Source organism: Oryctolagus cuniculus, chromosome 5 (genome assembly GCF_051225735.1).
Source record: "Oryctolagus cuniculus isolate XC-2025 breed Fujian yellow rabbit chromosome 5, ASM5122573v1, whole genome shotgun sequence".
In the NCBI taxonomy this organism is placed as follows: Eukaryota; Metazoa; Chordata; class Mammalia; order Lagomorpha; family Leporidae; genus Oryctolagus; species Oryctolagus cuniculus.
In genome coordinates, this window is record NC_142871.1 from 8,702,917 (window position 1) to 8,846,674 (window position 143,758).

General features: G+C 52.1%; 1 protein-coding gene across 3 annotated transcripts; it reads right to left on the reverse strand.

Annotated features, from left to right (window-relative positions):
- Nucleotides 1–20,030: 20,030 nt before the first annotated feature.
- FNDC1 (fibronectin type III domain containing 1) lies at nucleotides 20,031–117,554 on the reverse strand. 3 transcript variants are annotated; one of them, XM_051854191.3, is made up of 23 exons: nucleotides 117,311–117,554; nucleotides 93,355–93,549; nucleotides 91,126–91,212; nucleotides 90,659–90,727; nucleotides 77,365–77,571; nucleotides 73,652–73,750; nucleotides 71,551–71,668; nucleotides 68,028–68,215; nucleotides 67,199–67,306; nucleotides 63,688–63,876; nucleotides 60,034–61,842; nucleotides 56,931–57,031; nucleotides 54,570–54,681; nucleotides 52,525–53,013; nucleotides 45,855–45,923; nucleotides 44,459–44,602; nucleotides 41,855–42,085; nucleotides 37,293–37,401; nucleotides 31,622–31,701; nucleotides 26,740–26,769; nucleotides 25,211–25,372; nucleotides 23,443–23,565; nucleotides 20,031–20,746 (listed from the first exon to the last, which is right to left on the reverse strand). In XM_051854191.3, the coding sequence occupies exons 1-23, from the start codon at nucleotides 117,417–117,419 to the stop codon at nucleotides 20,631–20,633; spliced, it is 4,944 nt and encodes a 1,647-aa protein (XP_051710151.1). In that variant the 5' UTR covers nucleotides 117,420–117,554; the 3' UTR covers nucleotides 20,031–20,630. The 3 variants fall into 3 exon arrangements, 2 of the variants coding, with proteins under 2 accessions (XP_051710151.1, XP_051710152.1); XM_051854192.3 differs by lacking the exons at nucleotides 90,659–90,727; nucleotides 91,126–91,212; nucleotides 93,355–93,549; XR_016233583.1 differs by lacking the exons at nucleotides 20,031–20,746; nucleotides 23,443–23,565; nucleotides 25,211–25,372; nucleotides 26,740–26,769 and having other exon boundaries at nucleotides 31,675–31,701; nucleotides 56,935–57,031.
- Nucleotides 117,555–143,758: the final 26,204 nt, after the last annotated feature.

Genomic DNA, 143,758 nt, shown 5'->3' on the forward strand with positions numbered 1-143,758 from the left:
AGAAGATGGAGGGCACGGCCCAGGGTGCACCCAGTGCCAGGGTGGGGTGTGGTGGGGGAGGCCTCACTGAGAAGGGACATTGGAGCAACAACTCCGTGACATTGAACGTCAGGTGTGGTTGTGAGTGGGTTCCGGGATAACTAGGCATGCGGGTAGCATTCCTTGGATGTGTCTGGGAGGTTTCCCAATGGGACTAGCAGGTGCACCCAAGTGGCCTGGGTGGGCAGACCTGGCCTGTGTGTGGGCAGCACCAGCTGTAGGCTGGTGGGGCCTGCAGAGAGCAAACGCCTCCGAGAGCGGGGTGCACTCGACTCCTGGCCCGGCCCACAGAACACGGGGCCTGTGGGGCTCTGGGCTCCGGCTCGCACCCCACGGCCCCCGGGCCCGTGCTCTGGCTTTCAGCACCCAGAGAGCCACGCCCTCGGCCTCACCCACTCCCAGGCCGCAGACGTGGATGGAGCCACACCGCCCGCGTCCCAGGGCCTGCAGCCTGCCGGTGCCCATTGTGGGACTTCTCAGCTGCCACAGCCACACGAGCCACTTCCCCTAATGAGCCCCTTTCAAGGATCTATGTGTGTGTCCCCCCTGTGCTGTCTTGATGGAGAGCCCCGAGTTAAAAGAGAGAAGGGAGCTAACCCTGCAGATACCCGAAAGGAGAATGTTCTAGGCAAAGGCTCCAGCCAGGGTAAGGCAGGACTGCCCTGCCCAAGCGCCTGTGCCTTAGCAGCCCCTGCGGTCGTGAACTCACACACGGCGACGTCTTACGCAGCACACGGAGCCCGGAGTCACCACCCTGAACACCTGCTCTGATTAGCAGCGCTGTCTGGGGCTGTCTCGCTCCTGGAAACACAGGGCAACTGTGTGCCCCAGCCTGCAGGCGCTTTGCCAAGGTCAGGGTACAGCGGGCTGGGCGGCAGGGGCGCAGGGACGAGAAAGGACAAATGCGCTCACAAAATGCCGAGCAGCGGACTCTGGCAGAACCAGGGGCGTCAAATCTTCTGTGCTGAGGGTCGGTCGGTCGGGTCTCGCAACCCAGCGCGGCTTTGCGAGTGGTTCCTGGTGGAGGCTGGAGCCTTGTGCAGTGTTACACGATTCCTCTGACTGCCGTTTGCAGGTATATTCAGTCTGCTTCTATCTCTGCGTGGACATAATATATACACATAAAGCCCGGCCGAAGCATTGTGACGATTCTTGCAGCTAACGGATTTTTATTAAATTACTTAATATCAAGGCCAGCTTTGTGGCACAGTGGGTTAAGCCACCACTAGTGGCTTAACTAGCTCCATCCACGTCTGCGGCCTGGGAGTGGGCGAGGCCGAGGGCGTGGCTCTCTGGGTGCTGAAAGCTGGAGCCCAGAGCCCCGCAGGCCCCGTGTTCTGCGGGCCGGGCCAGGAGTCGAGTGCACCCCGCTCTCGGAGCCCAGGCCACCTTCCGTGTTTGCTCTCTGCAGGCCCCCAGCCTACAGCTCCCATATCGGAGCGCCGGTTCAAGTCCCAGCTGCTCTGCTCCCAGTCCAGCTCCCTGCTGTGGCCTGGGAAAGCAGCATAAGGTCACCCAAGTGCTTGGGCCCCTGCACCGACGTGAGAGACCCGGGTGAAGCTCCAGGCTCCTGCTCTTGTCCTGGTCCTGTCCAGGTTATTGTATGCATTCGGGAAGTGAATCAGCGGATGAAAGATCTTGTTCTCTGTCTCTCCCTCTGCCTTTCAAATAAACAAATTAACCTAAAATAAACCTCAGTATTCTAATTCATTTAATAGATTTTTATTAGAATATTTAATATTTGTTAGCATATAGTCAACTTAAATATTTATTTTAAAATCTCAAAACACTATATTTTAGACATAAGACATGATGTACACTTGTGACGTAGTGTCTAGTCTGCCCTTTGGGAAGCCTGTATCCAGTAACAGAGCACCTGTTCAAGTCTTGGCTGCTCTGCTTGGGATCCAGCCTCCTGCTAACGCATACCCTAGAGGCAGTGGGCAATGGCCAAGTGCCTGTGTCGGGAGATGGGAGTTGAGTTCCAGGCTCCTGGCTTTGGCTTGGCCCAGCCTTGGCAATCGCAGGCACTTGGAGAGTGAACCAGCAGACAGGAGCTCTCTCTCTCTCTCTGTCTTCTCTCTATTTCTATCTTCCTGTCTTTCAAATTAAAAAAATAATTAATTTAAAAAGTAAACCCAATACTTAAGTTATTAAATTAAATTAAATTTAATTTGATATTTAAGTTATGAGATGAACAATCATATTTTCTGCTTTGCCCTATGCTTAAGAGATACTTCTATATAATTTAAAAGGAAAATACTCTTTCAAAAATGTGAAAAATCATTTATTTTCAATTATTTGCTCTTAATCTATATTTTGATGAAAACATCTTACTGACTGAACACCAAAAAGGAAACCTGTTGAAGTGGAATGGACACTATGGGAAACGGTGACTTGATCAGCATAGCCCTGACTGTTAATGAACAACTTAATACATTATCCCTCTTAGTAGTTTTTCTGTCTGTTCTACTTAATATGACTGGTTTAATTCTGTAATTAATACACAGTTATTCTTAAGTGTTGAAATTTAACTGAAATGTGATCCCTGTTAAACATAAGAGTAGGAATAAGAGAGGGAAGAGATGTATAATTTGGGACATGCTCAAGCTGACTTGCCCCAAATGGTAGAGTTAGAAACATACCAGGGTACTCCAATTTAATCCCATCAAGGTGGCATGTACCAATGCCATCTCACTAGTCCAAGTGATCAATTTCAGTTCACAATTGATCATAATGAAAGGACTAAGAGTCAAAGGGAGCACATAAGCAAGTCTAGTACCTGCTAACACTAACCGATAGAATAAATAAAGGGGAGAGTGATCCAACATGGGAAGTGAGATACTCAGCAGACTCATAGAATGGCAGATGTCCTAAATAGCACTCTGGCCTCAGAATCAGCCCTAAAGGCATTCGGATCTGGCTGAAAAGCCCATGAGAGTATTTCAGGCATGGAAAGCCAAGACACTCTGGCAAAAGATCTCTGTGAGTGAGATCTCAGTGGAAAGAACAGGTCTTCAAAGAAGGAGGTACCTGTCTCTGAAGGGAGGAGAGAACCTCCACTTTGACTATGACCTTGTCTAAACAAGATAAGAATCGGAGAACTCAGAGGGCTTCCATAGCCTTGGAAACTCATGACTGGAGCATAGGGAGATTACTGATGCCATAGACAGGAGTGTCAATTGGTAAAGTCAACAACAGGAGTCACTGTGCACTTACTCCTCATGTAGGATCTCTGTCCTTAATGTGCTGTGCATTGAGATTTAATGCTATAACGAGTACTCAAACAATATATTTCACTTTGTGTTTCTATGGGGGTGCAAACTGTTGAAATCTTTACTTAATGCATACTAAACTGATCTTCTGTAAAAAAAAAAAAAAAAAAAAAAAGAAACTATCAACTCCCAACTTGACTCTCACTGGGATTAAACATGACAATAGGTCTGATCTGATTTCATCATCATTAAAAAAAAAATCATCTAGCCGGCGCCGCGGCTCACTAGGCTAATCCTCCGCCTAGCGGCGCCGGCACACCGGGTTCTAGTCCCGGTCGGGGCGCCGGATTCTGTCCCAGTTGCCCCTCTTCCAGGCCAGCCCTCTGCTGTGGCCAGGGAGTGCAGTGGAGGATGGCCCGGGTGCTTGGGCCCTGCACCCCATGGGAGACCAGGAAAAGCACCTGGCTCCTGGCTCCTGCCATCGGATCAGCGCGGTGCGCCGGCCGCAGCGCGCCGGCCGCGCCGGCCATTGGAGGGTGAACCAACGGCAAAGGAAGACCTTTCTCTCTGTCTCTCTCTCTCACTGTCCACTCTGCCTGTCAAAAAAAAAAAAAAATCATCTATTATTTTTCACTTTATGTTTCTGTGTGGGAGCAAACTGTTGAAATCCTTACTTAATGTATACTAAGCTGATCTTCTGTATATTAAGATAATTGAAAATGAATCTTGATGTGAATGGAAGGGGAGAGGGAGCGGGAAAGGGGAGGGTTGTGGGTGGGAGGGAAGGTATGGGGGGGAAGCCATTGTAATCCATTATTCGTACTTTGGAAACTTATATTCATTAAATAAATAAAAAAAAAGAAAAAAATAAAAAAAAATCTTATATACTTTGATTATAACTGCATTTTAATTTTTAGTGTTTAGAATATTACTGTCCACAGGACACAAATTATGTAAAAACGATTGTGCTAACGATTTTCTGAAATGTGGGCAAGGGGAATAAGTATTATGGGATGAATACAAGCTAATATATGAGTCCCTGGAGGCCACCGCAAGCCGCAGGCTGAAGGAAGTGGGCAGCCGTTGGGACCGCACCTGACTCCTGTCGCACGAGGACTGCTCTGGCTGTCACATCAGAACAGCGGGGCTGGGCGGGAGGGCGGTGCCAGTCCCCGGGGAGGTGTTGTCAGTGGCTCAATCCCACGGGGGCAGTATGGAAGTGGTCAGGGGCTTGGCTTCTGGGCTTCTTTGAAGATGGACTGCAGGGACCTCCTGGCTGGCTGGCTGGGCCACATTAGACACGGCCAAGGGTGACCCCAGGGCGTGAAGTCACAGCTCCATCCGCAAGTATTGTCACTATGGGAACTTTACAGTGGGAGGGGGGAACTCGGAGGGTTCACAGCTGACGCAGGTGAAGCCGTTTCTGGGTCCAGTGATCCGGATGTCACAACCCGCAGGCTCCGCTTCTCTGCAGTCAGGCTGGTTCATAGCTCCTTAGGCAATGGCTCCTAAGGGTTTCCTTACTCCATCTTGGCAAATAAACAGTCATAAAGTCGCGCAAGTCGCCGACTGTCTTTACTCCTCCCAACTCTCCTCGGGGAACTTCAGCTCACCCCGGAAGGAAGCTGATGCAGCCCCAGGTTTCTTCCTGTCACGGATACTCACAGAACAGGCTCTGTGTGTCGGGGTGTCCAGGAAGTGCCCGTTTATGCTGACTTCATAGCTCTTTTTTGCTTGCTAGGTTACCTGTGTCTCTGGTAATCGTGACAGACTAGAAGCAAGCTAGGTGTTCTATGCCAGAAAATCACACCCATATCACCCTAATACTACGGAGTGTAAGTGGAGACATTCACAATGCAGGTAAGGACAAGAGGAAGTTGCAAAATGGTAAGTATAGTCACTGCATGTTTCAAGGCCATGAGAGATCCGTCACAGAGCACAAGCCTGCTTGGTGATAGAGTCACAAGCTACTCCCTTTCCTGTCCATCTTCTTTTGACATTCACTTAGTAGACCTACTTCTCTCTTGGCCCTTGGGTCGAAACCTGTATCAGACTCCATGTATGTTGTCTCTGGCAACAGAGGAGCCTATGATTTCTCCCAGGAAAAGGTGCTTCTATTATTAGCAAAAATGTTCCTCCCCAAACTTGATTTAGAGCTGAGACGTTTTCCCCTTGTCCAAGTCAGAACTTCGAACGCTTGCAGCCTGGAGATGGCTTGCATTTCACTCTCGTCTCTGCTCCGCATTGCTCTGACGCCCGTTCCCTACCCACTGGGCTCACTCCATCGCCTTCCGGTTCCTGGCAGCGTTGGGGCACAGGAGGGAGAAGCAGCAGGGCCAATCCAGTCCTTGCCTGGTTGCCACTAACGATGACAGAGGATCAGAGCTCTCGGGGCGGGGCGTGGCTGACTGTCCCTGTGGACGTGTCTCGTATGTTGAGTAGTTCGGGGTTGTATTCTGGACCTCGTGGGTGCTGTGCTGTGCACTTTCCTTCTCGTGCCCTTTTATAATGTGCTGAAGAGTGTTGGGATTTCCATAGCAGCTGAGCCTGGAACTCGAGACAGTTTACAGACACAGAAAGCAATCATCCTCAAGTTCTGTCCCCTACAAGCTTCTCCCACATTCTCCACACTGTAAGACCAAGACATCTTATTCTAATTCCACTTTTTAGGCAAAAACATTTGGAATTTAAGCCAATCAATTACTTCTAAAGAAGCCATGGATCAAAGAGAAAATCAAAAGGAAAACCTCAAATATTACGAACGATCACCAAATTTTCTCTCCCCACTGCCATCATGTCCAAGTCGGGGTCTCCTAAGGAGCTGGACCAGTGGCAGCGCTGCATCTGAGGCCTGAGCATTGTAACAGCCCATGGGAGCCCGGGGGCCGCTCATGGACTGCGCGGTGGTGAAACCGAGACCACATGCTCCGGGGTCTCTGGGTTTGCCACCTGCGCCCCATGGAGGAGGTGAACGCAGCATGAATGCAAAGCCACAGCAGGTGGACGGAAGGGGGTGTGGCCACAGAAAGCTGTCTCAAGGCCACGCCTGGTGGACGGAAGGGGGTGCAGCCACAGAGGACTGTCTCAAGGCCACGCCAGGTAGACGGAAGGGGGTGCAGCCACAGAGGGCTGTCTCAAGGCCACGCCAGGTGGACGGAAGGGGGTGCAGCCACAGAGGGCTGTCTCAAGGGAAGTTCTCAGGGAGCAGCAGCCCAGCGTGGTTGGTGGTATTAAGGAGGCTGAGAGCAACCCTCAGAGGTGATCAGCGTGGCCGAGGCCATGGCAGAAGACGGGTTTTGCTCCCGTGGCCTTTGCTGGCCATGCGTCTGCTGTGAGATTGTCGCTCCTGCGAGCGGCCGCAGCTGTGAAGCCAGGGCGGCCCTTCCGATGCGGGAGGCGGCCGGCTCGCCATCCATCCCGGGAGGCTGAGGCGGTTCTGGACAGTTTGGTGGCCGTCGTGGCACTGGCTGTGGTGGCGAGGACAGCTTGGGTCATGGAGGGCACTTCAGTGGTCGTGGTGGCTTTGGTGGCAGCCGAGGTGGTGGTGGTTAGGTGGCCATGGGGATGGGCACCATGGGTTTGGCAATGACAGAAGTAGTTTGGAGGTGGTAGAAGCTACAATGATTTTGGCAATCACAGGAATCAATCTCCAGATTGTGGATCCTGGAAGGGAGGAAGCTCCGGGCCCTGTGGTGGCGGCAACCGGTATCTGCCAGCCACAGGATCAGGGTGGCTATGGTGGTTCCAGCAGCAGCGGTTATGGCAGTGACAGAGGGCTTTTTATTAAGCTTTATTTATTTATGTGAAAGGTACAGTTACACACAGAGAAGGAGAAACACAGAGAGAGAGAGAGAGAGAGAGAGAGAGAGAGAGAGGTCCTGCATCCACTGGTTCACTCCCCAGAATGGCTGCAACAGCCAGGGTAGGCTATGCCAGGCTGAAGCCAGGAGCCGGCACTTCTTCTGGGTCTCCCACACGGGTGCAGGTGCCCAAGGACTTGGGTCATCTTCTGCTGCTTTCTCAGGCGCATTAGCAGGGAGCTCAATGGGAAGTGGAGCAGCCGGAACTCTAACTGGTGCCCAGATGGGATGCTGGCGCTGCAAGCAGGGGTTTAACCCCCTGTGCCATGGTGCCGGCCCCGGCAGAAGGTTTTAATAACAGCCAGGATAAAAAGCTTAGCAGGAGAGGCGAGCCCGAGAAGCGACAGGGAACCACCGGTTATAGCAGCTTTGTGATCTCAGCAAGTGCAGGGGTGGCAGGGCCCAGCAGCTGGGAAGAAGACACGCGTTAGACAGCACCCTGTGTACAGGCCAGAACCCCCAGGGCTGTATCTGGGACCAGGTGCATTCCGGGTTATTTTAGTCTCTGTTCTGCGGGAAGTGGAAAGCATTCCAACAAAGGGTTTTATTTATTTATTTATTTTTTTTTTTTGACAGGGAGAGTGGACAGTGAGAGAGACAGAGAGAAAGGTCTTCCTTTGCCGTTGGTTCACCCTCCAGTGGCCGCCACGGCTGGCGCGCTGCGGCCGGCACACTGCGCTGATCTGAAGGCAGGAGCCAGGTGCTTCTCCTGGTCTCCCATGGGGTGCAGGGCCCAAGCACTTGGGCCATCCTCCACTGCCTTCCCGGGCCACAGCAGAGAGCTGGCCTGGAAGAGGGGCAACCGGGACAGAATCCGGCGCCCCGGCCGGGACTAGAACCCGGTGTGCCGGCGCCGCAAGGCAGAGGATTAGCCTAGTGAGCCGCGGCACCGGCCCCAACAAAGGGTTTTAATGTAGTTGTTTTTTTGTTTGTTTGTTTGTTTGTTTTTGTTTTCTTTCTTTCTTTCTTTCTTTCTTTCTTTCTTTCTTTCTTTCTTTCTTTCTTTCTTTCTTTCTTTCTTTCTTTCTTTCTTTTGTGCCCTGGCTGTTGATTGTTAAATGTAATAGTCTAATCATGATGCGGAATGTCATGTGTCTTTTTAAAGAATGTGCCGTGAAAAGTTAGTCTACCTTGAAGCCATCTTGGTAAAGCTCCCCGAGGGCGTAGTCAGGATTCGTCAGTGATGCCGGGTTCCCCTGGAATTCATTTATAAACTGCTTGGGAGGAGAAGCACGTGCTCAGATACTGACAGCTACTACTGTGCCCTTCCGAAGGTCACCATTAAAAGAGCCGCCCAAGTGAACTCACGGGAATATTTGTCGTAAATGACTGTTGGCACATCCTTTGCAGTATATCTACATTGATTAATGTACCAGGTAAATCACGGATAGGAATGAAGCTGTGTGATCCATGATTATGGCTAATCAATTAGTAATTTCTCTTGAAAAATACTATAAATGAAATGAAAATATGACATGTCAAAATCCAGGAGATGCAACCAATGCAGCATTTAAGGGCAAGTTTGTAGTATTAAAATGTTTCTATTGGGGCTGTGTTTGGGCATAGCTGGTTAAGCTGTTGCCTGCAACACCAGCATCCCATATGAGCACTGGGTTGTGTCCCGGCTGCACCTCTTCAATCCAGCTCCCTGCTAATGAGCCTGGGAAAGCGGGGAAGATGGCCCAAGTACATGGGTCCCTACCACCCGCATGGGAGACCCAGAGGAAGCTCCTGGCTCCTGGATTCTGTCAGCCCAGCCCTGGCCACTACAGCCATCTGGGGAGTGAACCAGCAGATGGAAGACCTCTCTCTGTGTCTATGTTACTCTGAATTTCAAATGAATAAACCTTTTTAAAAGTTTATGTGAAAGAGGGAACAGTTCTCAAGTCCGTGATTTGAGCTTTCACCTTACGATATTAGATTAAGAAGAATAAATTAGACCTAAAGAAAGAAGAATGAAAATAATAAAGAGCAAAAATTAAGGATGTTGAAAACATAAAACAATATGGAGAATAAAAATAAAATCAGGCTTTGAAAGGATCGACCACAGTAGTGAACATCGGGGTAGACTACCCGAAAGGGAGCCAGAGAGAGAGAAAACACAAAAATTTCCATAACAGAAATGAAGAAGGGGCATCACTACAGACCATACAGATATTAACAACAATAAAGGAATAATATGGGAAACGTTATGTTATACATTCAACAACGTAAATCAAATGGGCCACTTTTTAGAAAAATACAAAGTACTAAAGTTTATGTAAGAACTAGGCAAACCTGAATGGCCCTATGTAAATTAAAGAAATCGAATATACAGTTAACAACCTTCCAACAAATAAAACTTCAGGCTCAAAGAGTTCACAGGGAGATTTTACCAGGCACTATGGAAGGGATAGAAGTCTACCCAAATTCAAGAAAACTGAAGAGAAAGTGACACTTACTATGAGGCCAGAGCTACTTTAATATAAATAAATCAAGTTCATAATCTCCTGTGTATATATGTGCAAAAATGTTCAACAAAATCTTAGTAAATTGAAATAACACATTAAAATGACAAGAATAATATATGATAGCTTAATAGGGTTTGTCTTGGGAATGCAAGACTGGTTTTATACTCCAAATTATAGCAGTGTAATTCACCATACCCACACACTAAATAATAAAAACTATTTGCTATTCAGTGGATACAGGGAAACATTTGACAAAAGTCAATATGCACTCAAGATAAACAAAGGAACTAGGACTAGAGACGGACATCCTGAACCTGAGAAAGGGAATCTCTTCCCAGAAGTTATAGCTAACATCCTGCTCTGTGGTGAAAGACCGAATACCTTCCCCTGCAGGCCAGGAGCAACACCAGGTGTCTCCTTGAACCATTGCCGTCTGACGTGACACTAGTGGTCTTAGCCAGAGTGACAAGCTAGAGAAGACAAGATGATTACAGACGGAAAAGGAAGAAATAAATCTGTGGTGATTCACTGATGGATGCATGTTAAAAATCCCAAAATATCAACAACTACAAAAATTCTCCTAACACCAATAAGTGAGTTGAGCAAGGGTGAGGGTGCACATTGACATACAAATAGAATCATCATTTTATATGCTAGCAACAAATCAAAAAATGTTTAAAATACCACCTACAGTCACACCCTAAAAAAGAAATATTTAGGCCCAACATGAGCCCAACAAAATATATCCAGGATTTACATACTGGAAAATAAAAACACTGATTTAAAAGTCAACTAAGATCTGAGTAATTAAAAAACATACATTGTATCTACAGATTGGGAGACTGCGCTGTTAAAATATGAAATCTTTACAAACTCATCTTGAGAGTCAATGCAATGCCAATCAAAACCCCATAAGAAATTGTTTTTGTAGAAACTAAAAGCAGATTCTAAAACTTCTATGGAAAAAAAGGAACTTGAAAAACCAAATAAATTTTGCAAAAGATGAAAAAAGCTGGACAATTTACATTACTTGACTTCAAGACTCATTACAAAGCTAACCAAACAAACAAAAAAGACAGTGTGGTATTGGCACAAAGGTAGACCAATAGGCCACTGGAACCGAACAGAGTCCAAAACAGACCACACTTACACGAGCAATTGGTTTTCAACATCAGCACAACGGCGATTAAGTCAAGACGCGATTAAGTCAAGAAGGGCCAGTGTTTTCAACACACGGTCCTGGAACATCACGGCACAGACAGAGGGAAAAAAGCCACGATTTATACCTCATACCTTACAAAATGTTAACTCAAAGTGGGTTAAAGACCTAAAAGTAAGAGCCAAAACTGACATCCATCAAAGAAAAAAACTGACAAACTGGACTTCAGCAAAATTAAAAACTTTGTATAGAAGACGGTGTGAAGAGGGTTGTAAGCCAACATTGAGAGACAGTGCACACTCATCCCAGGTCTGACGAAGAACTTGCTTCCATTCACGTTAAACACTTGTACTACTCAATCAGAAGAGAACAACTTGGGCGGTTGCCATGGCGCAGCAGGTGAGCCCTTGCTCGAGGTGCCCGCCCATCCCTGTCACCTTTTGGAGAGCGAATGTGCACCCTGGGAGGCGGCAGGTGAGCCCTGAAGTTCCTGGGCCCCTGCCACCCGCGTGGGAGACACAGGCAGAGTTCCGGACTCCCGGACTCGGCCCGGCCCAGCCCTGGCTGCTGTGAGCACTGGGGAGTGAACCAGCGGGTGGAAGCTTGCACTCTCTCTCTCTCTCTCCCTCTCTCTTGCTCACTTGCTCCTGATCTCTCTGCCCCGGCCCCCATACCCACCTTTCAAATAAATGAAAACAGATAAAAGGTCTTTGAAGCCAAAACAACTCAATTCAAGGAAACAGGCACAAGATTTTCAAAGGCTTCAGCGAAGGTGGTATCTCAGTGGTGAACAAGCAGGTGAAGAGACAGATCTCAACCTGATAGTTGCTAGGGAAACGCAATGACCCACCGCTGGGCTAAAGGCCAGGCCCCAGTGTGGCCGTTTTTTAACAAAGCTCAACATAAACACTTTTGGGGCCGGTGCAGTGGTGCAGCAGGTTAACGCCCTGGCCTGAAGTGCCGGCGTCCCATATGGGTGCTGGTTCAAGACCTAGAAGCTCCATGTCTGATCCAGCTCTCTGCTGTGGCCTGGGATAGCAGTAGAGGATGGCCCAAGTGCTTGCACTCCTGCACCCATGTGGGAGACCGGGTAGAAGCTCCTGGCTCCTGGCTTCGGATGGGTGCAGTTCTGGCCGTTGTGGCCAATTGGGGAGTGAACCAGGGGATGGAAGACCTCTCTCCTCTCTCTTTCTCTCTCTCTCTCTCTCTCTCTCTCTCTCTCTCTCTCTCTGCCTCTCCTCTCTCTGTGTAACTCTGACTTTCAAATAAATAAATAAATCTTAAAAAAAATAAAAATATGGGCTGGCTCCATGGCTCACTGGGTTAATCCTCCGCCTGCGGCACCAGCATTCCATATGGGCGCGGGGTTCTAGTCCTGGCTGCTCCTCTTCCAGTCCAGCTCTCTGCTGTGGCCCGGGAAGGCAGTGGAGGATGGTCCAAGTGCTTGGGCACCTGCACCCGCATGGGAGACCAGGAGGAGGCACCTGGCTCCTGGCTTCGGATCGGCATAGTTCCAGCCGTGGCGGCCATTTGGGGAGTGAACCACCGGGAAAGGAAGACCTTTCTCTCTGTCTCTCTCTCTCACTATCTGTAACTCTACTTGTAAAATAAATAAATAAAATCTAAAAAAAAATAAATAAAAATAAATCTTAAAAAAAACCACCTTTAACATATGCAATACCACTACCAAGAGCTGAGAAAAATACAAACTGCATTTACATACAATCCCGTACTTGTATGCTTACAGTGGCTTTATTCATAAGTACCCCAAACTCTGAACCATACCCGAATGTCCTTGACCTGGAAAACGCATAATGCGACTGCGGTGTGTTCACACCATGGGCCGCTGCCCAGGAGGAGAAAGGAAGGAAGGAAGGCCGATGGGGCAGCAGCACGTGGGAAATTCACACAATGAGGGCAGCACACTCAGAAGGGCGTCAGATTCCCTTCAGGTGATATTCTGGAAAAAGTGGAATTACAGAGCCAGGAACCAGGTCGCGGGTTGATGGGCTGGGGGTGAGAGACGAGAGATTTGGGGGGGTGACAGGTTGCTCTCTTTTAATCTTAGTGGGGAGGGGCGGCACTGTGGTGTAGCGGGTAAAGCCACCACCTGGGGCACCAGCATCCCATATGGATGTCGGTTCTAGTCCCGGCTGCTCCTCTTCCGATCCAGCTCTCTGCTGTGACCTGGGAAAGCAGTAGAGGATGGCCCAAGTCCTTGGGCCCTTGCACCTACGTGGGAGACCCAGAAGAAGCTCCTGGCTCCTGGCTTCAGATCAGCCCAGCTCTGGCCGTTGCAGCCATCTGGGGAGTGAACCAGCGGATGGAGGACCTCTCTCTCTCTCTCTCTCTCTCTCTATCTCTACCTCTCTCTGTAACTCTGTCTTTCAAATAAATAAAATAAGTCTTAAAAAAAAATCTTAGTGGTGATTACCTGGCTTACACCTCTGTCAAACAACAGCGTACAGCAGTGTACACTAAAAATAAGTGACTTCTACTGTGCATAAATTTCTAAAAAGTAATCTAAAGGGATCAAGGCTGAAACTGGCACTTAGAAGAGGCCCTGGTAATTAGTAAGCAGTATGAAAGCCAGTTCTCACTGATGTCTGGATGCACATATTAATACTATTTGCCTCTTGCGTATTTGAACTATCAGCCAGGACACAAACTATTTTCCAACTCAGTAATTACAAATTAACGCAGAGATGTCCAGAGCCCAGAGGAAGTCCTGAACTGATACCAAGAAATGTGCACGCGCTGGTCCCAGGTTGGGGACCTCTCTGACCACCAATTATTGTTGTTCATAAACCAAAGCAGCCCCGTGGCCATACGGCACTTTCCAAGTCAGGATCAAAAACAGAAGGGAGCCGTGGTCCACAAATAAACATCTCCCGTGCAGCAAGACAGCCCAGGAATGTCCCCGATGGAATTCAGAGTCTCGGAGCAGCTGCTTCCACGTGGAAACAGAGCAATCGAGATGACAGCACACGGAAACACAAATCAACAAGAAAAAACACCCAGCATTCAGGCCTGATTTCCCGATCTTGTAAGTAAGTCCAGCTTTCAAGGACCCCTGTGGCACAGACGGCAGCCGGAGGCAGGCCTGGCTGCTCTACACCATCAGTGTCTGTGGGTTAAGGAGAGAAAAGTGCTGAACACGGGAGGAAGCCCAGAGTTGCCTCTCCAGTGGTCACCCCTGCATCCCTTCTCACAGCAGTGCCCTAATCCTGAACTTGGAGCCCAAGAACCCTGTGCCAGACTGGGGTGGTGATGCTGTCACCTCTCTCCAGGGAGCACCCCCCCCACGCCTTCATTCCCGAATGAATCAAACTTTTATTTTTAAAAAGGATGTCTTTATTTATTTGCTTGAAAGGTAGCGTTATATACAGAGAGGGGGAAAGGCAGGAACAGGGAGAGCTTCTATCCGCTGGTTCACTCCCCAGATGGTTGTGACAGCCAGGGCTGGGCCCGGCAGAAACCAGGAGCCAGGGGTTTCATCCAAGTCTCCCTCATGCATGGCAGGGGCCTAGGCCCTTGGCTCATCCTCCGCTGCTGCCCCAGGCACATTAGCAGGGAGCTGGATTGAAAGTGGAGCAGCCGGGACTTGAACTGGCGTCCTATGGGAAGCCGGCACTGCAGGGGGCAGCTTAACTTGCTGTGCCACACGCCAGCCCCTCAAACTTTTATTACAGCAGGACCAGCTCTCATCGGAAGCCTCCACCCGTCTTTGAATGGATGAATTTGAAGTCCAGGGGTGGGAGTGGGGGGTGGGGGGGCACGCGGGCTGTGTTAGTCCAGGGGCAAGCAGGTGGCTCGGTGGCTTCCTGAGGAGGGAAGAGGAACCAATGCAGGCGCCTCTGAGTTCAGGTCACTGGGGGAGGCACCAAGGGCAGCTGGACAGAGCACCCCGCCCCGGGGACAAGCGGCTTGGGTGTCTTACTCATAAATTAAGCATTTTGAGGACAACAAAAACATGCTAAAGAGGGCTGGGTACATGGTAGGGGCTGGACAAACACTGGTTGAATTAAACTGAACTAAATGAGAAGTTCGGCTATGTTGTGGTACAGTGGATTAAGCTGCAACACAGTCTTCCTATATCAGAGTGCCGGTTCGAGTCCCGGCTGCTCCACTTCTGATCCAGCTCCCTGCTAACACACCTGCAAAAGCAGCAGCAGATGACCAAATGCTTGGGCCCCTGCACCCACATGGGAGACCTGGGTAGAGTCCCAGGCTCCGGGCTTCAGCCTGGCCCAGCCCTGGCCATTGCAGCTCTTTGGGCTGTGGGAGGTCAACCAGCAGACAAAAGATCTCTCTCTCTCTCTCTCTCTAATTGCCTTTCAAATAAATAAATAAATCCTAAAAATAAGTGAGAGGGGCCGGCACTGTGGCATAGTGGGTGAAGCTACCACCTGCAGTGCCGGCACCCACGTGGGCATCGGTTTGGATCCCGGCTGCTCCACTTCCCATGGAGCAGTTTCGATGCTCCACCTCAGATGGCGGTAATTAGGGCAGAGGTGATTAGGATAGAGGGGAAGCCCCTTTGGGGCTTGAGTTGACAAATTTTGACTTCCTTTGAAGCAAAGTTCTCATTTATTTATTTTTGTTAAAAATGTATTTATTTGAAAGGCAGAGTTACAGAGAGGCAGAGAGAAAGGTCTTCTTCCATCCACTGGTTCACTCCCCAAATGGCCACAACAGCTGGAGCTGTGCTGATCCGAAGCCAGGAGCCAGGAGCTTCTTCCAGGTCTCCCACGTGGGTGCAGGGGCCCAAGCACTTGGGTCATCTGCTGCTGCTCTCCCAGGCCACAGCAGAGAGCTGGATCAGGAGTGGAGCAGCCAGGACTTGAACCTGCACCCCATGGGATGCCAGCACTGGAGGTGGTGGCTTTACCCACTACGCCACAGCACTGGCCCTGCAGACACTTTTGGGGAGGTGGGCTGGGAGGCCTGTGGACGTCTGACTAAGTGGATTTGGATTGCAGCCACCCCTCAGGTGGGACGGATCAAGAGTACTTTTTCCCCCCACCCCCCACCCCCCACTGTGTGTGTGTGTGTGTGTGTGTGTGTGTGTCTCCCTCTCTCTCTGCCTTTCAAATTAAAGATAAATAAATCTAAACAGAAACAGAGGCCCTCCTTCGAGGTATCCACCTTATATGCATGTAATGGACCACGGGCTAATTCCTCTGAGTTCCAAGATCAGGAAGTCAGCGCTTTGTTTCCACTGCCTTTAAGGCTCAAGTCTGAGATCCTACACAGAAATGAAGCTGTCGGTGTGTGTGTGTTGGGATCCTGGGAGGGGCCACGTCATGGATGGCCTTGGGGGCTGAGTGTGGGAGTTGGGATTTGGTTCCAAGGAAGCTGGGCTCGGAGCTCCCCACAAAGCCTGTTCCCAGGTCCCTGCCCCCACGCTCCCCTCCCCCACCGTAGTGCTCAGGGCCAGTCCTGAGTCTTGCACGTGGGGCTAACCCACGGGATGCTTTGCTATCATATGAGTTACGTGTGGCACAGTTGGGCTGACAGCTGCCCCGAGAGCATCTGTGTGTTTGGTGATCTTATTTCTGCTCAAAACCAAGAGCTTTCTTTGGGCGTGTCTCAGGCAATAAAAGGAGCGCGTGGTTTTTCTTTGAGACCAGGGGCATCACAGAGGACGTGCAGGCCATAGCTTCATTGCGTAGGCACCAGGGGCTCTCGCACCTGTTCTAACAGTTTAAGCAGGAAACCTTAGAAAGACCAGAGCATCGAACACGGAAGGGCTTGAGGAAACAGGAACCTTTCACTGTATCAGTCACCTGACTGGATGACTCATGTTCTTATCACAGCGTTTCTCATTCGTCTGCCTGTTTCTCCCAGGGATGTCACCCATCACTCCTCACCGGGCAGGTCCAGGCAGCCCGCCGTCACCAGGAGCCACTGCCTGGACTGGGGTAGAGACCCTGAGCTGAGCCTCATCCCAGCTCGCTGGGTCTGGATTCTGGAGTCTGGGATGCTGCACCCAGCAGCCCAGTGTACAGTTGAGGTGCAGGGGGGCCGCGTGCGCCCCAAGAAAGCCAGACCCCAGGGAGAAGAAAGGAGCGAGGGACAAAGGATGGGGGAGGGGAGCTGGATGTAAAAGGGACAAGAGCAGCACCCAGTAGCCACCCCAGCGGGGTTTCCGGTCCTGGGACCACAGCTCCAGCTTTGCAGGTGCGCTTTTACCTGCCCACCTTCTGAGGTGCAGGTGCACTCCAGCGCCAGGCGGTTTCCTGGGGCCCAGAGGCAACGAGGACTGGGAAGATATTTCACTCTCCAAACCCGCTTCCTGGCTCTGCGGGCCAGGCAGGTGCGCCCTACAGAGTCATTGTGGGGCCGGCCATGTGGTAGATCTGACAGAAACTTGGGCTCCATCTGGAATTGTTCTGTGATTACCCAGCATCAATCTACACTCTTTTCCATACCAACCCTGGAGACCCACCCTGCCCTGACTCCTCCCTCCTCACCTCCTCACGGCCCCACCCTCCCACACCGACCCCGACAAGGGGCTCAAGTAGGTCAAGGCCAAAGCTCATCTGGCGAGCACTGGAAATCATGTTTTAACAAAGGGTTCACTAATTCAGCCCCCGAGGATGCACACCACTTCCCGAGCCCACAAACAAGGGGCCGAGCAGGACGCTCGGGGACCAGGAGTGAACCCCTAAAGGCAGGCCACGGCGTCGGCCCCCAGGAGCTGACGTCAGACGTAAGCACACATGGAGTAGGATGTGCACAGACGTCTGTGAAGTGGCGTGTGCCACGTTTGAACTTCGGACCTTACTTAAACCTGGAAAACCTCAGCATGGGCGCACAACGTTGTTTCTTCAAAGCCCAGACGGGAGATGCTGCAGGCCTTGCACGCGGTCTCTGTCCCGCGTCGTCTGTTTGCTTTGCGTCAGTGGAAACCAGTCTGAGCTCACAGGCAGGGCCTGAGCTGCAAGGCCAGGTACTTCCGGTCATTTCCTCGGAGATGGCACCTGCCGTTTCCAGGGACGCTTATTCCGCGGTGACTTTTCCATGGTCCTTTGCTCTGTCGACCTAAGTGCTCTTTTCCCACAACTCCCGCTGTGTCCACTTCTGCCCTCCGGAGCCGGCATGGGCTCCTCTCTGTCGGCCACCACTGCCCTGGAGGCTGTCCCCCCCCAGCCTGGTCGCAGCCCTCTTTAACTTGAATGCCCGTTCTCATCCCCTGCAATGGCCCTCCTGCCATGTGGCTTCTGGGTCTTCCATTCTAGAAAGGCGGTGCCGCCACCCCAGACTCATCTGAACCATCAAGCCGGCTAATCTGAGCAGAGTGTTGAGAACACACCCGGGACGGCTCACGTGCGCTCCAACTGGCCGGGGTGAGGGTCACTGTGGGGTGTGCACAGAGGAGACGGCATGCAGATTCGTGGGCCCCCCTCCGTGTGGGAAGACCCCAACCACTCTCTGTGTGGGAACACCCCCCTCCCCACTCTCTGTGTGGGAACAGCCCCCCACTCTCCGTGTAGGAACACCCCCCAGTGTGGGTATACCCCCCATTCTCCGTGTGGGAAGACCCCCCTCCCCACTCTGTGTGGGAACACCCCCCCCACTCTCTGTGTGGGTAGACCCCCCCATTTGACGGGGCCCTGGCAGGACAGCGTCTGTCCCCTGGGCCGGGACTTCATCCTCCCTCGCCCAGGCTCTCCAAGCCTTCGGTCCGGGGCACTGAGCTCGCGGCCTTCATCCTCCACTGAGCGTTACACCCGCGGTGTCTCTGGTTCTGACGTGGCACGGACTGAGCCACGTCACCAGTACCCAGGTCTCCAGCCTTGAGAGGGCCTGCCGTGGACTTCTCACCTCCTAACCTTGTGCACCAGTTCCCCTCATCAGTGTGGCGCAGTGTCTGCCGTCAATCCTCTCCCGTGTCACACTGAGAAGCACATTTTCAGTGGTCACCCGGGAAACCAAGCAGCTCCTTCCCTGGTTGTCCCTCCTTCACGTCCGGGAGCTGGGCAGCCACTTCTCGATCCCGCACCAGCTGGCACACTGGGCTGTGGCTGACACGCGGCTTCTCTCCTGCTAGATTCCGGCTCTTTCCCCGCTGGTCACTGTGAAGAGGGCGCCGTGGGAGCTGAGGGGGACGCCCGGCAGCACAGCCCCACTGCCCACACCCGGTAAGGACCCCGTTCCGCTGGGTCCTCACCCTGGCACGGGGCTGGCGCAGGGCCCACAGCAGGCCTTGCCTCCAGCTCGCCGTGATGCTGACAGCTTGATGCCAGGACAGACGCCTCGCCCTGCAGAGCTGCCCAGGACGCGCAGGAGCCAAGCTCAGAGAAAGCACGGAGTTCTAAAGCCGATGGGGAGAGAGCCCGCTGACCATCAGGGAGAGAGCACCTGCTGACCAATGGGGAGAGAGTGCCCGCTGACCAGCGAGGAGAGAGTGCCCGCTGACCAATGGGAAGAGAGTGCCCGCTGACCAGCGAGGAGAGAGCACAGCTGACCAATGGGGAGAGAGCACAGCTGACCAATGAGGAGAGAGTGCCTGCTGACCAATGGGGAGAGAGTGCCCATTGACCAATGGGGAGAGGGCACAGCTGACCAATGAGGAGAGAGCGCCTGCTGACCAGCGAGGAGAGAGCACAGCTGACCAATGAGGAGAGAGTGCTCGCTGACCATTGGGGAGAGAGCGCCTGCTGACCAGTGAGGAGAGAGTACAGCTGACCATTGGGGAGAGAGCGCGCACTGACCAATTGGAGATAGAGCCCACTGACCAATGGGGAGAGAATGCCCACTGACCAATGGGAGTGCCCGCTGACCAACAGGGAGAGAGTGCCCACTGACCAATAAGGAGAGCGCCTGCTGACCAATGGGGAGAGAGTGCCCGCTGACCAATGAGGGGAGAGCACCGCTGACCAATGAGGGGAGAGCACCCACTGACCAGTGGGGAGAGTGCCCACACGCCCTCTCAGCTACCTCCCAGAGCTAATGGTGCCTAGAGAAGTGAAGGAAGGGGAGAGGCGATGTTTGAGAGGGAGACTTGGGAATCGCTTGGGGTCTAAAATCTTCATTCATCTGGAAACGTGCTGCACTGGCCACCCCGGAGGCGGTCACACAGGAGGAGAGGCTCCTGAGGCGGGAAGCCCCAGCCCTGAGGTGGGCCTGCAGGTGGGGTCCTCGCCCGAGGCCGCTCCATCCCCCTCGCTGCCAGGGCACAGCCGCAGTGGAGGGGTCATGCGTCTCCCTGTGGCTATGCTGGGTGCAGTGCGTGTCCCCTGGCCACTTCTCTAAGATGTCAGCCACAGCACCTTTGCCCAAAGAGTCCCACACACCTGTCTTATGAACATAGCACAAACATGGCCATTTTAATCGCTGGTCTTGCAGACGAGTGTGCACATGCATGTGCGTATATACATACATATCAAATTGGAGGACTGACACGGCATTTGATACGTTTACTCTAGCGGTGGGTGGGTTCAGACAATGCACCTCAAGGACGATACAGGTCTTTGTGGGTGTTTTTGGTAACCTGGCTCTGCTGCGCAGACGAGATCTGAAGCTTGGGTTGGGCTGGGTTGGAGATGTCCATAATGAGGAAGGCAGAGCGTGTGGCGTTCCATGGGCAAGCGCAGCGTGTGCGATGCCCTGGCGGTGTCAGAGCGTCCACACCCCGTGCCCCAGACGTCTGCACGTCACGGAGTCAGCTGCCGGCTTCGTGGTGACTCTGGGTGTGCTGCCCACACAGACGCCGTGACAAGTGAGGCGAACAGTGAGGCTGGATCCTGCTTGCAATCGAGGTCGAGAGTGGACTGTGTTTCAGACTGAAGATGCTGAAATGCCCAGTGTCCACCACATGGCCTCCCCGGCACCCGGCGGCAGCGGCCTGAGGCTGTCCTGCTCACAGCCCCGGTGAGTCAGTCAGCACGGCGGCCCACGGTTACCACTTCCCGGGGATGGAGACCCCACACTCGTACCAGCCCACATAGTAGTAGGGAGTTCCAAATCCAATCTGGCCAAAGCTGACGGGCTCCTGGCGGTACTGGCGGTAGTAGCCTGGGAGGCAGTGAGACAGAGGGGAAGGAACCATCAGACACAGAACCAGCGGTCACAACGCTCACCTCCAGCCTCCTCCAGGCAGAGCTGACCTCACGCCGCGTGTGACTGCACACGCAGCCATGCCTCACGCCACGTGTGACTGCACACACAGCCATGCCTCACGACGCCTGTGACTGCACACGCAGCCATGCCTCACGCCGCCTGTGACTGCACATACAGCCATACCTCATGACGCCTGTGACTGTACACACAGCCACGCCTCATGCCGCGTGTGACTGCGCACACAGCCATGCCTCACACCATGTGTGACTGCACACACACAGCCATGCCTCACGCCACGTGTGACTCTGTACAGACACACAGCCATGCCTCACGCCGCATGACTCCACACACACAGCCATGCCTCACACCGTGTGTGACTCTGCACACACAGCCATGCCTCACGCCACGTGTGACTGCACGCACAGCCATGCCTCACGCCACATGTGACTGCGCACACACAGCCATGCCTTACGTCGCATGTGACTCCGTACAGACACACAGCCATGCCTCACGCCGCATGACTTCCACACACACAGCCATGTGTGCACGGGGTCACGGCTGCCCGCAGGGTTTGTCTCAGTCCCCGGAGGTATGTGGCTACGGCAGGAAGGAGCAGTCCCACCCCTCCTTCCCTCCCGCTCTCCACAGAAGGCTGTGTGGAGCTGAGGGCTGCGAGCACGCACAATGGGGCAGGCACTGAGCTGAGCAAGCACCCAGTCCTCAGAGCTCAGTAGGCACCCAGTCCTCACAGAGCTCAGTAAGCACCCAGTCCTCAGAGCTCAGTAGGCACCCAGTCCTCAGAGCTCAGTAAGCACCCAGTCCTCAGAGCACTCAGTAAGCACCTTGTCCTCACAGCACTCAGTAAGCACCCAGTCCTCACAGAGCTCAGTAAGCACCCAGTCCTCACAGAGCTCAGTAAGCACCCAGTCCTCAGAGCTCAGTAAGCACCCAGTCCTCAGAGCTCAGTAAGCATCCAGTCCTCAGAGCTCAGTAAGCATCCAGTCCTCACAGAGCTCAGTAAGCACCCAGTCCTCAGAGCTCAGTAAGCACCCAGTGCTCACGGAGCTCAGTAAGTACCCAGTGCTCACAGAGCTTAGGGTCTCCAGGCTGCCAGAGCTCCACCCAGGAGGACTGAATTCTGAGTCTGTGGTGACTCTTAGAGCTTTCAAGAAACTCCCTCCACAGAAACAGCAGGGCAACACTTCTCCTCTCCCTTAAGGGAAGGGATGCCCCATGCTCCAGACTCCCCTGGCCCCAGCTGCTCCAGCCTGGTAGAGCTGCCTGCGTTCCCCCGGTGAGCTGATGGACTAGCGGCCCCCTGTGTACAGCACACCGTGGCCACCGGCACAGACACCAGTGGAACGCAGACCACGCCTGGGGCACTGCAGGATTCTGAGAAGTTAATGACCGAGACACAAGTGCTGAGCTGGCTGATGTTGAGTCAGTGGGGCCAGACTGGATGTTTGATCTGACACTGCAGATTCTGTGAAGTGCTTGTTGGACAGGGTTAACACTTAAATCAGCAGACTTTGAGTGAAGCGGGTCACCCCCTGTACCATGGTGGGCCTTGTGCAATCAGCTGACAGTCTAGACAAGAAAAGGGCTGACATCCCACCAAGTGGAGGGACTTCCGCCGCTACTCCCTGGTCTCCGGCTTGGCAGCAGCCTCCACAGTCACATGATGTGACTCCTTAAAATAAATCCCTCGATTGGTGGATAGACAGCAGACAAGACAGACGGTGGATTAGATTACAGGTAGACGGATTAGAAGGACGGTGGGATGGATGTATAGATAGAAAAATAGATATTTAGATAGATGATTGATTGATAGATCCTATTGGTTCCGTTTCTCTGGATGAGATAACTCTGATAACACTCATTTTAAATCCTTGAAAATAGGTAATGGTTTTATTAAAGTATTTCTCAAGCTAAGTATCTAGGCGGGTCAGCATATCTCATGTCCCAGAATGTGTGATTCCCTAAGGGTACAGAGCAGGCTTCACTTAGCTGCTCTGATGGTGGGGGGAGTTGGTAACACACGGGGGGTTGCACTGGGGGTGAGTACACCCATCGCCCCCACACCTACAGAGCCATAATCAAATAGCTGATTCCACTGTCTCCTGAAACCCAACGCGCTGGGTCTGCACGTTTCTCTCTGGTGTCTGTACTTTTGCTCATGCCATTCTCCACTCCCTGCATGTTCAGCCAACCCTCAAGGCTCACCATAGAGCCTGCATCTTCCGGAAGCCTTCGTTAGTATCCTCACATGGCCGCCACCTTCAAAATCATACAGTGACCATCATAATCACCTGACAATAGGACCAGCTTATGATGCAATTCTTGTCATTATCTGAACTTGAAGGTGTTCACGCTTAGTTACTGTCTCACATCATCATGGTCATTGCGTACTGCCAATTTCACAGCCCATTCCTTACGTTAGGGCTGGGTTCTTTTATTTTCCTTTGTATCCCTACCCGCTTGATAGGAGTAATTTGCTAATTCCTTATTTTTATTTTTAATGGCCCAAAGTGTTCCCAAATCCATCTTCAAGTGGTAAATCAAAGGCAGAGCTACTGAGAATTTTCTCCTCATGTTAACCCTCCTCTCCCACCCAGTGTAACCTGAGCACATCAGGAACCAGCTCGGATTACCTTGAATGGCAGGGAGGGCTTCCACATAGGACTGGGGCCCCGTTCTCCCGTCAAGGTGTGAATCCACAAATTGGCAGTGGTCTTCCCCTCTTCCCCAGCTGTCTCCAATGCTGTAGAACGTATCTGCGTGAAGAAACAACAGGTCAGCTTCTAGGCGAAGAAGGGCAGCTGGCTGAGGCATGTCCACACACTTGAGGGACAGTTTCGGCTGGGCACGTACTTACTCTGGGTGCGGCACGCTTTTCTGGTATGAAAAATGGTGACAGCAGCACCAGCCTCATATATGTTCTAAGACTTCTGCAAGATCGTATATGCTAAACACTTAATTAATATCCAGCAAGTGGTAACTATTATTACAGGTAGTTTCAACTTATAAATGATAGACCTTTTATGCTTCAGTTTAAAAAAAAGAAATTAAGAACATTGTGATAAAGAATATTATTGAGTGATTGTGAAAGGCAGGAAGGTCTCCCTAAACAGAACCTATTTTCATGCGTGACTACACGAAGGTGTGTCTGTGGTGTCAGACGCTGTCCATGGTGCTGAACCACCTCAGTGCAGTAGGGCCAAGTTGCGTCCCAACCCCGGATACCAGGAAAGGCTGTGCTTCCCTCTCCCAGGAATTCTGAAGCACGGGAGGAAGAGAAGGGACAGGAAAGCGATAAACAGTGTTTGTGGGGATGGCCACGTACACAGAAGCCGCCAGCACAGGGCATGGGCAGGGAGGCTTGCTCTTTGACAAGCTTTCCTTAAATCATCACTCCTGGCAAGAAAGACACAAAGATCTTTTCCAAAATTATCAGTGACAAAATACAGAGCAGCGCAAGCCCAAAAGATGCATTTGCTAAAAGACTGAAAACTGTACAAGTTGAAAATAAAAAGCCAGCTTGTGCAGGTAGGTGAGTCAGAGCCAGTGGAACACAAATGGCATTTTGAAGTCCAGTGCACTCATGGAGTGTCTGCTTCAGTCCTGTACTTGAGGAAAATGATGCGATTTGCATTTGGACACAAAACACACAGCACTGTTGACCTACATGTCTCCATGTAAATATTTTTCCCTGTAGTTGTGGCAAATGGCAGGAGTTAAAGGGGAACTTTTCCTCAATTCCTTCCACTTATAGTCATACCTATTATTTATTGAATTAACTTCAAAGAAGACAGATGTTTAAATTTCTAGAAGAACGCTGGATTTCATTCCTAAAATGCAGTGCATTTAAACATATATACATATTGTTGGGTGCCAATGTAAAAATTAGTTACCCCAAAGTAGAGGACATGCGGCTGATTTGCATCTGAGCCGCATGAGCCACAATAGGTCTGGGCCCCATATGCATTCTGATGCACCTGCAGCATCCAGTCAACATCCGAGAAAATGAAAAACGCCCACACTGGGCCGGCGCCGCAGCTCACTAGGCTAATCCTCCGCCTGTGGCGCCGGCACACCGGGTTCTAGTCCCGGTCGGGGTGCCGGATTCTGTCCCAGTTGCTGCTCTTCCAGGCCAGCTCTCTGCTGTGGCCAGGGAGTGCAGTGGAGGATGGCCCAAGTGCTTGGGCCCTGCACCCCATGGGAGACCAGGAGAAGCACCTGGCTCCTGCCATCGGATCAGCGCGGTGCGCCGGCCGCAGCGGCCATTGGAGAGTGAACCAACGGCAAAGGAAGACCTTTCTCTCTCTCTCTCTCTCTCACTGTCTACCCTGCCTGTCAAAAAACAAAACAAAACAAAAAAACGCCCACACACCCCCTCCCCAGTCATCCCCAACAACCTACCTTTCAGGTTGTCACTGAGGTAGATCTTATACCTCAGGGAATTACAAAGAACGACTCCCACGAACTTCCTATACCAGGTCCGCTTCACGTATTGCCGCCCCTGGCAGTCTGTGTAGCTGGGGTCGTGTTTGAAAGCAAATGGTATCCAGATGGGCTCGCCACCTTGACAGCACAAAAGACACGCGCTGAGCCTGTGCCCTCCACAGAGAGCATGCACCACGCCTCTCCCTCCTCCCGGGGCCGTCCTGAGCCTGTGCCCTCCACAGAGAGCACGCACCACGCCTCTCCCTCCTCCTGGGGCCGTTCTGAGCCTGTGCCCTCCACAGAGAGCACGCACCACGCCTCTCCCTCCTCCCTGGGCCGTTCTGAGCAGGTTTTCTGCCTCGCCAATGAGCACCTCCTTCCATCCCCGTCTGTTTTTTAGTACTGAAGTACAACTGGGGATTCCTGTTCAGCTACACGTGCTCCAATAAGGGGTTTTCAGGTTTAGGGAAAGTGCACCTCAAGGCCATAAGCTGCACTGGAAGACCTGACTTTGGGGTGCATCACCCCAAGCCCCTCAGCAGAGACTCCCCATCCCTCTTGCCATGCATAAGGCCTGTCTTGAACTTCAATATCAGGGCTTTCTAAGTTTGTGTGAAAAACGAAGTAAAACTTCATGGTACATGGAGCATTTTGTCATTTGCCCAGCAATTTAAAGTATTCGTAGGGTTATGTGAATAACTTATTTAATAGATATTGGCTACTCCCTTCTAGTTTTCAGAGATACTGACTACTATGGCTCCATTAAAAAATTCCCACTCCTGGGGCAGGTGTTTGGTATAGTGGTTAAGCCACCACCGTCACCCATACCCCATGCCAGTGTGCTTGTGTTCAAGTCCTCACTCCATTCTCCATTCCAGCTTCCTGCTAACGCACACCCCCGGGAGGCAGCAGGCGATGGCTCTAGTCGTTAGGGCCCTGCCACCCACCTGGATGGAGTTCTCGGCCCCCAGCTCTGGCCCAGCCTAGCCCTGGCTGTGGCAAGCATCTGGGGAGTGCACTAGTGGACACGAGATCTCTCCCTGTCTCTCTGCCTTCCAAAACAAATAAATAAAATTTTTAAAAATTGCCATCCCCAGCTTCACTCCTGCCTCCAGCTCCCTGCTGATGCAGCCCTGGGAGGCAGCAGCGATGGCTTCAGTGGTTGGGTCCCTGCCATACGCGTGGGGAACCCGGACTGAGTTCCCAGCTCCCAGCTCCGGCCCAGGACAACCCTGGCCCTTGCAGGCATTTGGGGAGGAACCAGGGAATGAGAGCACCTACTCTCATTATCTCTCAAATAAACCAACGAATAAAAACGTTTAAGTTCCCTGGACAGTCTTTTCCAAAGCTCTGGCTGAATGGTGCCAACAAACCGGAGGACTCCTCAGAAAACAGAGAACTCACAAGTGGTGCAGCACTTCTACTCGCGAGTGACCACAGCGGCCGCATGTGCAACACTGAACCCGATGGCCAGAGGCTCAAGGTCATCAGGGGCAGAAACTTACCTGGGGGCCTCACGACGAGCAGGGGGTTGTCTGCAGAACGAAAAAGAAGTAACTGAGCTCCGCCTCCTCTCACAGGCAAGCACAGTCGGGATGCTCACTGTGACTGATCAAGAAGGCTCATTCGAGAGACACCAGTGTCTCTCCTTCGTTTTTATCTCCCAAGCATTTCCTTTTTGGAAAAAGTCTTTTCTAGTTACATTGTGCTTTTATTTACATAGAAACTGTAGATCCCTGAAAGTCCTGTTTTGATACTGGGTGCTATAAAATAATTCAATACTCATTTAAAAAGAAAAACTCTCTTTGGAAAACCGCTTGGCAGTTTCTCAAGAGGAGAAGCCTACACGTGCTATTTGATCCATCCATTCCCCATTCCCCTTTTACTTATTTATCCAAAAGTAGAAACATATGTCTGTACAAATACCTACACATAAATGTTTATAGCATCGTGGTTTGTAGTAGACAAAAAGCAGAATCCATCCAGGTGTCTGTGGACAGGTGACTGGGCTGGCACAGCCACACAATGAGACAGTCCAGGTATCTATGGACAGGTGACTGGGCTGGCACAGCCATACAATGAGACAGTCCAGGTGTCTGTGGACAGGTGACTGGGTTGGCACAGCCATACAATGAGACAGTCCATGTGTCTATGGACAGGTGACTGGGCTGGCACGACCACACAATGAGACAGTCCAGGTATCTATGGACAGGTGATGGAGCTGGCACAGCCACACAATGAGACAGTCCAGGTGTCTATGGACAGGTGATTGGGCTGGCACAGCCATACAATGAGACAGTCCAGGTGTCTGTGGACAGGTGATGGGGCTGGCACAGGCATACAATAGACAGTCCAGGTGTCTGTGGACAGGTGACTGGGCTGGCACAGCCATACAATAGACAGTCCAGGTGTTTATGGACAGGTGATGGAGCTGGCACAGCCACAAAATGAGACAGTCCAGGTGTCTGTGGACAGGTGACTGGGCTGGCACGGCCACACAATGAGACAGTCCAGGTGTCTGTGGACAGGTGACTGGGCTGGCACGGCCATACAATAGACAGTCCAGGTGTCTATGGACAGGTGACTGGGCTGGCACAGGCATACAATAGACAGTCCAGGTGTCTGTGGACAGGTGATTGGGCTGGCACAGCCATACAACAGACAGTCCAGGTGTCTGTGGACAGGTGACTGGGCTGGCACAGGCATACAATAGACAGTCCAGGTGTCTATGGACAGGTGACTGGGCTGGCACGGCCACACAATGAGACAGTCCAGGTGTCTGTGGACAGGTGACTGGGCTGGCACAGCCACACAATGAGACAGTCCAGGTGTCTGTGGACAGGTGACTGGGCTGGCACAGCCACACAATGAGACAGTCCAGGTGTCTGTGGACAGGTGACTGGGCTGGCACAGCCACACAATGAGACAGTCCACGTATCTATGGACAGGTGACTGGGCTGGCACAGCCATACAATGAGACAGTCCATGTGTCTATGGACAGGTGACTGGGCTGGCACAGCCACACAATGAGACAGTCCATGTGTCTATGGACAGGTGACTGGGCTGGCACGACCACACAATGAGACAGTCCAGGTATCTATGGACAGGTGATGGAGCTGGCACAGCCACAAAATGAGACAGTCCAGGTGTCTATGGACAGGTGATTGGGCTGGCACAGCCATACAATGAGACAGTCCAGGTGTCTGTGGACAGGTGACTGGGCTGGCACAGCCATACAACAGACAGTCCAGGTGTCTATGGACAGGTGACTGGGCTGGCACGGCCACACAATGAGACAGTCCAGGTGTCTGTGGACAGGTGACTGGGCTGGCACAGCCACACAATGAGACAGTCCAGGTGTCTGTGGACAGGTGACTGGTTTGGCACAGCCACACAATGAGACAGTCCAGGTGCCTGTGGACAGGTGACTGGGCTGGCACAGCCACACAATGAGACAGTCCAGGTGTCTGTGGACAGGTGACTGGGCTGGCACAGCCACAGAATGAGACAGTCCAGGTATCTATGGACAGGTGACTGGGCTGGCACAGCCATACAATAAGACAGTCCAGGTGTCTGTGGACAGGTGACTGGGCTGGCACAGCCATACAATGAGACAGTCCATGTGTCTATGGACAGGTGACTGGGCTGGCACGACCACACAATGAGACAGTCCAGGTATCTATGGACAGGTGATGGAGCTGGCACAGCCACACAATGAGACAGTCCAGGTGTCTATGGACAGGTGATTGGGCTGGCACAGCCATACAATGAGACAGTCCAGGTGTCTGTGGACAGGTGATTGGGCTGGCACAGCCATACAACAGACAGTCCAGGTGTCTATGGACAGGTGACTCGGCTGGCACGGCCACACAATGAGACAGTCCAGGTGTCTATGGACAGGTGACTGGGCTGGCACGGCCACAAAATGAGACATTCCAGGTGTCTATGGACAGGTGATTGGGCTGGCACAGCCATACAATGAGACAGTCCAGGTGTCTGTGGACAGGTGATTGGGCTGGCACAGCCATACAACAGACAGTCCAGGTGTCTATGGACAGGTGACTGGGCTGGCACGGCCACACAATGAGACAGTCCAGGTATCTATGGACAGGTGACTGGGCTGGCACAGGCATACAATAGACAGTCCAGGTGTCTGTGGACAGGTGACTGGGCTGGCACGGGCACACAATGAGACAGTCCAGGTGTCTATGGACAGGTGACTGGGCTGGCACAGCCATACAATAGACAGTCCAGGTGTTTATGGACAGGTGATGGAGCTGGCACGGCCACAGAATGAGACAGTCCAGGTGTCTGTGGACAGGTGACTGGGCTGGCACGGGCACACAATGAGACAGTCCAGGTGTCTGTGGACAGGTGACTGGGCTGGCACAGCCATACAACAGACAGTCCAGGTGTCTATGGACAGGTGACTGGGCTGGCACGGCCACACAATGAGACAGTCCAGGTGTCTATGGACAGGTGACTGGGCTGGCACGGCCACGCAATGAGACAGTCCAGGTATCTATGGATTGGTGACTGGGCTGGCACGGCCACACAATGAGACAGTCCAGGTGTCTGTGGACAGGTGACTGGGCTGGCACGACCACACAATGAGACAGTCCAGGTATCTATGGACAGGTGATGGGGCTGGCACGGCCACACAATGAGACAGTCCAGGTGTCTGTGGACAGGTGACTGGGCTGGCACGGCCACACAATGAGACAGTCCAGGTGTCTGTGGACAGGTGACTGGGCTGGCACAGCCACACAATGAGACAGTCCAGGTGTCTATGGACAGGTGACTGGGCTGGTACAGGCATACAATAGACAGTCCATGTGTCTATGGACAGGTGACTGGGCTGGCACGGCCACACAATGAGACAGTCCAGGTATCTATGGACAGGTGATGGGGCTGGCATAGCCACACAATGAGACAGTCCAGGTGTCTGTGGACAGGTGACTGGGCTGGCACGGCCACACAATGAGACAGTCCAGGTGTCTATGGACAGGTGACTGGGCTGGCACGGCCACGCAATGAGACAGTCCAGGTATCTATGGATTGGTGACTGGGCTGGCACGTCCACACAATGAGACAGTCCAGGTGTCTGCGGACAGGTGACTGGGCTGGCACAGCCACACAATGAGACAGTCCAGGTGTCTATGGACAGGTGATGGGACTGGCACAGCCACACAACGAGACAGTGCAGGTGTCTGTGGACAGGTGACTGGGCTGGCACGGCCACACAATGAGACAGTCCAGGTATCTATGGACAGGTGATGGGGCTGGCATAGCCACACAATGAGACAGTCCAGGTGTCTGTGGACAGGTGACTGGGCTGGCACGGCCACACCATGAGACAGTCCTCAGTCCTGAACCACTGGTCAACACAACAGTATTGATAAATCTCAAGGTGATGGTGCTGGAAGCCAGACGCCAGGCAGAGGCTCACGCCCTACGACGTCCTCTTACACAAAGTTCTACAAGTTCTGTTGCCTATCGAGACAGAAAGCAGATGGCGGCTGCCTTCAAATAGAAGGGAGGAGGCATGTGAAACCCCTTCGAGGTCATCTGCCTGTACTTCCAGTTTTAAGCATCTTCTTGCAAAAGATTTTACTTTTTCCACATAGTTGGTTCGGCAGACCTTAAATTATTCCATCTGAAAATATTTTCCAAAGACAAGTTTGCTGGTATCAGTGACTGTGTAGGAAATATCTAAGCAGATGGAAGCCAGAGTGGTGGGTGCAGGGCTGGCTCTGCTGGTCTGACCTGAACTCCCAAGGGCTTCCCACATGGAAACGTGGCTGACCCAAGAGTGGTCACAGTGGGCCAGCCCTCGCACGCGGCCCCAGACCCCGGGTCACAGGGACGTTGTGCTGAAGGGCCTGGGAGCTCAGCCTGCCTGCATCCCGAAATGCAGTGAGATGCTGTCAGAGAGAGCGTCTGTGAGATGGAATAACCTTCCCATTGAACTCTGCTCTCTGGCTCCTGGCAAAGAGCATATCGGAGACGTGGCTAACTGAAGAAGCCGCCTGTCGTCCACACGAGGTATGCGACCTTGAGCTCAAAGAGCTCTGCAGGTAGCTGTGGGCCAGGCACACCCGAACTAGTCTTTTCCTTGGGGTTGGAAACCGGGTTTTCCTTTCATTGGAATTCAACCTTTCTCGCCCCCAAAGGGCCAGGGAACACTGCTTTAAATTGTATCATCCCAGGTTTAGCCTAGCAGGAAGAAAATAACACTTACCTTATGAGAAGATACAAAATATGAGCTTTTTACATACAAAAGTAAGGGTTCTGCTGCTTTAATTTGTACATTATTGTCATTATTCTGGAAAATTCATTTAATTTCCAACAAAAGCAGAGCAGACAAGACCGGGAAGACGCCCGTACCTGATTCTGTAACAAAGGAGACTGAGGGGCTGATGGGTCCGTAGCCGTGCGGGTTTTTGGCTTGAACTTTAAAATAATACCTGAAATTAGGAGAAAGCGGCTTTTGAAAGAGCGATTCATTTGATTCTGTGTAATGGCACAGACTCCCAAACAACTGAATATCTACTCACAGCAGCCTTTTAGTCTTAGTTTGTATAAACGCACACACCACAAGCTGCTTCAGGTTTATTCTGAATATTCTCCTTTTTAATAACTTTTCTAAATTATAAGAAGGTACTTCAAATAGTTCATGGAAAGATGAATGAAAAGATACATTCATTCTGGTGCCCCTTCCCCAAACTGAACCCACCTGTTGTTTTCTCATTATATGCCTTTCCACAAACTTTCTATGCAGACTGCTAGTTCACTCCCCACGTGCCTGCAATGGCCAGCGCTGGGCTGGGCTGAAGCTGGGAGCTGGGAACAGAATCCAGTCTCCCATGTTGGTATCAGGAACCCAGCTACTGGAGCCATCACCACTGCCTCCAGTGTTTGCATCAGCAAGAAGCTGCAATCAGGAGCCTGAGCCGGGCTTGACCAGGCACGCTGAGGGGGCACACGGGCATCCTAACTGGTGCTTTAACCACTAGATTGAAGTCCACCCTTCTTTCTTTCTTTTATTTTTAATTTTTTGTTTGAGAGGCACAGAGAGAGAAAGACAGAAACAGTGAGACTGATATCTTTCTGTGAACTTTTGGAAGACCCCGGGCATGCATGGATTTCAAAATTCTTTGCACCAAAATAAAACTTACCTTTTAATTCCATTTCTCACAAACTTTTTATTACTATACTATTTTGTTATTCTATTATTGTTTCTCTGTAATTACCATAGTGGAGACACACAGCTAGTGGGAAGAGAAGGGGCGTACGAATGAAGCGAGAGGTTACTCAGGCAGCACGCCCTCCTCATAGCTGCGTGCAGGACTGTGCAGGCTCCCAGGGGCCTGCCCTGGGCTGCTGCCTGCTGATGCTGCTCTGGTCGCAATCTGAGCGCCACAGCCTATCACTGAGGCCAGGGGGAAACGCAGGAGGCTGATTCAATGGCGATGCAATGTGTGGTTGGCGGGCAGCAGGTGCAGCAGGCCAGAGGTTGGCCTCCTCCGCGGAACTAATGCGACAAGGATGTTGTGGCCACAGGAGGAGCCTGTTGTTGGCTCTGGGCTGGGAATGGACAGCCCCGCAGGTCACTGAGTCAGGAGCTCCCGTACCGCCAGGACAACGCGAGTGCAGAAAGGGGACGTGGAAATGCCTGGAGCGACAGCCCTTGCTCAGGGCTGCACTGCGTCTTGGAAGAGAGAACGTGCCAGACACACACGGAGTCAGCTGGCTCATGTGGAGGGAGCCGCGTACCGTGCACTCTTACATGAGCTAACAGACAAAAAGTGGTGCTTAGGAAAATGCTGGAGACCAACACCACGCCGAGAGCCCTGCCGCGATTCTCAGTGAGACAGCACGTAGCACACGAGCTGCCCTGGTCTCAGCTGCTCACAGCGGAAGAGGGATGAAGGCAGCCCAGGGGTGGCGGCGCTGGGCCACTGTGGAGAGCTCAGTTTTCTGGCCAGAAAGAATGTCACACAAATACCACAGAACCCGCAGTGGGCACTACACCGGCCATTCGGATGCTGCTTAAGATGCGCATGTCCCACACTGGACTGCCTGGGTTGGATCCAGCTTCCTGCTAATGCACACACCTAGAGACAGTAGTGATGGCTCAAGCGACTGGGCTCCTGCCGCCCACATGGGAGGCCCAGACTGAGTTCCTGGCTCCTGGCTTTGTTGTGGGCATTTGGAGAGTGAACCAGCAGATGGAAACTCACTCTGTGTGTACGTGCGTGTGTGCGTGTGTGCGTGTGTGTCCGTGTCTTATTTCTCAAAATAAAAAAAAATTAATATTACAATATTCTTTATACAATTAAGTCAGGCCTGGCGATTATGTAGTAGTTCAAATGTACTAAGTGTAACAGGATGAATTATCTACAGAGAGTGAAGGGTTAAATGACTTGTTACATCAACTGCCTAGCGCCAAGTGGTTGAGCAATTGGGATGGTCAAGGCAGGGCCTGGCCTCACAGGCACAGAGGTATTTTACTTGGGTTTGATTAAACAGAAAAACCGAAAAAATGGTTTGCAAAATTAGTCTTCTTAAGTCATTCACTTCTCATTTAAGAGTATTCTTTTTCAAATTTAATTTAAAAAAAAAGATATGCACAATTAAAAACACATGAGTTCCCCAACCTCAGTTCACTCTGCAGTGGGTGTTTTCCCAGTTGTGCATACTTTTATTCAGTGGTTGTAGAATTATTTAAGGAAAAACTCTGCAGGCAGCTCAAGCAGTGGGTTTGGCATACATCAGCGACCCTGCTCAAATTTTCCTTAAGGAACGACACTTCTGTTCAGAGACTAAGGGACATTTCTGCTAAATAGCTCCTTAACCCATTGCTGGACTCCCTCTGCAGAGGGAGGCTCATGCGCGCCAATGAGGCGGTGCTAAGAGGGTGAGCACCTGGCTGAGACCCACCGCTCAGACAAACTTGGTTTTGCAGCGAGATTGTTTTTCCCACTGCAATCTACCTTCCCGCGGACAGGATTCTCACGCGCTAGCGCCAACCCCGAGGCCAAGGAGAGGTTCTCAGAGTTCACAGGAAACTCCATTAGAAGATACACACAAGTTGGCAAAAAGAATTTTGAAATCCATGCATACCAGAATCCTTCCAAAAGCTCATGAAAATACACATTATGGAAAAAATTATGCACAGAGTTCAAAAATGTTTTGCATTCAAATGAACGCATCTTTTAATTCCATTTTTCCACGAACTTTCTGTGGCTTCCTTGTTTCCCATTTGTTTCACCTAATATGTAAAAGTAAATCTGAGTGTGCTGCACAGAAAAACAGCTGGCGTTACGAGAAAAGTGAAATTCCCATCTTCAAAACCACAGGAAACTTTCCTGTGGACTAAAATATGTGCTTCATATCTGAGTAGCCGCTGCCTCACCCGTCACAAGAGCAGGCAGACCTGGCCTCCTACATAAGCTTCTGGCGCTTTCTTTTGGACATCTCGAAAGTGACAAGTCTCTGTCCTTATGGACGTAAAGTACGCAGACTCCACAGCGGGATGGGGCTCCCTGGAGGGAATAAGGTCAATAATCTCACGTAAAGTGAAAACCAAGACCCAGTTATTAGGAGCCAAAGCTGCCTTTTGTGCCTGCCTCCTCCGTGAGTGGCTGACTCCCTGTGTCTCCTCCACTGGCTGGGGCTGGTCCCCCAAAGAGGCCCCAGGGAGTGGGGAGTGGGACCTCACGGAATGAGCCCCTCGATGCAGGAGACAAACAACCATTCTTGTGTCACACCTGTATTCTCCTAGCTGTGAACACAGCAGCTGTTCCGAGAGTTTTGGGGAACTTGGTGTAGGAGCCACACAGGCTGTGTGCAGCCACTCCAGGATATCCCAGGGGACCCAAGCCCTACCCCCACGGCCACCACCACCTGCACTGTGGGTGCAGCTTCCTCTCCCGCAGCCCTCACTGAGCCGCCCCCTTTGGTTCCTAGAACCAGTCTTTGGGCCATGCTCTCTGGCTGCAGCAAGGCTGCCCCACTCCATTGCACTCATGTTTTCCCCAGGTGACCACCTGTGTGGGAGATCAGGCTTCCGCAGGGAGGCTGACCCGACTGCCCCTCTACCCCTAAGCACAGTGTCCCCTCATGACACGAGCAGAAGCAGTCACATTTGTGTTGCTGAAAGACAACCTGTGTCCTCTAACAGACTGCAAGCTCCAGGAGGGTCATGCATATCCCCCCAACCCCCGGTCCCCCAGATTATACCCCCGATGCACAGTGGGAGGGGAGCCCACCCAAACTGAATGCTAACCACATCACAGGACAAGCACCTGTTGAATAAGCTGCCATCCTGCATAACCACCTCCTGACATTATTGCAAAGTCTGCAACCATCAGGCCCAGCAAAAGCGTGACCAGGACTTCTGACTGGAGGCACATGGCAGGGAGCAGTCAGGAGACTGGGATGCCAAGTCTGTTGCAAGCAGCCATGTGGGAAAACATCTGGAAGGCGTCGTCCAGCTTTCCAATCCTGTGGCTGGGCTATAAACGTACTGTCACTCTGCACACAATAAAAAAATGATGCTGACCTCGCTTGCTCTAATTTTGTTTGCTCTGGTTAATTGTTTTTCATGCTTTCTCAGTGTCCTGCTTCACTACTTTGTCTTTTTATTTGCCAAATCCTGAAACTGGTAATAGTTTGTAAAAGCTCAGTTCAAATAAGCCCGGATGGCGCATTCAAGCGTTCTGAGCAAACTCCCAGCGGGCTCCCGAGTCGCTGGGTGCCTGTGGCCGCCGTCCAGTTCTATTTCTGCAGAGTCCATGTAGGCAGAGTGCTCTGTTCCAACTCTGTGATCCTCTGACGACACAGAAGATGAGAGCCCTTAAGCCCACCCCCGAGGCCCATGAGCTCTTTGCTGAGTAAACAAAGGCCAAGGCAAGCCTGTGCTGGAGCCTGGGGGCCCATCGCTTCCATGCAGGATTTCTGCAAGCCCACGGGGATTCTGAAATTGGCCAGGGTAGAAGGATTTATAAAACAGAAACTGGGAAATGCATGAACCAGGGTTTCCTCCCAGAGATCCAGCTTAGCCGTGCATCTCTGCTTGACCAGCCCATGCCTGGTGCCTTGCCCGTGTCCCCCGGCCAGGGGAGCTTTCTGATGGTCATTAGCATCAGAACCAGACAGTGTAAACCAGGACGCACAGTCGCTCCCTGTGCAGCCCCTGGGATCCAGTTTTTCCCATTTCATGCTGAGGGCTATGAACTCTGCCTTCCAGAATGGTGCACTGACCAGCCACTGTCCAGTTCACGCGAACAGGCTTGCAACTTCATCAGTGTGCAGAATGCCTCTTTCTTGACTGGTCTTCCGTATCAGTCAAGTAAGCTGCTTAGCAACTGCTACTCCATTAATGTCACATAACAGGGCTGTGCCGCCTAATGCTGCCACACTGGTGACGACAAGTGGATAAATCCCTTTTCAACACACAGAGCAACCCTTCATTCCTAAATGGTACAAGTAGTGTTTAAGAAAACATGGAGTAGGCCAGCGCCGCGGCTCACTAGGCTAATCCTCTGCCTTGCGGCGCCGGCACACCGGGTTCTAGTCCCGGTTGCCCCTCTTCCAGGCCAGCTCTCTGCTGTGGCCCGGGAGTGCACTGGAGGATGGCCCAAGTGCTTGGGCCCTGCACCCCACGGGAGACCAGGAGAAGCACCTGGCTCCTGCCTGTGGATCAGCGCGGTGCACCGGCCGTGGCGGCCATTGGAGGGTGAACCAACAGCAAAGGAAGACCTTTCTCTCTGTCTCTCTCTCACTGTCCACTCTGCCTGTCAAATAAATAAATAAATAAAAAGAAAACATGGAGTAAAATATAAACACTGTAACCTAACAATTACAACATAGTTAGTCGTCGTGTTACCTGAGAATATATGACACTTGGTCAGCATTCATTGACATTCGATGAGAACTAAAAAGAGAATTTAAATTCTAAAAACGTTTTTTCTTCATTCTTTCCCTTTCAACTGAAGGATATCTGTGCCTATGCAGGCAGCCCTCTTGTCTTGGACTGACTGAGACCTCGTACCTTGTGTTTGGCTTCAGGTTCTCAATGGGCAAATGAGTCACAGAGGACGCCTGTGTGGACCACTTGTTCCTGATGAAGTCCTCATAGGATGCACTGTAGACCAAGTAACCTGGGATGGAAACAGAGAAGCCAGTGAGTGGGCCAGCGCTGTGGCATAGTGGATAAAGCTGCCACCTGCAACGCTGGCATCCAGTATGGGTGCTGACTCAAGTCCTGGCTGATCCACTTCTGATTCAGCTCCCTGCTAATGGCCTGGGACAAGCAGCAGAGGATGGCCCAAGTACTTGGGCCCCTGCACCCATGTGGGAGACCTGGCTGAAGTTCCTAGCTCCTGGCTTCAGCCTGGCCCAGCCCCTGCCATTGCGGCCATCTGGAGAGTGAAACAGAAGGTGGAAGATCTCTCTGTAACTCTTTCAAATAAATAAATAAATCTTAAAAAAATGAACGAACACAATGAGTACCAAGGGACCAAGTCAGATACACAGAGCAGCCCCGTGAGAGGATGGGGCTGAGGCTGGGCCGTCCACCTGACCCTGGGTAGACTCCAAAGACAGCGAGTGGCAGGATGGCACACAGCCCTGGCACCTCTTTGATTGTGGTGGAATCAGAAGGCCATGACAAGATGGCCACTGGCAACAGAAACTGCCTGGCAACAGGCTGTGATTGGATGCCTTTAGAAACTGCCTGGTAACAGGCTGTGATTGGTTAGGGCATAGACCGCCCCTTGACCGGATTGGCTGGTCTCGACTATATAAGTTGCTGTAGCAACTGAAATAAACGAGTCTGCGGGCTGCTCGCCTCTGGCCTGCTTTCACCTGGCTCCTGGGGTCTGTGTGGTGACCCCACATCTCTTGCCCCCACCATGCTCCTCCTCTCAGAACGAATCCACCTCAACATTTGATGACAGAGATGGACACATGAGTGAGATGCTTGCTAATGACTTGCCGGCTCCCTGCTTGCTTCCTTCTCTGCTCCCTCTCACTCCCTCGGCTTCCTCGTGTCTTCAGAACCGATCACGGTCACCTTGACTGCACAGAGAAAAAGGAAGCAGACGAGAACACCAGCAGCTTCCTCGCAAGATGTACACCGCTGTCCCTCCTTTGAAGGGAGGAGCACTGACAGCAAATACTGTGCCTGTGCATGAGACTGAAGACCCCCGGTTCACAGAGACCCTCGCCCTCCAGCGAAGGTTCCTGCCTGCCCTTGAGGCCACCTTCTGATGTCAGCACTCAGGCAGCCCGTCCCCCTGATGTCCAGTCTCTCTTATCTGCTGGGAACAGCCTTCCCCAGGTGCGGCCGCAGCTCCTACACCTGCCGAGCCCCAAGGCTGCTCCAGGAGGCAAAGTGAAGTTCAAAGTGACAGCGCAGGGCATCTCTTGCATCCCTAATACTCAGTCTCTTATGAGGACAAAAGGAAGAACATATCTTTCAAGCACTTCTTATGTGTCAGGCATCACGCTAAATAAACACTTTTGATTGTTTTACTTGGATTGATGTTCATGAACCTTGTATGTAGGTGTTGCTATCCCTATTTTGATATGAGAGGAAACAGCTTTAGAGACAGGTTAAATATCTAAGGTCTAACACCCATCGAGTGTTTATGGCAAGACTACTGTTTGTCGGATACTACACTGAGTGCTGGAGGTGGAACTCAAGTAGTTGGATGTTCACACCTGGAATTCCACAGCCATGACCAGTGCTTCCAGGAGGTGTGTGGGGAGCTGAGCTATTGTGGGAGACATGAAGAGCTTCCTGGGAGACACACAAATGGGGCTGATATCTGAAGGATGAGAAGCAATTAAGGTGTGTGGCAGGAGTGGGGAGGATACCAGGGAGAGGGACACCTGGGCCAAGATGCTAGGGGGAGGCAGTGTGGCTGGAACGGGGGATGGCATGAGATGAGGCCTAAGGAGCAGAAAGCAGAAAAACCATGCAGTGCCCAGGCTGGCTAGGAAACAGACAGCACCAAGAGGCAGGGGACAGGCAGAGTCCCAATCCCAGGGCTGACTCGGACACAGGGTGATGCACGGCCGGCAACTCTTCATCACCATCCCTGCCATCTGACCTTACGAGTGGCTACCTCTGTCCATTGTCACTTGCAGGATTCTACATAGACTGCTGGGGAGACGGGAGACCAAGGCCCGCAGAGATAGAGCAGCCCAAGGTCAGGCAAACCAAGTAGGTACCAGGTCTCAGGAATTCCAACTTCCATCCAGTTCTCTTTACACTCCCCCACCAGGCTTCTCCTGCTGCCTACATTTCATTCTGTTGGAAGGAAGCATCTGTATCCTTCATTCATCCCATCTATTGATCCATGTACACAACCATCTACTTATCCACCCATCCACCCCATATACATCCTCCCGTGTGTACACCCACCTACCCATCCATCCATCCATCCATGTACACAACCATCTACTCATCAACCCCTGTATACACCTACCCATGTATACACCTACTTACCCACCCATCCATCCATGTATGCATCCATCCACTCATCCATCCATCCATGTACACAACCATCTACTCATCCACCCATCCACCCCATATACATCCTCCCGTGTGTACACCCACCTACCCATCCATCCATCCATCCATGTACACAACCATCTACTCATCAACCCCTGTATACACCTACCCATGTATACACCTACTTACCCACCCATCCATCCATGTATGCATCCATGCACTCATCCATCCATCCATGTACACAACCATCTACTCATCCACCCATCCACCCCATATACATCCTCCCGTGTGTACACCCACCTACCCATCCATCCAACCCATCCATCCATGTACACAACATCTACTCATCTATCCATGTACACAACCATCTACTCATCCATCACTGAGTACACCCACCCATGCATACATACATCCATGTATACATTCATCTACTCGTCCATCCATCCAAGCCATTTATCATCCATACCTGCATCCACTCATGAATCCAGTCATCCACCTGTGTATATATCCATTCACTCACCCATGTATACACCATCCATTCATCCCCCCATGTACACATCTATCCACTCACCCATGTAGACAACCATCCATTCATCCCCCCATGTACACATCTATCTACTCACCCATGTAGACAACCATCCATTCATCCCCCCATGCACACATCTATCCACTCACCCATGTATACAATCATCCATTCATCCCCCATGTACACATCTATCCACTCACCCATGTATACAATCATCCATTCATCCCCCCACGTACACATCTATCCACTCACCCATGTAGACAACCATCCATTCATCCCCCCATGCACACATCTATCCACTCACCCATGTAGACAACCATCCATTCATCCCCCATGTACACATCTATCCACTCACCCATGTATACACCATCCATTCATCCCCCCCATGCACACTTCTATCCACTCACCCATGTAGACAACCATCCATTCATCCCCCCATGCACACATCTATCCACTCACCCATGTAGACAACCATCCATTCATCCCCCCACGTACACATCTATCCACTCACCCATGTAGACAACCATCCATTCATCCCCCATGCACACATCTATCCACTCACCCATGTAGACAACCATCCATTCATCCCCCATGTACACATCTATCCACTCACCCATGTAGACAACCATCCATTCATCCCCCATGTACACATCTATCCACTCACCCATGCAGACAGCCATCCATTCATCCCCCATGTACACATCTATCCACTCACCCATGTAGACAACCATCCATTCATCCCCCATGTACACATCTATCCACTCACCCATGCAGACAACCATCCATTCATCCCCCATGTACACATCTATCCACTCACCCATGTAGACAACCATCCATTCATCCCCCCATGTACACATCTATCCACTCACCCATGTAGACAACCATCCATTCATCCCCCCCATGTGCACATCTATCCACTCACCCATGTAGACAACCATCCATTCATCCCCCCATGTACACATCTATCCACTCAAACATGTAGACAACCATCCATTCATCCCCCCATGCACACATCTATCCACTCACCCATGCAGACAGCCATCCATTCATCCCCCCATGCACGCATCTATCCACTCACCCATGCAGACAGCCATCCATTCATCCCCCCATGCACGCATCTATCCACTCACCCATGTAGACAACCATCCATTCATCCCCCCATGTACACATCTATCCACTCACCCATGTAGACAACCATCCATTCATCCCCCCATGCACACATCTATCCACTCACCCATGTAGACAACCATCCATTCATCCCCCCATGTACACATCTATCCACTCACCCATGCAGACAGCCATCCATTCATCCCCCCATGCACACATCTATCCACTCACCCATGTAGACAACCATCCATTCATCCCCCCATGCACACATCTATCCACTCACCCATGTATACAATCATCCATTCATCCCCCCACGTACACATCTATCCACTCACCCATGTACATCTATCCATACAGCCATTCCTCCATGTATGCATCCATCGACTCATCCATCCTTCTCTATTGTCTGTATTCCCCACCTACAGAACCATGGAACTCCGAGCATCATCCTGGAACACACCTGTTACCACATCTCCAGGGGAGGCTTTGTCCCAGTCCACAATGACAAACGAGTGACAGCCTTCCATGGCGACCACAGTGATGTTTCGGGGGACATGCTGAGGGGGCAGGTCATTCTTCTTCAGGTCATGTGGGATGATTTCATCCAGGCTTTCCACTTGGAAGTGATCCAGGGCATCTGTCAGAGAGCACGGTGCTGCTGGGTCTTTACTTAGGTACGTCACGTAAGGAGCTGGAAGAGAGCAGCGACAACCAGTTACATTGCTGACGACTTTCTCTGGAGGCAGAGACATAGTACCTGCTGCGTGAAGGCGGATCTGGTGCTCAACCCCTTCCAGTCACACAGACGCCCCGGGGCCATCAGCTGGTGTCAAGTCCCACAGCTCATGCCTGGCTCCTCCCAGAGGCTCCCTACATCACTGCTTTCAATCTGGGGATGGCAAGAGAGTCCCCTGCCCTACCAGCATGGCCAACTGTCCTCAAAGTGATTTGGAAATATCTCCAGACTGTAACCCAGCATAATATAAGCCCACAGCTTGTTGTTGCTATGCCCAAACACTTGGGAAAGCCTGAGTCAGGCCCACCCTACAGTTAATGAGCATGCTCTCAGTCCAGACCATCTCCTTGACTCTCTTGGAACCCGGACAAAATGCACACTGATAAGAATGGCCTCTAGCCTCAGCCCAAATGGGTTCCACTAGAATTTCACAACGTCCCACAACTCTATGAGGGATTTGTGTGTAAGGCCAGCCCCGGACAGCCAGGCAGGGTCACATGAATTATCCAGATCCGAATGATTCTGTCATCAGTGCTCAGCCTAACAGCCCCGCTTACTGCTGGGCAGGCTGAAGCCTTTTCAGTACTGCTAGTCTTGGTGCAGACAAAGGACCTGGGCGCAGGCAGGATGGGGACCGATGCTCTCATTCCAGCCACGCCTGCTGGCACCGGGACTGCCCGCCCAGGGCTCATCCACCAGGGCACGCTGCCCCCAGCTCTCAGCTGTTTTCTCTTACATCCCACTCTTTAAGAAGTTAGAAATGCCCAAGAGGTGAGGCTGGGGCTTTACCCAAGCAAGACTCTCAAGGGCCCCTATGTGACAATGCCCAGAAGTTTCCAAAGAGCCCATGGCATCTTTCAGAGCCATGTTCTCACTCTCTGAATGCAATTTTAGCTCCTCCATTTTCCAATAATTCATATAAAATTAGGCCTTTAGGGCTTGTCCACACATATCATTAGGGAGTTTCGGGAGTACTCGACTATGTTTTGTAGAGCGATGGACAGTTGAGAACAGTCAGACAACAGTAAGCCTTTCTTTCGGTCTCTGAAGGGCGCTATGGAACATCTAAGAATAGTCCTGAATGCGTTTCAACTTCTGTCACGGGGCTGTGGAGGGGAGAGTCGGAGCGCTGGGTACACTGCGAGGCGGCTGCACGGGCTGGGCCGGCACACGCCTCTGCCGCAGGAACGCCACCTCACATTGACATTCTGGTCCTTCAAAGCATGGCTGGTTCAGACACTCGATCACTACACCTTTGGCTGGGCGAGAGCGTTTCTGTCTGTGGCAGAACGTTTGTTTTGGAAACAGAAACGTGTGCTATTACTTCAGCTGTTGCTGGTCTCCACGTGGCAGTATTTAAATCCAGCTGTCTCATTAGCCAAGTTCATTAGGGGCACGGGAAAGGCAGGCTTACGGGGAGAACCAAGCACAGGCTAGTTACAAGGAACGTCCTAGGGAAAGTGTTTTCATTACTGAGGAAGAAGAATGAAAGGAACTCCTAGACCCCAAGTCCTGAGATTCATGAAAATCACAGGAAATAACTGCAGAAAAACAGCTTTGGCCAGCGCCGCGGCTCACTAGGCTAATCCTCCGCCTAGCGGCGCCGGCACACCGGGTTCTAGTCCCGGTCGGGGCGCCGGATTCTGTCCCGGTTGCCCCTCTTCCAGGCCAGCCCTCTGCTGTGGCCAGGGAGTGCAGTGGAGGATGGCCCAGGTGCTTGGGCCCTGCACCCCATGGGAGACCAGGAAAAGCACCTGGCTCCTGGCTCCTGCCATCGGATCAGCGCAGTGCGCCGGCCGCAGCGCGCCGACCGCGGCGGCCATTGGAGGGTGAACCAACGGCAAAGGAAGACCTTTCTCTCTGTCTCTCTCTCTCACTGTCCACTCTGCCTGTCAAAAAAAGAAAAAAAAAAAAAAAAAAAAAAAAAAAACCAAAAAACAGCTTTGGCTCTGCAACACCCCCGAGTGCTGGTGGCGCTCGCTGATGCCCTGGTTACCTTGAAGGAGAACCTAATGCGCAGACCAGGCTGCAGGGGATGTTTCGTCTTGGAAACACGAGCCGTCCTGGCCCTTGAGGTTTGGGTGCCGCCTACCCTAAGGCCAATCTCCCCGCTGCTGGATGCCAGTCTCCTGGGCCCGCCCCCCTGCTGAGCTCTACAGAGAGCAAACCCACACGCATCCAGGCCGGGCTGACTGCCTGCGTGACCCGCACTGGGGCCGCAGTCTGGGGAAACTCAGAACGCCTGCCCTGGCCAGGCCGAGAGATGCGTCACCGTCGGCGCCACAGCCTGCGTTTCTCTGACTGGGGGGTCACAGCAAGGGTTTTTACCAACAAAGCGCTTCCTTCCGGCCAGGTCGAACTCCTCTTCGGGAAAGGAACGGATGGTGCCTTCCTCGGGGACCACCTGAGGTGTGGTAGCTGTGGTCGTGGGCTTCGTGGAGGCCGGTGGCCTCGAGGTTTCAAATACATAATCTGCAAGAGTACGAAGGCTCTGGAGTCAGGTGCTGCTGCGAGAGGGCACCGCCTGCAGTCAAATGCAGCCTCCTTAAGACGCAGGTGTAGACTGCACACTCACGGCCTAAAGCAAACACTGTCCCAGCAAGTAACTTTCTCTGCTAAAATAGCACGTCTCCCCACTTTAGTTCCCTCTGAAAGCAGCTAGAAAGAGAGAAAAAGAGAGAGAGAGAGAGAGAGAGAGAGGGAGAGAGGGAGAGAGGGAGGGAGGGAGGGAGGGAGAGAGAGAGAGAGAGAGAGAAACACAGATGACCAAAGACAAGGATTTAGGATCAGGGCTGGAGCACCCTAGAATTCAGCCAGCATAGCATGGCCATCTCTGCCTGCATCGCTTTCTCTTTTAGAATCATGAACGATCCCATCAGAGAATAAACGTGAATTTTTTAAAAAAACAAACCTATCTTCTGTGTATGGCCTTTCTTTCGGTGGAGGTCAATGCTACTAAGAATCTTTTAGCACTGAAAAAGGCCACTCAGGGGCTAGCGCTGTGGTGCAGCAGGTTAAGCCACCGCATGCTACAGTAGATTCCATACCAGAGCGCCTGTTCGAGCCTCGGCTGCTCCACTTCTGACCCAGCTCCCTGCTAATGCTCCTGGGAAAGCCGCGGAAGATGGCCTAAGCATTGGCACACCGCACCCAGGTGGAGAGCCAGTGTTCCGGGCTCCTGGCCCAGCCCTTGGGCCGCCTTCCGCGCCCCCCCCCCCCCCGGAGCGTTAGCAGGGAGCCGGATCGGAAGTGGAGCAGCTGGGACGTGAGGCCGAGCCAGAGCCCACGTGGGACCCCCGCGGCCACAGCGCTGGCCCCCAGGGACCTCCTTCACCTCAGAGGCAACATCGACCCTCTCACGCCCCACAGGGCCCTGACCACAGAGCCGCGTGGGTCAGCAGTTACCGGGGCTGTGACCGCACCCCTACTACTCGAGATACCCTGAGACAAGAAATCACCAGGGGCAGCGTCACAGGCTTTGTGCAAACAGGAACGGAGGGAAGGGAAGAGCGTGGGAGAAGGAGGACGGGAGCCCAGGCGTGAGGCGAACCCTGGACTCCACAGAGAGGGGCGGAAGGTGGGGGGAGGGGAGGACGGCGCAGCCAGGACCCGGATGGAAGCAATTTGAGGCCAAGGCCGGTCCTCCTCCTGCTCTCCGCCAGGGAGACCATCCTTGGGGTCATAAGGTCCTCTGCGGGGGCAGGGCGACGGAGTCTGCGCGCACCTTCATCGTACACCACGTACGCCTCTTCCGTGGGGATGGCCGTGTCGGTCTCCAGGCCCGAGAAGTCATCTGGGGGGGGAACGGGGGAGGGGCGTCACGGCCTGCGTTACCTCCAGAGCCCGGCCGCGGGTCAGCAGGCACAGCCCACTCCCCACCAGCCAGCGTGCACAGCCCACTCCCCACCAGCGGGCGTGCACAGCCCACTCCCCACCAGCGGGCATGCACAGCCCACTCCCCACCAGCCAGCGTGCACAGCCCACTCCCCACCAGCAGGGCAGGCACAGCCCACTCCCCACCAGCGGGGCAGGCGCAGCCCACTCCCCACCAGCCAGCGTGCACAGCCCACTCCCCACCAGCGGGGCAGGCGCAGCCCACTCCCCACCAGCCAGCGTGCACAGCCCACTCCCCACCAGCGGGGCAGGCACAGCCCACTCCCCACCAGCGGGGCAGGCACAGCCCACTCCCCACCAGCGGGGCATGCACAGCCCACTCCCCACCAGCCAGCGTGCACAGCCCACTCCCCACCAGCGGGCATGCACAGCCCACTCCCCACCAGCGGGCGTGCAAAGCATCTGTGGCTTTTCCCTCCGACACTGAACGCGACCCAGGCCTCCTCTCCTTGGGTGCAGAGTGGGGCTACAGTCCCTGACCAGAGGCAAACACCGCCCGCTGGTCTGTCTGCCCTCCCGGCCACCTGGGCCCCTCCCTGAGGGAGGTGGCAGGTACAGTCTTCCGGGGAGGGAGGGCAGCTGGTGCTCAGGCTGGTGGCAGAAATCCCTTTATCAGGAAGCATCTGTTCTCTGCCCCTCCAACTTGCCTCTGGAATATTCTAGCAGCCAGAGGCGTCTGACCTCTCCTACAGTCTAACTTGACAAAGTGAGCTCCCGGGCCTCTCCACTCCATCTAAACTGCCACCCTCTCTCACCAGCTACTTAGATTGCCTAACTTCATACGGAGTTTGGAAATAACACGAGAACAGGTTTCTCTTCACAGACACTTGGGCACTTCCCACTTCTGACGTGTGGGAAGCTGACGTCGGCGTGTTTTCCAGCAGGAGTGACGAATGCTCGCCTATCATTTTGCTCCTTGAGGGGTACGGATGCAGCTGTGAAGAGGAGACCATCTTGCCGTGGCTGGCAACATCTTGAGGCAGAAGGTTTCGTAACTCAGAAAGCTCACAGGAAGTTCTCTCTTCCTTTGACCTGAACGAAGCCCCCAGTAACTCTGAATCCAACTTGCCTCTGGAAGTGGGTGGCGACAACAGGGAGAAGAGCTCCAGTTCACTGGACGGCTTTGTGGTGCCGGCACTATTAGGGGTATGCTGGTGGAGGCCACCCTCGCCTCAGCCCTAGAGGTGTGCGGGCATACCTACCCGCCTCTCAGGTAAGGCACCAGGGCTGTGTATAACAGGCCCGGGCAGCGGCTCAGTGACAGAATTTGAACTCCAAGCCCTCTGGCCCCCAAGACTGTGTATTTTCACTGCATAAAACTGCCTCTACTTTGTAAAGGTTGCACTAACCCATCCAACTGGTGTAACCTCGAAACCTTAAGGTGTGCCCCCAGAATCACCATCGCACTGTGTGATGAGGCGGGGTTATAGCAACTTCCTTCAGCAAAGAATTCGTGTGAAGTTTTCACTATTCGGAAATCACTGATCATTGCCCAGCGAGCCTGGGCTGATGGGCGTTGTGAATGTTATGGTGCAAATACAACCCCCGCTGTGGAGGCCTGGAGCTGGTCTGTCCATCCCTGCTGCAGGGCAGGGTGAGAAACAACAGCCACCATTCAGAGGACCCCAAGGCGCCCCTGTGCCTGCCTGATGCAGGAGAGGGCCACCCCAGCTGTGCTCTGACCAGGCCACAAATGCTGACATGGGCGATGCTGTCAGTCTTCCACCCTGTGGGGAGCAGAGTGGTCATTTCATGACAAACCATTGAGCACATTTTTCCTTAGGTCATTCAATGTCACAGTGCCCACATCCAACACGAGTCACTTCTGGGCTGGCTCATATCAGAGTTTTCTGGACCAGAACCCTGGTGTTGGGGTTAAGTTGCCATTATTTCCTGGCCTACCATTTTTCCCCTTATCAGTTTGATTTTTAGGAACATAGCCTACTTTTCCTCCTTATTAACCCACTTTCATTTCTTTTGGTTATTATTTTTAGTTAGGTCCAAATGGAATTAATTGAGCCATTTTTGCATTCCAGGGTGAACAAGAGTAGGGGAAACTATATGGCTTCCTGTGTGGATTCCTGGTGCTGAGCCCCAAGTCCCTGAGGTGCCGTCACACACAGAGCAGGCAGCAGGCCACAGGGACACTTTTGCCTGCAAACCAAGGCCTCTGCGGGAGATGAGGACCGCTAAGTCCACTGCACCCGAGTGACGTCATGCCTTTCCCCAAACCAAATAAAAACTGGCAAAGCTTCCTAAAACAGCTCCGTCGCGACTCCAAGGAAAGCAACTTTCATATGTAGCGAAGTATTGGGACGACTTTTTACAAGAATTAGCCACCTGAATTTGCCCCACCTGGATGTCATTTTGAAGCACTGGGAGCTACACAAAACCGGACACTGCCTACGTCAACCTGACTTCAGGGTCAGAAGCTCGAGTCCTCTCCCATCAACGTGGCTGCCGGCCACGGGTCCATCTTCAATCACTTATCGGAAGGGTCAGGAAACAAGCAGTTCAGAACGTTCCCGAAGACTGAGGGCCTGGGCTCCAGGGACACTCAGAAATACAGAGAAAAAAACTGTTCTCAGCAGAGACTTAGAGAGAGGCGAGAGCAGCCTCTGAAACTCATGATCTCCCCAAATTACACGGCTGGTCCAGTGGCTGTCGATGGTTCCCTTTGCGTGTTCTGTCAGAGAGTGAGCTGCTGGCAGGGCACACGGTTTGCCATAACATGCTCTCTGCAGCACGCAACAAGCTCATGGTGCAAATTCTCGAAGGTGTTCAGCTGGCTCAAAATATGTCAAATACTCAGAGTATCATGAGGTCCGCCGCAGAAACACAACCTGCAAAACAGAGGTCACGCGCTCTAAGTCCCCGGCTGGAAGACGGAAAAAGCCTGCGTCCTCAGTGGGTTTAGATACCAGAAATGCACAGTCCGGTGCCAAGGGCCAGTAGAGAAGAAGTAATGTTGTCTTCTTATCTAACGGGGTAGCAAAAGCCAAACACACGTGTGTGTGTATGAACAGGGAGATGAGGGTGAATGCGATAATGGGAACAAGCACATCGTGTCATCCGTGCCTATCTGCAGGGACGTGGGGCACCTGTAACAAAGAGGAAAGCCCACAGGAGGACTGCTTGAGTCACTGCCGTGACTGTGGCCCAAGCCTGCTCCTCGGACGCTGTTTGAAAGCAGCATTTTGGGCCGGCGCCGTGGCTCACTAGGCTAATCCTCCGCCTGCGGCGCCGGCATCCCGGGTTCTAGTCCCGGTCGGGGTGCCGGGTTCTGTCCTGGTTGCCCCTCTTCCAGGCCAGCTCTCTGCTGTGGCCAGGGAGTGCAGTGAAGGATGGCCCAAGTGCTTGGGCCCTGCACCCCATGGGAGACCAGGAGAAGCACCTGGCTCCTGCCTTCAGATCAGCATGGTGCGCGGGCCGCGTCAGCCATTGGAGGGTGAACCAATGGCAAAGGAAGACCTTTCTCTCTGTCTCTCTCTCTCACTGTCCACTCTGCCTGTCAAAATAATAATAATAATAAAAAAAAGCAGCACTTTGAAGGAAAGGAGGAGGAGCGGGTGCTGTATGCAGCTGATCAAGCCACAACTTGGGATGCCTGCATCGTGTATTGGATTGTGGGTTCCAGTCCCGGCTACTTTACTTCCTGCTAACGTACCTGGGAAAGCAGTGAAAAATGACCCAAGTACACGGGCCCCTGCCACCCACGTGGGAGACCGGGGTGGAGCTCCTGGCTCCTGGCTTCAGCCTGGCCCAGTCCAGCTGTTTTGGGCATTTGGGAAATGAGTCAGCGAATGAAAGACCTGTATCCTCTCTTCTCTCCCCTCCCCCACCCCAAATAGCCCAGCAGTAGTGGAAGTGCACTGTGGGCTGGCAATGAAAGGGAAGGTGCAAGAAACACAGAGGGAGAGGGAGAGGGAAGGGGAGGGGGAGGGGGAGGGAGGGGGAGGGAGAGGGAGGGGAAGGGCGAGGGCAGGCGCAGGGGCAGGGCTAGAGGCAGGGAGGCGTGGCTCAGGAGGCTGCAGGTGGGGGGAGGCCCAAGCCTGACGTGGGCTGACACCAGGGCCCTGACTATGAGCTCCCCTCTGCTCTTGGTGTCTCCAGGGCATTTACAGAAGGGCCTGTTGAACAAGAGGTCACTCCACGGTGCTCAACCAAAACCTAGCACATGCACCGTCTTTCGTAGCTTTCTCGAGGAGTCCGCGTGTGATTTTCAAGTCTCGGGCCCTCGTACGCACACGGTTCCTGCCGAGCTGTGCCCCTCTGCCTCTTCACTGTTAGTAGCAGTCATGTCACACCCAGCAACAGATGAGGCAGGTTCCAAGTCCGGCACTCCCAAGGCACAGCCACATCTACAGCGGGTGTCAACACCTGGGTAGAGGCACATGGGGACTGGTGGCAGAGGCCGTCAGGGATGATAATTTGAGAGTTGGGCCAACAGGGCAGCCTAGAGATGAGAAGGACAACAACTCTAAGAAATTGGGGGAGGAAGAATCCAAGGGAACTGCTGAGCCTGACCAAGAAGGCGGGTGGAAGAGCAAAGGGGACAAAGGACACTCCAAGCCATGCTCATCCTGCCTGGTCCCACTTAAGGGAGACAGCCTGCTCATCTTCGAAAAGTTGTTTTTATTTGACAGAGAGACAGTGCCCATCTGCTGGTTGACTCCCCAGCTGCTGAAGGGACAGAGCCAGGAGCCAGAAACTCACCCTAGATCTCCCACATGGGTGGCAGGGACTCGACTACTTGAGCCGTCACCTACAGCCTCTCGCGATGTCTGTTAGCAGGAAGCTGGAATCAGGAGGGAAGCCAGGAATCCAACCAAACGCTCTGACACGGGGTGTGGGCACCCCGTATTTAACTGCTATGCCAGATCCTCATTCCCTTGTACCTATGTTCAAAGTGCCGCCTAGAGGCAAACTATCGTTTGGCTTGAACCAAGAAATCAGAAGAATGGACATGAGTGAAGTAAGAAGTAAGTATGTGTATACGCACACACACACACACACACACCATGATTTTCAAAGAAAGAAGCGAAAATGCCAAGAAAAATGCTAGCTTTCATGCCAAATAAAAGTCTGAAGTACCAACATCGTCATGGAAACAAAGTGTTTATACATAAGGCCTAAATGAAAGCAGGAAAAATAAAATGTAAAGAAATACCAGGAATTAAAACCAAATCCAAACTAGTTTACAGCTACTTATTAAGTAATGACAAGTTTTTGTCATATTTCAGTTTTGCGAAGTTAACTAGTGCTGCATGTATGAGAAAGAATTCAGTGAGGGAAACATACTATTTTAATAACTAGAAATTCAAGGTGGATCCCATTGTACTCACCAGGGACCCAGACAGGGTAGGACCCTCTTCCCCCATGGTTTGCTTCCTCTGCAACTTTCCTTGTTCTTTGGTTTGATTTTTTCAGCTGTGTCCAGTTTTCCTGTGTATGTGGGACTTTTCCACGAAAGGACTAACTTCAAACAGAACTGTCATTTTGGATAGAGTATTCACATTCTCACTGATGAGGATTCGCAGAGCGCACAGTGCTGTGTGAGCGTTCCAGGCCTGCACCGGGTCCTGACAGGAAGCGTCTTCACGCTGCATTTGCCTGAACACGCGGAAGTGTTATAGCAGTCACGCCAGCCCACTTCAAAGACGCATCTCTGTCTTCCTGGCCTGCTGCAAATCCAGGAGGACCGCTTCCCAAGGGCACAGAACAACAAGGATGAGCCCATGTCGGGCCCACCATGACCTGCACAGAATCACTGTGGCTCCATTTGCAGGGAGAACGAACCTTTTCGGGCAGATGTCAGGCAGGAGCACAGCCCAAATCCAGTGTCACAAAGCAGGGAGAACGGTGCTAAGAGCTGTACTCAGCCAACGTCCACACTTCTGAGAGGCTGCTCCCAGCATGAGCGTTTTCCAAAAAGAGGGCTGGTGCAAAAGGCATGTAGCATCCAGACACGTGTGCCTGGCAAAACACTTTACCTGGAGGTTCACCGTGAGCCTATTCGATGGTACAAACAGCCCAACAGGAAGTAATTTCTTGGGCCTTGTTTAAATCACACAGTTAATCACAGAGCCTTTTAAAAGTATTTGACAACTACGAATCTACTTACACCCAGTGGAACCCACTTTGGGAAACACTAGTCCAAACTAACAATGTCACGCGTTCCAGCTACATTTTTGACTCAGGTGTTGACGAGGGTTCTCAGAGAAAATGCAGGATACCCAGTTAAAGCTGACTTTTAAATAAAAAAAAGTAGATAACTGTTTCAGATCAGTATACCCCATGCACTGCTCTTTATCTGCTAAATCTGCCTACCCCACTGGGACCCTGTACAGTGAAACAGACCTGTTGGGATGAAAGTTGCCGCCAGGGGCTGTCGTACTGCATCAGCCCTCGGTCTCCCTCCCCTGCAGGCTTTGCCACGCTACCCTGCCATGCAGCACGCTAGTTCCCCGGTTACCATGGAGAAAAGCCAGCCCGGTTACCTTCCTCGGGGTAGCATTCCGGGATCCCATTTGAGCCCATTATCAGGTTGCCGTCATCATCGTGCTGTTCCAGGGTCCCGGGGGGGCAGGTTGGGGGGGAGGTAGTAGGTTCAGGAGTGGTGGTGGTAGTGGTGGTGGTGGTGGTGGTGGTGGTTGTCCGCCTCGTGGGTCGGGTGGTGGTGGTCGGGCGCGTGGTGGTGGTTGTGCGGCGGGTGGTAGTGGTCATGCGACGGGTGGTGGTGGTCGTGCGGCGGGTGGTGGTGGTTGTGGGCCGCGGGGTAGTGACAGGCAGAGGGGTGGTAGTTGTGGTGAGCCGCCGGGTTGTGGTGGGGGGAAGGGTGGTCGTTTTGACAACCTCCAAGCCCACCAGAGGCTTCCCTCCAAGACTCAAAATGGGCTTATCCTGGGCGCTGGCCAGTGGCTTGCCGTGTCGCCCCTGCCCAAACAGGGGAAGGCCATCAGGACTCACCACCGGGGTCCCGCTAAGATCTGAAATGAAAGCAACCAAAGCCTTGCAGACAGTGGAATGACCCAGAGGAACTACAAGGCCAGGAGCAAGTGTCTCCAAAAGCTTAGAAAAGGCAAAGGGAGAATTAACAGCAGAGCCGCGAAGGGAGTGGCAGCTGCAGCTGTCCAAATACTCTCGGCTCATTATACTGCCCAGGGCTTTGCATCACCCTTACAAATACACCTGTAACGTCAGCACTCCACATCACCCACACAAATACACCTGTAACTGCCAGCACTCCACATCACCCACACAAATACACCTGTAACTGTCAGCGTTCTGCATCACCCACACAGATACACCTGTAACTATCAGCACTCCGCATCACCCATACAAATACACCTGTAACTGCCAGCGTTCTGCATCACCCACACAGATACACCTGTAACTATCAGCACTCCACATCACCCACACAAATACACCTGTAACTGCCAGCACTCCTCATCACCCATACAAATACACCTGTAACTGTCAGTGCTCTGCATCACCCATACAGATGCACCTGTAATGTCAGCACTCCTCATCACCCACACAAATACACCTGTAACTGTCAGCATTCTGCATCACCCATACAGATACACCTGTAACTGTCAGTGCTCTGCATCACCCATACAAATACACCTGTAACTGTCAGTGCTCTGCATCACCCATACAGATGCACCTGTAACTGTCAGCACTCCTCATCACCCACACAAATACACCAGTAACTGTCAGCGCTCCACATCACCCACACAAATACACCAGTAACTATTAGTGCTCTGCATCACCCACACAAATATACCTGTAGCTGTCAGCACTCTGCATCACTCATACATATACACCTGTAACTGTCAGCGCTCTGCATCACCCACACAAATACACTTGTAACTGTCAGTGCTCCACATCACTCACACAAATACACCTGTCGTGCATCAGGGTGCCCCTTATCCCGGGGGTAATCCTATCCTCTTCTCACTCCCCCTCCTCAGGGTAAAAGTGGCATGTCACGCCAAAGGGCAGCAGACTTCTCCCACAAAGGGCCAGAGAGTAAGGATGTGAAGCTTTCGGGGCCAGAGGGCCCTAGTGGGACTGCTCAACTCTGCCTTCTAGGGCAAAGCAGATACTAGACGCACAGCAAGGGAGGCAGGTGGTGCACAGTTAGAGGAGGGTTTCCACAGTCCCAGAAAACTTCGTGTACCAACACCGAAAAGTAAGTTTTGTGTAATTATTACATCACAAAATATTGTAATTCTTTGCAATTATTAAAAAAATACAGAAACTGTTCTGAGCTCCCAGTTTGTCCCTGCACCCTGAACTGCCCAATTCCAAGAGCAAAGCAAGGTCCCACTCTGCAGAGCGTGGAGGAGTTCCACTCTGCAGGAGAGTGGAACTAGGGTGGGAGGAGGGAAAACGCTCAGTGCTGCCCCTCCTGGGCTCTGCTTCCCACGCAGATTAAAGTAAGGGACCAAGGGCAACCACTGGAAATCAGGGGAGGGGGAGACGGGATATTCTGCAGCTGACTGAGCACACTTCTGCTCCTTCCAAGCGTCTCACTTACCCACAATGGTCCGACCATCTCCTCCTAGTTTAACCCGGAGAGGGTTTCCGTGGGAATCCTGGAGGTGCCTTCCTTCCGCATTCAACACTAACCCACGGTCAAGGTCCACCACCTACACCCAAGACACGGGTTAAAGAATATAGTGGACATGTCACACATTCACATTCATCCAAGACATATGTGTCTGGACATATGCAGACACAGCATGGGAAAAGTAAAAGGTCATGCGCATATGGTCCATGGACTTTCTGAAGTCCCTAGAGTCCTTATGCGTGAAGTGTGCCCGAAAGGAAACCATAACAAGAACTGAAAACATTTTGCCAGTAGCATTCACAAGATTTAAAGAAAGTTAAATGCAAAACGAGTCATATTATGTATTATAGTTGCTTACCTATATAATGTGTACATTAAGTTTCTCAAATAGAAGGTGTTCAGAGTCTTTTTACCAGGGAGTACACTGTGGCTAAAGGCTAAGTGTCTATCAAGAGAGTAAACAAATCGCAGCGACGTCACAGTGTGGAACTATCTGCAGCCAGTGACAGGGCTGTGGAGACGACAGGCACTGACTCTGCCGACAGCTCCAATTTAGGATTTCTTATTTTGTGAAAACCGAAACACACTCACTTGTCTTTATAATCCTGAAACACTGGAGAAAAAGTGCTCTAAGGACAGTCCCTCCACTGTTAACAGTGGGAACTGTGAGGAGTGGCTTGGGGTCGGGGGGACTTCTTTTTCATATATTTCCGAATAGTTTTAACTTCTTGCTATGAACACACATTAGCTGCTAGTGTATTAAAGACACAAGATTTTTCCATGTGGCTATTAATGTTAAAAATCAAAGCTGCTACAACAACACAATTTAATTTGTAATTGCTTAGTATAATATGTATACACAAATGTCATATTTTAAGGAACTATAAAATTGGAAAAGAGCTATTATCTCTGAGTGAACATGACCATGCTTGTCGCTGGTGATTCTCAAAGCATAGCCTGGGGCTGGTAGCCACAGCGTCACCCGGGAAGTTTTCACATATGCAAATCACCTGCCTACCACCTGCCCCAGACCTGTACCTCAACAGTGGTGGGCCACTGTGTCAGGCTGTTTCGGCAATTAAAACACAATTTATTCACATAATCCACCCCATACAGTCTCAATTCAAAATTTCTTGTAATGCCATTTTGTTTAATATGTGTTCTTCCTCTTACTCATTTCTGTTCCCTTGAGGAATAATAAAATGCACCTTTAAATCATCTCTGAAAATGTAATAGAGTCTTTCATGTGTTTTCTTGAATTTTTTCATTCTAAATGGCAAATTTTGATTGGGAATTTACTGAGTAATTTTTTGATTCTTTCAAAGCATATATATATTAAGAGAGACAGAGCAGTCCCACTGCTGGATCACTCCCCATGCATGCAACAACCAGAGCTGGACCTGGAAACTCAACCAACGTCTCCTCTGTGGGGCAGTCACCCAGTTGCTTGAGCCATCACCAGGATTCTGCTTAGCCAGAAGCTGGAGTCAGGAACCGGAAGCAGAAACCAAACCCAAGTGCCAATGTGAGATGCAGGCATCTCAAGCGTTAGGCTAAGTGCCCGCTCTGCAAGAACTGTTTTAAGAACACTGTGAAGTATTCTGTCCATTACCCTGGACCCACTAAAAACTCCTAAATAAGCGCGGGCATGCTTTACAGTGGACATACATAAGGTAGCAACACCTCATTTTAGCCAGACAACAGTTGCTGGAAGATTCGAACGTTGCCAAGAGGACTCAAGGGTTTTCCTTGCTGACCTGCTTCCTTTACAAAGGCTCGGGGACGACCTACAGAAAAGACGCGTCACTCCCCGTCAGAGGCTGAACAAAACTAAAAGCAAGGCTAGGAGCCCGGGGAGACAGAAGTCCATTAGTGAGGCCCTGAAGAGTCGCTGTGGTTGAGCCAACACTGGCTTCTCCTTCCTGACCAGACAAGGAGAGGGAAAAGGGGGTCTCAGTAGCTACCAGAAGACACGCCAGGGACCCAGGAAAAGCAAAGACTTCTGAGCTTAGCGAAGCTACACATACGTATCTAACTGAGTGCTTCATCCGGAGGGAGGGGGAGCGGGGGAAAAGGAGGAAGGGAAGGGAGGGGGAAACCGGCTGGGAAGGGGAGGAGGAGGGGGAGGGGGGGGAGGAGGAGGAGGGGGAGGAGGAGGGGGAGGAGGAGGAGGAGGGGGAGGAGGGGGGGGGAGGAGGAGGAGGGGGAGGAGAAGGAGGAGGAGGGGCAGGAGGAGGAACTATCACTATTTATCGGCACACTGTGTCCACCATGTTTCTCTTCCCAACAGCATGGAAACAACTGGGGTGTGGAAGACGCTGACCCTACCCACTTTGTTCCTTGAGGGCCATTGATAATTCGCTGTCCATTCGGTTTCCCATTACTACCAGGGAGTACTCTCCCTTCCGCATTCGGTCTGCCGTTATAACCTGCACAGTGCAAAAAATAATGAAAATAAAACACAGTAAATTCAATGTTCCTGGCAATCCAGCCACGTAGCAAACTGTACGTAGTAACTCAGCACTCCAAACAGAAACACCAGGCAGAATTTTAAACCAAAAGTTCATGCACGCTAGATAATGCTGGTCTGACATGGTGACCTCTGTGTGACAAATGGTTACGTTCAGCGAGAGCGCAGTGACGTCACAGCTTTCGGACAACACGGGGTGGGGTGTGAGCGTGTGAAGTCTAAGTAAGTTTGCTCCATGAGGCTCAGGACCTGAGTGGCTGCAGCTTTTGCTTCAGTCAACCAGAAGCCGGAGGGAGGAACAGAGAATTCTCTCCCAGGCACTCGGATCTGTCTTTTTCTGGGCGTGTGGTGCTAAATAAACCTCACAATGATTTTAGCAGACTCGGGTCCCAGTGCCCCATGGCCAGGTGTGAGAACTCCGTGCTGCCCACCAGCTGGCCGAGCTCTGGGGAGGTCTCTGCTGAGTCAGCAGGAGGGGTGGCGGCTGTCCTGTCCTTCCTCCACCTCACGCCCTGTCACAGCAACCGCAGAGCCGGAGCGCTCGGCTGCAGCCTCGCCTGCCGGGGGAAGTGCTTCTGACACCGCTCTGCAGATCAAGGACTTGTACCTTGCCCTCCTTCATTGAACAAACACTACTGAGGATTTACTGAGCTCCTGCATAAAAGGGAATGCTGAGTTTTAGCTCTATTATTGGGGTCTTAGATTTGCTTAAAATAGTCAGTCTTCAAGGACTGTTGACTTCAATGTGGGCCGTTGTTCTATGTCTCCAGACTGGACTAAAATATTGCATGGTACGGATTAGCAAGTATTCACACATTCATTCAAGAATGTTCTATGTAGCTCAGATTACATCAGGAGAGCTCATGGCTTAACTGAATGCAAGTTTATGTCAAACACTTCAGTCCCTGCTCTGGGGTCCGTGTGGGCTCCAGCTCACAGCTGCCTGCGTTCCAACCTGTGTCACACACACACAAGGCACAGGTCCCTGAGACCCCCTGAGTGACACACACCCTTCTCCAGCACTGCCAGGAGCACCCCGACAACATTCACTGTTGTAATCTCAGAGTTCACACTCCACACCTTGGAGTCTGGCCCAGAGTGCATTTGGCTGGGAGTGTGGAGACAGAAATAAGAACCAGACAGGAGCAAGAACAAGATAGGCCCACACACTATCCAATGTCACTGCGGAATCCTTAGCTTATGCTGACAGGAGAACGGCTACACAGGACGTCACAGCAGTGACAGTCTCTCAGTGTGACACTCTCTCAGTGTGACAGTCTCACAGAAGTGACAATCTCACAGTGTGACAGTCTCGCAGCGTGACAGTCTCACAGAAGTGACAATCTCGCAGTGTGACAGTCCTCAGTGTGACAGTCTCTCAGTGAGACAGTCTCTCAGTGTGACAGTCTCTCAGTGTGACAGTCTCACAGAAGTGACAATCTCGCAGTGTGACAGTCTCTCAGCGTGACAGTCTCTCAGTGAGACAGTCTCTCAGTGTGACAGTCTCACAGAAGTGACAATCTCACAGTGTGACAGTCTCTCAGCGTGACAGTCTCTCAGTGTGACAGTCTCTCAGTGTGACAGTCTCACAGAAGTGACAATCTCGCAGTGTGACAGTCTCTCAGTGAGACAGTCTCTCAGTGAGACAGTCTCTCAGTGTGACAGTCACACAGAAGTGACAATCTCGCAGTGTGACAGTCTCTCAGCGTGACAGTCTCTCAGTGTGAGTCTCTCAGTGTGACAGTCTCTCAGTGTGACAATCTCACAGAAGTGACAATCTCACAGTGTGACAGTCTCACAGAAGTGACAATCTCACAGTGTGACAGTCTCTCAGCATGACAGTCTCACAGAAGTGACAATCTCGCAGTGTGACAGTCTCTCAGTGTGAGTCTCTCAGTGTGACAGTCTCTCAGTGTGAGTCTCTCAGTGTGACAGTCTCACAGCAGTGACAGTCTCTCAGTGTGACAGTCTCACAGCTTTTACAGTTTCACAGTGGTGACATTTTCTCAGTGGTGACATTCTATCAGCAGTGACACTCATACTGCTGACAGTCTCTCAGTGTGACAGTCTCACAGCAGTGATAGTCTCTCAGCAGTTACATTCTCACAATGATATTCTCACAGAGGTGACAATGGTGACAGTCTCACATCATGACAATCTCTCAGTGGTGACAGTCTCACAGAGGTGACAGTCTCTCAGTGGTGACAGTCTCACAGTGTGACAGTCTCACAGCAGTGACAGTCTCACAGTGTGAGTCTCACCATGGTGATAGTCTCTCAGTGTGACAGTCTCTCAGTGGTGACATTCTCACAGCAGTGACAGTCTCACAGTGTGACATTCTCACAGCTTTCACAGTCTCTCAGTGTGACATTCTCACAGTGGTGACAGTCTCTTAGTGTGACAGTCTCAGAGGTGACAGGCTCACAGTGGTGACAGTCACACAGTGGTGACAGTCTCTCAGTGTGACAGTCTCTCAGGGGTGATAGTCTCTCAGTGTGACAGTCTCTCAGGTGACAGGCTCACAGTGGTGACAGTCTCACAGTGGTGACAGTCGCACAGTGGTGACAGTCTCACAGAGGTGACAGTCTCTCAGAGGTGACAGTCTCACCATGGTGACATCCTCACAGTGGTGACAGCCTCACAGTGGTCTCAGTCTCACAGAGTAAGAGCACACGATAAGGACTTCCAGGAGGCAGAAAGACAGGGGGCTGTGTGGTTGCATTTGGACTGCGCCTGTAGCTCAGCCACTGCAGGGACCTGACCCGGGCCAGCCACCGGGACCCTGAGCCCAGCATCTCCTGCGTGGGTGACAGGCCAACCCTGGGAGCCGCTGGAGAGGCCAGGATGATGACACCCGTGCAAAGGTGCTAAGTAGTCAGGTACCACCGAGGAACTGCTCCCAGCTCACTGGCACCTCTAGGAGGACACGAGGCCGGGAGATGGTGTGTGACGACCTATTACCTTGTGTGTGCAGAGACCTGGGCGGCTGGCGGGAGCCAGGGGTGCGGAACCGGCGCTGCATCCGCTGGCGCAGGGACAGCATGGGCGTGGTGGACGAGAAGTCAGGTGGCGCACGCGTGGGTGGCCACGGCCGGGAGGAGGCGCTCACCGCCGGGCTGCGAGGCGGGTGTCCCGTCGGCGGCTGTGGCGTTCTCGGGGTGCTGCCTGGAGGCGGCATCCTGTCCTTGGTGTATTTGCCACCCCTGGGGCTGGTGGCAGAGGGCCACTTGGACACAGAGGGAGGCAGAGGGGCTTCCTTTCCCCCCTTCAGGTACCCCGCGTCCTCCTCCTCCTCCTCCTCCTTCTCCTCTGCAGATACCGACTGTTGAGATTTGGACAGCAGGGGCCGCTTGGAAAGTGCCTCCTTCTGCCCTGGGGTGGCCTGGACCCCTGTCCTGCTGGGGCTCCGGGGCCAGCCAGGCCGCGGGGAGGAGCCAGCAGGTGCGCGCTGGGCCCCGCGGTCGTGAGGTGTGGCCTGATGGGGAAAGGCCTGGCCGGCGACCTGGGTGCTGCCGTCCATGGAGCCGCTCGAGGACTGCAGGTCACCACGCGGGGAGGCCGTGTGGAGTACTGCCCGGGAGCTGGCCGGGCCCGGTGTGCTGGACGCAGGGGGCCGGGCAGGGGGCAGCCGGTGGCCATTGGACACAGGCCGTGTCTGAGGGGAACGCAGTTCCTCGTCCACGTCCGTGCTTTGCTGAGCGTCCAGTGTCTTATGGGTCAGCGCGGCGGTCTTGTCCTGAGGATGCATGACTGTCCCGGCTGACTTGGGGCTCTCTGGAATGGCCTCCTTGTGGTAGAGGCTGGCCCCTCTCTGGGGGCCTCTCCGCAGGGGCTCCCCGCCCCGAGAGGTGGGCTGCCTGGAGGAGGAAGGCACGTGGTCATGGACCACAGTGGCCGGGAGTGGTTGCTCATCCTCCTCCTCTGTGTGGACAGAGGAGCCTGGCCAAGGGTGGGAAGCCGGCTGAGGATGAGCCCTGGAGTGGGCTGGGGAGGCCACAGTGGCCTGGGGGGAGCGGGAGGGCTGCAGCCGCAGTCCCCGGCCACCGCCCAGCCTGCTGGGAAACCTGCCATGGGCAGCAAAGGGCCTGTTTCGGAGCAAACTGAGGTGTCCAGAGGCAGGCCTGGCCCGCGCAGTGGGGGCCGTGACTGGGTCCTGCCTCCTGCTGTCTCCCACATCCCCGTTGTCACCATCGCTCCCTCCCCTGGACCCCTGGGTCCTGGAGGAGAAACGCGAGGAGGCCGGGGAAGGCACTGTGGGCTGCGATGGCGCCGTGGGCCCTGCTGCAGCTCGGTCAGGTGTGCCCTGGGGGGCTGTGTGGTGGGCGCCTTGGCCACGCCTGTGCACACCTTCCTGCCGGGGCGGCCCTGGCACCCTGGCCCTAGCTGGAGTCCTGCCAGGGACCAGGGCTGGGTGGCCCGGTCTACTCAGTGGCCTCAGGGTTTGCCTGTGCTCTTGAGTCTGCAGGGGCGTCGTGCGTGGGTCCTCCAGGGAGTCCGGCTCCTCCTCCTGGGTGACTTCGGTCGACTGAGGATCCGGCTCTCCAGTCTTCCTGGGGCGGAGCTGGGGCTTCCTGAGCAGCCCCCCGTTAGCCAGGATTTTGTTCTTCAAGTCCAGGAGCAGGTCCTTGGCTTTGCTGCCTCGCGGGGAGGCAGGCACACGCGTGTGCCCTGAGGGAGCTGGGGTCTGGGGCGGAGGGGAGGGCGCCGCGGGGCTTTGGGGCTTCCAGTTCTCCACCGTGCTCTGCGCCGCGTCCCGCTCAGCTGCGCTGGCTGCAACAGATCGCAAAGGACTGGCCGTCAAAGAAATGTAAAAGCTGTGCGGACGATGGCGGGATGGAAGTGCCCCAAGTCGGTGATGGAAACCGACTGCTCTGCCTGAGCACCCTGGATTCCGGAGCTGCCTTCCCCACTTACAGTGTTCTGTTGGGAAGCTCTGTTCTGCTTTTTAAGTAACAGATCTATCCCAGAACACATCGCTGAATCGGGTCTCTACAAATCACATCAGGATATGTCCCAGCTGGTTGTCTGCTGGAAACTTGAAACGAGTGCTGCGAAGCACAGTCAGCACCCTGCATCTGTGGTTTCTGCTTCCAGGGACCGACCAAGCCCGGAGAGAACCGGGACTGATGGTGCCGCGGCTCCCTGCACAGCCCAATACCCCCTGGCACGGTATTTACACCGCGCCGGTGTCACACGCACTCCGGGAGCACAAGCATCCAGGCGGGTGTGCACATCGCAGGGACGTGAGCATCTCAGAGTTGGCATCCTCCAGGGGTCCTGGGGCCCATCCCCCACTGACCCCAAGGGTGATTCACTGACTTCGGAAAGGGCAAAATCCCACGTAGGGTGCTCGCCGTGGAACGGAGTGTCAGTGTATCACATGAGCATCACAGACACTCGGGGAGACGTATGCCTGGTACAAGATGCCGAACGACCCGCACTCCAACGCATGTGGGGTGCAGGGCTGGGGCGAGCCAGGGACCCCATTTGGGAAGCCTGAGGGTTTACAAGGCATTGCCTGTTGCCCTCAATGTGGCTTTGCTTATTTCTTCCTTCTTGCTTAAAATGCCATTACTCATGGATACAGCTGTAATTTAAAAAAAAAAAAATCCTCCTGGGCCAGGCCAAACCTGCTACTAAACAGACCCCACAGGTCACCGTGACCCAGTCCCTCCTATAAGGGAGGGGGTTTACCTAGCAAGGGGGCCCGAGGGAGCAACCCTCTTCTGCCTCAGTTATTCTCAAGGGAAACTTCCCGGTGGGGAACTCTGCAGGCCCTGAGCGTGGACGCCCGCGTCGGGCAGGACTGTGGAGAAGCAGAGACGAGAAGCCGTCCACAGACACGCCCGCCGCTGTGCGACTCTCCTACGTGTTGGGTTTTGATGCTTTTCAGATAACGACACCAGTGAAATTCTCCCCAAGGATGATGGGCCACGGGGCAGGCACGCGGCCTGCAGTCACAGCGCCACTTCAGCTGCACGTGTCCCACGTGGAAGTCTGATAACCCAGCTCCGGCTCCTGACCCAGCTGCCTCCTGATGCAGACCCTGGGAGGCAGAGGTGATGGCTCAAGCAGCTAGGCTCCTGCTTCCCACCTGGGAACCCTGGCTTGCTGGGTTACAGCCTCAGCCAACGACTGCTGCAGGCATTGAGTAAGTAAAGCAGCAGATGGGAGCTCTCGCTCTCTCTCTCTCTCTCTCTCTCTGCCTCTCAAATAAATATTGAAATTTTAAAAAGTGGACTGCACACTAGAACCTTAAATGCCAGATAGAAAGTAAGGAGTACTAACAATTACAAATGTCACTCTACACTTGTAAAAACATTCTTCTTGGTCACCACAAGCCCCCAAATTAAAAGCGATGTACAACTATTTGTATAATTTAGACATTTAGAACACTGTAAAAATGATGGATGTCATCAGCCATCAGTTAACATTTTAGTCTTTAGATAGACTATTTCTAAGGGGGGGGCACAAAATATTTTAGGCATCTACATGCAAACTTGAACCCCAGAAAATCAGCACCCAAGCAGGTGCACCCCGAGAGCGTGATTCAGAGTGACACGGCACCGGCCGCAGGGACGAAGAGGGAGAGAAACCCCGAGACGCGAGGCTTACCTGCCGGCATCGCCACAATGAAGGCTTTGGAGGGAGGGCCGGGGCCCCTCCTGTTGGCAGCCCGGATCTTGAACAGGTAGCGTTCCCCCGGCTGCAGGCCGTCCACCAGGGCGGAAGTGGTGCCTCTGGGGTAGGTCAGGGACTTGGCTCCAAACGGCTTGAGCGCCGGGGCGTAGGACAGAATGTATTCTGAAAGGATTTGGCAGGCGGTTGGGAGAGCGGACTGGGAAGGGAACTGCATCCAGCGCTCAGAGCGCATGGGCAGCTGAACCAAACGCGCATTACCCAAGGCGGGGCACCAGCCCTGCACGCCATGCCAATCCCAGCCGAGCAGCAGTGGGAGGTGGACTCACACTCATCCACTCGGTCACCGCACCGCACAGAGCTGGCTCCTGGCAAGCAGATTAGATGCTGGAACCCAGGAGGTCAGCAGTTTCCACACAGTTCACAGAAAACACATTGTGCGTGAGTGGTTTTCATTATATTCATTTACTAACTTGCTGTGATGGAATTCACAGGTCCTGGGCAGAAGAAACCAGCCAAAGAAGCACCAACCACTAGGGCTGGATTCCGAATAGCTTGTGACCTCCTCATGATTTTGAGTTTATTACTAAGCTGGCTCGTGGTCCTTAGCCAGAAAAATCCCCTACTAGGAATATAATTTCTCCTTTGTAGGAATTATGAAAGTTGGTCCCCACTGTATGCTGATAGGGCTATTTTGCAGTATTTAGAACTGTGATGAGAAGCTGCTAGCGGCTAGCACTGTGGCGTAGCAGGTAAAAAAGCCATTGCCTGCAGTTCCGGCATCCCATACGGGCACCAGTTAAGTCCCGGCTGCTCCACTTCTGATCCAGCTCTCTGCTGTGGCCTGGGAAAGCAGTGGAAGATGGCCCAAGTCCTTGGGCCCCTGCATACCACATAGGAGACCCGGAGGAAGCTCCTGGCTCCTGGCTTCAGATTGGCCCAGCTCTGGTCATTGTGGCCATCTGGGGAGTGAACCAGCAACTGGAAGACCAACCTCTCTCTCTCCTTCTCTGCCTCTGCCTCTCTGTAACTCTGCCTTTGAAATAAATAATTTTTTTTAAAAAAAGAAAAGTTGCTAAGTACAAAGATTTTTATGTGATGTCTAATGTTTCTATCTTTAGTTGGTTATCTCACTCTGGCTCTTGAACTTTCAAAATCATAGAAAATTCACTCCAAGAAACTAAACCACCTCTATGCATCCGTGGAAATAAAGTAACACAAGAAGTCATACTGTAAACCATAACTTCAGCTGTCAACTGAAAACTATTGGGCCTATTTTCCCCCAGTGAACTCAAGATTTACAAAACTTGCCAAATAATAAGAGTAGGAACTAAGAAAAATGATTTGAAACAGAAAAAAACGAAGCAATTACCAAGAGCATCTAGACCTTTTCTTTCCTCCACTATTTGGAAAATGCTCAACCAAAAGTGATTGTGCAGCATTTGTCTGGAAAAAATGGCATTTTTTGTCCTCACTGAAAATGAACAAGCTGGCCATTTGCGGTGGTCAAAAGTAACAGTTAAGAGAACCCACTATGAATAAAATTTTGTAATTCCAATTCTTCTTTTGGATTCAATTCATCTGGGGAAAAAATTAACTGTGTCAAAGAATATCCTTCTATTGTGGCTTTTTATATATGGACAGTGCCCCAATATAATTATTTCAACCCAACCACCGTACCCGCATGAAAGTAATCTAAGCCAGGCTTACAGACATGAATCTTTCAAACATAAAAACCCAGGAGAAATGAGCATTTCTGGAAATACTGAACTGATAACCAGGGAACTTCTCTCACCAAAGAGCTATAAATGTAAACTTAAGATGTGGGAGAGAAACAGAGAATAAATGGCCTGGTGATAAGTGGCCAGAGGAGGGGTCACTGACTTCTCTAAAACTAAAAAAGGAGTCACCCAAAACGCCTGTCTTCCATGTCCAGAGGCGCTTCCAGCAACACAGCACTGCTCAACAGGGGGCCCACGTGCAGAGTGTCATTAAGAAGTGATGCGGTGGGGCCAGCTGAGTACTCGCTCCCTTCATTTGCTTTGCATTTATCCCATTGAGAAAAAGAACAGTACAATCTATTCTTGAGAGACCGGAAAGTGAGAATTAAGTATGGAAACCACAGTTCTCCATCCATGTACCGCCCTTCACTTCTATTGTTCCATGAAAACACATCCTACACATCAGCAAAGACAATTTATGGTTGAATACAAAAAAAGAACCATTCAAGATTTCCACTTAAGAAATTCTCAAAGGAGATTAGTGGTAATTTTCTGGATTTCTTCACAGTAACTTTTCATAGTTTCTGGACATAACAGACTTAAAGTTGTCTCCCAACATCTAGTGGCAATAAAAAATATTTCTTCCTTAAATGCAAACTCCACTCCCTGCCTAAGTTTGTGGTACATTCCTGTAGGCAACGCCAACAAAAACCTCACTGTGGCTCTACAATGCGTCTGAACAGACGTCTACAAGGTTCTTGAGTGCTTTGGCATTGCAAAAGAAAGATTTATGCACATTTTCAAAATTCTCAATGACTATTTTTTTAAATTTAACAAGTTATGATTATTTTATTCCATTCTTTGTACTTTTAAATCTCCAGTATTTTTTCTATTTTAATGTGATGTTTTCCTCAGCATCGACAAAGACTGACAAATGTGAAATAAATCTGTTTTCCAGTAATTAGTGCTTGGGTCTTTCAGACCTACTGGAAGCACTGAGGGTCCCATTAAAGATAGGTCTGGTTTTAGAGAGTCCCTGCCAACCCTACTTTCAGGATTCTACTGGCGCCATGGAAGGCTCCTTGCATGAAGATAAGGGTGTGGCTTGGATGGTCAGGGCTGTGATGTCACACCCACGCAATCAACATCCCTCCTGACGGCCACACCAAAGCCCCTGCCTGTAGGAAGGTGAGAAGAAGAATCACCTCCCAGACTGCCTGAACTTCCGTATCCCTAGTGTTGGAGCCTGTTATACATATGTTACTCCCTTGTCCATCTCCGGCCACCTGACCTATTGACCTGTTGTACATATGTGGCTCCCTTGTCCATCCCCAGTCACCTGACCTGTTGTACATATGTCACTCCCTTGTCCATCTCCAGTCACCTGACCTGTTGTACGTATGTAGCTCCCTTGTCCATCTCCGGCCACCTGACCTGTTGTACATATGTAGCTCCCTTGTCCAACCCCAGTCACCTGACCTGTTGTACATATGTCACTCCCTTGTCTATCTCTGGCCACCTGACCTGTTGTACATATGTCACTCCCTTGTCCATCTCCGGCCACCTGACCTGTTGACCTGTTGTACATATGTCGCTCCCTTGTCCATCTCCAGTCACCTGACCTGTTGTACATATGTTGCTCCCTTGTCCATCTCTGGTCACCTGACCTGTTATACATATGTGGCTCCCTTGTCCATCCCCGGTCACCTGACCTGTGAGCGGAGGCAGCGTCCATGCATCTCCCAGTCTGGGAGTGAGGTTCCTACCTTTCACTTTCCCCTCTGTCTCGGGCAGTGCATCCCAGGAGGCGGTGACAACTGTAGGTTTGCCATTGACTGGCCAGACACGTAAGTTTTCAGGAGCTGTGGTAGGAGCTACAAAACAACAAGGAATCACACAGCTTAGAATGCCCCCATGGATATCCTAAAAGTAGAGGGCAGACGCACAGCCTACGTCGCACATGTTTTCAACTAAAGAGCTACGGTGTTCACGTGTGTCACACGTGAGAGTCAATGCTTCATTTGCTCTCGTGCACTGTGGCAACTGCGGCACTTGTACCAACTCACGAGTTCAGGTGCATCTAGCTGCACGCTCGTAGGAATTCAGAATTTCCCTCATAGCCAGACATTGAAATACACAAAGAGGATTAAAACCCAGTTCCAACTCGCTTTTCATGAAACACTTAAAGATGCAGTCTAAAAAAAAAAAAACTAAGGGTAACCCTGCACGCAGAACAAACTCCTCCCCAGACTCACACACTCCACCCGAGGCTGAGGGAAGGGGAATGTGTCCTCCACACAAGAGCCACACATCACAGGAGCCCGGCACACGCTGCGGTGGCTTGCAGTGGCCACACGCACAGGGACTCCGTGTGCTCCACCTGTTAGAGCGACACGCTGGGGAGAGGCCGGTGAAGGCCAAAACATGGACCCCAGGAGCCACTTCCTTCCTTTCTCTGCGCTCATAAATACAAACACGACCAGGACTTAGGGTGACAGTGACTGCTGTCATGCTAGCCTGGTCACACTCTGTCTTTCCATCCTATTTCAGGAGTAATTCCCAACCTGCGAATGCAAAGGGCACTCGAATACAGACCAGACTCGGGGGTCCTCTGGAAGACCGAGGTGCTCCACTTGCCGTCTCGCTCGCCCTGTGAGATACGGACTGCAAATTCATACACGGTGTCTGGAATGAGGCTCTCGATCAGCGCACGCCTGTTAGCGGTTTGCTTGTAATCCCACCTGGCTGACTCGCCCTTTTCTCGGTAGCGCACGGTATACTGCCTGTAGGAAACGCAACAGCACACGCAGCTGAGGAAACTGCGGCTCGACTCCAGTGCCTTGCTGCCGTTCTGCCCCCCAGGTGATGACGTTGGGCGCGGCACGGGGAAATCAAAGAGGGGAAAAGCTGTCAACTACTGGCCTTGTCGATACATCCCAGGCAGTGCTGTCTACAGTGGGCCAGCCACGACGGAACTCGGTGGCTTCTCAAGACCAGAAAGTCTCACTGCTCCAAAGATCAAGCAGAGGCTGTCCAGGTGAGGGATACAGGTACCAGGCCGGCACTGTGGTACAGCGGGTAAAGCCGCTGCCTGCAGTGCCGGCATCTCATATGGGCGCCAGTTCGAGACCCAGCTGCTCCCCTTCTGATCCAGCTCTCTGCTATTGCCTGGAAAAGCAGTAGAAGATGGCCCAAGTCCTTGAGCCCCTGCACCCACCTGGGAGACCTGGAAGAAGCTCCTGGCTCCTGGCCTTGGATTGGTGCAGCTCCGGTCGTTGTGACCAACTGGGGAGTGAACCAGCAGATGGAAGACCTCTCACTCTGTCTCTACCTCTCTCTGTGTGTAACTCTGACTTTCAAATAAATAAATCTTTTAAAAAAAGAAAGAAAGGGATACAGGTGGACAGATTTTGTGAGCCCACTACCTGTGTGTGTGTGAGAGAGAGAGGGACGGTGGTGTGAGTAGGGGAAATGCTAAAGGCCAGAATGAGCCCAAGGTGTCTCAGCTCTCCAGAAAAAAAGAAAAAAGACACATTTCATGCCTCGTCAGGCATGTTTGCTCAGGTTTAGGCGGAAAGGAGACATGTGGTTTTGCGTTGACTTATTACCATAAAATGAAGCAAAAATGTGGAACAAATAGACCAGGAAAGAGACACTTATGGAAGGAACTCTGTGTATGGTTGTCTGGGACAGAAACACGGTGTAACCAAATACGGTGACACTCTGCAGCCCAAAAGCCACAGACATTGTGTACCGGGTCCTATTGTCTCCTTGCAGTAGAAAGTATTTGATGCATGAAAAATGTGCTGTTGATTATATTTAATGAGTCACAAGGCTGCAGGTGAAGACATGGCACACGACGAACACAAGTCCCGCTAAGAGAACGCAAGCCTCCTTGGGCTTTCAGCGAGACGTTGGAAATCCACTTCAGGCAGCAGGAGTGGGTCGTGCTGGGGAGGCCAGCGGGCCGCGGGGAGAACCTCTGAGGGTCTTCTGAGGTCTGGTGCAAGGAGCAGAAGGTAAAGGGAGCTATAGAGCTGATCTAAGCATCAGCACGTTAGTACATGCGTGTACATACGAGTTCAGCATTCCACTCCATTCGTGTTAAGGTGCACTCCCTTTTCCTCCCTGTAGATGGGGTCAAATATGAGGTTGTTTCAATCAACTTATAGAAAAGTGGAAGCAAGAGAGAACTTTAGGGTCGGCGCTGTGGCGTAGTAGGCTAAGCCTCCATCTGCAGTGCCGGCATCCCATATGGGCACCAGCTCATGTCCAGGACGCTCCTCTTTCAATCCAGGTCTCTGCTTACAGCCTGAGAAAGCAGTGGACAATGGACCCAATGCTTGGGCCCTTGCACCCTCATGGGAAAACAAGAAGAAGCTCCTGGCTCCTGGCTTTGGATCAGCTCAGCTCCGGCCATTGCAGCCATTTGAGGAATGAACCAGCAGATGGAAGGTCTCTGTCTGCCTCTCCCTTTCTCTGTCTGTAATTCTACCTCTCAAACAAATAAATAAAATCTTTTTTTAACTAATAACTTCATTGGATTACCAAAAAAATGAAATTCACACAGTGTTTCCATGAACTTTGTGAAGACCTCTTGTATTAATACACAACTAGGCCCCCAAATTGTCGTCCTCTTGATCAAATGAACTATCCAGTCACTGAACGTATGCAACGTTGATGGCTGCACTAATTCACCACTAACCAGAAATGAGGGGGGCGGTCACCAGTGCTCTTTTAATGTAAAGAATTATTTTAATTTTATAATTGATTTTTCTTCCATTACTATCACAAATGAATATAAAAACCTGGGTAATAATGCATCGTGGGCTGAGACAAAAAAGGTACACTTTGTTTTGCACAAATGAGCTGAATATGAAGCAATTCGGTGTTCCACAAATGGCTAATGAGGAGCTACGTGAGGTAAAAATCCACCCTCCTGGGACTCTTCCTGGGTGCAGGAGCAGCTCAGCCTCCTCCCAGGATAGGTCTTGTGCATGAACAGATATTAATGAGACAGAGCAAAACACACATGGGCCAGGAAAGAGATGGAATCTAGGGTGTTCCAGGCACAATACAGAACTCTCAGCAAGTCAGATGGTGAGATGTGAGGTCCTGCTGTGTCACACACAGAAACACACACACACAGATACACAGAAACACACACACACATACACACATATACACACATACACACATAACACACAGACACACAAAGACACGCACACATAACACACATACACACAGAGACACACACACACAAACACATATACACACAAAGACACACACACATACACACACATATACACACATACACACATAACACACAGACACACACATGCACATAACACACACAGACACACATATACACACATACACATACACACAGAGACACACACGTACACATATACAGAGACACACAGAACACAGAGACACACACACACATACACACAGAGACACAAACACATACACACATACACACACAAAGACACACACGCACATAACACATACACACAGAGACACATACACACACAAACACATACACACATACACAGACACACAGACACACAGAGACGCACACACACACACATATACATACACACAGACACACACAGACACACACACAATAACACACATACACACATATACATAAACACACATGCACACATACATATACACATATACACATACACACACACACACATACATACACACGGATACACATACACACACATACACACTCACATACATACACATACACACATATGCACATACACACATACATACACATATTCACATGCACGCACACATATACACACACATACACACAGGTACATGCATACCCACATACACACATATACACACAGACACACACATATGCACACACATACATTCACACATACACACTCACATACACACATATGCACACACACATACACACACACACACACAGCAGCATCTGACTTGTGAGAACTAGATGGCCACAGAACAGCGCACAGGTCAGCTACAGAGAGGCCAGCATTCACAGGAATCAGAAAACCGAATCCTCAGTGGACGTGTTTCCAGAGCCGGGCCAGCCACACCCCTCACGGGTCAGGGAAGGAACACGCAGAGCTACCTGGACGCGACGACTTTCTTCTGCTTCTCCACGGCGGGGTCCACCCAGGCCACAAGCACAGACTGGGACGACATAACCCGCACACTGATGTCTCTGGGGACGTCCAGTTCGTCCTCTTCTGAAACACAACGGGAGACACAGAAGGCCGTCACCACCCCCAGGCGCAGAGCGTCTTACTCACTCTGCAGAACTCGGGGTCACGGTGCTTACTGTGGTCAAGTGAATGAAAGTGGAGGTAACAACCATCTGGCCGGTGCAGAAGAGCGTACATCCCACTCTCGCTCTTGCTACACAGTCTGAGAAACAGGAGTTCGCTTGAAAAGCTGCCTGACCCGGAAGACACAGAAGAGCCCAGAAAGCGTGCTCTGCCTTGGTCGAGCTACTCCAGGGGTCCCCAGGCTGCTCTCCGTGTACTCCGTAAATCTCAGGGCAATAATAAAAGTGTCTAAAATTCCTCACTTACTTATTTGAGAGCGAGCTCCCATCACTTCCCACGACAGCCAGAACTGGGCCCAGGCTGAAGCCGGGAGCCTGGAAATCCATCCATCCAGGTCTCCCACTTAGGTGGCAGTGACCCAAGGACTTGAGCCATCACTACTGCCTCCCAGGAACCGCAGTCAGGAGCCAGAGTTTGTGCCAGAGTTTGTGAGACACGGGCGGGCTAGCCCACATCCTAACTGCCAGGCCAAACACCCGCCCCCCAAAATGAAACTTTTATGGGAAGAAAAAGTTTAGAGGAAAAAGGGCTCAACTTTGTATTTCTTTTTATTTTATTTTATTTTATTTATTTATTTTTTTTTTGACAGGCAGAGTGGACAGTGAGAGAGAGAGACAGAGAGAAAGGTCTTCCTTTGCCGTTGGTTCACCCTCCAATGGCCGCCGCGGCCGGCGCGCTGTGGCCGGCGCACCGCGCTGATCCGATGGCAGGAGCCAGGAGCCAGGTGCTTTTCCTGGTCTCCCATGGGGTGCAGGGCCCAAGCACCTGGGCCATCCTCCACTGCACTCCCTGGCCACAGCAGAGGGCTGGCCTGGAAGAGGGGCAACCGGGACAGAATCCGGCGCCCCGACCGGGACTAGAACCCGGTGTGCCAGCGCCGCTAGGCGGAGGATTAGCCTAGTGAGCCGCGGCGCCGGCCGAACTTTGTATTTCTAGCATGATCACAGCAAGAAATAAAAATTTGGGTTCAAACACTGTAAAAATAGCATGGCGCTCGATGTTCTCCCATCTTCAATAAGTGACTTTAAGGCAGATAAGATTCGTGTTCAGATATAAAACAGAACTCAGCCGGCCAGTTTCTCACAGAGATTTCTCTCTGTAGACTGTAGATGCAGCATCATTACAAAGTTCACAGTCTTAACAAAGCTTGTAATCTCCAACACAGTTGAGACTTACAAAACGTCTCTAATCTTGCTTTTGAGTTTCCTATTTTTAGCTTTTGTTTCTTTTATTTTTCTTTTTATTTCTCAGGATGGTATTTCAAAAGAATGTGGATTTTGCCACAAAATAGTTATCCTGTTAGATAGGGTCTTTCTCTACGTCAACAACTGATGAATAATAAAAGTGAAACATCATCTTAGTGGAACTTCTTTTTAAAAGTATAATAAATCCCATTTTACATTAGGATTCATGAAGATGACCGTGCTGTAGGCTGTCTCTTTAAATTGGACACATGGTCCAGAAAAGACATGTAATTCGTTAATACACGAATAACATAAACAGTATCCGTGAACAGGTGTCAGGGAAAGTCCCCCGTGGAGAGAGGACACAGCCAGGCTACCACACCACTGCTACACCTGTTCCCACTCTGCCTCACGCCGTCTCTACGCCAGGGTAGCTGACACAGTCTCTGTGAGAACATCTTCCTGCTCCCGCCTGGGTCTGTGCACTGCCAAGGGCAATCCCCGGGGGGCCAGGCTGTGCCTTTCCATGGAGTGAGGCGTGGCTGCTCCTGCCACGGCAAAGCCAGTGCACAGAGAGGCTGATCAAGCAGTCTGGTGCGCTGCGGCTCATCCCAGGAACGCCCCAGCCTCTGCCTGCTCTTTCCCCCAGCCTCCGACAAAGTCAGCCAGCAGCTGAGCTGGCGCATCCTCAGAAACCCACCTGAGATCTTCCGTTTGGTGAGGGCAGCCCTGTAGACCGGCTGGCTCTGGCCCTGGGAGTTCACGGACTGCAGGGAGACCACGTACACCGACTCCGAGGCTGTAGAGCAAAGCGCAAGGTGAACCGCAGCTCGGCCATCACGGCACGCGTGTCCCGGCCTCCCGCAGCCCCCTCCTCTCTGCTCTGTCTTTCCGGTGGCCTCCCCACTTCTTCAGCACAGCTACCGATGGGCCCAAGACCTGCAAGGACCAAGCTGCAAGGGAGCACTCGTGGGAGAGAATGCAGAACTGATTATCACCCATCAATCCTGAAAAACGGGCTTCCATCTCAAAGAGAGATGGACAATGTTTGAAAAAGCACATCTATTCCCTTACCCTGATGTGTTTTTTAATTTCCAAAATACAAGGAGGGCATCACTTTAATGCTGTCACCATCAGGGAGAAGGGACAGGCAAAGGTGAAGCCAGATGAAACCTCGGTCATCTTCCTCTGTGACCTGATTTTACTAATTAAGACAAAAATCCATAACAACAGAGGGACTTGCCCAAGGCCACACCCTTAAGAAAGACCCAGTGTTCCCTGGATTCAAAGCCACGAGTGCATGACCCCAGCCTCCCCCCGCCAAGTTCCCTGTTGCAGCTGTCATCAGGGCAAGAATAAAAACAAGGCGACCTCACCTGTGTCTATGCAGGTAGTTACATTATCAGATAACACCTGGCAAGTCACTGGAGGGGACTGTAAGATCCTAAAGTGGGAGGGGGTGTCTAGAACACGAGACCCCTTCGTTCAGGCATTGCAAAGTCCCAGACAGCAGTGGGTACACAGACCTTTATCCTCACAACACGTAGATGGAGACCTAGACTCACAAGCTCCACCTGTGGGCCCTGAGATCATTTGGTCTGGGCAGGTGGGACTCAACATTCCAGTCAATCCATAGCAGGCTACTTGTTAAGGTGACAATTTTGAGTGGCCCACGAATGAAGTCAGAAATCTCCAGATGGCCCTTGGTGGAAGCAAGGGTCTCACTGGCGTCTTCGAGGGCCTAGCCTGTTGCACTCCTTGCATGAGTAGGAAACAACAGCAGAGGAAGCGCAGGGTTGGAAACAGGCACTCCCAGTAGAGGGCAGTAGCGGGGCCCTGGGGGCAGGTGTGCTTTCTAACCTGGGGCAGCTGTGCTTTCTACCCTGGGGCAGGTGTGCTTTCTAACCTGGGGCAGGTGCACTCTCTAACCTGGGGCAGCTGTGCTTTCTAACCTGGGGCAGGTGCACTTTCTAACCTGGGGCAGCTGTGCTTTCTAACCTGGGGCAGGTGCACTTTCTAACCTGGGGCAGGTGCACTTTCTAACCTGGGGCAGGTGTGCTTTCTAACCTGGGGCAGGTGCACTCTCTAACCTGGGGCAGGTGTGCTTTCTAACCTGGGGGCAGGTGTGCTTTCTAACCTGGGGCAGGTGCACTCTCTAACCTGGGGCAGGTGTGCTTTCTAACCTGGGGCAGGTGCACTCTCTAACCTGGGGCAGGTGCACTCTCTAACCTGGGGCAGGTGCGCTCTCTAACCTGGGGCAGGTGCACTCTCTAACCTGGGGCAGGTGCACTTTCTAACCTGGGGGCAGGTGCACCTTCTACCCTGGGGCAGGTGCACTCTCTAACCTGGGGCAGGTGCACTCTCTAACCTGGGGCAGGTGCACCTTCTACCTGGGGCAGGTGCACTCTCTAACCTGGGGCAGGTGCACTCTCTAACCTGGGCAGGTGCACTCTCTAACCTGGGGGCAGGTGCACCTTCTACCTGGGGCAGGTGCACTTTCTACCCTGGGGCAGGTGTGCTTTCTAACCTGGGGCAGGTGCACCTTCTAACCTGGGGCAGGTGTGCTCTCTAACCTGGGGCAGGTGCACTCTCTAACCTGGGGCAGGTGCACCTTCTACCTGGGGCAGGTGCACTTTCTAACCTGGGGCAGGTGTGCTCTCTAACCTGGGGCAGGTGTGCTTTCTAACCTGGGGCAGGTGTACTCTCTAACCTGGGGCAGGTGCACTCTCTAACCTGGGGCAGGTGCACTCTCTAACCTGGGGCAGGTGCACTCTCTAACCTGGGGCAGGTGCACTCTCTAACCTGGGGCAGGTGCACCTTCTAACCTGGGCAGGTGTGCTTTCTAACCTGGGGCAGGTGCACCTTCTACCTGGGGCAGGTGCACTCTCTAACCTGGGGCAGGTGTGCTTTCTAACCTGGGGCAGGTGCGCTCTCTAACCTGGGGCAGGTGTGCTTTCTCACCTGGGGCAGGTGTGCTTTCTAACCTGGGGCAGGTGCACTCTCTAACCTGGGGCAGGTGCGCTCTCTAACCTGGGGCAGGTGCACTCTCTAACCTGGGCAGGTGCACCTTCTAACCTGGGGCAGGTGCACTCTCTAACCTGGGCAGGTGTGCTTTCTAACCTGGGGCAGGTGCACCTTCTACCTGGGGCAGGTGCACTCTCTAACCTGGGGCAGGTACGCTTTCTAACCTGGGGCAGGTGCACCTTCTACCTGGGGCAGGTGCACTCTCTAACCTGGGGCAGGTGTGCTTTCTAACCTGGGGCAGGTGCGCTCTCTAACCTGGGCAGGTGTGCTTTCTAACCTGGGGCAGGTGCACTCTCTAACCTGGGGCAGGTGCACCTTCTACCTGGGGCAGGTGCACTCTCTAACCTGGGGCAGGTGCACCTTCTACCTGGGGCAGGTGCACTCTCTAACCTGGGGCAGGTGCACTCTCTAACCTGGGCAGGTGCACTCTCTAACCTGGGGCAGGTGCACCTTCTACCTGGGGCAGGTGCACTCTCTAACCTGGGGCAGGTGCACTCTCTAACCTGGGGCAGGTGCACCTTCTACCTGGGGCAGGTGTGCTTTCTAACCTGGGGCAGGTGCACTCTCTAACCTGGGGCAGGTGTGCTTTCTAACCTGGGGCAGGTGCACCTTCTAACCTGGGGCAGGTGTGCTTTCTAACCTGGGGCAAGTGCACTTTCTAACCTAAACCTTGAATCATACAGTGCGTGTGCTCCTTGCAGTCCAGCACCCCCAGGAAGAAGAGACATAAGAGGCCACGCAGCACCTCCAAAGGATCCTTCCAACTCATCCAGTAGATAAGAAGGCGTGAAGGAGGCGGGATGGAGCAAGAGTGACACAGCCAGTGGCACTGCCTCCACAGGAGAGACCTCTCAGAGCTCAGCCTGCATCCACTGACCAGGCCTGGCCGTAAGTAAGGCCAGTGCAGGTCAGCACTCCATCCAGGCTGGAACCTCATGCGTAATTCCTCTGGGCTGCACCAGACACCCCTCCAGCATCCCCTGGCCACTGCTTCCTCTACCCAACAAATGGGTTGGAAAGAGAGAGGGCAGACCACTATGTTGCATCTCCAGGGTACCCAAGGCCGAGCACCCCAGGGTATGAAAGCTTCAAGGAACAAAATTAAAACATTTCCTGCCTCCAAAAAAACTGGCCTGGCTTATAGGGTTGGTGCTTGTGAGATCGAGAAGCAGGTGACAGGGACTGGGAAGGCAGCCTTGTCCTGGCACCAACTAAAGGTCACAATGATGGAGACCAGGATGGGGAATGAAGAGCATAACCTTCAAATACCTGTAATACCCGGAGAGTGAACGTCACAGCTGAAAATCTTCCATCATGAATGAGCTTCTAAAATGCTGACATGATTGCCAAGGTCATTAGAACATTGGGCACCTTCGCTGTTAAACTCACCCAGCTTTTTAATCTCGTGGCTCCGCTCATCTCTCGTCAGGGGAACGTAATTCATCTTCCGGCCACTCTCCCCATAGCCCAGGAGAAACCCGCGTGATCTGCGTGGACTCTTGGCTCCAGACAGGCGTGGCGCCTTCCATGCCACCGACAGCCTGTCGTCCGAGGACCGGACACGCACACGCAAGGGCTTGTTGGGCACTTCCTTTTCTTAAAGAGGACACAACACAGAGAGCGTGAACCCGTGAGTCGCTCTGAGCCAACCATTACGTATGAAAAATCTGCAAACGCTGAGCCCAGACCACGAGCTGCTGGGCTCACAACAGCCATTTCTGGTGACCAAGTCTAGGGAAAAGGCTCTCCTCCCCAGAGTTCATACCAAGCACTTAATATAAAAACACCACGTCAGGAGCCTGCCAGCCAGAAAGCCCGAGTGTTTTACAGTCTCCCTTCTCATCTATTTTCTTTGCCTCCATCAGGCCAAAGCTATATATTCTCTGGCAAGTGCTAAAGGGCAACATGAAAATAGAGCAGACACACATTATGCGCTATTTATAGCTGTAAGACGGCTTCGCTTGCCCTTTCAAAGAACCACTGGGAGCTAAGTGCCAGCAGCTTTCTCTGGGGGGTTTTGATCTTTTCTTCCCCAAGTCTCGCCCCTCCAGGCAAGACCTGATCATGCCACACCCTCCCTGCTACCCCTGTCTCTGGTTTTCTTCTTGCTAAATTCATCCGTTTGGGAAAATCCTCCTTTTAAACTGATTAACCTCAACAAGGCTTCTCACTGTTAACTTTCTCAGAGCAATGTGTCCTGGTGGCCAACAGTGTTCCGAGTGTTGCTATGACATCAGATAAGAGATGTTGTGTCTTAGAACAAGTGTCTGGACAGTGCAACCCATCACCCACTTCTTCACAGGGGACCCATGCCAGCTCCCATGTGAGGCTCCGTTAGGCTGATGGGTGTCTCTCCAATTGTGTAAGCCAGTTACTCTCCAAGCTTCTTCCCTCCACTGCATACATCAAACCCACCATCAACTGGGACTAATTTTATGGGGTTGGAACATTCCCAGCTAAGCGATACCCCCACACTGAAACATAAAACCAAAAACTAATGTCACAGGTCAGGTGACCTTCAGTAACATGCAAATAGTGACAGAGGTGGGTATTCTGAAATGCCTGTTGTCTGTTTCCAACGTCCTGGATCTAAACCAAAGGAACTCCTTTTGCAGATTTGCCAGAGCTCCCTCATCAGTCACGGGGATCCCCATCCCTACGTGTTCCTGAGACAAGGCCATGCGACATCAACAAACGTTATCCTCAACACACAAAGTAGGAAGAACTGAACAGTTTTGTGTCTAACAGTACAGCCACATGGGTCTTACGGGAGTTAGCTAAAACTAAACGATTGAACAGAGATGGTGTTCCCGGCACACAGGTCTGCCGCAGTCCTGGCCCTGCCAACCCCCAACACTAAGCAGTCAGTCAAATACTAAAAAAAAAAAAAAAAAGTAATACACACAAGACTCCTGGAGTTTCCTAAAGGGATGGAGTCCCCGAGGAAGGAGTGAGGCTCCAAGGACAAGGAACTCGGTCACAGAGCACGAGTTTGTCTTTGGTGTTCGGCCCACGGCTCCGTCCTGACCCACACCAGGCCCAGCAAGTGCAGCGGCTGCCCACTGAAACTGCACAGCGTCGCTCCACCCCAGACTCCAGCCTCCTGTCTGACCGCACCACACAGGCCCACCAGACAGCTGTCAGGCAGGGGCGGAAGCTGGCTCTCACGACCCATTACATGGCTGATGAGGGCACTGCGACCAGTTCGTGGGAAAATGGAATGAAAAAGGAATGCACATTTTCCCTGAACCTTCTAAAGATTCCTTGTATTTTAGATAGAACTTTATTTTTTAGAATTTTTTTTATGTATTTATTTCCATTTTATTTGAAAGGCAGAGAGAGGGGCACAGACAGAGAGATTCTTCCTCCACTGGTTCAATCCCCAAGTGCCTGCAACAGACAGGGCTGGGCCAGCCCAGAGCCAGGAGTCTAAAACTCAGCCCCGGTTCCCCATGCAGGGAGCAAGGACCCAGGTACTTGAGCCACCACCTGCTGCCTCCCAGGGTGCGCATTAGCAGGAAGCTGGACCAGAAGCACCCGCTATGGGAAGCAGGCATCCCAAGCAACGACTTAACTATCGCAGCCAATGCCTTCTCCGTTGGAACGTCTCGGTTTCCAACAAGCGCTCATGTCATTTATCTTACTTGACCCTACAAAGCCCCAAAGTAAGAACGATAGCATCAACCCCACGAGAAAACTACAGCTGGCAGAGGAGCCATAGCTAACCTGAGGTCCAGAGCTGTTTCCTGCCAAGCAAGCGCCTGAATTCAACCATTGGGACCCCATGCGCCAGCCCCTTTGACCGCGGCCCCTTCCCTGGAAGCTCACCCCCCGACCCAACGCCTCTTCCCCAGCCAAGAGAGCGAAACGCGGGCTTGGGGCTAGCCGTCCTCCCCGCAGAGCACCAACACGCAGCCTCACCCAGCAGGCGTTGAATACAACGAGCCAGGTAGCAAGCGGACGAGAAAAGCATCTCGCCCAAGACGGCCCCAGGAGCAGCTCCCACGACTCCACGGCGCACAGAGTGACGGGAGAAGGTCACCCCTTCAAACACAGTCGCCTCTCTTGCACACCTCTGGGTTTAGAAAAGCCAACCACATACTCTTTCCAAGTGTTTGAACATTTCCCTTCTTTCCTATGCTGGCTCCAGATACCTCCTACATCTTTTATAGATTATCTGGTAATCCCTTTGTGAGCTGATGCACGCATCCACAAAGCTACCCCCATGATTCAAATTCATTGCCGCTAAATCAGTTAAGTGCTTTCCTAAGCTGCGTGTGACAGTCTCACCCAAGCCCTCAGAAAGTTCCCAGTACATCTCTGGAGGTCTTTTATCTTAAAAACAGGAAGTCACTGCAGCCAAGGACAACCAAGCTCACGCCCACCCACGCTGAGTGCGAATCAGACCCGGCAGGAAACGTCCCTGCCATTGCTCTCAGGGCTGGTCGGTGACAGGGGACCTGCAGCCGTCAACCACTTCTGGTCTACGCAGCTAAACTATTGCCACCCAGATGCGGTGGGCGCCAGGAGGCCAGGCAAGAGGAGAGTTTCTCCTGCTTCGTGTAATCAGCTTTGCACACTGGCAACTGCTCTGCAATCGCTCAGCCTCAAAATCCGCTCTTTTCGCAAAGAAAAATACCCAAATTCCAACAGGAAGCTCCACCCACTTAGACTTCCACGCTAGCTAACCGCAGTAGCTTCTGAACTGGCTTCCGCAGGCTGGGAGGCCAGGGTTCGCGTGCCGCCACGTCGGGACTCTCCCTGCGTCCCCGCTTCTCCCTCTGTGGGAGTGCACAGCACAGAGCGTTCGTACGAGAATCCAGGTGAGGCCTCCCGTCCTGTAGCTGCGTGCACTCAGCACACCGCTCGTGGCAGTGGTCTGACAAAAGTGAGCTCTCGCTCCGATGCGTAGCCCGAGTGTGTGGGCCCTTTCGGAGTGTGGGCTGCGAGCTTCACCACCAGGCTTCACAGGCGGGGGCACGGTGGGAGAAGGGAGAGGACTGGTTATAAAGAGCACCGACCATCTCTTCACCTCTGACGCGGCTGATATCCAGACATTCTTCCCTTCCCTCCCCTCCCCTCCCCTCCCCTCCCCTCCCCTCCCCTCCCCTCCCCTCCTCTTTCTTTTCTTTTTTTTTTTTTTTTTTTTTTTTTTTTGACAGGCAGAGTGGACAGTGAGAGAGAGAGACAGAGAGAAAGGTCTTCCTTTGCCGTTGGTTCACCCTCCAATGGCCGCCGCGGCCGGCGCACCGCGCTGATCCGATGGCAGGAGCCAGGAGCCAGGTGCTTTTCCTGGTCTCCCATGGGGTGCAGGGCCCAAGCACCTGGGCCATCCTCCACTGCACTCCCTGGCCACAGCAGAGGGCTGGCCTGGAAGAGGGGCAACCGGGACAGAATCCGGCGCCCCGACCGGGACTAGAACCCGGTGTGCCGGCGCCGCTAGGCGGAGGATTAGCCTAGTGAGCCGCGGCGCCGGCCTCCTCTTTCTTTTCTTTTTTCTTTTCTTCTTTTCCCTCCCTCCCTCCATCCCTCCCTCCTTTCTTTCTTTCTTTCTTTCTTTCTTTCTTTCTTTCTTTCTTTCTTTCTCTTTCTTTCTTTCTCTCTCTCTCTCTCTTTCTCTCTCTCTTTCTCTCTCTCTCTCTTTCTCTCTTTCTTTCTTTCTTTCTTTCTTTCTTTCTTTCTTTCTTTCTTTCTTTCTTTCTAATTCTCAAGCAGAGTTAGACAGTGAGAGAGAGAGACAGAGAGAAAGGTCTTCCTTCCGTTAGTTCACCTCCCAAGTGGCCGCCACATTCGGTGCGCTGCGCCGAGACGAAGCCAGGAGCCAGGTGCTTCTCCTGGTCTCCCATGCGGATGCAGGGCCCACACACTTGGACCATCCTCCACTGCACTCCTGGGCCACAGCAGAGAGCTGGACTGGAAGAGGGGCAACCAGGACTAGAACCCGGCACCTATATGGGATGCCGGCGCCACAGGCAGAGGATTAACCAGGTGAGCCACGGCGCTGGCCCCAGACAGTTTTATTGTGCCAGGAACTGAAAGAATTCGTCATCATCTTCATCCGCCTCTGACAAGCATTCCTTACTCGAAGTTCTCACTCTTCACTGATGGACAAGAATGTTTGCCCCCTGCTGGCTGGCGGCCACTTTCTCCCGGCCCGGTCTTGCCTGTCCGGGCATCTCATCTTCCTGTAGAATGTGCAGTATTACTCACTCACTCTACAGCTCCATAGAGCGTGGTTTTCCCACCAACCCCACTGCAAAGAGGGCCTTGTCCCCTCTCCCCTCCGTGGCCTGAACTAGCAGGCCTGCGTGCTCATGGGCCTTGCAGCAAAGGGTCTAGGCCACCTGGACTACCGCCGTGAGGCTCAAAGGTTAGGGTGCCCCTGAATCACCAGGGCTCTGGAAACACACACACCCTCAGCCCCACCTTTGTCGGGACCAGGGAAGAGCCTGGGTTTCTGTGCCCTTTGGACGACCGAGCGTAAGGAAGAAGAGAGTGAGCACGAGAGAAAGGAGAGGAGGCGGGGTGGGGGATGAGCCGGTAGGCAGTGGAGATCAACCAAGCACAGCCGGGGGCTGGGGAGCCGGGGTGTCCGCTCCGCCGCCCACACCCTGAGGCTGAAGCCCCTGACCCAGCCAGGCCCAGGCCCTGCGGTGAGTGATCTGGCCCGAGGCGGGCCCGCCTCACCAGCCTGTGTCTGCCACGGCTTTCTTTCCCTGGGCAAGCCAGGACGCATAATCCTCTCGAAACAGCTCTGAATGGATTTACAAAACTCACCTACACACCCAGTGTCTCTAAAACGTCTCTGATGCATTTTCCTCTCAAGAAATTGACCTGAAAACTTGCTATGTTAACTGAAAGAGTTCCTGCGAGACGTCTGGGTTGCCCGGCTACCTAACCATAACCAGCAGAAAGGAAACCTTGTTCCTTCCTTTGGGGACAGCACCTGTCCAAGAGCCACCAACCATATCCTGATTTTCTGAGCCCCCGACGGGGCACAAGGCATCCGACACTTGCTCTCACAATAACCCGACACCAACCCACTCACACAGAAAGCGAGGCACAGTCCCCGTGCAAGCCATTCACACGCAACCTACTGCAGAAATGTCAGCAAGACTCCCCAGCTCTGCTGGCCCTGGGGGCAGCCAGCGCCACCTGTGCCTTCAGCGTCTGCTCCTTGCACTACTGCCTTGCGTCCCCTAGGGCACCTGCTGTGTGACAAGGCCAAGAGCCAAGTCCCAGCAGCACCAACGGAGGCCCAGCCACCTGACTCATCTCGCACGGTCCGCGGCAAATCACGGCTGGGCTCACAGGGGTTCCTTTCATTCTGCGTTGTTTCGGGTTGGCTTTAGGCTGAAGTTCTTCTGTGGGGCAGAACGGTGACACCACGGCTTTCCAGCAGTCACAGGGCCTGTTTCGTGGAAAGGCTGTCGGTCACAGCGACTCCTCTGTCATCCGTCGTGCCGCGTGCAGAGGGAAGGTGTGAGCCCAGCACAGGGACGGGCTGACACACTAGAAAAGCAACCGCTTTCATTTCAAGACGAGTTTCTGAACTAGCTGGGGTCCGAGGCAGGAGCTCCCTCCCTCCCTGGCCGGGGCAGCCCCACGCCTGCACTCCCCATCAGCCCAGAAAAGCCTGCAATAGACACACAGCCGGAGAGCCCCATCCAAAACGCTGACCTCGGCAGAAACACTCGAGTTCCTTCCAGGACCGGGAGGCAAAGTGACATTTTATTCAAGGCTGCATTTTATCCCAAAGTGACATTTTATCCCAGGCCCTCGCACTGGGAACAGCCACTCCTTGGCTCCTCACCCCCAGAAGTCCAAAGCCCGCTTCCTAAGGTCAGTATCTGTGATGAAAACCCACGGCGGGGGAAGAGGGGCTCAGAAGGGCTGCCTTGTCCAGTCACACAGATCTGTCCTGAGTCCCCTCCGCGGGGACCTGGCCGGGGACTGCTAAGGCCTCTGCGCCTACCCAGGGACGTGTGGCTGCACACCACAGCCTCCGTGGCCTGCTTCTCTCACTGAAGATGCTAAAGTCTAACCACGTTCCAGCGCGAGCGGTGGCTTTGAAATGGACAGAGGAAGGGACCACGCCCTGAGGCTGGAGGTGCCCACACGTGGACAGAGCTTCCTCGGGAGGGAACGGCAGGTGCACAGCCTCACAGCCAACAGATGTCTGCAGAATCACTGTATCTTCATAGCCCCGAAGAATTCCTCCCCCTGATGCACACGCGTCACTGCTCACCCAGGCCCTCGCAGCCTGTGGTGGGCAACGTGGCCTGGCCCGGACGGCCCCCCGAGTCGCAGCTGAGCCAGAGGCCACCCTGGTCTTTCTCACGGATGCCTCAGCCTCATCCATTGCCCAGCTCTGGTCACTCTCGTGTCCTTGACCATGGGACGGACACTAAGCAGAAGCAACCTACAACTGCATTCCACTCAGCACACCCTTCGTGAACACCTACTACGTGCTTGGCCCAGGCGCTGGGTTACAACGAGGAGTACACCAATGTGATCTGCCCTTGAGGAGTTCACTGTCCAGGTCATGAACCAGGAACCCCGCAAGCTGCCCACCTCATAAAGCTGATACTTGAAGGAGAATGCTGAGAAAGTAATCTCACAGCCGTCACTGATTCCCTGCAGGCCAGACCTTGATTGAAATTAGCACGTGGAAAGAGGACAGTCTTTGGCTAAGAGTTCCTTCTTTTTTTTAATTATTTGACAGGTAGAGTTAAGGACAGCGAGAAAGAGAGACAGAGAGAAAGGTCTTCCTTCCAGTGGTTCACTCCCCAAATGGCCACTATGGCTGGTGCTGCACCGATCCAAAGCCAAGAGCCAGGAGCTTCTTCCTGGTCTCCCGTGTGGGGTAGGGGCCCAAACACTTGGGCCATCCTCTACTGCCCTCCCGGGCCACAGCAGAGAGCTGGACTGCAAGAGGAGCAGCCGGGACTAGAACCCAGCGCCCACAAGGGATGCTGATGCCGCAGGTGGAGGATTAGCCAAGTGAGCCACGGTGCTAGCTGAAATGGGCTATGCTTTCAGCATGGGCTGGTGCACGGCAGACCCAGTGTGGTGCAGGGTTTCGGGGCGGGGGGAGCCTTGAGTCACCTGCGGGTCGACTGCACAGCCCCTCGGTCCAGAGTGGCTCAGACGCTGGGCAGTTTAAGTAAAGGAACACAGCTGGCTCCACTGGCTCCTATGGCAGCAGGGACAAGGGGGCCGTGGGGACAGGTGCCCCCTAAAATGTCACTGGAGATGGTTCTTTATTCTGTGTGCATTGTATGCATTCAGCTACAAACCCGACCCACAGAAATACAATTTGGAGCTTCCACCTTCGCTAGCAGGATTTCCGAAGGTGCTGATCGAGAACATTCTAAGTGGGGCAGAGAACAGGAGAAGGGGCGGGGTACACCCATACACAGGGGTCCCAGCTCTCCCAGAGCGTAGCACCACTGCAAGTCCTGGAAGGGGTCCACTTAGTGTCATAGCTTCCCGAACCTTCAAAGCTCAAACTCAGAGCCTCAGAAAGAACTTCAGAACCCCAGTTCTTAGAACCTAGAACCATCACCTCCCGGATGAGAAGCCAGAGGCGGTGAGAAGCCAGTGCTTGCTGGCAGCTGTAGTTGGGGCCGGAGCCTGGCACCCCAGATAGGTGCTCAGAGGCGAACAACATGGAGTTTATGAGTCAGTGGCTTGATTGTGCTTGTCAGTCCACAAGGGAGACCGTCATCGTAAGACACCAGGTTCAGGGCTTGACAAGAGCGCAGAGCACTCGATTTTTCAGACAGCCACAAAAAGGGTTAAACATGGATACAAGCATACTCAGAGCTAACATTAACCAGAAGCTGACACTGTTGCCCGGAACAAGCTGAGTCCCAGGGCTGACCGGGAGCAGCGTCGGGATGTGTCGGGATGTGTCCCTGTCCTGACCCCCAGGGCCTGGCTCTGTACCGCCAGCAAGAAAGCTAGAACAACTCAGAGAAGCCCACAGAGATGCTAAATAATCCTGTCCGAAAAGACACTCTTCCCTGGGGAGAGGTCAGGAGGATCAGGCTCGCCTCCCAGCGAGAGGGGGTCTACAGGAGGCAAAGACAACACTGAGAGACCCAGGGTGAGCTCCACGGGGGGCCCAACGCCTGCCCTGGGGCTGGGAGAGACACAGGGTGAGCTCCATGGGGGGTGGGGGGGGGAGCCCAACGCCTGCCCTGGGGCTGGGAGAGACGCAGGGTGAGCTCCACGGTGGGGGGGGGGGAACACCTGCCCTGGGGCTGGCTTTTAGCCGAGGCCTATCACTGCCTCAGTTTCCACATTTAGATGAGCGGCCCCTCTGAAATTCACTTAAGCCCTGTCTCACCTCCAGAACTCACTCTGGCAAGTTCCTCCTCCTCCCGCTCCTTCCCCTCCTCCCTCTCCTTCCTCCCCCTCCCCCTCCTCCTCTTCCTGGGGCTTCAGTCTTGCCAGCTCTGTCCGGTCCCAGCTGGGGGCCACCCCCTCACCACCAGGCTCCCAGACCCCAGCTAACCTCCCCGCATCTACTTATTCTGTATAACTGGGCTGTTTATGTTTCAGGCAATAATGATCACACTTCCAGCTCCACTGTGCCCCCACCCCAGTTCCCATGCGGAAGCTCTGAACCCTGTTAGATCGTGCCTGTAATTGTGAGCAGGGTCTTTAAGGAGGTGATGGAGTTAGAATGAGGCTGCAGGGGGTGTTCTACTCCAAGCTGACTGGTATTCTTATAGGAAGAGGAAACCAGGCACACAGAGACACCACAGATGCACACACACAGAGGCAAGGCCACGTGAGGACGTGACGAGAAGGTGCGACTGGCCAGCCCACGAGAAAGACTTTCCCTGCCGACACCTTCATCTTAGACTGACAGCTTCCAGAACACGAGAAATACACTTGTGTTATTTGAGGCACCCCGCCCCCACCCACCCCCACATCATCCTGTGGTTATGACCACCACCCTAGCAGGCTCATAAAGTTTGTGCATTTCTTTAAAGATTTATTTATTTTATTTGGAAGGCAGAGTTACAGAAAGAGAGAGAGAGAGAGAGAGAGGTCTTCTATCTGCTGGTTCACTCCCCAAATGGCTGTAACAGTCAAGGCTGGGCCAGGCCAAAGCCAAGAACCTGGAACTCCATCTGGGTCTCCCACATGGATGCAGGGGCCCAAGTACTTGAGCCATCTTCCACTGCTTTCCCAGGTGCATTAACAGGGAGCTGGATGGAAACTGGAGCAGCTGGGTCTTTTTTTTTTTTTTTTTTTTTTTTTTTTTTTAAGGCAGAGTTACAGAGAGCAGAGGGGGAGAGGGGGGAGGGAGGGAGGGAGAGAGAGAGAGAGAGAGAGAGAGAGAGAGGTCTTCATCCACTGGTTCACTCTCCAAATGGCTGCAACAGTTGGAGTTGGGCGGATCCAAAGCCAGAAGCCAAGAGCTTCTTCCACGTCCCCCACGTGGGTGCAGGGGCCCAAGGACTTGGGCCATGTTCTACTGTTTTCCCAGGTGCAATAACAGGGAGCTGGATCAGAAATGGAGCAGCCGGGACTCGAACCAGCACCCATATGGGATGCCCGCACTATAGGCGGCAGTTCTACTGGCTACACCACAGTGCTGGCCCCAAAGCTGGGTCTTGAACCCACACTCATGTGGGATGCTGGTGTCACCAGTGGCTGCTTAACCTGCTGCGCCACAATGCCAGCCCCATAACTCTGGTTCTGATACCTGTGCCTGGAACCCCTGAATTAATTAACCGATTAAAAGTCTACTTTTAGGTAAAGACAGCTCAGTCCAGATAGGTCCAAGCCATCAAAAGAAAGCCTTCTGGGATCTGGACTAAAACCATTGTTCCCCGCAGAATAACAGAATGGATCTTCCTCTGGTTCTGAATAAAACCCAGAATGTGAGAGGCGATCAGAGTCCTCCTGGGACCCCCAGGCCTTCCGCCAGGTGCTGATGGCAACACTGCATTTTTGAGAACAGACCCCTTCCTCCGTGGGGTTCTGAATACTCCTTTTGTTTGACAGAATCATCACACATTCAACCATTTCTCAGAACAACAGCATGGCATGCAAGAGCACTTCAGAAAGTTCATGGAAAACACATTTTATGAAAAAAAGCATGAATTTCAATATTTTTGCACCAAAATAAATCTACCTTCCAGTCTCATTTTCCATGACCTTTCTGAAGTACACTTATATTTTCCAAGTTCATAGAAAAGGTACAGATACACGTCGCTCACTTGCTAACATCATCTCTCATAAATTATTCCTATCCCTGTTACTGAAAATGAAATGTGACTTCTTTTTCATAGCGAGGTTTAGCCAAGACTGCGGGTTTTGGATCTTCACAGGTTTTTGTGTTTGTTTTTCAGCTTTGCTTTATAGCATATGCTACAAAGGGTCTGCGCCAGCCATTTTCTGTGGTGCCTGCTTCTGTAACACCTGACAAACGGAACATCACACACCACAGCCCAGCACGTGGGCTGCCAGGACCTCCAAGGGCTCCTCCCAAGAGAGATTAAGTGATCTCAACAACACAGAAAGCCAGTGGCCAGTAGGAGCAGGACCGACTCGGACCCCACCCCCAGGATGTGTCTCACACCTGCGTACTCAGGAAGGTCTCACCTACCTACACACACGTCTGTCAAAGAAGACAAAAGAAAAGCCCTAACTTGTTCTGAAACTACTGTTGTGCAGGGAACTTTACCAGGATGACGATGAAATGACCATTTGAAATACAGCACACACAGGGCACGCACCCATCAGCAAAGGGTTATGCCTACGTTTGCATTCACGTCTTCGGGGGGGAGGTCAGCCTATGAAGTAGACATCTTTCTTATCTGAGCATTCCCTAGCAGTACAGAAGCCCCTGTCATCGTTGATTTCACTTTCCAAGAATCCAAGTCGCTCACGATCAACTGCGATCCAAACATATTAAACAGAGAATTCCAGAAAGAAACAATTCATACGCTTTAGACCGTCGCTTGTTCTGAGTCGTGTGATGGAATCGCACACCGTTCCTGCTCAGTCCCACCAGACAGGGAGCTGTTTGTCCCCCGTGTCCATGTGTCTGCACTACCCACCGGCTGATTGCTGAGGAACCAGCTCAGTGAGCGGATGAACTGCCACACTACTGCCGTGCTCTGTCCACGTCTCCCCTACGTAGAAGCCAGCACTACATCACGCCCTGTGTCATTCACCTCAACGTCGTCGAATCAACTCTTATCACGGCAAGAACAAGAAGACTGAGTGCAGGCCACCAAGCTACTCAGAAAGAAAGGCCACAGTCACATGACTTCTGTAGTGTTTCGTTCTAACTGCTCTAGTGATTGTTGTCAATCTCTTACTGTACCTAATTTATAGGCATCACCATAGACAGGCACGTATAGGGGAAAACACTACACCATACAAGTGTGTGTGTATGTGTGTGTGTGTGTGTGTGTGTATAGCCACACTATTTGGTACTAACAATGGGTTTAGGCATTTACTGGCAGGCAAGGGGTGGGTGCCTGCACTGTCAGTGCTTTCCAAGGCTTGGTCCTTGGCCCCCTGCCCCTCTCTCTCCCAGTCCTCGCGCACTTGCACCCTCTCTTTCCGCTCTCACTCGATCACATGACTCCTAAATCCAGGTCCAGCTCTTACTTCCTTCTTCCAACTTCCATTCCTATTCTCCAACCACCTACAAACATGTCCAGTGTCCATTGCAACTCCCCATGGTCACCTCAAGTCCACTGCACTTCCGTTCCTCTTCTCCAACCACCTACAAACATGTCCAGTGTCCATTGCAACTCCCCATGGTCACCTCAAGTCCAGTGCACTTCAACAGGAACTTATCACTTCGTCCAGAAATCCAGTGTCCTTCACTCAGGGTTTTGTTCTTCTACCCCCGTGTCAAATACAAGCAGAGCTGTCTCCACCCACCAAAATCAACCTGGGAGCAATTGATGGTCCTTGGCTTCGACATACTCACCTTCCGCCCCACGAGAACCACGCGGATGTGATTAGACGCCTCGTACAAGAAAATGAGACAGCTCCTCGCTTTCCCACTTTTGAAATATTATTACCCAACCACACTCAGACATAATGGCATTCATTTTGCATGATTTTTTAAATAAATATATTCAAGAAACACACAAGAAATGGCAATACTTCTCTCAATAAATAGAACAATACGACCAGACAACACCAACATCCAAATGGTAAAACACACAAATACACAAATATGGATCAGAGATGGAAGGCAGGTGGTCTAACATATCACAAAATATCCCAAAGTTGTACGAAAACAGAGCAAGACTCGATACCACAGATCAGCCAATAGAAGTCCCTGTTTTGTGGGCCCCATTCATGTATGCCATTCACAGGTGAAAAAGCTGTAAATATCCTAATCGGGCCAATACTGCCATCTCAACCGCCATATTTGCCTGTTACCAAGGCGACAGTGTCCCCAGGTGTAGATGCAGACACTGCGCCACGTGAGAACACAGAAGAACAGTAAGCAATGAGCAGCCCAGCACAGCGCGGCTCATCACGTGCAGAACACACTGACCGAGACCGGGTGGCAGCAAGTGTGTTAGTGGAGCGATGGGAACAAATGAAGGTTGTGAGCAGATGTGTGTGACAGAAGCACACCCCCTTGCGGGCTGCTGCTTCAGTGACGACATGAACGGGCACGCAGTACCTGTGATGGTCTCATTAAATGCTCCTGGACCCTTAATGGGAAAACCATCAATCTTGATCCATTCACCTCCTAAATTAGGGAAATGCAACTTGATAGTTAGAAACGAGGACTATTGGGTTTTCATAGTTCAGTGCATCCCTCACATATGCTTAGATGGTCTCTCATCAGCTCGGGCCACACCTGTCGCTCCACACCTAAGCTTTATTAAGGACAGAACATAGCTTTGGCCCTCTGTACAAGGCTGACTCTGTGAGTTTGCAAAAACATTCAGGCAAAATGTGAATCACTGTGTTACACCTGCTTTAAAAGTAGGGACAAATCTAGTTCTCAATCTCCCAACTTGTTGCACATAACCAAAACGTTCTTGTTCAGAATTGTTTACTAACTCAAAATTTATATGGAGTGGAGCAAGTGAGGAGGGAGGTGTCTCCTAATCTAAGCAGCCTCCGATGCTGGTTCAGACTTACCAGGCAGGCTCTCAGCTCTGTAAACGGGACGGCTCACTCCACTGTGGTTTTCTGCAGTAACCAGCACAAAGTACACTACCCCCGGCTCTGAAACACACGGTTCGTATCAAGCCACTGTCGCAAATCCCCAGGAACAACACAGTTGGATTTGCTAACCGTCTTCCTTATCCCAGTTACCATCAAACACAAAAATCTGAATCGAGCAAGAAGTCTGACAATAAGCTTTCTCTTGTTTCATTAAAATCACCCCTGTTCTTCTCACACCAATAAAACGCAACCAACCCAAAGACACAGCCTTTGTCTGGTACCGGTACACGGCATGTGCAGTAAACATGGCCTCCCAAGCTTTGCAGACTTTTCAAGTGAGTTTGATGTAGGGAAGAGGACAACACTGTCCACACAACAGGTGTTTGCATACACAGTGTCAGTTCCATTGAGTAATATCTCCCCTCAGAAGTTCCAAATGGAACTCTCCAGTAAACTAAGAAATGTCAGCGTGAACTCGTAAAATTTAGCACACGGGAAGTCTTCATTGCAATGCATAAAGCCTCATCAAATTATCTTTTTCACAATAAAAAGTTCCCTTTACTATGTCTGCCTGTTCTTTTGAACATTTCAACACCAAGTCAGAAAATGTAATTCTTTGGAAACGTTAAGGTTAAAACAATCGATTGGGCTTTGCTTTTTAACTTTGTCTAGAGATCAAGGGCAAACAGCCCAGAAGGCTTTGAGCTCCTGAAATTGTTAAGTGGTAAAAGGAAACCAAGATGCCATGTTACAAAGACAGGCTTGCAGCTTCAAAGTGGCACCTGCTTTTCTCAGACTGGATCGTCACCTTGCACCAGGTAAGGGAAGGTTCCCATTCCTCGGGCAGAAGGAAGTCTGGGCATTCTGGGGGAAGACGGGTTGGAGCGGTGCCAGGTGGTCCTGTCCAAGGTAGCACTGGGGACTGCACTCCTCAGTAAGGAGCATGTCTTTAACGACACTCCACTGGGGAGCTGTCCCCGGCCATCACCATCCGGGACCTGCTCTGCTCCAGCCCTGAGTGACTTCTGCCTGACCAAGGCAGGGCCTGGTGGCACTGGGGTTTGGCCCAACCCGCAGGACCAGGTGGGGACACTCTCCATTCAGACAGCACCAGACAGGAGGCAACAAGCATGCTTCACTCGGGGCTGCTTGGTAGTTCAGGCACATGGAGCCACGGCTCTGATTCCCACGTGGCTAACTCATCAGAGAGCTGCCAGGGAGACACCATTTGTTTTCCAGTGAGTTCTCTGTAGCACTTGCTTCACATGTTTCTCTTCCACAACCCACGGTTTGAGCAAATAAATGTGACTGCTCGTGCCATCGGCCTGACAGTGGGATTTTGCAGGACGAAGGTGATGTGGAAGACATCCAGGGAAGCATATGTGTAGCTGCGGCCAGGAGGAAGGGAACCTGGCCTTTTCCATCTTTCTTTTATACACTTTCTGTTCCACCTGCATAAATTAAAATGCAGGCATTCAGAAGGAACAAGTGTGGGAGGCAACAGCCGGGGGACCGAGCGGAAGACAATCCACTAAGGGATGAAAACGCGAATGCGTTCAGGGAAGACCTGGTCTGCTGCAGGTGGGCTTCTGTTACTCCCTTAGGGTCCATGTTGAGGTTGGACTGCAACACGATGGGAGAACCCGCGGACTTACAGGCTACTGGGGTCAATCGGAAGAAGAGAGTCCAGAGGAGGAGGCCGAAGACCCAGCCCGCCGCCATCAGCAATACAGATTAAGGCAGGGCTGGAAATCCTCCCAACTCCCAGAATCAGGTTAAAATCAAACATAAACAGGAGAAACACTGCATCTTTACCAGGTGTGGCTGGACATGGCTGACGACACACACCTTTGCAGGGACATAGTACTGAGTAACGGTTCATGATCAGAAAATATCTAGATGAGGCTACCAAGCTGTCTCGTGGTCACATTGCTATGAGACAAAAAGGGGAATCATTTCCCAAAGCACACTCAGAAGCTAAAAATGGTTTGCTACATTAACTTGGGGAGAGGGATACTCAAGGTCAAATGCACCGATGGGGGAAACCCAGAGCCAAGATGAAGCCAAGAGGCACAGGGCTCAAGAGAGGCTGAGAGCCCAGCTCCCTGCTCCCAGAGGGCTCGGGAACCCTGAGCTCCGCTGTGCTGTTGGCCAACAGCCACCCTGAGTGCGAGAGTGAGAGAGCAGGTGCACGTCACTTACCCACATCCTCAGTAAGGAAGGAGGATGCCTCCGCATTCACCTTGACGTACTTAAGGCTTTTCAGTGACTTCCCATAGGCAATGTTGTAATGCTCCACGGGTCTACTGGCGGCATCTCTGGGTGGCTCCCACGTGACCTTCAGGCCTAGCTTACTGGACAGCAGTTTCACGCGCCTTGGCTTCAGTGGGTGGTCAACTATGCAAACAGCGCAACTATCAACTCAACAGCAAAGGCACATTGGGAAAACGAACTGTTCGAGTGGCCCCCGACATGGCTAGCAATAATAATATAATAAGAATACTCGGGTCATGACATTTCCTCTGCATGACCCTGGAGAGTTCAGGTACAGGCAGGTTTGCACAGTGTCACAGCAAAACAAACAGACCAGGCCCACAAGTCTGCCTGTGCTTTGCACAACTGTGGGTGGTAACTTCAAACCAAAAGGGGAGCAAATCAAAATAAGCTCAGGGTTTTCTATGCCTTGATTACTGGTTCTTGCCAGGGCAAGGATAACAAACTAGTAATTTGAAATGGTCTCATATCAATCAGGCTCTTAGTATTTTGCATGATAAAACCGAGCAATCTTTGGAACACCTCTGATACAAAATGATCATGATTAGGAAGAACATCTACTGTATTCAAAGGGAGACAACCCAAGCTCCATTTCCACAGGAAAACAAACCAAGATCATCATCATCAACTTAAAAAGGAAGGAAAACTTGGGGTTTGTCTGCATACGTCTAATTTAAATGTTTCCATGTTCTACCTCAGAAGAAAAATATGTTAAAAGTGCCATTACATTTCCATCTTAAGTTATGATGTTCTAGAAATATATATTCTTGATTTTCAAAATTATCAAAAAGAAACAAAGTATTTTGTCAAACAAAATCCTTCAGTTCACTATGTAAATGATACTGTAATACAATATAATGTAAATGTGCTGAATATTCATGCAACAGTCATATTCTGGACAAAGTTGGATCTGAAACGGACTCTCCAATGATGGAAGGCTCCTCAGTATAGAGAAACATAATCTAAAGACAGAAAACACTTACACTTACTAACGTTTAGAAAGATGCGTTTGCAATCCCATTCTCACAAGGTACAGAGAGGAAAATGTTTCACGGTGACAACTCCATCAGTTAGTGCACAAGTTTAATGCTGTCTGAAAATCCATACCCAATAAATACTGATTCTAACATCTCTCATCCTCATTCCTCCCAAAACTTCCCACGGCCTCTGGAGTAAAACAGTTAGCAAAGGAGAGAGCTCCCGAGGGAGATCCAAGGGATAAACAAAGGGAGTGGAGGAGGCTCAAAGCCCGAGACAAAGAAGGTCCCCCTCAGCCACGCAGCGCAGGGCTGTGTGCACGGACCCAGATGCACGAAGCATGCTCACCTGAGACCTGAGCGGCAGCACCCACGGGGGGCCACCTGCAGCTCTCTGGCAGGTGACCCAGTGTGAGTAGCCTGGGCTAGAAAGACAACACCCCAATGCCTCCCTAGGCATAAAAAATGAGTGACCATGGCTGCTCGTCTAGAACTTTCTTTAACCCGCCCTTCCCTACAGAAAGGCTCCCAGGAACCCATCCCAGGAATCCAACATCTCACACTGGCCAAAAGCAGTGTAAAAGCAAAACAAAGCTGCTGGAAACTTCAAGGGGGGGCCCTCCCAGGCAACTGATGTGTGAATGGGGAAGGCTGCTTTCACAGCTCAGCCCCAGGACCCCATCTTGAACAGACACTCTGCAGTGAGAGGCCCGTGAGGCCAAGCAGTCACATTTCCTGCTAGGTGCCAGCAATTCAGAGCACAAGGAAGCCAAGGCGAGAAGCATTGTCCTTCTATTACTGAAGAAGAACAAGTGGCAGGTGCACTCCCTCTTCTCTGCCGTGCCTTGCATGTAGCCGTGGACCCAGAACAGAATAGTGCTTCACACACTTGAGGATCCACACGCCAAAGGGGTGCACCTGCCCAGTGTAAAGGGAGCCACACAGACCTTCCAGGAGCTCCAGCACATGAACAAGAAGGGCAAGGGAGACCCACCACCTGGGGCTGCCAACCCCTGGTGAGTATTACACCAAAGTTCCCAAGCTTGTCCACGCATGAGTTTGCCTGCTCCCCTCTTACCGATGCCCAAGGCACCAACAAATGTGCCTCAAGTCAGCAACTGCCCGTGCCAGCGTTTGTGTGTGAAGGAAAAGGGGTTTGGTGGACAGCTGCTCTAAGACACAGGGCAACGGGGGAGTGAGCCGGGAGGGAAAAGGCTCAGAGCCTACAACCTGGCACCCTCTCTCCTAAGCACTGAAGCTTTCATGGCACGAGAGTCTTAACACATATCCAGGAACTACTTCTTCCTCCAAATGACTGATGAGGAAATCAAGTCCTGAACAGAGATGCTAGGGCAACTGCCCGGAGCCACAGACCTGCACCAGGGATGTCCCCCGTGTCCATGGTGTCTACACTACCCACCGGCTGATTGCTGAGGAACCAGCTCAGTGAGCGGATGAACTGCCACACTACTGCCGTGCTTCTGTCCACGTCACCCCTACGTAGAAGCCAGCACTACATCACGCCCTGTGTCATTCACCTCAACGTCATCGAATCAACTCTTAACACGGCAAGAAGAAGAAGACTAAGTGCAGGCCTGATATTTAACCTTGACATTGACAAGAGGACATCACGCAAGGCTAACTCAGAGGGAACTGGACACAAAGGAGACGCATCTGGGAGGTGAACCTGCAACTGGGTGGTCTCTCCCAGTGGCTGGTGTGTGTGTGTGAGACCTCACCTGCCTCTCCCTCACCCTCCCACTCTGCTCTCTCTCGACACCAGTGCTGACCACAAACTCGGGGCGCACTTAGATGGCTGGTAGTTTGCAGAAGCAGATGTCAGACTCACGAGACCAACCCAGGGGTGTCCGGCACAAACCCGAAAGCGCCAGGAAGACAGAGAGAATGAGGACCCGCGTCGATGAGGGCATCTGCAGAGAGTGTAAGCTCCATCACACAGCGCCTGGTAGCTTCAGGCACCTGTCGACAGGAAGGAATGCAGGCCCCAGATCCGCCTGTGCGCTGTGCTTTTTTTCTAAGAGGCTGGAAATCTTGATTTTTATGTGAGGTTTTCCAGTTATAGAATAACGTGATTAATTTAATGTCTAAAAAACACTATGAAAGAAGTTGTGGAAAATGAAATTGAGATAAGGCTACTGTGGTACAAAAAAAATATTAAATCCAGGCACTGTTTATTCATAATATGCGTTTCCACGACCTTCCTGAGTGCCCTTCTCATGCAGGGAAACACAAACACATCAGATGCGCAGACTCCGATGACCGGCAGCCAGCCAGGGACCTCCACCTTCAACCCAGATGGGAAACTGGCATTGCTCATCCAGACGACCTCCCCACGGCCACTTTCAATCCTGAGGGTCGTGTGAGTCTGAGACTGTGACGTCCACACATGAAGATGACAGAGTGTGCAGAACTCTGACTGTCCCAGCCCACGGGGCACCAGGTACAGAGCTGTCCAAGGACTCAGATCCCACAGCCAGGCCATGTCCCTCCCAACAGACTCACTGAATCTGAGAAAGCTGGCCTGGGGCTCCAAGAAGCAAGGAAGCCCCCTCCCCAGGATGGCTGGAGGGAGGGGACAGAGAATTCTAATCAGCACACGTCTACCTCTGGCCTTGCCATTCCAGATCAACACAGTCCCGAGTGAGGCTGGAACCTGAGAATGGTCCAGACGCAACTGCTAGCTAAGTGCTCCGATCCTGGTTCAGACATCAGCCCCTCCCACACAGCCGAGTGGGATGTCTGGGGGGCTCCTGACACCTACAGGCAAATCCACAGGGAACCAAAATAAGCAGTTTTCCTCCATGGGGAACTCCATCAAGGGCTGCTCCTCAGAACGAAGAGAAGGCAAGTTTGGAATCCGTTACTAAAAGGAATCGATGGTAAGAGTGACACCATGACAAATGCTGGTGGAGAAGGCATGCTTAGAAAACTGATTCAAAAATAGGATCTCCGGAAGCAAAATGCTGCTCTTGTCTGTTGACTTTCGTTCCATTTTTTGGAAGATTTATCTATTTATTTGAAAGGCAGAGTAACAGAGATAGGTCTTCCACCCGCGGGTTCACTCCCCTAAAGCCTGCAAAGGCCAGGGGTGGGCCAGGCCAAAGTGAGGAGCCTAAAACTCCATCTGGATCTCCCATATGAGTGGCAAGGTTCTAAGCACTTGATCCATCTCCCACTGCCTTCCCAGGCACATTGGCAGGGAGCTGGGTAGAAAGAGGAGCAGCTGGGTCTTGAACCCACCACCACATGGATGCTGGTGTCACAGGCGGCGCCTGTACCCATTGAGTCACACCATCCCTGTTGTTCCACCTTTTAAAAACGACATATACTTACTTCATTGAGCTCTCCAGGTGTGTAAAAAGAGAAAGGAAGGTAGATGGGAAGCAGAGGTGAGAGAGACTTACAAGGAGAAGCGAGGAAAGAATGGCCTCCTAGCAGGTGCATTCCTTTGAATCAACTCCATCCTAATTTTGAAGCTGAGTTTAGTCGAACACGCTACACCCTGAGAGTGCCGGCACACAGCGAGCGCTCAGTACCTACCAGGAGAAGGAAGGAATGGTCTGCATTGGACGTACAGTCAGTACCTCCAGGGACGATGCAGCAGCGGGCGAGCAGGCGCACCTCTTCACACGCCCGTGACTGTACTGAGTCTGCGCTACCACCAACCGTGGTCGGAGGACAACAAAGCTAAGGTCCACAGCAGAGGGAGGAAACCCCCAACACCATGGCGACGAGGAGCAGCCAGCTCTTCGCTGGGGCAACTACTGACGCAGGAGCCACAAGGAAAACAAATACCATCTCGTCTTTGATTTCTCTGCCAGGGACTTTACTGAAAGAAATGAAGTAACTACAAACCAGTGTGTTTTGCTCTGAAAAACAAGTCTGAAAAATACATCTGCGTCACTCCTTGAATTTTTGTGTCTGAGTCTTAGAACCCATCCGTCACATCGCACTTAGCAAGTGGGAAACATTTGGGCAAGCAATAAAAAGGGATCTGTAGGTTTCTCCTGTGTGGGTAAATAACAAATCCCATTTCAGTTTTAAATTCCACCCAATTCAATGTTGGAAGCAGCTTCCCCTGACTTTAGTGGATGGAGCACAGACATACTCATTACGGGCACCTGAGCCCAGTACCGAGGTGAGATGTCAGAAATCAAAATATCAGGTTTATTCCTGATAAAGTCGAACAGGAGAGCATAGCTCTTAAGTGTGACCACCATGATGCTTCCTGCTTCCCAGCTCTGCTCCCCAGTCCTGGCCCATGGCATGAACCCAGAGGAGGTACCGGGCCTGCCGCTTCCCGAAGAGGGTGGGGGAACCGAGGGAGACAGGCTGGGCCCCAACCCACTGAGCTCCCACATGGAAGCAAGTGTGCAGCCCAATGCAGCTTCCCAGGGAAGGCAGGAGACACACACCCGGGGCTTCTCATCCACTAACACCAGCGGGCAGAGTGCAGACCAAGGGGGCCTGGCCTCCTCCCACACACCCAAGGAGTGGAAGGGTTCTAGGTACGAGGGAGGCTCGCAGTGTCCTCTAGCTCCTTGGCAATGTGGGACACTGACGAAGTGCCTGTCGCTTGCCCCTGCCTCTGCTGGCCACACAATCAACCTGGGCTCGTGCTCACCTCCAGGAGACCCCCTGCCCTCAACAGTGACCATCAGGTGCCTTCCTGGGGGCACGGGTGGAGATATCAGCCCCATGTCCCCCACCCCAGAAGACTCTGAAAGAGTAAGGCTCACTCTGTAGCCAGCTCCAAAGCCAAGCTGGCCTCTAGGCTGAAAACCTCTTCCTGGCCCGTCCTGTTCGAATCCAGATTTCACCCAGAGACCCTGCCAGGAGTGAGCAGGAAGCAACACGACACATGAAAATATGCCGACAGCCAACACCAGCAGCATCAACACAGCCCAGCCTTCTCACTGTCCCCACCCATCACAAAGCTCCCAGGGAACGGCAAGTCCAACAGTGAGGCTTCTTCACTGTATGGCTTAAAGCCAAGAGAATTAGAGCCCAGCTACCTTTCTTCTCCCGCTGCTCATCCTACGTAGCCTCACGCAAAGCCGATTCACTCCAGGGGGGGCCAGGGTTCCCTCAGCAACCGCAGCCTCTGAATCCAGAGCCTTCCACTCCGGGGCCCAGGATCCTAACATCTCCGTAAGGCAGCGAATCTGCAACATGCCGTGTAGGGAGCACATACTATATTTTTTTAAAGATTTATTTATTTATTTAAAAGGCAGAGCTAGAGAGAGAGGGAGACACACAGAGAGATATCCCCCCATCCACCTGCTGGTTCACTCCCCAAATGGCAGCAAGAGCCAGGGCTGGGTCAGGCTAAACCCAAGAACCTGTAACTCCATCCCGGTCTCCCACGTAGTGCAGGGGCCCAAGCTCTTGGGCTATCTCTCGCTGTTTTTCCAGGCCGTAGCAGAGAGCTGGATTGGAAGTGGAGCAGCCAGGTGCTCCAATATGTCGGCTATGCTGCAAAACTGGCCCAAACACTTACTATTTCTGAATATAAGAGGGCCCTCCCCAGAGGCTGGACCTGCGTGGCCACCTGATCGTGAACACTCAGCCTCCAAAACCATGAGCCAACAAAGCCTCTTTTCTTTATAAAGCCCCCAGCCCCAGGCATTGTGTTGAAGTGACAGAAATCTGACCACCCCTGGGTATTAGCTCTGGGCACCGTTGGTCCAGCTCAAACCTGCCTCCCCCCCGCCAGGAGACAGCTCCAAGAGCCAATGAATTCTGGGAGTCAAATTAGTTCAAGTTGGGCTTCTGCCATGTGCAGCCAGGCCTTCACGCAGCAGGATGCTAAGGACCAAAGTCTCCTGTGAAGACCAAAAGCAACCCTCTGAAGCAGCCGGGCAGCTGGTGCATTTGGCCAGATGCTGCCGAGCAGACACACGGGGGAGCGCAGGAGGCCAGGCCAGCCACCGACGGCTGCCCTCCAGCTGTGTGCTCCCTGAAGCCCACCTGGTTGGGCAGCACCTGTGGAGGGGCAGGTGAGCTCCACCTCGGTTGTCCAGAACCGCTCCCCACTCCTCAGAGGAGTGTTAAGAGTTTCAGAGATAGGTCGGTCCCTTAAAACCCAGAAAACACTAAACTATTTCTTAAGCATTCCGAAGTCTGTTTTTTTGTTTGTTTTTTTTTTTTTTTTTTTTTGGACAAGCAGAGTGGACAGTGAGAGAGAGACAGACAGAGAAAGGTCTTCCTTTTTCATTGGTTCACCCCCCAATGGCTCCTGCGGCCGGAGTGCTGCAGTCGGCGCACCGCACTGATCCGAAGCCAGGAGCCAGGTGCTTCTCCTGGTCTCCCATGGGGTGTAGGGCCCAAGCACTTGGGCCATCCTCCACTGCACTCCCTGGCCACAGCAGAGAGCTGGACTGGAAGAGGGGCATCCGGGACAGAATCCAGCACCCTGACCAGGACTAGAACCTGGGGTGCCAGCGCTTCAGGCGGAGGATTAGCCTAGTGAGCCGTGGCACAGGCCCTAAGTCTGCTCTTGAGCACAACAAAACCTCCACAATGCCATGAGTCTCCCTGCTTCATCTGCATTTGAGAGCCAAGCTCTGCTTTGCCCTGGAAACCACCAAATACCTCCCACACTCTGAAATGAGGAAAACACAGGTCTCCGTGGCCACATGTCTTGGTCCAAAACCCAGTAGATAAGCATGAGCGGCGAGGAGGTCCTACACTCAGAGCAGAGCTGGGGGCAGGGACAACGCGAGGTCCAACTCTGAGACTATGAGTCACAGAGCAGGTGGCAGACTCGGCTGCTGTCCACGTCACAGCAGGCGGCAAAAAACATCCGACGGTTGGTCGCATGTGGACAAAACTGCTTGAATTTTTAAATAATCTTCCAAATGGGTGCTGGAATTGCAATTGGCAAATAATTAGGATCCTTCCTCTCCAAAGGGAAAAATCTGAAAGTCCAGGTTGTTTTGCAACTGTGTAACAGGAAATTGAATCAGTAGAATTAACAGATGGTTTGATGGAGTCTCCCCTAGGAGGCTGGTGTTGGGTTTAGGGACAGTCTGAGTGTTAAAATAACAGCTGGCTCCTCTTCCGACATTTCTTAATAGGCAGGGGCTCCACATAAAGCGCTTCCCACAGTTGGCACTGGTCCTTTTGGGGTAGCAGAGTAAGAAATGGAATCAGGGGCTGGCACTGTGGTGTGAGGGTAAGCCTCCACCTGCAGCACCGGCACCCCATGTGGACGCCAGTTCAAGTCCCAGCTGCTCGTCTTCTGGTCCAGCTCTCTGCTGTGGCCTGGGAAAGCAGAAGATGGCCCAAGTGCTTGGGCTCCTACACCTGCATGGGAGATCTGGAAGAAGCTCCTGGCTCCTGGCTTCAGATTGGCCCAGCTCCTGCCATTGTAGCCATTTGGGGAGTGAACCAGAGGATGGAAGACCTTTCTCTCTGTCTCTCCCTCTCTCTGTCTGTAACTCTACCTCTCATATAAAAAATAAAATAAAATCTTAAAAAAGAAAAGAAATCCAACTCAGGAGCTCCAGACTCTGGTCTTACAGGGAGCTGCAAGAGCTGTGAACACAAACCCTCTGATGGTGCCGTGGGAAGACTGCAGGTCAGAGAGACACCAGGGAAAGCTGTGGCCCCAGTCCCCCCAGAAATCAAGCACAGCCAAGCACACAGATCCCAGCTCTGTGGACTTTAGCCCTGGGTTCCATCCTACAAGACACAAACAACAGGGGCCGGCATTGTGCTTTAGTGGGTAAAGCCACTGCCTGCGATGCCAGCATCTCATATGGGCACCGGTTTGAGTCCTGGTGGCTCCACTTCCCATCCATCGCCCTACTACTGCACCTGGGAAAGCAGCAGAAGATGTCCCAAGTGCTTGGGCCCTGCACTCTTGTGGGAAACCCGAAGGAAGCTCGGTCCGGTCCAGTACTGAACGTTGTGGCCATCTGGGGAGTGAAACAGCAGGTGGAAGACCTCTGTCTCTGCCTCTCTCTTTCTCTGCTTTTCAAATAAATAAATCTTTTTTAAAAAACCAATCAATTTCCCCCAGAGAGCTAATTCACTGGATTCTACTCTTAGGCCCAAAGGTGCCCTGTTGTATTTACCTGGAAATGGCGGCAGGTGTTAGCACACTGCAGGCTGCTCCAGGCAGGTGGCTGCCATCAGCACTCCCTGCTGAACACGGGAGCCAGCTCATTCCCCCTCTGCCGCCTCAGTGAAACCTGAATTTCCTGTGTTGGTCTCTGCCCCTGTGCCATTTCTCAGCATTTCCAGGCAACCAAGCAACGTTCTGCTGAGACTAAAAGGCCCGATGTGCACGCACACTCATGGATGCCAGTGTGCTCCTAAGGGTACTTGAGGGCCACTGAACACAGCTGCGAAGCCCAGTTTCCCTTCATCAACTCACAGTAGCCGAGTGGAGCCATCCAACCCCCAGGCGGAGGCCGCTTGCCAATGCTGAAACGAGCTGATCAGAGCCCAGCACTTGTGCGAGGCTCTGTGCAACGAGTGTCCACCCGCGGCGGGTTTCATGTGTTAAGCAAACAGGTGATGCCGCCTCGAACTCATCCGAAATCCTGCACCACCTGCTCCCCGAGGCGCCGCACAAAGAGGGCCATGCACGAGGCCTCCAGGCACTGCTGCTGGCACACGGGACTTCCCAAGGGCAGAGCTCCATGTCCCTTTCTCTCCTCAGGAGCAGGCCCTCCACCTCCACCCAAGCCACCCACGATGACGAGCCCGAAAATGACACGGCCGGGTGGCAGAGTGGACAATGACCCTGGGCCAGGTCTGCTCTCTCTCTCTGTGCCCCAGTTCACTGGTGAGTGAGATCACCAGTCCCCTGACTTGTCCAGCTGTCCCTGGGATGCTGTGCCCCATCAGCCTAACCACAGCTCCTCCACATGGCCACTCCCGGTCCATAAATCAAGTCACTTCTCTCGGCTTCTAAACGAGAGCTGACATTTTAACTTCAGCTTCTTTCTGTTTGTTGATTGTAAGGGATCCACTCTTGGAATGTAATGGTTTCTCTGTCAGTGTGCCATTGACCTGAGCAAGTCCATCTGTCCCAAGAGTGATGCAACCAGAAATCAGAGCGCACTTAACCAGTAGAGCTGGCAGAGTCTGGTCGTCAGGATTGGAGGCTTAAAGCCCCTGGCCAACTAATGTAAGCAAAAGCTACTGTTTAGAGGGAGGAAAACTAATTCTTTCCCATCTAAACCACCAGCTTTCTAAAGTGGCTTAGGAAAGTAGAACTGGAAAGATTTTGTAGATGTATTTATTTACAACAACAGTAACAGTGGCGCGTAAAGGGCGAACGCCCGCCATTGAGAACGGAATACAGGACCCACGCCTGCTGTGGACGGCAATCGAGACCCAGTTAGAGACCAGCACTTCCCAGGTTTCTGTGGGATCTTTTGCACATTCTTTAAATTCAATCCACAATCAAGAAATAGTTTCTAAAAGAATGACCATTGTTTGCTGGTCCAGCTTAAACTCAGCCTAGATTCACTGCCTGCCATGCCAGCCAAAAAAAAAAAACTCCCTGAAAAATGCATTCCTTTCCCCAAAATGTGAAAGTCATTGTCTAACTATGTTAAGCACTCGGGCATCAGCGTCTCCCAGATCACCACGCATCTGCTCAGAAAGCTTCCCGACAGAGCCGCAGAAGAGAGGCCAAACCGATGTGTGCAGAGGCAGGTACCCAGCACAGACGCATGGACCCGGGACAAGGCACGCTGCCAGGGAACACTTCTTAGGATTGCAGCTGACCACGTAACGATTACAAAAGGACACAGGCAAATTACTGAAGGGAGGTAAAAATGCACAACACACATAATAAGCAGAGTTTCAGTGTTGCAGTGGGTCCCCTCTGTGATAAAGAAAAAAAAATGCAAGGACGTGAAAGAGAAGAAAGAAAATGAGTGTTTGTTGAGGGCCTACTTCATGGCAGCTGTCTCATTCACTCACCCACAGGTGCTTACTGAGTACGACCATGTGCTGCAGTCCAAAAAGGCGCTGTATGCTCAGATCCACAGAGCTCCAGGGGTGGGTGCTCAGCCAACAGCTACGACGCTGGTTACTATGCCCGTGTCTGATGTCAGAGCGCCTGGGTGCAATGCTTGGCTCCAGCTCCTGACCCCGGCTTCCCGCTGATGCAGACCCTGGGAGGCAGCACTGTTGCTGGCCCAAGGCACTGGGCTTCTGCACCCGAGTCGGGGAGCTGGACTGAGTTCCCGGCTCCCAGCTCCAGTCAGCCCCAGTCCCGTCCTGGCCAGCGCAAGCATCTGGGAAGGAAGAGAACCCACAAACAGGAGCTCTCTCCTTCCATCTCTCTGCCTCGCAAATATAAAAGTGACAATAATAAATCCTAAGTGTCCTACATTATCATAACCATGTGCTCCTTAATCCACAGCACAACCATGCTTTTGTGTCCCTCAAGCTGAGCCCTCAGGAGTTAAGTAAGGGACGTGCCCAGGGCACACAGTAGTCAATGACAGTGACTAAACCTAAACCTGTCCGAACCCATACGCCACGCTCTTTCTACCATGTTGCCTCTCAGCTCTACTGATAACTAAAAGCAATAAAAGTAGCCCGGACCCAATATGCAACTGAGAGCCATGAGTGGCGGCTGAATTTCCAGGGACACTCGAGTTCGTGGCACGGGCAAGACTGCGTGAGCTCAGGAAGACCTCGCAGAGCCAAGCCTCACCTGTGGCCCGCGGCCCACCTGCTTCCGTAGCGGGAGATTCTGCTGCTAGAAGCACCTCTTCTCCCGTCTTCCCTCCCACGCGGCCCCCCCACCTCCAGACTTGACTCCCTGGTTTCCCTCCCTTCCTCGGCCAGAACTGAAGGCGCTGGACGTCCCACGTTGCTCCTGCACTGCGCAGTCTTCCCTCCCCGAGGCAGCACCTTGGGCCCTGTCACTGCCAATGCCAACGCCAATCACGTACTCACAGCCCCTGAATTCCCAATCCCAGCCACAGCTTCTCCCCTGAGCTCCCAGGTGCCCAGCTGTCCCCTCAGTGTGTCCCCAGTGGAGCCCAAGAACGCAGACATCTGGGTGATGGTGGGGCAGGAGGAGGCGTTTCAAACGTGAATGTTCCTGAGAGAGGAGACTCAGGAAGCCAGATGTATCGGGGGAGCCAGGAGAGGTTCAAGTTCCAGGAAGCCGGGCACGTCCACCAGGGTCAAGTGTTCCTCCCCTTGTAATGACGTCATCCACCCCATTGGAGGCGCTCACACAAAGCAAACGGGCCACTGGTTTCTCTGCGAACACCACTCCACAAATGGAGCTAACAGCCGCCCACCCTGCCTCACAGGATTCATTCAAGAATAAACGTGAAATCAAATCCTGAAGCATAAACAAACGTGAGCGAGTATCAGCACAAGGAAGCAGAGCCGCAGGGCACTGTTCTCACCAGTCAAAACCCGGCAGAAGGGCCGGCGCTGTGGGTAACTGCCACCGCAGTGCCGGCATCCCCGTATGGTGCCGGTTTGTGTCCCAGCTGCACCACTTCCAATCAGCTCCTTGCTAATGGGCTGGGAAAGCAGTCAAAGATGACCTCCGTGCTTGGGCCCCTGCACCCATGTGGGAGACACAGATAGAGTTCCAGACTCCTGCTTCAGCCTGGCCCAGCCCCAGCTGTTACAGCCACTTGGAGAGTAAACCAGCAGATAGGAGATCTCGCTGTGTATCTCTCTCTCTCTCTCTATCTCTCTCTGACATTCAAATAAATAAATAAATCTTTAAAAAAAAACATAGAAAGGAACCCAGCATATCCCCTGTGTCTCAGCTCTTGGCCAATGCTACCCCTCACACTGTAGCAACAGGTGAGAGTCCTCATCTTTCCAGGATGCCCTGTGACTAGGCAGTCAGACCCAAATCAAGGCCGAGCGTGCCCCCCACCTTCAAAGGCAGGCCTCCGTGAACATGTTATTTAACTAGGCGACCCTCGTCCACCCGGGGGCAGAGAAAAGAAAGACAGCGAGGGCTGGCACTGTGGCGCCCCCAGTTAAGCCTCTGCCCACAGGGCACCAGCTCCAGCTCCCTGCTAATGGCCTGGGAAAAGCAGCAGAAGGTGGCCCAAGCGTTTGGGCTCCTGCACCCACCCAGATGCAGTTCCTGGCTGCAGCCTGGCCCAGCCCCGACTGCCTCAGCCATTTCTGGAGTGAACCAACAGATGGAAGAACCTTGTTCTCAAATTGGTAAGATAAACCTTTTTTAAAAGAGCAAGAAAGACGCTTAGAAGGCACAGGTGAGCCCACAGTGCTACTCCGATCACATCCACCTGTCCTTGCTTAGTGCCATCATCCCCAGGCCTTACTGATAAATCTTGGCAGCCCGTGTTCCGGAGCCCAGCATGGTGACTTCCTTGTTGAACTTCTGAGTTAATCTGTTAGTAAGTAAGTGCTCAGGGAAGGGCTTCACCAGGCTTTGTCTAAGATTAAGGCTTGGGCCGGCGCCACGGCTCACTAGGCTAATCCTCTGCCTTGCGGCGCCGGCACACCGGGTTCTAGTCCCGGTTGCCCCTCTTCCAGGCCAGCTCTCTGCTGTGGCCCGGGAGTGCAGTGGAGGATGGCCCAAGTCCTTGGGCCCTACACCCCATGGGAGACCAGGAAAAGCACCTGGCTCCTGGCTCCTGCCATCGGATCAGCGCGGTGCGCCGGCCGCAGTGTGCCGGCCGCGGCGGCCATTGGAGGGTGAACCAACGGCAAAGGAAGACCTTTCTCTCTGTCTCTCTCTCTCACTGTCCACTCTGTCTGTCAAAAAAAAAAAAAAAAAATTAAGGCTTGACTGGCCCTAGAGCACTGGCACTCTGGGCTGGGAGCTCACACACTCGGGCCGCTCAGTGACTCATGACTTCTCAGCGGCGACCCGGGCTTGGGAGATATGCATAAATTCTTTCGCCCAATGAAGAGGGATCGTGCCGTCAGTCACCATGCGCTGTGGGTTGAATTGTGTCCCCTAAAAAGACGTGCTAAGTCCCAACTCTTGATACCTGAAAACGCGACCTTATTTGGAGATAGGGTCTTTGCAGAAGTAACCAAGGTAAGAAGAGGCCACGCTGGATCAGGGCCAGCCCTAGCAAGGACGGTCCTCATAAGAGGAAAAAACTGGGAGAAGAGGCACGGATGTGGCTGCAAGCCGAGGAAAGGGGCAGACGCTAGGAGGAGGCCAGGAAAGACCCTTCCCAGAGTCCTCGGCGAGATCAAGGCTGACTCCGCCCTGCGGGCTTCAGACCGCAGCCTCCAGAACTGTGGGGCATGGTTTCTGTTGTGGAAAGCACCTGCGGCTCGTGGTGTCTTCTCCCAGCAGCCCGAGGCACGGACACGCCTTCTTCCCTCCAGCATCACTGCACTTCTGCCCTTAACAACGCGGGTCAGACCCTACCTGGCCAGAGTGGGAAGGGTCAGGGACTGCCCATGCGCTCAACACCGGCCCCCACCCATCCTGCCAGTGACAGTCAGCGGGGGTAAACGCATCTCCTGTGTGTCAGGTACAGTTAACAACAACGAAGGCACACAAACCCACTCAGCTCACGTTCACTGAGCGTCCACTCAGGCCCCGAGGGCTCCACAGTGGACAAGCCCAGCGAGCTCTCTCACCCTGGGGGGCTCAGGCTGCAGCACAGTAAGACAGCTGTCAAATAAGTCAGTAAAATCATGAAATAGCCAGGGTAAGGAGGGTGTGAAGAAAAATAGGTCAGGGATGAAAAGTACTGGGGAGTAGGGACAGGTGCAAAGGTCCTGGGGCTGGCCGGGGCCTAGCACATTACAGAGGCAGCAAGGAGGCCGGGAAGTGGTGCTGGCGGCAAGGGAGGGCGTGGGGTTGACGATGCACGTGCAGTCTTGAAACCGCTACAATGTTGGTTTGTACCTGAAGGAGATGGGAGCTACTGGAAGGTTCCACCTCCTTCTCATGAGAATCACGGTGGCTGCCATTCGGCAACTAGAGCACAGGGGAGGGGGCAGCAGCCGGAGACCAGAGGTTACCGCAACAGCCCAGGCATGGCGGCTGGAGCAGGGCGGTAGTGGCCGTGCCCTGAGACGCCCAGTCTCCTACCAGGACAGCTCGGTCTGCACAGAAATCCCTGCGAGCTTACCAAGGTGGTCACTGGCACAAAATACACACTCTCTACGGCCACACACTGCACGCTGCCCCTTCTAGGACAGACGGAAGAGCGGAGCGTGGAGGCTGGAGAGGAGGGGAGGGAGGGTGCCCGGGGCCACAGAGGGCGGCACGGGGCCCAGCAGGGAGCAGCTCCACACCGTGAGTGTGGGGGCAGCCACACAATCTACACGGGGTAAAATCTCACACACACACACACATACATGCACATGCACACATCCACACATGCATGCATGCACAATACACACTCACATACATGCACACATACACAATGTACAATACACACATGCACAATACACACAAGCACCCACATGCACAATACACACATGTACATGCACACATTCACTGCACACACAGGCACACACATACATGCATGCACAATACACACATACACAATACACACATGTACACACACATCCACACACGCATGCATGCATGCACAGTACTCATGTAAACACATGCACACACACACACATTGGTAACAGCTTGGGAAACCAGGGAGCATCAACTCCCTGGCTGGGACGCTGCCCTGCAGCCACACTGGACGCCACACGAGGCAGAAGTGGGTGAAAGGTGCACAGGACCCTTACATCGCTTCCTACGACCACAGGAGAAGCCATGAGTCCAGAAAGCAAACCACAGGGAAGGGGCTGGCGCTGTGGTGTAGCTGGCTAAGCCTCTGCCTGTGGCGCTGGCATCCCATATGGGCACCAGTTTGAGTCCCAGCTGCTCCACTTCTGATCCAGCTCTCTGCTATGGCCTGGGAAAGCAGTAGAAGATGGCCCAAGTCCTTGGGCCCCTGCACCCACATGGGAGACCCGGAAGAAGCTCCTGGCTCCTGGCTTCAGATTGGAGCAGCTCTGGCCATTGCAGGCACCTGGGGAGTGAACCAGCAGATGGAAGACCTCTCTCTCTGCCTCTGCCTCTCTGTAACTCTGCCTTTCAAATAAATAAATAAAATTTTAAAGAAAAAAAAAAACCACACAGTGAAACCCAGAACCTGGCTCCGTAGAAGTGGCCAGGGACAGCGCTGTTGGCCCTGACCCACAGCACATGCAGCCAAACCGCCGCTCTGGGAAGGGCACACCTCCGTCTGCCCCCTTGGAGGGGACACATCCTCCCTGGCATGTGTCCATCAGAGGGGCATGAGCCTTCCCTGCAGGGAGACTGATTTCATACATTAACCGCCAGCGTGAGCAACATGCATCTGAGACTGCCCACCGTCACCCCAGAATGCCCACCTCGGCAGTGAGGCCCACCAAGGAGCCCCTGTGCTGGGTCATCATGTTATAGCCCACAAGGCACCCACCTGCCCCCCAGGCCTGCCCAGCCCTGCCTTGCTGGGGATTGGGGGCGGGGCTTCTCCTGAGGCCTAGCACAGCACACCTGTCACCTGTCATGCCCTGTCCAGCCCTGCAAGTGACCGTCAGTGAGGCTGCGTGTGTGGACAAACGTGCTATCTTCAGGAGCGAGAGCCACTTCTCTCTCACTGGGAGGAAGCGCTACCCAACCCCAGGTACAGCCGGCAGGCCCCAGCCACACACCCCACGCTTCTCCACCTGGCCACGGACTTGGCCAGTCTGTGATGTCCTCTTCAGCCCACGGCCCCTCCCACCCTCCCAGTCAACCCCTGTCACTCACCCGGGGTTTTCCCCCTGAATTCCGCCCACCGACCGGCCCTGACCCCAGAGCCACTGTGCTTCATCCACTGTCCGGGACTTTTCCTTAAATTCCACCAGACCACCCACGTGTAAACACAGGGCACTCGTGGCACCCAGGAGCCCTTTGCAAACTGGGAATGTCCCAGAATATGTGAGCCACTGAAGAGAAGTCTGCAGATGAAATATGGCTGAAGGGAGAAACACTGGCTCGCACTGACTTTGGGTCTGTGGGGTCCTAATTAAAAAAAAAATCCAAAACTCAAAGGAAAGTATAAAGGAGCCCCAAACACGATGGAGGGATGACCCATGGCCACTCTGACCCACGCCCAGCACGGCCACCCCAGGGCTGCCTGCATGACCACCCACTGACCCAACCCTCGCCACATCCCGCACCGCGCATGGGGTGCCCACCCACTGTCCTGGGCTGCACCCCACTGCACACTTCAGCCACTGCCAGCACCTCGGATTCAGGGCAGACTCTGGGAGCTCCCTGAGCTGCCTGCCGCCCCCCCTCCACCAAGCCCTTGTGGCCCTGTACCCCTGGTGTGCCACTTTGCAGGAGCCGCCCAGCACACCCACAGGCCCCCAAACGTGGCCCCACCCTCTGTTCCTCCGTCAGGGAGGTCTTCCTGCCTGGCTTCTCTAATGCCTGTGCCCCTCAAGCCCAGCCTGCATACAGCTGCCCTGGACGTCCCAGGGGACTCACGCCAAGGCACCTGTGCGACCCCAGTCCTGACGTCGGTTGTGTGACTGTATCCTCCACCCATCCCCTGCTCCAGGCCCTGCCTGTGCGTTCTCTCCCAGCAGGGACTGGGCCATTTGACTCGGTGCACCTGCTTCTGATGCGGATGAACACTTGCTGGCCAGCTGAATGAATGAATGGATGGATGCATGGATGGATGAATGAGTGAGTGAACGGACACCCTTCAAATGGAGAGTCCCACACAGTTAGAGCTGGGAGTCCCTTGTCCATATCTCAGGCCGTCCTCCCATTGTGCAGAGAAGAGTCCTAACCTGCCCAAGGTCACAGGCACAAGGTCAGTTCTTACTGGACTGGATGAAGAGATGTGACACTAGGAACAGCCCTACAAACCCAGCCCAGCACCTCCGTGGCTCGTTTCTGCTGACAGTTCCAAGCACCCGAGGAGCCCTGGCCCTGGGCTCATGGCCTCTGAGAGAGGCAGGGACGCGCTTACTTCCTGGATTAGACGGTCCTCAGTAGAGAGCGTGAAGGGCTCAGAACTCCCGGGAGCCTCCCACCGAAAGAAGAGAGAGTGCTGACAATGCCAGCTCTGAGTCCATGCCAAGGACCTGCAGACAGAGCCCCTGTGACAACAGAGCAGGGTTAGGCGGGAGCCCGCAGGGCACACGGTAACCATGCCAAGGCAAGGGCGCCTCCCACAGCGGCTCGGGCTCACGCCCAGACGCCAGCTCTACTTGGTAGCAGGAAGCAGGCTGACTGCAGCTTCGTCTTAAGCCCTGCTCAAGTTCAACACCTTCTGACATGCGGCGGAATCATTCCTCGACAGCCAACAGCGAGGTTAGGAGGGTGGATGTAGCGGAGTGAGGCGGGAATTCTGGTTGTGGGGCCAACACTGCGGCTCAGTGTTGGTCCTCCGCCCACGATGCCTGTGTCCCACGGTCCTGGCTGCTCCTCTTCCAATCCAGCTCTTTGCTATGGCCTGGGAGAGCAGTGGAAGATGGCGCAAGTCCTTGGACCCCTGCACCCGCGTGGGAGACCCACAAGAGGCTCCTGGCTTTGGATCGACACAGCTCCAGCCATTTCGGCCAACTGGGGAGTGAACCAGCAGATGGAAGACCTCTCTCTCTCTCTCTCTCTCTCTCTCTGTTTCTGCCTCTCCTTCTCTGTGTAACTGACTTTCAAATAAATAAATAAATCTTTAAAAAAATTGTTAAAAAATTTCACTCTAAATGAATCTATGTCAGCCGTTGATGAAAGAATGTTACTAACACACTGTGGACACCTTTTGCAATGTAAATCCATGCCCCCCCTTTTAAGCCCCATCCTACAGCACTAGCATCCCTCATGGGCGCCAGTTCGAGCCCCAGCTACTCCACTTCCAATCCAGCTCCCTGCCAATGCACCTGGGAAAGCAGTAGAAGATGGCCCAAGTCCTTGGGCCCCTGCACCCATGTGGGAGACCCGGAAGAAGCTCCTGGCTTCAGATCAGCCCAGTTACGGCCATTTGGGGAGTGAACCAGCAGATGGAAGACCTCTCTCTCTCTCTCTCTCTCTCTCTCACTGTAATTCTGCCTCTCAAATAAATAAATAAAATCTTAAAAAAAAAAAGTGCTGGCCATGGCACTCACACCACCAGGCTATGAGCCAGGCCCCGGGAATATGGGATGCACCCAGAGCTGCAAGTGTTCAGCGTAGGGTGCAGGCAGGGAGGGCGGAGAGTTTGGAGGTGGGAGATTGAGATTCAAATCCTGGGACGACCACGAACCAGACCGGGGGCCTTGAGAAACCAGGTAGACTGCGTGAACTCGGTTCCCACGCAGTAGGATGAGGGCTTCCCGCCTTCCAAGGTCACTGTGAAAATCGAACGAGATTGCATTCGCGGATCCCGATGCTCAGGCACTCTAAGCTCCAGTTATAAGAGGAGGAGAACCCGTGCAGCTGCAGCTCCTGACGCTGAGAACAGAGCTGGGCAGGCTGCACTCTCGAGACGGTGCATCCCTTCCCCGGGGAGGAGGCCTGGCCAGCAGCAGTTTCTCCGTGGCTATGCTACGCTCACGGGAGCAGCACTGCTGATTCTCTTATCTCCATGAAGCAGCAGCTACCGCCGAATTCCCTGCAGCCCGGCGGACCCAAGGGGCCCGTGGTGGGCGGGAAGGCCAGCAGCGCCCTCTAAGGGCCGCCGCGTGCAGGCACTGCTGCCTGCCAGCTCCCGGAGACACACTCAGGACTTTGCAAAAACAGCAGCAACTTTTAGGAGGAAGGAAGGGAGGACGCTCACTCATGGGGACAGCGAGTGACTCCCTGACCCCTAATCTACTTCTGTGAAAGCTGAGTGGAACACCGGCCGCCCCAGAGCCCCACCCAAAGACAGCCAAGGGCCAGGGTCCTATGCATCCCAACACACTCCAGGGGAACACACACACGGGGCGCTCTCCTCTCTCCCTTCCTGCAGCTGGCAATGCTCGCCTCTGAGTCTTCTAACGGAAATGCCAGCTCCTGACTGCAGAGGTTGGGTTACAGCTCCAGGAAGCCCGAATGCCCTGAAGTCAGCCCAGGCCACCACGCGGCAGCTCCTCAAACGTTGGCTCCTGGGCCCCCGCCCCGCCTCATCCCTTGAGGTGGACAGGAGGAGGTTCCCCGAGATGTCCTCAGCCCCACAACCGAGGAAGGCGGGCACCTGCAGCGGTGGGAAAGGCAAGGAGGCGGAGTCTGGCCTGCAGCCTCCCGGAGGAGCACAGCGAGGCCCACCTGGAGCTTGGACCACCAGACCTGCACTGCTCCACACCACTAGGCCTGAGCTCACAGGAAGCCAGTACAGCCCCCCCCCCCCATCCCTGCCCTTCCTGTTTTCAGGGCCGTGTGGCCTGAGCACAGGTGTGGATGGCGCTGGCAGCATGCAAGGGTGTGCACTAAAACCAGCACTCTGCAACCCTGGTGCAGCCCCCAAGTCCACAGCACCGGGGCTCCTGCTGGGCTGACGACTACGCCGGCCCTGGGAGGGGGGCCCTGCGGATCTCGACACGGAAGCAGCCGTGGCAGAGCTCTGCAGGCTCATAGGGGGGGGCACTCTCCATGTGGCATCTCCTGGAGGAGGGCAGGTTCACCAGCCACGGCCACCAGGGGCGGGTGACAGTGCTGCACCCCACCCCAGGCGGCCCTTCCGGTATGTCCTGGCTCTCAGAGCTCCTGGTCTCTGCACTGTTTCCTCTGCTCAGGGAACGAGAGACCACCCAGGTCACGTCTGGGGTGTTACTCATACCTATCTACATAAGATACGTTTAAAATGCTGGCTAACTCCTCTTAAAAATACTAAGCCATTATATGTTGATACAAAAATATTTTTATTTAAAAAAAAAGACTGTTTCCAAAAACAAAAACAACTAATCAGAAGAGCAGCATTGTTTTTATATTTTGGCAAAGCTACTCAAGAGAAGATCGTTGGCTCTCCGCTCCGCTTATCTGTTCAATTTGTTGCCATATGTTTTGAAGAAAATCTGGTCTCACACAATATGTGGTTGAAAAAAATTTTCAGTAGCTTTTCCAGTGAATTTTGGAAAACCTTTGATACTACACCAAAACTCATCAGGTAGACGCTTCTCAAAGGTTAGCTGCACTAGGGAATCTGAAACCATATAAGGCATTGGCCACATTTTGCTACGTTTTGTTACAGTACAGACCCACTGGGCTCTCTTGTACTTGCAATGGATCTTTTAGGCTTGCAATGTTTTTGCAACACTGCCTACTGGCCATTTGGATTTATGGGCTCACTTGGTAAAGCAGGTCCCCAAGATGACAACAAGATTTATAACAGAACTTTAGCCTTTGTATCACCATCGATCTCACTAGAAAATCTGTAAGCATCGGGAGGCTCTCAAGCTTATGGTGATGGAGACAACATGGCAACATCTGCATTTTCACCTGGAATCTGGGATACCTGCAGTTCATTCACTGGAGAAAGCGGGCTCCTTCACCCATCGTCAGGGAAAGGACCGCGAAGACCCCAGCCTGAATAACTAGGGTCTGTCTGTACTTGTTCTTCTGGTGAGCGTTGTGTTTTATGAAAAGGAAAAGGAAGGACCTGGTTCAACCCACAACCCGAATGATCACCCACGTGCTTCGCCCTGTGGCTCCTGCTGAGCTTGGCCTGTCAGTAATGGCACGTCAGGGGTCCTTCTCACTTCTTTACACAGAATCCGAAAAAGACAAGCATTCCAGAGTAGAGGTGATGAAAATCAACTGTTTTTACTGTAGCATCAAGGACATTGTTACTGGAACACGGCATGTCTTTGTTTTTTTTTTTTTTTTTTTTTTTTTTTTTTTTTTTTTTTTACTGCTAAGGCCTGAAAAAGCCAATGCCTGCCAGTGCATCCCGACGCCCAGGCCCTGATCCATGGCCAGGAGCTGCAGGTTTACCTGCCAAGCTCTTGCACCCTCAGTGCAAACGTCAGCACGGTGGGAGAGGCCAGACAGCATCTCAGAGCTCCTCTGAGACTAGTTCTGGCTCCAAGGAGTCTCTGAAAGGGTCTTTGCACTTCTAGAAGACCAAAATCAGCCTTGGCCACCCGAAGACCTCCACCGTGGATGCGGGCGTGTTTGGGTGTGCGTCTGTGGGCTTTTAGAAAAATGTATCCTATCGTACAATTTTCATGGATGCAGGGTAGCCCATGGTAGGGACGGAGGTGGGGGTGGCATTGCTTGTTTTTTGCTTTATGCTTTAATTGACCCTGAGTTGAAGGGTCTTATGGTGCCTTGCGAGTTACTTCTGCTTTAAGAAAAGAGCCTGTGGCACTCTGGGGGTCTGCCGTTCCCAAGGGGAGATTCTGGTGTGGGGGTGGGGCCAGGCCCGGCAGGGGCAGCCTGCTCTGTCCAAGCATTACTTCCACCCGAGGCAGGGAGCGCCTGCCCATGGCCTTGCCTCCAGACCCAGAACACAACACTGGAGCAGCGCCTGGCTGTGTGGAGCCAGGCAGCCGGGCAGGAGCCCACGGCATACGCTGTGGGCCCACGGTGTCTCGCACAGCTCAGGGAGCCAGCCCCAGAAGCTGTGTCCGTTTCTTTCCATTATCCGTGGAAACAGGGTGGCCGTCCACTGTGAACTGTGCTAGTCCTCCTTTGTCGGTCTCTAGGCTGAGCCCACGTCAGCACAGAGCAGCCGGGAGCCTTCCAGCTCCCACATTCCACAGGGCGGTGAATCACCGGCTCCCGGGGCCATCGCAAACCGCCCTGGCTGCAGACTCGGAGCCAGCCTCACCCGCCAGCCTCGGGGCAGGTGGCAGGGGCACCCGAAAAGGCACAGAGCAGGGGGGCTCCACGGAGATCGTGGACCCCGTTCCAAAGACAAAAGCTCTTTCAGCACTCAGAAAAATGTAACTTAGAAAACCAAAGCCAAGGACCGTGGGTGGGGGCGTTGGAAGACTTCAGAACAGATTTATTCCAGTCGAGGACCAAACAAAACACTCGGGAAGTGTTTCCTAGACATCCCAAAAGCCCAGAGGGAAAAAGAGACCCGTGGCCAGCACTGCCCCTGATGACAAAGTGGCTCTGGGCGTCCAGGACTGAGCCCAAGGCTGCCCCCAGCATGGGCGTCCTGCCTCAGAAAGGCGGGGAGCAGGGTGAGCCCCGCTTCTCCCCCTCGCCCTCCCAGAAAGAGCTACACAGGCACCAAGTAGCATCCAGGACAAGCCACCACCTCTGAATTCCTGCGAGTGAGTGACCCCAAACGGCCACTCCTTGGAGCTCTACACACCGACCCCACAAATAAAAGCCACGTTGCTTCCAAGGCGCCAAGGCCTGCAGGAGGGGGAACAAGGACCCCCCCAAAGGCTCGGGGATGAACACTCCCCCACACTCACGCACATATGCACTTGCCTCCCCCCCTCCCGCCCCCCAGGGCACCAGCATCTTTTTGCAAAGCGTCGCTCCGCAAGCAGCACCCACCCTGGCGCCAGCCCAGCTTCGGGGGACGGTGGCTTCTCTGGACCCCAACTCCCCACCCACTCCAGTCCCCTCGGGACCAACGCTTTCGCGTGGCCCCCAAAGCGCCCCGTGCCGGCGCTCGCAGGAGCCCGGCTGCCTCCGGCGCGCAGGGCCCCCGACGGCCCCGCGGCAGCTCGGAGCCTCCCTCCGGCATCTCGGGGGTGCCGCTCGGTCGGGACAGGTGAACCCACCCCACCCCGGGGAAACTGGGTCCGGAAAGGCGCCCGCTGCCCCGTGCAGGGTCGCCGCCGGCCGTGTCCGTCTTTCTGTGCCCGAATCCCCCGGCCCCCGGCCCCGGGGCCCGCAGACGGCTCGAGCGCGCCTCCCGGTCCCGCGGCGGCGCCCGCGCCCCCGCGCTCCCGGACGCGACCCGCAGCCGGCACATCGCCGGCGGCCCGGCGGGGCGGACAGACCGGCGGCGAGCAGCGCGCGAGAGTACCTGGGGCCCCCGCCGAGGAAGCGACGGGGAGCAGCGCGGCCAGGAGCAGCAGCGCCGCCCAGGGCAGCGGGCGCGGGACGCGCGGGGGCGCCCCGGCCTCGGGGGCCATCGGGAGCCCGGGGTGCGCGCGGGGACGCGGGCGGCTGGCCGGAGTCTGGGCAACGGGGAGGAGCCTCGGCGGGGTCCCCGGCGCCGTCCGTCTGCTGTGCGCGCTGTGCGCCCTGCCCGCCGCCCCGGCCGCGCACCGGCCGCCGCGCTCCGCCACTGAGGCCGCGGGCCGCCCGCGGAGCCTTTTAGCCGCGCGCGGGCGCCCCCTGCCGGCGCGCGGGCGGCGGGGTCGGCGGCGGCCCGGCCCCCGGCGGGCGGGGCGCGGGGCCGAGCGGGCGCGGGGTGCCCCGCAGCCTGGCGGGGGCGGCTCTGGAGGTCCCGCGGCCCCGGGAAGACCCCCTCGTCCGGGCCGATCTCGCGCACCGCCGGGCGCGCGCTCTCGCTCGCTGCCTCGCCCCGGAGCGCGCCTTGTTTCAGCGCACCTGGCCCTGGGGCGCGTGCGGCGCTCGTCCACCTGGCCGCCGTGTCCACCTGAGCCTCCTGCTCCGGCCAGGGGCGCTCCGCTGACCCGGCTTCCTCCCGCTTCTGCCGCGCCTGGGTCGGCCGGGGCCGGGCTCGGGGCGCCCCTGGCGGAGGCGGGGGTCGCGGGCTTAGTGCGGCCACCGCAACTCCCCTCTGAGGTGAAGCAACCCAGACTGCGCGAACGCGGTGTAGCCCCCGCGGGCGACCACCCCGAGGGGCCTAGCGCTCTCCCTCGGGGTGACGCCCCCTGGAACCCGGCGCAGGCTCCTGCCAGCCCCTGAGCGCCCAGAGCGCGCACGCTGGCCACACTTCACGTCGCAGGGCGCGCCGCCCGCTTGTCCCCATGTAGTCCCCGCTGTGGCCGCCCTCTGCCCAGCAGCCTCCTCTGGGGATAGTAGTCCCCAGCCTCACCCCAGCCAGGTGGCAGGTCCCCTCCCCACCCCCGCCCCTTCCTAAGCCCCTTCTCCTTGCCCCCTATCCAGCGAGGCGGAGGCAGGGCTGCCCCCGCAGGACCTGCTGGGACAATCTCTCTGCTCTCCCGCCATTCCTGGTGGGACCCCCCCCTCCCCTACACACACACACACACACACACACACACAAGATCCGCCTGTCTTCCTTCCTGGAACCTGTCTCTCCGTGTAACCTAATGAGAGGGAAATTAGGGTGAGAGGTTTTCCTAGATAATCTGGTTGCGTCGCAAATGCCATCATGCGTATCCCGGTAAGGAGAAGGCGGTGTGACAGTGCAGGCGGCACGCTAGTGATGTGGCCACAAGTGGAGAGATGCCCGCAGCGATCGGAAGCTGGAAGAGGCCAGGGAGGATTCTCCCCTCCTGCTGGGGTGGGGGTTGGGGGCGGCAGCCCTGCACACATCCCAGTTTCAGTCCAGTGGCCCTAATCCCAGACGCCAGACTTCCAGAACATTCTGTGTGCAAGCCACCCAGTGTGTGGGGCTTTGTTGCGTCGACCACAGTAAGCGAATACAGTAGCCAGGACAGGCCTGCGGCTCTGGCTGCAGCCTCCGGGAGCACCGACCACAGGGAGCGGAGCCATCATGGAAAGATTCCAAACAGGAAGAAGGCTCGGCTCCACCTCTTTCCCTGCACTTCTGGGAGACAGCAACCTCCCACGGCTAAGTTGAAGTGGGATTTACACCCCACGTAACCACCGCAACTAGTCCATTGCCCCTGACTTTAAAAGCATAAGAACCAGTATTTCTCTTTAGTTTCTCTGCCACCCAAAAGAGGGACCAAGCACATAGGAACTCCCAGGAAATGCTTATAGGCTAAGTGTCATCCACCCACACAACCAGTACTTATTGTGCACCTGCTATGTGCCTGACACCGCTGTGGGCCCTGGAGGTCTAAAGACAGAAGAGCAGGAGGTTAAGTCGGGAGAGGTGAGAGACAGCTGGTGGTGAGACCACGCCGGCGGCGGTGAGCGGACTGAGTGGGGCACGGGGCAGCATTGGGGAGTCCGGCTCAGAGAGGCCGGGAGGCAGGCTCCTGTGAGAGCAGACCATGCTTGGCTGAGAAGCAGAGCAGGGCGGCGGGCGGGGGTGGGGCACGAGAACTTACGAGGGGTGCACTCGAGGGTGCCGTAGGCTGACTTTTGACCAACTGGATGCAGGGAGAAAGAGAACTCGCAATATACAGCATCACCCAGCTCACTGGCTCTCCACTAGGACTCTTGTGCTCTTCCCTCTTCGGTTTAGCTTTAATAAGTCCACCACATGACCTGACGTGTGGAAGTGTGCAGTAAAAACTCATCAGAGAGGGGCCGGCACTGTGGCGTAGTGGGTAAAGCCACCGCCTGCAGTGCCGGCATCCCATATGGGCACCAGTTCAAGTCTCGGCTGCTCCGCTTCCCATCCAGCTCTCTGCTATGGCCTGGGAAAGCAGTAGAAGATGGCCCATGTGCTTGGGCCCTGGCCACCCACGGGGAGACCCAGAAGAAGCTCCTGGCTCCTGGCTTCAGCTCGGCCCAGCTCCAGCCATTGCAGCCATTTGGGAACTGAACCAGTAGATGGAAGACCGTTCTCTCCATTCTCCCTCTCTCTGTCTATAACTCTACCTCTCAGATAAATTAAATCTTTAAAAAAGTCAAAAAGAAAAATCTGCCTTAAGAGTCATAGCATCTGTCCAGAATGTGATGTCCCTAAATGGAAGCTTGCCTTCTCCTAATTTGGAGCCCTGTCATTCTTATTGTCCTCATAGGTTTAACTGGTTTTCACATAACTCATTAATCGCTGGTTGTTGCTTCTATTTTGTTCATCAAAGCAAACCAAAGAGAATGTCACCGTGAGGCTAGATGCATCACCTGTTGAAATGGGACTCTCTTCTCTCCTGCCTCCAACTTGGTCCCGTGGTCAATTACTAGCTTTACAAATGAGGCCGCACGCACATCCACACACACTGTCTCTGGTTCTAGTTATTTTTTTTAAATAGCCATGCATCCAAAGAGTTCAACACTCTCCATACACATTGTCACAGCATTCCTATGTGATAGGGTAGACTAAAATGCTATTCTCGTGTGTCGATGGATAAATGGAAACCAAGTTCCAAAGGCCATCCAGCACAAACTCGAGGCGAGTTTGGAAGTGTGCATCTCATTCCATTCATCTGACATCGTATCTTGTCCAGTCTTTAGTCTGGCTGACGTGACTCTGCCTTCCATGCAAGCACCACATTTGCATGCATCTACATGTCCTGAAGCAGCAGCACAGTCCACAGCACCTACTGCATGAGAGTGATGTGCACCCCACTTTTAAGAGTTCTGCATGAGGGGCTGGCGCTGTGGCGTAGCAGGTTAAGCCACTACCTGCAGTGCCCGCATCCCATATGGGTGCCGGTTCTAGTCCTGGCTGCTCCACTTCCAATCCAGCTCTCTGCTGTGGCCTAGGAAAGCAGTAGAAGATGGCCCAGGTCCTTGGGTCCCCTGCATCCACGTGGGAGACCTGGAAGAAGCTCCTGGCTCCTGGCTTTGGATTGGCGCAGCTCTGGCCATTGCAGCCATCTGGGGAGTGAACCAGTGGATGGAAAACCTCTCTCTCTCTCTCTCTCTCTCTCTCTCTCTCTCTGCCTCTCATTCTGTGTAACTCTGACTTTCAAATAAATAAATAAATCTTTAAAAAAAAAAGTTCTGTATGAATGTAGAATGAAAGAGAGCAGTGTACAGAGGTGGCGAGGGACAGACGCAAAATTCAGGCACAACAGACCTAGGGGACAGTGCCTGTCTTGAGGGTCCATAACCAGGGAAAGGTGGAAGGAAACTAGTGACTAGAGGTAGGCAAGTGGACTCTAGCTTCCCAGTTTCACCTTGACATTGGAGCAAGATGATACAAATCACTTCTAAGTGGCATGAAAATAAAACAGTGCTAACGGGGCTTTCCTCGAGCAGTCTCCATCTTGTTCTGCTTCTCACAGCAGCCTTGGAGATGGCCTTGTGATTTTACAAGAGAAAGCCAAAGCCCTGAGAGGTTGTGGGGCCTGTGCTGGGCCCTGTGGGTGAGCGTCCGAGCCCAGGCCAGGCCTCCTCACATCCCCGTCCAAGAAGATGCCTTGGGGTGCCTCCTCCCTCTCTGACTTTGAATGAAAACATCTGGCTGGAGACAGAGTGTAGATGAGTCTGTCATAGTGCCCTGCGTATGGTACAGATGGACCCAAGACCCTTCTCTATCATCCAGTCGGCGGCCGATCCCTCCTGGCAGCCAGTTACACCAGACCTGTCGTTGCTGATGTTTTTCACCTTCCCCAGGCTGGAAAGGTGCAGGATAGAAACAGCACTCCTTAAAACACTCCTGTGCGTCCCTTGGTGCCTGCCATGGGCCAACTGGTTTCCACTGAAGGGCAGTTCTCTTTTTTGCAAATACACTGGAAATGAGCGGCACAGGTTAAGATGTCAGATACCCAACCTCTCCTACGAGGGACCTTCCAGCAGTTCATGGAAAATGCATAGTATGAAAAAAATCTACCCATGGATTTCAAGTTTTCGCACCCAAATAAACTTACCTCTTAATTCCACTTTCCACAGACTTTTAAAGCACTGCATGTGCATTCTTGGGGCTCCTAGCCAAGAGTACTTCAGTTGGCAAGATGGAAAAACCCACCGACGTTGCACTCCAAGTTTCTATCCAATAGCCTGGGCCAATAAGATGTTCAAGGGGCCAGTGCTGTGGGGTAGTGGGCTAAGCCTCCGCCTGTGACGCCAGCATCTCATATGGGTGCCGGTTTGTATCCCAGTTGCTCCTCTTCTGATCCAGCTCTCTGCTATGGTCTGGGAAAGCGGTAGAAGTCCTTGGGACCCTGCACCCCTGGGACACCTGGAAGAAGCCCCTGCTCCTGGCTTTGGATCCACTCAGCTTCAGCCATTGTGGCAGTTTGGGGGAGTGAACCAGAGGATGGAAGACCTCTCTTTGTCTGTAACTCAACCTCTTAAATAAATAAATAAAATCTTTTAAAATAATGTTCAAGGGTGCTTTGTGATTTTCATGGAGAAAGACACTACCACTTAATTTCATCTTTCCGTGAACTTTTTGAAGTCCCTCCCGTCTGTACCCCAGATGAGAATAGAGGCTCCAATCCTATCATCACCGCTTGGCCTGGGCCAAATCATTCGTCTTTTTCTCCGCACGACCTTTGTCAAACACTGATTTTTATTCCAGGTGATGTGTTAGGATCTGAAGACACAAGTGTGACCAAGATGTAGACAGTCCTGCTTCAAGGAGCTCCCAACCCAATGTGATGGGTAAACAAGACAGTCAGCTCCCCCAAAACACAACCCAGTGTGAAACAGTAATATGGAGACCACAGAGTGAAAGGGTGTTCAACAAGCGTTACCTGCCCCTTCCTGTATGGATTTTTCCCTCGGGAGGATTGTAACCCTGCACCTACTTGTCACAGGCATACATGGGGCCCAGTCACTTTAATCCTACAGAATTAACACGGTTTGGGGAGGAGGCCTGAGGAAATCTGGGAGGAACAAGAGCTCAAAGTGTACAGTCTTCAAGTTGCAGTTGGCGGTTTAAAAGTTGGCCCAGGCACCATGCTAAGAAAACATACGTCTGGCTGCCTTCCCGGGCTGCACTTTCCTCCCTCCCAGCCCCTGTCCAGAGCAGAACCCAACCACTCGTCAGCGGGGTGAGCACTGCCCAGCCCGACCCCGTGCTGCTGTGCCCAGGGGGGTGTCCCGCGAGGCCCCCGTGCTACGGAGTGCATTAGAACGGGCAAGCACTTGAGTCAGGAGCTGTGCCAAGTCCTGGGAGGAGCCCCAGCTGTGTACCTGTTTGGGGCTCAGCCGTATGGTTGGCCACACAATGGCTTCTGGACCAGCTGACGCGGGCTTTGTCATCAGCAGCCCAGAGAAAGACCCCCAGAATACCCAGTGCAGGAATATCCTCCCCCGAAGTGCGCTGCCCAGTGGGACCAGCTCCAGAGGTGCCGGGGGCAGTCTGGGTGACACTGTCTTCATGCCACTTACCCGGACCTTTCCAGTCCCCCTCTCACCTAGCAAACCTTCCTTCAAATAGTCTGATGTCTTGCCAGCTAAGCTGTAAGAGACTAACAAGGCAGTGTGGAGGCGTCCAGGTACCTGCTGGTTGGCAGTTCACAAATGGCTGTAACAAGGTGCGGACAGGAAGGCACTGCTCAGGGCTCTTACGAAGGCTTTGTTCTGCTGGTGCTGCCATTTTTGGCGGCAGCACTGTGACTACTTTTCTCAAGCCACTCTGGAGAGGCAAAGCTCTGCTTTCTTTACATCCCTCTGAATCCGCACAAAAGCCAACACCTGCAAGGACACATCCTGTGATTCCATCCACCCAGCACAGCTCACAGACCACATTGGAGCATTACCTGTGCAACGCTCTTGGCCAGCCAGGCCTGCTCCAGGTGGCTTCTAGGGGCTGTCTGCTGGGAGGGACCTGGTGTCTCCGCTCTTGCTTGAGTGATGAGAGCTGCGAGCCTCAGCAGCGTTCAGCCCCGTGGCCTCTTCTTCATTCTGGAAGCATCTTTTCCTGACCTCTGACCCTCGATCCTGTCCTGGCTTCTCTTCTGATGTTCCTGCCACTCCTGCATCTCCTGTGAGCCCTAAGCCCTCTCTAGGTCTTTTTCTCCTCTCTCCATCATCCATGTAGCTCTGGCTACTTGGTCCTTTGGGCTCAGAGTCAACATGCTGCCCAGCCACAGGACTTTGTCCTCACTGGTCCCGTCCCCTGCACCCTCTTGCCTTCTCACCGGCCTTCAAAGCTCAGCTTTTATCAGGCCGGCGCCGCGGCTCACTAGGCTAATCCTCCTCCTTGTGGCGCTGGCACACCGGGTTCTAGTCCCAGTTGGGGCGCCGGATTCTGTCCCGGTTGCCCCTCTTCCAGGCCAGCTCTCTGCTGTGGCCAGGGAGTGCAGTGGAGGATGGCCCAGGTGCTTGGGCCCTGCACCCCATGGGAGACCATGATAAGCACCTGGCTCCTGCCATCGGATCAGCGCAGTGCGCCAGCCACAGCAGCCATTGGAGGGTGAACCAACGGCAAAGGAAGACCTTTCTCTCTGTCTCTCTCTCTCACTGTCCACTCTGCCTGTCAAAAAAAAAAAAAAAAAAAAAAAAAAAACCTCAGCTTTCATCAACATCCCCTGTGGCCTCTCTGACCGGTTCCATTGGCCCTTCTGCACCCGGTAACTTTCTTGGTCTTTTTCCCTTCTCGTGGCCAATCTTCACACTTAGCTCTGTGACCTTGCACTGTCCATCACTCCCAGCCCAATCGTAGACTCCACAAGGACAGCACCCATGTCTGTTTTCACTTTCCGTGTAACCCCAGGACTTGGCACAGCTCCAGACTCAAAGCAGGCCCACATCAGTGTGTGTGAATCCATGCGGGCATGCACGGGAGGAGGGAGCATGTTCTTCATTCAGCACGCTTGGTAGAGTTGGCCTCTGCAGGAAGCCAGGCTGGGGCCGGCGCTGTGGTGCAGGGGGTTAAGCTGCAGCCTGTCTTATCGGCATCCCACATGGGCAGCAGTTTGAGTCCCAGCTGCTCTGCTTCTAATCCAGCTCCCTGCTAATGTCCTGGGAAAGCCATTGGAGGAGGGGCAAGTGCTTGGAACCCTGCATCCATGTGGGAGACCCGGAAAAAGGTTCTGGCTCCTGGCTTCGGCCTGACCCAGCCCCAGTTGTTGTAGTCATTTGGGGAGCAAATCAGTGAATGGAAGATCTCTCTCTCTCTCAGGCTCTCCTTCTCTCTTTAACTCTGCCTTTCAAATAAATAAATACATTTAAAAAAAAAAAAAACGTAGGTTTGCAGAACCCTGTGTTCTGCCACACCACTCCCACCCAGACTCTGCTGCATCGACCACCCTCTGTACATAAACAGCAGTCGAGGGACCAGTGGCTGCCGTCCTGAGGCTGGGACACAGCACAAACACAGCTGGAATCACCAGATTTCTCAAGCAGGCCCTTTGGTGCAGTGAATCTTTTAACTGGCAAAATGATATATATTTTTTTGTCTCCAAGGTGATACAGGATGAGGTAATTTGGTGGCAAATTCCATTTTGGGTGGTTGGGGGAGTAATGCTTTTTTTTAAGGTTTATTTATTTGAGAGGCAGAGTCACAGAGAGAGAATAAAGAGAAAGAGAGGTCTTCCATCTGCCAGTTCACTCCCCAGATGGCTGCAATGGCCAGAGCTGGGCCAGGCCAAAGCCAGGAGCCAGGAGCCACCTTCAGGCCTCCCACATGGGTGCAGGGGCCCAGGATTTGGGCCATGTTCCAGTGCTTTCCCAGGTGCACAGCAGGGAACCGGACCAGAAGTGGAGCAGCTGGTACTCGAACCGGCACCCATATGGGATGCCAGCACTGCAAGCAGAGGCCTAACCACTATGACACAGTGCGGGCCCCAAAAGTAATGCTTTTTTAAACAATTTACATGAAGGGCACAAATTTCATGTGTTTCATAAATACAGTGTTAAGATCATAACGGTACTTCCCACCCTCCCTCCTCCTTCCTCTCTTAATTTTCTTTTAATTTTTATAATGATATATTTTCTTTTTTTTATTTGACAGGTAGAGTTATAGACAGTGAGAGAGACAGAGATAAAGGTCTTCCTTCCGTTGATTCACCCCCCAAATGGCCATCACAGCCGGCGCTGATCAGGAGCCAGGTGCTTATCCTGGTCTCCCATGTGGGTGCAGGGCCCAAGCACTTGGGCCATCCTCCACTGCCCTCCCAGGCCACAGCAGAGAGCTGGACTGGAAGAGGAGCAGCCGGGACTAGAACACGGCGCCCATATGGGATGCTGGTGCTGCAGGCGGAGGATTAACCAAGTGAGCAACGGCGCCAACCCCATACAATGATATATTTTCAATTTACTTTATAATACAGGCTTAACCCTCCACTAAATAAAGAGTTCAACAAGTAGTAAGTGGAATATAGACAAGGGCTATAAACAATAATTAAATCTTAAAATGTCAATTTTGCTCACATATTACCTTTTTTGTACTCTGTAAATTAGTTACCACAAATCAGGGAAAGCATATGATATTTGTCCTTTTGGAACTGGCTTATTTCACCAAGCATAATGGTCTCCAATTGCATCCATTTTGTTGCAAAAGACAGGATTGAATTCATTTTATGGCTGAATAGTATTCCATAGTGTGTGTGTGTGTGTGTGTGTGTGTGTGTATGCCCCACAATTTCTTTATCCAGTCATCAGTTGATAGACATCTGTGTTGACTCCGTATCTTAGTTATTGTTAGTTGAGCTACTATAAACATAGGGGTACAGATAGCTCTTTCATATACTGACTTCATTTCCTTTGGATAAATTCCAGGAGTGGAATGGCTGGGTCATATGGTAGATCTATTTTCAGATTTTTTTATATTTGTTTATTTGAGAGGAAGAGTTACAGACACACACACACACACTCAGAGAGAGAGAGAGAGAGAGCGCTTCCATCTACTGGTTCACTCCCCAAATGGCTTCAACAGCTGGAGCTGGGCCAAACCGAAGCCAGGAATCACGACCCAGGAGCTGCTTCTGGGTCTCCCACGTGGGTGCAGGGGCCCAAGCACAGTAGGCCATCTTCTACTGCTTTCCCAGGCCATAAGCAGAGAGCTGGATCAGAAGAGAAGCAGCGCCAATATGGGATGCCAGCACCAGAGGTGCAGGCTTGTCTTACTACACTATAGTACTGGCCCCTAATTAAAATTTCTGAGAAATCAGCATACTGTCTTCAATAATGGCTGTACTAGTTTATATTCCCACCAGTGGTGGATTAGGGTACCTTTTTTCCCACATCCTCACCAGCATTTATAATTTTTAAATGTTTGCGTGATAGCCACTCTAACTGGAGTGAGGTGGAATCTCATTGTGGTTTTGATTTGCATTTCCCTGGTGGCTGGTGATCCTTGGCGTCTTTTCATGTGTCTGCTGGCCATTTGCATTTCATCTTTGAAAAATGCCTCTTCACATCCTTGGCCCACTTCTTAGCTGGATTGTTTGTTTTATTGTTGGGTTTCTTGAACTCTGTATGTATCCTGGCTATTAATCCTTTATCAGATGTATAATTTGCAAGTCTTTTTCTCCAATTCTGCTGTTGCCTCTTTACTTTGTTGAGTGTTTCCTTTTCTGTGCAGAGGCTTCTTAACTTGGCGTCATCCCATTTATCTATTTTTGTCTTTATTTCCTGTGCTTCTGGGGTCCTATCTAAGACCTCTTTGCCTGTGCCAATGCCTTGCAGTGTTTCCTACGTTTTCCTCAATGTGATTATTTCAGGTCTTAGGTTTAGCTCCCTGATCCATTGTGAGTTGGTTTTTGTATACAGTGTAAAGAAGGGGTCTTGTTTCATACACCTGCTTGCGGAGATCCAGTTTCCCCAGAATATTTGTTGGAGAGACTGTTCTTCCCCTAGGGAGTGATTTTAGCTCGTTTTTCAAAGATTGGTTAGTTGTAGGTGTGTGGATTAATTTCTGTTCCATTGGTTCACATGTCTAGTCTTGTGCCAATACCAGGTTGTTTTGATTATAATTGACATGGAATTCATCTTGAAATATGGTGTTGTGATGTCTCCAGCTTTATTTTTATTGTTTAGGATTCCTTTATGTATTTGGGTCTCTTGTGAGTCCATGTGACGTTTAGGGTCTTTTTTCGGATCTGAGACTTTGGCATTCTAATTGGGATCACATTGAACCTGTAAACTGCTATGATAGTTTGGACATTTTAATTTTATTAATTATTCCAATCCATGAACATGGAAAATTTTTCCTTTTTTGTCTTTTTCTGTTTCTTTCGTTAATATTTTATAATTTTCATTGTATGGCACTGGTGCTGTGGCATAGCGGATAAAGCCACCACATGCAGCACTGGCATCCCCTATGGATGCCAGTTCAAGTCCTGGCTGCTCCACTTCCCATTCAGCTCCCTGCTAATGCACTTGGGAAAGCAGCAGGAAATGGCCCAAGTGCCTGGGCCCCTGTACCCATGTGGGAAACCCAGAAGAAGCTCCTGGATCCTGACCTTGGCCTGGCACAGCCCCAGCTGTTGCAGCAATTTGGGGAGTGAACCAGCGGATGGAAGAACTCTCTCTCTCTCTCTCTCTCTCTCTCTCTGCTTCTCTGTAACTCTGACTTGCAAATAAATAAGTAAATCTTTTTAAAAATTGTTTCATTGTAGAGATCTTTTTTTGACAGGCAGAGTGGACAGTGAGAGAGAGAGAGACAGAGAGAAAGGTCTTCCTTTTGCCGTTGGTTCACCCTCCAATGGCAGCCGCGGCCAGCGCGCTGTGGCCGGCACACTGCGCTGATCCAATGGCAGGAGCCAGGTGCTTCTCCTGGTCTCCCATGGGGTGCAGGGCCCAAGTACTTGGGCCATCCTCCACTGCACTCCCTGGTCACAGCAGAGAGCTGGCCTGGAAGAGGGGCAACCGGGACAGAATCCGGCGCCCTTCCGGGACTAGAACCCGGTGTTCCAGCGCCGCAAGGTGGAAGATTAGCCTAGTGAGCCACGGCGCCAGCTTCATTGTAGAGATCTTTACATCCTTGGTTAAATCTACCTTGAGGTATCGAGGTATTTAAATTTTTTGTAGATATTGTGAATGGAACTTATAAGTTCTTCCTCAGCCATGTCATTGTTTGTGTTTACAAATGCTATTGATGTGCTACACACAGAAACAGAGAAATATAGCATAATGAAAGAATGTGAAGGCAGAAAATCTCCTAATAGAAATACAAAGGGAATTCCAAAAATAGGAATATTTATGGAAAAAATGGCAGGACCAGGTCATCACTTATCAATCATAACCTTGAATGTAAATGGCCATAATTCTCCAATTAAAAGCTAAAGACTGGCTGAATGGATTAAAAACCAAGGCTCATCTTTGCTGCCTACAAGAAACACCTCACCAACAAGGATACACACAGAAAGTGAAGGGATGGAAAAAGATATCCCATGGAAATCAGAAATGAGCAAGAGTAGCCATCTTAATATCAGACAAAATAGACTTTAAGACAGAAACGTTAAATGACACAAAGAAGGGCATTATGTAATTATTAGGGATCATTTCAAAAGGAAGATGTGACTATAGTAAATGCATATTCACCCAATACTAGGGTACCTGCTATTTAAAACAAATGTTAATGGATCTAAAGGGAGAAGGCTCCCATGCAATAATGGACTTCAACACCCTACTTTCATCAGCGGACACATAAACTAGACAGAAATTAACATAGAAGCAGCAGAGCTGATCTACACTTAATGGGGCTAATTGATATCAATAGGACATTTCATCCCACAGCTGCAGATGCACACCCTTCATCAGTGGAATTCCTTCATCAGCATGGAATTTCCTCTAAGACAGACCATATGCTAGGCCATAAAACAGGTCTCAACAAGTTCAAAAAGTAGAAATCTTATTATGTATCTTTTCTGACCACAATTGGGAACATCTAGAGACTGAACAGCATACTCCTGACAGACGTTAGATCATAGAAGAAATCAAAAGGGAAATTATAAAATTCCTAGTAACAAATGAAGATGACAACACAGCAGAGCAAAATTTATGAGATACAGCAAAAGCTGTGTGAAGAGGAAAACTTATAGCAATCGGTGCCTATATCAAGAAATTGGAAAAGCATCAAATAAATGATCTAGCAATGCATCTTAGGATATAGAAAAACAAGAACAAACCAAACCCAAAATTAGTAGGAGGAAAGAATAGTAAAAACTATATAACAAAACTGAAACAAAAAAGATATAAAGATCAATGAAATAAATAACTAGTTTTTTACTAATTTTTTGAAAAAATAGACAAAATTGATACACCATTGGGCCAACCAAGCAAAAAAAGAAGAGAAAGAAGTGGAGGGGAAGAGGAGGAGGAGGATGGTGAAAACCCAAATTAACAAGAGCAGATATGAAAATGGAACTATTGGAGCTGCCGCTGTGGTGTAGTAGGCTAAGCCTCCACCTGCGGTGCCAGCATCCCATATGGGCACAGTTAGTGTCCCAGCTGTTCCTCTTCTCATCCAGTTCTCTGCCATGGCCTGCGAAAGAAGTGGAAAATGGCCCAAGACTTGGGCCCCTGCACCCACATGAGAGATCCAGAAGAAGTTCCTGGCTCCTGGCTTTAGATTGGCCCAGCTCCAGCCATTGTGGTCATTTGGGGAATGAACCACAAGATGAAAGACCTTTCCCTCTGTCTGTCTCTCTCTGTAACTCTACCTCTAAAATAAGTAAACTAAATCTTTTTAAAATATGAGCTGTTGCAACAGATACCACAGAAATAAAAAGAATCATCAGGAATTACTACTGATTTCTGACAACAAATTAGAAAATCTAGAATAAATGGATAGATTTCTGGGCACATACAATCTACCAAAATTGAGTCAAAGATATAGAAAACCTAAATAGACCAATAACCAAGACAGAGATTTAATCAATGACAAAGATCCTCCCAATAAAGAAAAGCCCAGGACCAGATGGCTTCACTGCTGAGTTCTACAAAACTTTTAAAGAAGAACTCTTCTTAAACTATTCATAAAAGAATTGACAGGCAGGGAATCCTCCCAAATTGACCTTCTACAAGGCCAGCATAACCTTACTTCCAAAACCAGAAAAATATACAACGAAGGAAACTATAGACATATGCATGCAAAATCCTAAGCAAAATACTAGCTAATTGAATCCAACAACATATCAGAAAAATCATCCACCTGGACCAAATGGGATTTATCCATGGTATGCAGGGATGTTTCAGCATATGCAAATCAATTAGCATGATACATCCCATCAATAAATTAGAGAATAAGAACCATATGATTATCTCAATAGATATAGAGAAAGCATCTGATAAAATACGACATGCTTTCATGATAAGAACCTTTAGCAAATCGGGTATAGAAGGAACATACCTCAACACCATCAAGGCAATGTATGACAAACCTACAGCCAGCATCATATTGAATGGAGAAAAGCTGGAAGCATTTCCACTAAGATCCAGAACAAGAGAAGTGTTCCCACTCCCACCACTACTATTCGATATATTTCTGGACATTTTAGACAATAAAAAGAAATAAAAGGGACACAATTTGGAAAGGAGGAAGTCAAATCATCCCTGTTTGCAGATGACATGTCCCTATCTAGGGAGATCAAAAGACTCCGCTAACAGACTATTGGAACTCGTAAGAGAGTTTGGCAAAGTTGCAGGATATAAAATCAACACACAGAATTTGCCACTAGTTGGTGACACTCACCTTGTTGGTTCTTTCATTCATTTGATGAGTAGCTAATGCATGCCTTGAAATCTGCAGACATGGTGACTTCTATAATCACACTGGACAGCTGGGCTGGTGCATGCATTGTTAACCATCACTGCCAGGAAGGATCCATGGACTCCCAGTGAGGTCCATGGTCACCTTAACAACCCTTGTCCTATTAGAAAGACTCAGGTGGCCACCTTATCTTCTAGTCCACGACTGAACAGTCACCCAAGAAAAGGACAGCCTTGGTGTTTTTGTTTCCAGAAATTTTGCATTCTGGTTACTCTGAAACTTGGTGGTTTAAAGCTAAACCCATTTGTTATCCATCACAGTTTCTGCGGGTCAGAAATTCCAGAGCAGGTGTGGCTTGGAGAGTCCTCACGAGTCATAGTGACAATGTCAGCTTAGGTTGTAGTCATCTGAAGGTCAAACCGGGACAGAGGAATCCACTTCCAAGAGAACTCACCCATGGCCAGCCAGTTAGTGCTGGATGCCAGGTGTGGTGGAATGAGAAGGTCATGCCAAGATGGCCGCTGGCAAGCCAGCATCAGTTACTCAGGGATGGCTTTGGAAACCATATGGCAACAGAGCCTGCCTGGCAACAGGCTGTGATTGGATGCCTTCAGAAACTGCCTGGCAACAGGCTGTGATTGGTTAGGGCATAGACCGCCCCTTGATAGGATTGACTGCCTTGGCTATATAAACTGCTGTACCAATTGAAATAAACGAGTCTGCAGGCTGCTTGCCTCAGGCCCGCTTTCACCCGACTCCCGGGGTCTGTGTGGTGACTCTGCACCTCCTGCCCCCACCGCACTCCTCCTCTCAGAACGAATCCACAGCGACAGCCAGGGGCCTCAGTTCCTGCCCATCAGGGCTCACTATCAGGCTGTGGGAATAGAGTCAGAGCACAGCAATGGGTTTTCCCAGAGCAAGCAATGCCCAGCATCCAAGATAGACATGCCCACCTTAGCAGTCACGGCCATCGTTTTCTACTGGTGACACACCCCAGCTCTGACTTCCTGTGGGAGAGGATCCTGCAAAGCTGTGAACAGCAGGAGGTGGGTCACAAAGAGCCCGCTGGAGACTCACTTACACAGATTGACACCGTAACAGGATCCTTGCCTGTTTGTAAATCCTCAGGCTCACTGAACCAGTGATGTGTGTTTCTTTGGCACTGCTCCAAGCTCATGTCCCTTTGTCCCATCTGAGGCCCTGCTGCTGGGGAAGGCACACACCTGCACAGCCGCTGATGTCTGCTCCGTGAGAGCCACAGGGCGTGGCGTCCCGTTCCTCCAGGCGATCCTCCTCTATGGATGCCTCTGCCTCTGGTGCCCCTCTGCCAATACGTATCCACTGTCCTCTGGCTCTAGGGATAGAATGTTCCGATTTGCTTATCTGGCAAGTATCTCCTTATGTGTCCACAAGATGGGGCACAGAGTGCGTGCTTACATTCTATGCACCGACCATCCTGGAGAGACTCTCTGTTTGCAGCCACATTGTAACAATGCCCCCTGGGCAGCACCTCCCAGATGTAAACCATGCAGCATTTCCCTCCTTCCATCTCTGATTCATCACCCCTCCTCTGCACTCTCCCCTACACTTCCCCTAGCCTGCAGGCCCTGCCCATTTTCCCTTCACCTAGTAAGTTTGCTCATATAAATGTTTCCTGCAGGATTTAGTCTAATCTTATGCCTGCTTCTTCTGGAAGCCTTCCTGACCAGATCCTCAAATAGTTTTTCCCTCCATATTCCTTCCATACTTGCGTCCAGCATCCCACACTTCATACTCCTGTGTTCCCGTTCCCTGCCTGGGTGCAAATCCCCATCCTTCTTTGGTACCCCACGAACTAACTGAAACTGTGGGAAGCACGTTGGGCCTTAGAAAGTCATTTCTGAACAACCTCATGGAATTTTTTTAACAAACATTCATGAAATACCTGCTGTGTGTCAAGCACAATGAGAAACACTGAAGACACAAACATGACACAGGGTCTGGAATTATGTTTCAGAAGAATGCTATTTTGATATCAACAGATCATGTTTTATTCAGCTTGATGAGTGACTTGTACACACGGACTAAAAAACGTAAAGTCAAACAGAGGTTGAAATGTAGCAACACGGCCACTTTGCATGTTGTAATAGTCAGCAAACTCCTAAACGATGTCAATTAATCTGGCTGGGTATTCTTTTTGTATGGTTGTTGGCTTGGTTTCTAGAGCCCAACATGAAAATGTCATTGGGACATATTTTGCAAAGCAAGATGTCTTGTGTAACTGTTGGCAAGAAAGGAAATATGAGCAGATTGATTATCACACGGAAACATGAAACTGCTGAGCCACCAGTTCGGGTGACTTTTATAAGTTCTCCAAGAACAGAGACTCTCCAGGATTTCCACGTTGGAGATCAAGAATCCATGGTGAGCAATGCCCCCCATACGAGGGACCTGGACCCCGAACGCCACACTGCCTGCCCAGTGCCTGGCCCTGATGCCCTCGATGCTGACGCTACCACACGCCCTGGGCTCCTTTGAGGTTGTGTCTTGATGGTTCCCATCCTTTCCACATGGAGCACAACAAGCAGATTCTTTTAGCTGTCAAACTCTGAAATCACCTCCTGGGGTGTCCACTCCCAACCGCACACCTCGTCTGAGCGTCTGCTACAGGTGAACCCTGGGAGCCCCCACAGTGAGGGTCCCCACTGCCTTCTCAGGGACTTCCCCACTGTGCTCTCCTCGAGCCGCTGAGGACCCTATAAATGCATTGCATCGTTATGTTGAAAACAGGTGAGGGTGGGTGAACGGAAGGTTGGCTGCAAAGAAGAGACAGAACCTGAGCTCAAAACAGCTGCAAGACAGCAGGAGAAACAGGAGAAAAAGGGACCAAACTCTAGGACAAAGCACTTAGTTCCTGACAGAAGGAAAAGGGTGTGTGTGTGTACATCTGTACTTAGGCACACACCCACACACTGCTTAATGCACAGCCGAGGTAGAGTGTGTTCAGCTGAGGAGGCCAGTGAAAGGTGTTCTAGAAGAATGTTTGTGCCAAACCCGAAGGAAAGACAGTGCTGGAGAAACAGTGACCGAGGACTTGCCCATGGAGTGTCAAAAGCAAGGAGGAGGGAGAGACGTGAAATGAGCAGATTGGCTGGACTGTGGGAGGCGTGAAAGGGGTGAGCAGGTGCTAGGTTTTTGGTTTGCATTTTTTAGATTTTTAACTTATTTATATTATTGATTTGAAAGAGAGACGGACAGAGCTCTTCCGTGTGCTAGTTCACTCCCCAAGTGCTTGCAATGGTCATTCCAAAACCAGCAGTCCAGCGCTCGAGCCAAGTTTCCCACGAGGGTGACATGGAGCTGACTGCTCGAGCCATCATTTGCTGCCTCCCAGGGTGCACATTAGCTAAAGCTGGAGTCAGCAGAAGAGGTAGGACTCACACTCAGGCACTCTGATAGGGGTGCAGGCGTCCCAAGCAGTATCTTTTTTTAAGTATAGTGACAGTTCACTTTCTTTTTTAAAAAAGATTTATTTCAAAGTTAAAGTTACAGAGAGGGGGAGAGAGGGAGAGAGAGAGAGAGAGGTGTTCCATCCGCTGGTTCACTCCCCCAATTGACCTCAATGGCCAGAGCTGTGCCAATCTGAAACCAGGAGCCAGGAGCTTCTTCTGGTCTCCCACATGGGTGCAGGGGCCCAAGCACTTGGGCCATCTTCTACTGCTTTCTCAAGCCATAGCAGAGAGCTAGGTAGGAAGTGGAGCAGCCAGGTATCAATCTGGCATCCATATGGGATGCCGGCACTGGAGGCAGAGGATTAACCTACTACACCATAACACCAGCCCCACAAACAAAATCTAAATAGAAATTTTTAAATGTTCAGAACTGAACAATAATAAATCTTTGACATAATTTGTAGAATGTTTCAAAAGTAGAAAATACATAGCCTTGGGACTTGCATTGTGGCACAGAGGTGGGATGCCCACATTCCATATGAATGCTGGTTCGAGTCCCTGCTGCTCCACTTCAGATCCAGCTCCCTACTAATGTAACTGAGAAAGCAGCAGAAGATAATCCAAGTGCTTGGGCCCTGCACCATGTTAGAGAACTGAGTAGATTTTCTGGCTCTCCTAGCTATGATTTGGTCCAGCCCCAGACATTGCAGCCATTTGGAGAGTCAACCAGAGGATGGGAGATCTCTCCCTCCCTCTCCCTCTCTCTCTCTGTAACTCTTTCAAATAAATAAATAAGTCTTAAAAAAGAGACATATAACCCTAAAATTCATATATGAGGAAAATAGATAGCTTTTAATATTTCTAAAAATCATCAAGATTGAAAGTAAGCAATTCAGAAGTTTAAAAAGTATGAAGAATAAACTTTTTTTAACAGAAATAAAGAAAACAATGATGGCAGACATTAATGAAAAGGAACACAAAGGTAAAGCAGAACCTATGATGTACAAGGTTCTTAGAAAAGACTGATTGACAGCCAAAAGTTGAGTGAGATGTATCAAGAAAAAAGGGATGGAAGGCACAAACAAGGAGTAACACAATTGTAAAAAGAAACAGAGCTCCACGACCAGCAGACATTGGAAAGATAGTAGCTAGGAATCACCATAATTACTTTATCTACTTAGCATTAGTTCATAAACTTACCAAGTGCTGTTAGTAAAATTGAAGACTTACGTAAAACAAATTCCTGGAAAACTATGACTTACTAAATTTGACTCAAGAAGAAAGAGAATGCCTGGATGGTCCTATGATATGATCATTAAAGAAAACAATCAGTAGTTTAAAATCTTCCCATAAAGAAAGCAGCAGGCCCAGCCAACTTCATGGCAAATTCTAAAAGCATTTCAAAGAACTGTTTCCATCATCTAGAAGACAGAGACACGAGGGGCTCCCTGAGGGCAACTCTGTGAGTCTGATCCAGCTTTGCTGCCAGAACCACTCAGAGATGATTAACAGATAACCATTGATACAAAAGTCCCAGCAAAGGAACAAACCCAGACCAGAAGAGAGATCTTATCCACATTGGTCCCATCGCAGGAGTCCAGGGAGGCTTGACATTAGAATAAATGTAATTTAACCATATTGAACAGATTAAAGGAGAAAAATCCATGTGGTCTTCTCATTTGACTCAGAAAATTCATTAGATAAAATGTAAGAGGACAATTCTTAAGAAACTCAGTACACAAAAGAGATGCCATACACCAACGCACAGGATCAGCAGAAAACATCCAGCAAACCCCAGTCTCAGTTGTAGAAACCGAGCAGCCGGGGGTGTCCACCACTGCTGTCCAACACGGCACTGGAGGCTTTGCAAGTCACTTTTATCTATCCCAGGCACTTGGCAGTCCCTCCAGATGGGCTGTCAATTGCATTGCCTGGCACGTGGAAGGCAATCTTTTCCATGTATCTTAGTAACAAAACAACACAATTTTATTTACTTAAGTCATCTTCCTTCCTGAGATCCTATAAAACACATGGTGGTTACTGACTGAATTTTCGCTTCGTATATTCATTGAAGTTACCATACTGGCTGTCAAACAGTTTGAATAACACCCCAATTCTTAGGCAAAATCTTGTGAAGCCACTGCTCTGGCATTATAAATCTCTCTCCTCTAGGCAATGTCCATGCTTAAAAAAAAATCTCACAAATGTAGGTGGGATGAGGACAGCAGATAAATGTCTCTTTGTAGAAAATGTTTCAAGCACTTGGCTGTGGGCATGATTTAATTTCTCCGTACTCTCACTGGTATGCAATTCTTGGTGAGCGCTCACTGTACTTCAACATTACTTATTGTTCACATTTTCCATCAATCCCCTGACGTTATTCATCATACAGGGTAAGGAGCCTTGTGTGCATCTTATGTCATCATTTTAATGGTGTTATTTGTCCATTTGGAAAATCTGTATTTTTTAATATGCCTTCATTTCGAATCACAAATTGCTCTGCTTTGACAGCTGATGTTTCTAATCTATACTTAAAGTCAGAATAAAGTAATCGGCAAACATGATGTTAATTAAAGGGACATCTTGCATCTTTGACTATCCTTTTCCCTGGCATTTGACAATTATGTCATTATTTACAGTTGCTAAGGTGATCATGTAAGAATGCTCAGTTTTGGAAAACTTGGTGTCCAAGTTTGTGGCTCATGTCCTTGTAAATCTCTCCTCTGATAAATTAGATTAATTGGACACTCAATCACCTCATTAATTATACCTGTCAAGTTAACACAAACCAGCTGTACCCTGGCAGTAAGTGAGTTATTGCTGCCCGATCCACTGCAACAAACAACATTTAGTTCACTTAGAAGTCAGATCACTCTCTCAGGAAAGCAGAGTGGGAGTGTAGCAGGGAAAATGAGTACAGAGAGACTTCCCGTCCCTCGCTCCACAGAGCTGTTCAAAGCAAACCAAGATCAAGTGGAGAAGTGAAGCCCGGGTTCCAGCAGCCGTGGTTGTCACGTGGGAGGAGGACACTCAGAAGCATCTCTCAAAAACGGGAGTGAAGACATCCTTCGTATCGTTGGCACACAGGAGAGGTCAAGCTCAGCTAACTGAAGTCAAGACCAGGAATCAACACCCCACCGTGCTGGAAGAATGAGGGGGGCTCATGGGGTAAAGACAAGGACTCAGGAGGGCTCTAGGGCAGAACCACCGGCAGCGTCTCCCTGGCACCTGTTTCTGGTCTAACCTGCAGCCACTCTGCCTGCTGTGCTGTTTTGCTCAGGGTGCAGGCTCTCAGCGGGAGCAGTGGGTGGGCCTGGGTGGGCGCCACGATCCTTTCTTCTCATGGATGTAGGATGCAGACTTCTCTTCTGGAGACAGGGACAGGGTTTGTGATGCCGATGAGCGAGGCTTTCTTGTGACATCTTCATTTTCTCCAAAGCAAAGTGGGGGCCCAGTTAGCAGAAAGAGGAAGAACGAGAGACAGACGGACAGACACCACAGTGTTCAATCTTCTCGGTGGTGGGGACGTGCTCCAGTCGCTCTGCTGGGACAATCTATACATCTGTGTCTCACAGGTGAGGAATTATGTCGCTGCTTTATTTACTTGAGAGATAGATACAGACAGAAAGTTCTCCCATCTGCTGGTTCACTCCCCCAAGTGCCCCACAGTGGCCAGGGCTGGGCCGGGCCAAAGCTGAGAGCCAGGAAATCAATCCAAGTCTCCCAAATGGGTGACAGGGGCCCAAGTACTCGAAGCATCACCTGCTTCCTCCCAAGGGGTGCATTTGCAGGAATTTGGAATCAAAGGAGGAGCCAGGTACTACCACCTGAGGAGCAAGTGAGCTGAGTGACGTCTTAGCCACCAGGCTAAGTGCCCGCCTCTACGGTACCATCTCTAGTGGTAAAGTCAAGAGTAACATGGGAGCTTGCGATAGAAGGTGGAGTGACGTCAGCCGCACTGCAGAGTTCCAGGCAATCGGTCAGTGGAGGGAGCGGTGCTACACTGATTCTAAAGAATCAGAGGGTTCATGAAAAATGTTGAAAGATGTACTTTGAACAGGAAAAATGCATAAGGTTTAATAAGGAGACTTCTTTATTTATTGTCTTCCACTATTTATTTAAAATACTGACCGTGGGGAAAGTCCTTCCCGGCCACAGGAGAAACCCAGGTGGTGTCATGACTCCTGAGAGATGATAACTAGCAGATAAATCCTAGGGTCATGTTGTGTCATGAACAGTGCCAATCCGGTAACCAAAAAAGTCCTGGATGATAATAAACACGCCAAACCTGCCGTAACATTAGGTTTTCTCTCTACCGTGCTTCCAGGCTGTTGGGGTGTCCTCTTCCGTCTCCTGGTTCCTGGCCCTTCCAGGGTCAAGGTCAGGGAAGCAGTGGGAAGAAGGAGAACAGGAAAGTCCCTGCCACCTGGGAAGCTCCAGACTGGCCTCCCTGCTCTCCTGGGTGTGTAGGGGGTTCCTCGCAGGCCTCCCGGGAAATACTCAACAGCGCTGACCACAATGTTGGTCAAATCTTTTCCTCCCAATGCCCCCATGCCCCTCTCCACCGTGTTTTCAGGGGCCTGGTCCATGTGGACTCTCTGGGTGGACATCCCACTGGAATTCAGCCCCTGGCAGACCCACGCTGCACCCCGACCTCCAGTGCTGTGAGGGCACAGACCTGCACTGTCTGAAGCTGGTGCGGTCACAGCCGGCTGTGACAGCAGCCAAAGGGAAACACGCAGGCCCCATCGGTGGGACCCCTGGGATTCTCAGGCCCCGGTGAGGCAAAGTGACTGAGCTCTGGGCCCACGGAGTGTAGACGACAGTGGTCATTCCTTCATGTCCCAGCCCCCAAGACACACACAGGGCTGTCCACGTTGTCCATGGTCAGCCGGAGAGAGGGGAGAATCCAGCAGAGGCGTCTGGGGCCCTTGGGGAGAGCGGAGCCAACAGGTGGAGGCTCCCAAGTCCCCAGACTCCTTTCACCTCGACCTGCACCGCTCTCCGATGTGAACCAGACTCCTGCAGCAGTCACTGAAGTCCTGGCGCTCGCTTACGCGCTGGTACTTAATTTACTTGGACAGTCAGGAAAGAGTTCTTCTGCTTAAACGCTGAGAAATACGGAAGGACGAGCTCCAGTTGAGCTTGACCCAACACTCATGCCAGCTTATCTCCCAGTGGCTTAAACCTTTATGACAAGCCAATCTGCAAAAAAAAATCCCAAAACTGAACGTCTTTGAGCTGGAAGCAAGCCGTGAGCAGCCCTCGTTGGGATTCACACATAGTCCTGCACTAGTGTGGTCAGTTTCCATTATTCACGGATTCCGACGTGTGAATTCACCTACTTCAAACACTTCGTAACCCCCAAAATATGCAGGTGGAGCTGTGTCACCCCCATACATGCGCCGAGTGGGGAAGGTGGGATTTGCCCACCGGTGACTCCCCCGCTCAGGTCTAACAGGGCAGCCCCCAGCTCCTGTTGCAGCCCTCATGCTGCAAACAAGTGCCCCTGCACCACCCACCTGGTGCCGTGTTTTTCACATTTTGTTGGGGTGTCGCTGTCTGAAGGGGCCTCAGGCGTAGTGCTGGCTGCTGTCCAGCCTTCCCCTGCGCAGGAAGACTGCACTGTGCCCCTGGAGAAAATACCCCTGGTCCCTGAGGTTTGCTCAGGTGGGAATTATAGTGCTGTGTGCTGAGTTTCGTGTTACTGAGTCAATAACGCCTGTCAAATAAACCCTCTTTCAACAGAAGCGCACATTTTGGAAGGCTACACGTTGGGCGGTGGCTGGAAAGGTTGTGGTCAGAGGCCCTCAGGCGCCTCACCCTGCGCTTCCCCAAGACCAGCGCTTCAGCGTCCACTCACTCAGCCTCCACGGTGCATGTACAGACCTCCACGGCGCATGTACAGACCTCCACGATGGTGGACAATGAGGATGAGGTTGGATGAGAGCCACCTGCCTTCTATACGTGGTTCAAAGTAGTGGCCAGAGCAAGGAGCTGAGAGCGGGCACTGCCAGTGGTTGACAGCTTCTAACCCCGAGAAAAGACAATAGCCCAATCTGAGGTTTAAACTTGTACTGGAAGGCTGACCGGCTCCTCGGGCAATCGCTCCTGGTTCAAAGCTTCAGCTCTGACCCTAGAAGGTGGATTCGTGCCCAGCCTCACTGTTCCCGTCCAGTTCAGCCCGCCTTCTCTCACTTCCTGCTGGATATTTCTGCTGCAGTATAGTGCTACGCTGTTAATTCCAACGACAACACTCTGCATAATTTCAACATCATCCCCGACCCCTGCGCCATAACCACTCACACCGCCTGTTCCTGTTAATGGCCGTCCATCCTCCATAGCTCTTAGGCACAAAACTCTTACGCACTATCTCACCGAGTGTACCCAATCAGTCACACCCTCCCGACTCTGCAGAATCTCACGGCTCTCTTTTCTTTCCTTTCTTGTTATTTCCACCCTCGTCAGTTTCTCAAGCACACCTGGATAAGTACCCACTTTTGACCCGACAGCCATCGCTCGCTCCTAGATGTTGGTCCTTAGTATGAGATTAATTTTCCTAAAAAGCCTCTTACCACATGCTGAATGTCTGATTTCACACACAATCCTGCTCCCATGACTTCATCTAATGTCTGTGTGCCCTAGCGCCAGACCTGTACATCCAACAGCTTGTCCGCCATTCCTGTCCACGTGTTCCGTGCTCCCCTAACCTCAGCGTGCTCTGACCAATCCATTGTTCTTCAATGCGACCAGGCAGGCATTGCCATTTGATTGCAAACGCATTCTATTGCCATTCATTAAATATGAGAAGAAAGATTTTCAAACACTGTGTACAACTTTTATGTAAATCATTTAAAATTTTACTTCGAAAGGTACCATTTGCTGAGGGTCACCATGCACTAGGCACTGAAGTGATTGCTTTGCTTCCATTACATCTTGTGCTTCTCAGGACAGTTCTTTACGGTTCCATCATCTTTCCCACCGTACAGACGAGGAAACATTTTCATGCCTCAATATGTGGGTGTAGTTAAATTGAATACATGCCATCTTTTTTTAAAGATTTTATTTACTTATTTATTTGAAAGTCACAGTTACACAGAGAGAGGAGAAGCAGAGAGAGAAAGAGAGACAGAGAGAGAGAGAGAGAGAGAGAGAGAGAGAGAGGTCTTCCATCCACTGGTTCACTCCCCAGATGGCCGCAACGGCCGGAGCTGTGCCAATCCAAAGCCAGGAGCCAGGGGCTTCCTCCAGGTCTCCCATGCAGGTGCAGGGGCCCAAGGACTTGTGCCATCTTCCACTGCTTTCCCAGGCCATAGCAGAGAGCTGGATGGGAAGTGGAGCAGCCGAGACTCGAACTGGTGCCCATATGGGATGCCGGCACTGCAGGCGGCAGCTTCACCACTATACCACAGAGCCGCCCCGGATACATGCCATCCTAATAAACACCAGAGAAACTCAAAGACTAAAACTGTTTTGAGAACTCCTAATGATGAAAGAAGACATTGTAGAGATAGCTCTGCTATACACGCAAAATATTTTTAAGATTTATTTTTATTTATTTGTAAGGCAGAGTTAATAGAGAGAGAGAGAGACAAAGAGAGAGTTCTTGCATCCGCTGGTTCACTCCCCAAATGGCTACAACAGCCAGAGCTGTTGCAAGCCAAGGCCAGGAGCTAGGAGCTTCTTCTAGGGCTCCCACATGGGTACAGGGGCTCAGGTACTTGAGCCATTTCCTGCTGCTTTCCCAAGTGCATTAGCAGGGAGCTGGATAGGAAGTGGGACAGCTGGGACTCAAACCAGCACCATATAGAATGCTAGCATTGCTGGTAGAAGTTTAACCCATCACACCACAACACCAGCCACTTTGCAAAATATTTTCGTAGAATTATAATAATGATTTAGGGTGCCAGTGCTATGGCATAGTAGGCTAAGCCTCTGCCTGTAGCACCGGCATCCCACACGGCCACTGGTTCGAGCTCTGTGTGCTACACTCCTGATCCAGCTCTCTGCTTATGGCCTGGGAAAGCAGCAGAAGATGTCCCAAGTGTTGCTCGGGCCCCTGCGCTCACATGGGAGACCTGGGAGAAGCTTCTGGCTCCTGGCTTTGCACTGGCCCAGCTCCAGCCGTTGTGGCCTTGTGGGGAGTGAATTGTGGATGGAAGATCTTTTGCTCTGTGTCTCCCTCTCTCTGTCTATAATTCTGTCTCTCAACTAAATAAATCTTTACAAAAAAGAATTATAATAATGATTTAAAGATTCTTCATTTCAGATGATACGTCTATAACAGCCTGGAAGCACCCAGTTTTAAACAAAAGCGGTATGTCCTTTATGCATACTTCCAGAAGAGCTAAGCAGGAAGCTGAGAGTGTGGACAGCCACAGTGCTTGGGTCAGCCTTGCTGTCTGACCTTGGCTAAGCTGTTGAACCTTTCTGTGCCTCGGCATCCTCATCTGTAAAACAAGATAAGAATAACTTTTTCCTTATACACCTATGGTGAGAATTAAAATGAGTTGGGGCCAGTGCTGTGGTGTAGCAGGTAAAGCCACCGCCTGCAGTGCTGGCATCCCATGTGGGCACCAGTTCAAGTCCCGGCTGCTCCACTTCCGATCCAGCTCTCTTCCATGGCCTGGGAAAGCAGTAGAAGATGGCCCAAATCCTTGGGACCCTGTATTCGCGTAAGAGACCCAGAAGAAGCTCCTGG

Excerpts from the sequence above, each read along its gene's own strand:
- FNDC1 (XM_051854191.3), bottom strand. The coding sequence starts at position 117,419 with ATGGCCCCCGAGGCCGGGGCGCCCCCGCGCGTCCCGCGCCCGCTGCCC. Across the intron at positions 77,572-90,658 it reads ATTTAATGAGACCATCACAG|AAAAGGAAGTGCCCAACAAG; the intron begins GTACTGCGTGCC and ends GTCCTCTTTAAG. Across the intron at positions 45,924-52,524 it reads GGAATGCTACCCCGAGGAAG|ATGACTTCTCGGGCCTGGAG; the intron begins GTAACCGGGCTG and ends TTCCCCCCCCAG.